The following is a 136,457-nucleotide window of genomic DNA, read 5'->3' as shown; positions in this document are numbered from 1 at the left end:
GTTGGTGGCGGTAGGGGTGGAGGTGGACTGCGGGCGTACTGTTTTTTATTAATCAAAATTAGGACTAAGGATAAGATGTTTACGAGTCTTGTTTGACAATTCAAGAAGAAGAAGATGATGATGATGATGATTACTACATGCGTCCATACTTATCATATTTGTAATCCTTGCATAAAATATAAGGATTACCAGCTTCTTTTTACTATTAAGAACCAAAAAGAAGAAAGTAAAAGATCCTAACACAGGTTGGGTTGTCTCGGAAAAAAAAAAAAAAGGCAGAGTCGTCATCTTGTGTGTGTGTGTGTTTTAATTTGATCATATTTTTCAATATCAACTTTCACCTTCCTACTGTCATATTGAGCTCAATGTAGATGTAGTAGTTCAATTATTAATGAGTTTTAGAAAGCAACTCCAATTAAAATCTCGAGTTTTGAACGCAAATAATTTTTAAAATTAAAATTCTATTTGTCTTGATTATAATTGGTCGAAATTGCTGAGGAAAGAAATATAATAAGTTTGCCCATAATAATACTGTTTTAAGTATCAATAAGTTTTTATTTTTTATTTCACGAGTGTCTTCCCAAAGATTAGTTATTAAAAAAAAAAAAAAAAAGTTAAAAGAATCACACTTGTGTAAAATACATTTTATTAAAATAATTATCTAGATATAATAACTGACATGTCAACTTAAGTCTCTTCACCATACCATCATCAAAACTATAGAAGTAAAATTCTAAATTTTATGAGAAGATTAACTTCTCATCGGATGCTACACTACACGGGAGGTGGCTGCCCACTAAATGACGGGGCAAGAGATCCTCCACACCTTAACGTCAGAGTCCAAGCTTCCAGTGTATAGAACACAGGACGACGTCGCATCACCGGGCTCGCTCTGATTATACCCCACCGCCAAGCACTTCACCGCCGCGGCGTGCCCCTCCACCACCGCTAAGCAACAGTAGCTTACGCCGCCGCCGCCGCCAATCCGTCTCCAAACCCTCACACTCCTATCCGCCGACCCACTGAAAACCAGCTCTGCCTTCACCGCCAAGCACAGAACAGCCCCGCTGTGGCCCCTCAGCGCGCCGGCCACCGCCATCTCTCCGCCCTCCTCCCGCTTCTCCCACACGACTATCGACCGATCGCAAGCCCCCGAATACAGCACCGCCCCGTCGCCGCTCACCGCCAGCGCATTGATCCCGGAGTTGTGCTTCTCCAGCACCGCCACCAGTGTGTGCTTCTTCTCTTCCGGGTTTCTTTCCCACACCTTCAGATTGTTTTATTCAACAGTTAATATTTAAGAATGTGTGAAAGTCCTTACATAAAAATAATAATAATAATAATAATAATAATAATAATAATAAAAAGAAAGATGTGCTGAAAGTCGTGATATAGTAAAAATTGCGGGAAGTGGCAAATGGTAGTTCCTTTAGAAGAAGTGGTACGGGTTCTACAACCTAAACCTATCCACGTGAAACGTGCTTCGTTACAAAATTGTAATTTAAAATTTACACACCTTGATTTTCTTGTCCGCGGAGCCGGTGTAAATCCGGCCGTCGGGCGACGCCGTCACGGCGTTGATCGCATCGTCGTGGGCGTTCCTCACTGATTCCAGGCACCTGAAGTCGCCCGTCCGCCAGATTTTCAGCGTCCGGTCCCACGAAACCGAATAGAGCAGAGTTTCGTCGCTCGACAAAGCCAGCCCCGAGACGGCGTCCACGTGGTGGACCCACGTCGACTTCTTGTGCCGCCGGATCTCCACGTGGTTCTTAGGAACCAGAATTTTGGCGGCGCGGTCGCCCAGCGTGGGGAGGGTGGCCAAACGAGTGAGCTTATGCCGGTCGGCTTCGCGGCCGTCGATTCGCCACACCCGGATCTTGTGGTCTTGGTGGGCGCTGAAGAGTTTGTCGGCGAGAACCACCAGGGACTTGATGGCACCGTTTCCGGCCTCCACGGTGTGGGGGACGGGGTCGTCGTGGTGATCGGAGGTGGAGGTGAGGGTGGCGCATTTCCAGAGGCAGATTTGTTTGTCGGAGGAGCCGGTGTGGAGGAATTTGCCGGCGAGGGCGAGGGAGGAGGTGTAAGAGTGGTGGGGTTTGAAAGTGGCGATGCAGTGGTAGTGGGCGGCGGGGCGGAGGCCGGTGGTGAGAGAAGGAAGCGATGGGAGGCTGAGCTGGGAATTCAGGGAGGATGAGTGATGGTGCAGAAGGTTGCAGCGACATTGATGTTCATCCTCTGAACAGCGATCTAGATGGGCCGCCATTATAATTGAGAGAGAGAGAAGTGGTCTGCTTATAAGAAGGAAGCGCAGGGGACGATGAAGGCGTCACTCCATCTTCTAGGCCTGCCCAGGGGGAACTCGTCGAGGCACACCTATTGTCTTTTAATTTGGTTCATCATAGCTAAAAATGGTCGTCACTAATAGAATCATTAAATACAGTGACATTAACTCTCACTTTATCTGGTCTTATCCTTTTTTATTAGAACTTATAAGGGATATTTAAACAATTAGAGATAATGTTTTATCATCTAATTGAACAAATTAAAGGTGGGCAATGGGCATGCCGACCTTTTTTCTTTTTTTGAATAATCTAAATTAAAGTAATTCTAATATATAAATCAAATTATGAGAAGAAGAACAAAAATTATCATTGAGTCATTAAAATTAGAGTTAAAATAATAGAACATAAAAAAATATAAACAATAATAAACAAAGGAAAAAATTAAACTATCTTTATTATAAAAAAAAAAAAAACTAAACTATTCTTATTATAAAATACTATTTACGATAACACTTTTTAATATGACATCTTTTGAGTAAGTTCCCATAAAAAAAAAAAAAAAAAGTATTGTCAATGGAGCTGCAATCTTTTCATAGTTATTAGTTTTGAAAATATAAAATGCTGTCTCTTTATTTCTTAATTTTCTTTCAAATAGTATTTTTATGACAAGTAGTTACCATACTGCATCTTTCCGCAAAGAGAACAGAAGCCTCAGTGTACTCTTTTAATCTGGAAGGGCCTTGTCGTTTGGGCAGAGAATGAAAAAGGCAGTACTCATGCGTGGAGTCCATTGATTTGTGCAGCGGAGAGCTGGGGCCCAGCTTTCTTCATGTAAATTGGCGTCGGCCTTGTTAAAGAGAAGTTAAAGGTTGGTTTCTTTTTGAAAAAAAATATTAAAATTAAACTCAACACAAGACTAGTTTACAGTGTCATTTGGGAAGTGGGGAAGTGGTGGAGGGGACAAAAAGTTTAGCGTGTGTTTTTTTTTTTTTTTCCAGTTTGTTCTAGTTTTTTTTTTTTTAAATATTTAAAATATATTTATTTTATTATTTTTTAAAAAAATATTATAAAAAAATCTAAAACAACAAATATTATTTTGAGTGTTTTCAGTCAAAACATACTGAAAATACCCAAAACACGAAAAACACACACTTTTCTCTCTCCCTCGAGATCCCTCTCTCTCAAACCTCAACTGTTGATGGCATTTACCATCTCTGTCATCGCCACGAGCCCCTATCAACCGACCCCCGCTATTTGATCTTGTTAGTTGTCTCCTCTCTTGCCATTCAATCTTACTGGTTGCGATTAGATTTAAGAAAATTTGGTCATTGCATCTCGTTGATTTTTAGGTATGTTGGTCGATGGGTCCTTGGGTGTTAGGTGGTTGCCTCTGATTGTTGGAAACCACTAGCCACAGTGATCAGTAATGACTAACAATGCATATATAGGTGTAGGTCTAAAATTAAAAATTAGATTTACGAAAATTCAATTGTTAAACCTGACTTATTTTTGTGTATGTTAACCCCCTTGGGTTGGAGTTTATAATGGTAGGCTCTGATTGTGTAAATCTTCGGTCGACGGTGGTTGCCGGCACTGAAAAATAGAAGAAGAAAAGAAAAAAAAACACACAAAATAGTTTTAAAAATTTCAAAGTCAACGCGTTTTCTAATTTTTATTTTAAAAAAGAATGCGTTTTCAAAAATTTCAAAACATACACTCAAAACACAAAACTAAAAATGAATTCAAAACTCAAAACTGAAACACGAAAATGACACTACCTTAGAATTTGTTAAAATAATTAAGATAAAATTATATTAATATAAGGTTGAAATACTTTTAAATTAAAATATGGAATAATCAAGATAAGGTTGATAAGTATTTTAAGATTTTTATCAAATTATTTATTAATTTTTTTGAAATATATCAAAAAATATATGCATTATTTTTTTTATTTGTCAGATCCAATATATGCTTATCTGAAAGGAAAATAGATAATCATGTATTTGAAAAAATGCCAAACAAGAAATGACGTAATTTATTTTTCAAGAATTGTCATATAAATTTAATAAATAAATTAGAAATGATAAAAATTTAAAATATTTGTTATATTTTATCTTTTTCAATTTATATATTGATTAACAAACACTATCTTAAAAGGAGATATCAATAACATAATAGACTAATAATAATGGAAAATGTCTTTTTATTTATATTTTCTCAAAGACTTAGCATTTTGTCTCCTTGTAATTATTTTTTGTATTTTCTCTTTATTCATTTCATTATTAAATCACTCTCAAACAAAGTCCTCTTTTTAGATAAGCATATCTTGGTCTTTATAGATAAGAAAAAAATGACATTTGTATCATCTAGTGCATTTTAAGAAATTTAACAAACATCTTGATAAAAATCTTGGAATACTTCCCAACTTTATCTTGACTATTTCATATTTTAGTCCGAAAATCATTTCAGACTTATCTTGATACTCATTTATCTTGCTCATTTTAACAAACGCTACCTAAGAGTACATAGGCAGTCTTTTTTAGGTTGGATGCTAGTGGGTTGAATAAATTTGAGTTTTTTTATAAATCATAATTAATTTTAAAATTTTATACCTATAATTAAACCAACCCAACCTAATAAAATTAAATATAAGTGTCAAAATATTAAGATCTAAAAAAGATTTTTAACATAATTTGTGAACAAAATAACAAGTACAACAAAAGCAAAGAAGAACAAACGTACATTAATAATAGATGGGTCTTGATACTCTTTATGAGTTATCAATTATTATGCGATATACTTGTTAAAGAAAGTTAATTTAAGGTTGCCACATGCTTTCATTTGGGCGAGCCATATGTTTTCTACTTTCTAGTTCTTCAAAATTCGTGTCTACCTTTGGATTTGATCTAGTTAGGAGACGAAGGGCCAAGCGAATCAGAGACAAAGACAAAGAGCCAACTTTTTGGTTTTGGCCATTCGCTCGGCCAATTGACCCTTCATCTCTAACTCTTCAGCCTCTCCGAGTCTCCGTCTCTGACCCTTTGTCTTCATTTATGAGGAATGGTGGTGGTGATAGGTGGCGAAAATGGTGGCGAGGGTGGTTGAGTTGGACGATAGAAAAGAATAAGATAGAAGTAAAGGTGAGTAGCGATTCGGTTAGTTCGATTAATAGACAAATAAAAATCAAATTAATAAAAATTAATTAAAATTTTTGTCAAAAATAAGCGAATTGTTAACCGAGACCCAAATACCTAAACTGAACTAAACCAAGACCTAAATAACTGAACTGAACTAAACTATCACTTCTACTATAAAAGTACTTAGTTCAAGGCTAAACCTTAGTGATTGGTGTAACACTATCAGTTATAAAATTTATTAAATATAAAAAATAAGATAAAAGTCAAATTAAATTGAACAAAAGTCCTAACCAAATCACCCAATCATTTTATTCAAAAACTATTTAAATTTGGAAAATATATAACTAAGAGTTAAGTTGCACGAAAATAAAAATAAAAAATTATATAAAATGAAAATGAGAAAATAATATTTTTTAAAAAATTAAAAATAGATATATAAAAAAATGTATAAATAAAAAATATAATAATTTTTATAAATATAATTTTTAATGTAAAAATATAAAAAATTATTTAATCAAATATAAACATAAATTTTATCATCCAATAAATATAAATATAAATTTTATTATTCATGACTCATAAGCTAAAATTAAAAAAAAAGTAATCAAACATGATATAAATCATATAATAAAGAAGGAAGAACAAGATTTGGACTAGAGATGGAATTTTTTATATTTTTAATGGGATTGCTAAATACAGAAAATATGTAAAAAAAAGGTGTTTTCAATTTGTTCAAAAATTGCAAAAAGACCCCAAAATAACTTTTAAAATTATAGGGCTTGAAGTTGTTTTTAATATTTGTTGAGATTTCAAATTACAAAAACGTTTTAAAAAATATGAAAACAATATTATTTATTTTTTGAGATTTTAAATTACAAAAAGTTTCAAAAAAAAATACAAAACAATATTATTTCAATTTTTTTGTATGTCAAAAATCAAGAGACTAGACTCGAGAGTGGACTGTAACCATAAATATCTCAACTTTTTTATTTAATAATATATTGATAATTTTAAGAGAAAAATTCATAATTAACTCAAAAACAAAAGACTAGACTGGAGAGTGGACTGCAACCATAAATATCCCAGTTTTTTCTATTTAATAATATATTAATTCCACTAATCTTAAATTAAAAATCCTAAACTCTAAATATTAAATAATCTAACCTTTAACTCGTAGGACGATGATGTGCTTACGTTATATACGTTACATAGACCGTCCACCTGTCTCTTTCTCATTGGGCTTTCTCAGATCACTGTCATGGAAAGGTGGTTTGGAAAAAATGATCTCTGTTTTGTCTTTGCATGCATGCCTGATGCCCCTATAGGCTACAGCTTTGTTACTTTTTTGATTCTTAGGTGTGTGTGTGTGTGTGTCTATATATATATATATATATATTATATATATATAATGGCCCTTTCTTTGCTGAGAGGTCAACCTTTGCAATTTAAAATTATATCTTTTGTTTATAAATATAATTAAAAGGAAAAATTATAGAATGATATAGGTTTTTTATTTTATGATTAATATATTGTCTTAATTATAGTTTTTATTGTTATATTTTTATTAATTTTTAAAATTAATTAAAAAATTATTATTTTTAAGATTAACAAATTTTAGACTAATAATTAAGAGATAATTTTCTAACCAATTCTCTAAACCAGTTATTCAAATTAGTCAAATTTAAAAAATGTTGGATTGAAAATAAATTACGAACAAATTATTAATCACATCCACAAACATATAGTTTTATGTGAAAATTTTAAATTGAGAAAAATTATGGATAAAAAAATAAAATATTACTAATTAAATAGTGTTACAACAAAAGTGATATTGGCACACAAATTTTATGATATTAGATACCTATTTATAGATTTAAAATTATTTATAAATATACATAAAAAATATATCTAAATTAAAAAGTGAGTCGTGAATATATTCTTATAGATGAGATGAGCTAAGAGGATATTTCTGCACACGAGATAAATTTTACTCAAAATTAAATTCGACAACATACTAATTATAGTCAAATTCAAAATTCTAATCACAATAAAATTAGTATCCCAATCACAATCAAATTTGGATTCCTAGTCACAATTATAACAAGCTCCACTTAATATAAAATTCAAATATGAAATTATTCATAATTATTTATTCTAACAAAATTACATAAATTTAATCTTCTGTTAAATAGCAACAAAATCCACACAACGGGAAATACCAACAAAATCCACCTAATAGTTACTATAGTAGATATCTTAAGCCAAACTCAAAGCATAGGCAACAAGATTAGTCTCAACATATATTTATTAGGATTAATGACTCCAAATTTATCAATATAAATTTATCTTGATAACTCTACATTTATCTAAATATATCTATTCAACACTGTACGAATAATCTACCATAATGAAAATCTAATATTTCGATCCAACAAGGGAATATTGTACTTCAAAGTAGTCGTTATGAAATATCAAATAACCCTAAATAATGTCAAACGGTCAATAAATAAACTTTGATAGAAAACATACTAGGATAGCATATATGGGGAGCAAATTTGGGCGAATTTGAATTGGACGGGTTGAATATGGTTTGATACGTTAGATATGGGTTAAATAAATCTGAGCTGGATCTTGGTGGATCGATCGAATTTGGTTGACCGGATCTAAAAGGGGTCTAGAGTGGGCCGATGGGTCGGATCGAAATATGGATTAGATATGGGCAAGGATTTGGGTGTCCTTAGAAGTTTGAAGCTTCGTTAACGGATGGCAGAGGTAGGATCGATTGGAGGTCGTAAATATAAGAGATAACATTCGGTGATGGCGAGGCTTTCGATGGCGAGTATGGTGGCCGGAAGCAACGACGACGACAATGGCTAAAGGGTTGATGGTGTCAACGACAAGGCTGCGATTGACAGTCGAACAGGCTTGCAAGAGAAAGGTGAATGTGGTCGACAAAGCATTCGCGACCACTTAATGTGATGATTAGAGGTGAACGGCGATGAGCAAGATGCACGTGAGAAGGTCGATGGTTGGGTGAGCAAGAATAATGATAGAGATGGCAATGATTGACAATGATGACAGCTTGCTAGTGACAATAGGAAAAAATGGCAAGAAGCAAAAAAGTCACAATAACGAGGCAATGGTAGAGGGTTGGAGTTGATGGTGAACAATGATGAAGGGTGAATAGCCAGAAAAGAACAAAGGTGAACGAAGTCGACGGCGACAATTAGCTAAAAGAGCATAGGCAGTTGATGGAGATGTGGTGATGGTCAAACAATGGTAGCGATGATCGAACGACGGTGATGGCTAGCCACGATGACAACTGCAATAGGTAGGAACCCCAGCTAAAAAATATGATGCAAAACTTTCAAATTCAACTGTTAAAATCTATCAAATGTTGATTGTTTGGTTCAATAGTTTCGATATTAGTTTGTTATGATTTTAGATCGAAAACAAATCACGAACTAATAATCAATCACGCACACGAACACCACAATTTTATGTGAAAAATTCAAATTAAGAAAAATTTCGGGGCAGAACTAATAAAATTTCACTAATTGGATATTGCTACAATAAAAATGATATTGCCATGTAAATTTTATTGTATTAGATATCTATTTATAAATTTAAAATTATATTATGTTTCAAAGATTGGTTCGTGAGGGTACTCTTCCAATAAAACAAGACAAGAGGATATTTTTTTTAAATAAGATAAATTTAACTCAAAATTAAATTTGAGAAGTTCAAATCTAATTAAGAATTATAATGATACTCAAATTTAAATTCTGAGTGATAATTATAATACTATAAAATAAGCTAAGAGGTTTGCCCTGATGAATCCAAGATTTTTTATTCCATAACAATGAAAGGAGAGTAGTTTTAATATGTAATTTTATTATTATTTTATAATTTAAATTTATAACTTTTTAATTACTTAAAAAGTAATATTACTTGTCACTGCCATTTCATTATTATACTGAAGAAATAAAAATTAAGGATAATAGAAGTAGGGAAAAAGAAATATAGTGCTTGAGTGGGTATAATCCTTGATGGGATGTATTTGTGATGATGAGCATTAGGCCTAGGTCTAGTAGGTCGGGTACCAGACAGATTGCTTGATGGGGAAATAATTGTTCCCTTACGTGTGATCTGATGATATCATACTATGTATAAGATTGACAGCCATAGAGGCTACCGCCAGCCCCGCTACAAAGCCTCTCTCTCCATTCCTGTCCTGCCAGTGGAAGCCAGCCCAAGGCATCTCCAATTCCTACTCTATTTCAATTTTTATTATATTATTATAAATAATTTATCTTTTATTTTAAAATTATACGTATGTCAATCACATTTCATATTTTATTCTCTATTTTACTTTTTATTTTATTTTATTTATTTATTAATAAATTTTAATTATATTTATTTTATCTTATAATTTTTATTACTATAAAAATTAATAATTTTCACTACACATAATCAATCTTTAAATACATAAAATAATTAAATACACATATATACAAAATTAATAATCAAATACATAAAATAATTATATGCAAGTATATATAAAATAATCAATACTTAAATATATAAAATAATTAAATACAAGTATATATAAATTAATAATTAAATATAAAAATAATCAAATAACTAAAACATTCTAGATGCAAACCTTTTTTGCTAGAGGACTAGGGGTGGCAATTCGTGTTGGCGGGTCGTAATCGTGTCGTGTCGAGACACACGTATAACACGTGTCAGGTTAACCCGAACACGACCCGTTTAATAATCGTGTCAAATTCCTTAAACCCGAACACGACACGTTTATTAAACGTGTAACACGACACGACCCGTTTAACCCGTTTAACTAAACGTGTCGTATCGTGTCGTGTCACCTGTTAACCTGTTTAACCCGTTTAATTTAAACGGGTCATGTTGTGTCACCTGTTAAACGTGTTATTTAGTTTTAAACGTGTTATTTCGTGTATAATCGTGTTAACGTGTTCAGATCAACCCACTAACCCTTTTAATTAAACGTGTCATTTCGTATATAATCGTGTTAACGTGTTCGGGTCAACCCGTTAACACGTTTAATTAAACGTGTCATTTCGTGTCTAAACGGGTTAGACGGGTTGACCCGCCTAAGACACGAAAATAATCGTGTCATAAACGGGTTGACCCGTTTATGACCCGAACCCGATTAAGCCCAACCCTAACCCGCTTAACTCCGTGTCGTGTCGTGTCGTGTAATCGGGTCGTGTCCAAAATTGCCAGCTCTATAGAGGACAATGAACATCAAGCCGATTTATTTGTCAGTAGTCAAGCGACAAGCACCCGTTGCCGATTGTACACCACGTTGTTAGGTTTCTACCAATTGTTCTTTTGTTGGTGGTCGCCACTGCTTCTGCCAATTGTTTAGAATGTATTTTTTAGATCTGTTCTCGTCGTATTTGCAATTTTTCTTGACGGTTGATTTTGTCTTTGCAAAGTTAAATTGACCATTTTTTAGAGTTGATGGTCGTTGTGGTGGGGGAGAAATGACGAACGTGACTGGGCAGATTTGAATTGTCACTTGATGCGATAGTTTTGAACTTCGCCAATTTTTTGGTGAATCATTTTGGTGATAACGGGTAGCATTGGAGGCAAGGATTTGGGTTTGGACCGCTACATTTGACTTGGCGATAAAAAATTGCAATTCCATTGGAGATGGCCTAATCCCGATGGATTTTATGTTGGTATTTTGGTTTTTCTTTTTTATTGGAATGCACTGATATATATTATTTTATTTTACTTTATGACTTGAATTATTTTTATTTTAATATAATTTTACTCTTATTTTGTAACTTAAATTTGTGATGTTTTAGTCACAAAAGAGACAACAGATACATCTTAACAAATTTGTTAAGAATAATAAATAATTAAAATAATAATTTTTTTTAAGATTTTAACTCTAAATTATATAATTTATAGGTATAATGAAATAATAAAAAGTTTAACTATTTAAATAAAAAACGTACAATTATGTGGAAAAAAATATGTATTTTACCAATAAATTTTGTATCATATCATATACTAATGGGTTTTGAATTTATATGGGCTCATGGGCGGGAACCACGCTTTTAATGGATGATGATGCATCAAGGCATGCTTCTGCAATTCTTTGCGGTGACAACCAAAGCAAAATGTTTAATTATAATTAATAAGGATTTGATTATGGTATGCATGTGATTTATGTCTCACAAGTCTATTTATTGTGGGCTTTCTTTATTTATTGTTGGATGATATGTTTGAAATATAGAAACAACTTAAATAATGATTATATACATAAAAAGTAGACTATACTATTAAACACTACTCAATTAATATTTATTTATTTTTTATTTACACATTTATCTTATATGTCACCCTTCTAATGTATAAAAAAGATTCTCATTCAATCTTATAAAATGGGAACCTAGTAAATTATTTTAAAGATGAATAAAAAGATAAATTTTATTCAATAATCAAAGTTGAGAGTTATTTTTACAGAGATTTTATTTAATTTAAATTTAATATTGAGATCCATTAAGAATTTTGTAAAACAAAACCTAAATTTTGGGAAGTGTATGTGTTGGGTTTACACTATAATAATGACCCTAAATGTAAATTAAGAATCTTCATAAAAATAACTTAAAGGGAGGGACAAATTTACCCTTATTTTACAAAGGGAGGTCAACGATCGAAATCGTTCCACGCTGCTGTTTTTATGATTTGGTGGATTCATCTAATTGGATCTATAGAACAAATATAAGTTTTACAAAGGTAGCGTATCATGCCACTTAAATCTGGAGCCAAAAAGTGATTTCCACTAATGTTTAGTTTATCATTTTTAAATCATAATTTATCGAGCCTTACAAAAATATGACACTTATTTTTTTTTTTTAACTTGGGATGTCCGAGTTTCGTCTAACTAATTCTTAGGGGTGGGTGACATTTTCTCTTCATGCATCTTCTGAGTAAATTCGGATGCGAACATAGTCTGTACATACTTAGAATTGGACATTCGGTATAGTTCATGCAAGACTTGCCTTTTAATATTATTGCTGCCTTTCAACTAAATACTGTCTTTCAACAATAAATATATTTTTTAAGTTGTCGTACTAATTCAAATCCCGACACTTCATATAAAACTTCAAATGGTTTACTACTGTACCATGCCTGTAACTTGTTGTATGATGGTAAAAGGTGATGAGATGATTAGTTTATTTTGTATTTCTATGTAACTATTTATTATTATTCTTTTTATACTAAATAAAATGAGTTTTAGTTGAATGACAATGTTGTTTATGTAAAATTAGAGGTGTAATTCGTGTTATATATATAAATTAAAAAATAAAATATTTTAAATTAAGATTTATTAGATGATATTTTAAATATTTTTTTAAGTCTAGAAGATTAGCCCGAGGAGATACAAGAAAATATTTTTATTTCAGAAAATAAATTTTTGATATCTATTATTTCATATAATTTTTGTAAAAGTAATTTTTAATGAATTTTCAATAAATGGGAGGTGCTTATTTTGAAGTTGAAAAATTGCTATATCCTGAATTTTTATAAAATTGTATTAAGAACCAAATTCTAATTTTTTATTCTTAAATGATTTTCATTTTTATATATTTTATTAAATTCAAATGAGATACTTTCTTATTTATATTTATATCTTAAAGTAATAAGTAATAAAATATAAATTAAAGAAAAAAATAGATATTTACTTAAATGCAAAATAGAGGGTTGGCATGTGTTATGCATGTGTAAGTTAAAATTATTCATTTAATTTTTTTTAGAATAGTGAAGGTCATAAAATTAAATTGTGTTTAAAAAGGTAATTTTGGTTTGTTTAAAAAAGATACACGAGAGATACTTTTAATTTTTTTTATCACCACAACTTTAAATATCAAAATGAAATATTTGTTTATATAATAAAATAAATATATTGAGAATTCTAGACTAACTGAAACTCTAAGGATTATAGTAATTGGCCTTCCATCTATCAATTTTCTATTCCAATAGTTAACTCGTTGTTTTAATAGTTACCATTTCAATTTCAAACAAATTAACAGCTATGTTTTGAAAAATTTGGCTATGAATAATATCAATTAGAGATAAGATTAAGATATATTAACAAATACGTCAATCTCTCTAGTTTTCTCTTTTCATTCAAGTTAGAGACATTCTTTATACTCAGTTGTTCAAATACACCTAACAAGAAGTCTTTGCAAGCTCATAAGACCAAGCGTAAAGCTTCCTAAAATTATTGTTGGGATGGGGATTGTTGGTAAGCATCGTGTAAAACTAAGTGTAGGGTTTGATGGAGTGATCTGGAAGAAAAATCCATTGCTGCAATGATGTCATGATTCGTAACCAAAAGATGGAGCATTTGAGCCTAGGAGATCCAAATGAATTAATTGGTGGATAGGCATAAAACCCTTCCAAACATGTTGTGAAAAGAGGAAGAGGTGCTTAGACTTGTGTTTTACAAGAAAGCAACCAAGATGGACATAAAGATGTTTGCTAAAATTTGGGAAATGGAGTTCAAAAACCAAAAGAGTATAGAATAAAACCCAATGGGTTGGCTACGGAAAATGGAAGGGCTTTGATCTGGAGAGCCTAAAGTTGAGATGTCACTCAACCAAAGGCCATTTCATCTTATGTACTCAATTATGTGAGTTCTCCTATGTTCTCTTCTAGTCTCGGACTCTTACCTCCCAAATATTAGCAGGCAGCTTTGTGGCCTTCTTAGTATATAGATAATTAAATATTTTTGTAAAACATATATCAATAATTTGTATCAATTTAATAAATCTAAATAAAAAATATATATATAAAATCTAAGACTTCCCATGTCTCACATCGGGCATATCGCTAATCTATTACATAAACAAATATCTTATTAAAATTATGTAAATAAACTGATATATCAAAAATTAAAAAATCACATTAACAAAAAAAAAAAAAAAGTTGTATCTCAACTTCAACTCAAGACCCAAAGTGATAATAATAAATTTTACTATTATTCTGAAACTCATTTTATTTAAAATTTAACTAATGAAAAACTAAACGGTCTAACCCTCTAATTAATAGAATATATATACATATACAAACATAAATAAAAAATGTTTAGAAAAATAAATAAAAAGTAATTTAAAAAAAACATTTACAAACATAAATAAAAAGTATATATATATACACATACACATATAACTAATTTTTACATTCTTATGAAAAAAAATGGATAATATTACTTTGAAAAATATTTTCCCATGCAGATCATAATTAGAAAATAAAAAAATATATTTACCTTAATTTTTTCGTTTGGGCTAGATATTGCCCTTGTTCCGACCGTTGTCCTCAAATCAAAATATCTGGCCCCGTTAATACATTTGGAAACCGCCATCGGCTGGAACTCGAAACGGTCAAGAGTCCTTCCAAACGGTCAGGAAATCTTCACCGACTTCACCTCTCCCTCTCTCTCTCGCGGCCGGCCTTCAATTTGTCTCCTACTTCCGAGTTATGATTCTTATCAGAATCTCTGCATCTCAAACTCTACAATGTTTGTTTATTTCCACTTCCAACCGCTCTCGTTATTTAGGGTTTTCCCCGGACCCAAACCATCGCTTATTTTCTCCTTCGTCTTCTTGACCGTTACCGATGGCGTCTTCGTCGCCGGCCAGTTCTTCGTACGGCTTCTTCTTCTTCATCGTCCTTAGCCTCTGTTCGCTCTCGTTGACTCGTTCATCGACAATCGGAGTCGAGTACATCTCGCGCCTCCTCGAAATTCAGGACCAAGAGAGAGCTCCTCCGTCCGTCCAAGTTGCCGCCGCTCGCGGCGTCCTTCGGCGGCTTATTCCGTCTCATTCGTCCAGTTTCGACTTCCGAATCGTTTCTAAGGTGCGCGATGAGTTCTGCTTTCTTTGACCGGTTTTGGATCGACTACAAAGAAGAGGACACTCCTCTGTTTACTGCACTTTGATTTCTTTTGAGCGCTTTAAGGTCGAGATTTCTGTATTCTCATAATCATTAGTTATTTCTGTTATTACCGTTTAGAAGCGAAAATCATCTGGAAATCTATCTGTCAGTTGAAAGTGTTTTTGGCCGTACTGCTTTCAAAGCCTTATGAGTTCTGCCTAAATTGTTACCAGAGCCATGTTAGCGTAATTAGTATTTTGTAATTATTATTGTATTTTTGATAATTTAATGATAGTTTAGTCTTTTGCTTATTGTAGTATATATTCTTTTTGTGTTCTATTATTTTGCCCTAGCTTTTGTGGCTCAATGTTAATCTTGTTCTTCTTCTTCTCTCTTTGTTCTTCTCTTAGTTTGATTTATACATTGGAATTACTTTGATTTAGATTATTCACATGGCATCAAAGCCCAATCCGGGCGTTGAAGCTAGTTCTTCGTTTCCATTCCTTCTCAAACTGTTTACACATTGAAAACCCTCTTTACTTGGAGCTACAATTGAAAATCATCAATTCCCATTCCACGCGACCTCAGATTGGAGAGTGGTGACCATATTTGGATTTGCGATGATGAGGCGACCAGACTCGGCTGGTGCATGCAACGCGTGAACCACCACGCGTAAGGACATAGGCGCGGCGCATGAGAGTACGTGGAGGCTTCGTTTGGATTGCTTCAAAGACACAATGTATTCTATGGTAAGTTTCTAATCGTTTGGTGGTGTTATTTTCGTTGTATGTGCATTGTGTAGATTATTCTGGTTGTGGTTCGAGGTAGAGTGTTAGTTGTTTGTGTGATTTTTGATTCATAGTTGTTTCTTGTTGACTCCATAATGACAACTAAAAGGGATGATTCACTTCAATCCATTAGTGTACGATTAAATGAGAAGAATTATTCATATTGGAGTACTATCATGAAGAATTTTCGTAAGGGTAAAAAAATTGTGGGGCTATGTTAGTGGAACGATTGTGCAACCTAAAAGTACTGTTGATAATTATGTGACAGAATTAGATGATTGGGAATCAAACAATGCCAAACTTCTTACTTGGATTCATAACTCTGTTGAGCATTCCATTGGTACACAGTTGGCGAAGCATGAAACAACAAATGAGGTTTGGGATCATTTACAGAACTTATACACTAAGTCTAACTTTGCAAAACGGTATATTTGGAGAATGATTGAGTATTTTGGAGTTTTATACTGTTATGATTTCGATTTGGAATGAATTGGCGCTTACAGAATCGGTAGGATTGAAATCATGTAAGGACTAGGGGTGTGCAATTAGTTATAACTGAACCGAACCGCACCGCCCAAAAATTATGAACCGAACCGACCAACTAACCCCAATAAACTGAACTAACCGAACTGAATTGGAAGACAGAATAACCAAGAGACCGGCTTTGCTATTGTTGCCGGCCACCTAGTTGGCCGACGATTCCGATGATCGGAACTGATCATTGGAATTCCCCCAACCACAGTGACCCATATACCCAAAAATTAAAAGCATCTAATGGTTGGATTTTAGTAGATCTAGGTTTCAAACTTTCAATGTGAAAGAGAAACAGCCGGCAAACTTACCGAAAAGCCATCGGTGTCGTCTTCGTCTTCGGCCAATGCTTGATCCGAGCATCGAAGAGCCTTCGTCTTCGCCATCGCCAAATTTGTGAAGACTCGAACTCGAAGAGAAGAGAAGATGAAATGGCAAGACGCGAGAGAGAGATAGAGAGTGAGAAGAACGAAGAACAGAGACATGCCCATGGGGTGTTGCGCCAGCGGGAGGGGGGGTGGCCAGTTCGGTTCGCGCAGGGGGGTGTGGCCGGTTCGGTTCACTAGGGGCTATTTGCTACAAGTTCGGTTCGGTTTGGTTTTTTGAGTATTTTTATCAAAATAATCGAACCGAACTGAATAACGGATTTTTAAAGAAAAATATAATCAAACCGAACTGAATAACGGATTTTTAAAGAAAAATATAATCGAACCGCTCTTTTTGAAAAATCGAACCAAACCGATTCAACTTTTTGGTTCGGTTTAACCAAACTTTTGCTCACCCCTAGTAAGGACTATATTACTTATAAAAGAAGAGTAGCGATTGGTTCAGTTTTTGATTGCACTTCATAGTGATTTTGTGGGACATAGAGGCTCCATCTTGCATCGCACTCCACTTCCCTCAGTTGATTCAATAGTTAGTGAATTTCTAGCTGAGGAAACACGTTTGAAATCTCTAGCATGAGAGGTATCTCTTCCTCCATCTAGCACCTCAATATTGGCTGTACTTTCTTAATCATCTAGCCCCTCAGTATTTGCACAACCAAATCGTTCTATGGCATCCACTACCACTGTTTGTGTGATTTTTGAAAGGTGGTGCTATATAGAAGAGTCACAAGGTGGCATGGTGGCTACTGTGTTAGCATTGGGACAATAAGATCGTTGTTGTGACTGCTACTGGCTCTGTGAAGATTGATGTTTCTTCAATAACTTAGGACATTGAGACTTCCAATGTCCCTTTTGTTTGCAAAAGCTACACTCATCGCTAGCAACCCGCACATAACCTACCTTTATTCTAATTCTGCATAGATGATCGAGAAGGTACAACCAACTGAGGTGCTAGATGGAGGAAGAGATACCTCTCCAGCTAGAGATTTCAAACGTGTTTCCTCAGTCAAAAGTTTACTAATCACTGAATCAATTGAGGGAAGTGGAGTGCGATGCAAGATGGAGCCTCTAAGTCCCTCAAAATCACTGTAAAGTGCTATCAAAAACTAAACCAACCGCTGCTCTTCTCTATAAGTAGTCCTCACATGCTTTTAGTCCTGCCGATTCTGTAAGCGCCAATTCATCCCAAATTGAAGTCATAGCAGTATAAAACTCCAAAATACTTATATTCTTTTGCTGTAAAGCCCGTATATCATTCTCCAATTGATACCGCTTTGCGAAGTTAGTTTTGGTGTATAACTTCTGCAAGTGATCCCAAACCTTCTTTGTTGTTTCATACTTCGCTAACTGTGTACCAATGGAATGCTCAACAGAGTTGTGAATTCAAGTAAGAATTTTTGCATTGTTTGATTGCCAAGCATCTAACTCTATCAGTAGTGCTCTTAGGTTGCACAATTGTTCCACTAACATAGCCCCACAATTTTTTACCCTTAAGAAAATTTTTCATCACGGTACTCCAATATGAATAATTCTCTTTCCATTTAATCGTTTATGCTAATGGATCGAAGTGAATCATTCATTTCAGTTGCCATTATGGAGTCAACAAGAAACAACTGTGAATCAAAAATCACATAAACAAACAACGTTTCGCCTCGAACCACAACCAGAATAATCCACACAGTACGCTTACAATGAAAATAACATCACCAAACGATCAAAAACTTACAACAGAACACATTGTCCCTTTGAAGTAGTCCAAATGGAGTCTCCACGTGCTCTCATGCGCCGCCTATGTCCTTGCGCGTTGCACGTGCCTGTCAGGTCTGATCGCCTCGTTATCGTGAATCCAAATATACCACTCTCCAATTTGAGGTAGCAAGAAACATGATTTGATGATTTTCAATTGTGGCTCCAAGTAAAGACTAGGGTTTTCAATGTGTAAAAAGTTTGAGAAGGAATGGAAATGAAGAACCAACATATACGGATTGGGCTCTGAAATCATGTGAATAATCTAAATCAAAGTAATTCCAATAAATCAAACTAAGAGAAGAAGAACAAAGAGAGGAAGAAGAACAAGATTATTATTGAGCCACAAAAGCTTGGGCATAATAATAGAACACAAAGAGAATATATAGCAAAAGACTAAACTACCCTTAAATTATCGAGAAAACACAATAATAATTACAAAATACTAATTACGCTGCTTCTTGTTGAAGCATTATGAGTTTGTCAAGCAAAGAACGAAAACGATAAATCGGATGTGACTTCGTAAAGGAGTCAGCAAGCTGTAATGATAAAGAAATAAAGGATAAGGAAATAGTGCCATGTTAGATGGTGGCGAGTCAATCTCAATATGCTTCATGGGCTCAGGCTCATGGAACACAAAGTTGTAAGGAAGTAGTGCCATGTTGTAGATGGTGGCGAGTCAATCTCAATATGCTTTGTGGGCTCATGAAACAGAGAGTTGTGAGAGATTTGAATAGCACTTTTATTGTCACAATACATAGAGATTGGAGTGGAAAGAGGAACACCCATATCTGCAAGTAATCAACGCAACCACACAATTTCAGTGGTAGTGGATGCTATAACATGATACTCTGCCTCAGTAGAAGAACGAGAAACAACAATTTGTTTCTTACTTTTTCAAGAGATAAGAGAATCACCAAAAAATATACAAAAGCTAGTAGTGGACTTACGATTAATGGGGTTACTGGCCTAATCAGCATTAAAGTATGCACAGAGCTCTAAAGGGGAGGTCGATGGGAACAAAAGACTTTGAAAGCAAGTACCATGAAGATAGCGTAAAATACGAATAACAACTGTCCAGTGAATTGTAGTATGAGCTGAAACAAACTGACCAACAATGTGGTCAACATAAACAATATTGGGACGTGTAATGATGAGATAAACCAAACATCTAACAATAGTGCGATACAAAGTTGGATCAGTCGAGAGTACACCGTCAGAAGGTGAATATCAAGGAGGGGGTAGAGGCGGAGGAGTAGAATGAGCAGTAGCAGGATCAACGGGTACTTAGGTGCGGTGCTTGAGAGGCCATAGAAGGAGTGGGGACATCCTGAGTCGGCGCATGTGTACCCGTAGTGCATGAAGGACTAACAGTACATGGGGTATGGGAAAGTGATCTATCAATATCAAATAATGGGTCAATACAAATGAGGTCAGACTTTGTCACGTCACGAGTATTATCAGAAATAGAGAAGAATGAGATATGCTCAAGAAACATAACATTACGAGAAACATATAATTTTTGATTGCTGGGATCAAAATAGCAATAACCTTTTCGGCTCTCCCCATAAGCTAAAAATACACATATAGCAGAGCGTTAAGTCAACTTACTACGTTCTACTTTAGGATTGTTAGAAATCACATTGTTCTTTCCTATGGTGGATTCTTCCCTAGTGTATTGTGTCTTGCTGGTTATGTGCTGCTTATTAGTTTAATTTGTTTCCTTGTATTATTGTATCTTATCTTTGTAAGATTTTTTCTTATTGTACATATTTCCTAAGTTAGTTTAGGAAATTTTCTCTCCTTAGGAAGCTGCCTATTCAGGTTGATAGGTATGTATATATGTTGAACTCTACGATCGAAGAAAATAACATTGGAATTTTGTTTGCTCTTCCTTTCAACATGGTATCAGAGCCTTAACTCGATCCAATCGTTTTTCTCGATTGCTTGAAATCAAAATTTTCTTTGATTGAGTTCATCCTTTCTCAGTTATTTGAAACCGAAACCTCTTTTACCCTTTATTCCGATCTTTTCTCATAACCTAGAGCCATGATTGAAACCATTTAATCTGGGAGTGCCAATGAGGTTCCTTTCTCAGGTAGTTCCAGTAGTGGTGGAGTCATCGGTGGGGAGTTATAGAATGTACAAGCTGCATACAGATTGAATGGTAAAAATTATCTCAAGTTGTCCCAAGGGGAAGTTAAGCCACTTGCTCGGAACTGGACCAAAGAAGGGTGATTTGGCATATGCCTTGTGGGGATGAGGAGGACTCACTGGTTATGTCCTAGCTCTGGAACTCGATGATTCTAGAAATTAGCGACACAATGATGTTTTTTCCACTATTAAGGAGATCTGGGAAGCTGTGAAGATCACCTATTCTAAGGTAAATGATGCTGCCCAAATTTATGAAATTAGGACTAAACAAGGGACTAAAGTGGCAGCCACTAAACAAGGGACTCGATTTATAACCGAGTATACAAATTTGTTGCAAACCTTGTGCCAAGAGTTGGATGTTGCAATTCAAAAGAAGTGTAGTGAGGATGCTGTAATTCAGAAGAAGTTTGTAGAAAAGGAGAGAACTTATGACTTCCTTGCAGGCCTTAATGTAGAGTTCGATGCAGGGTCCAAATCCTTGGTAAGTCTGAGTTGCCTTCGTTAAATGAGGCAATTTCTATAGTCAGGGCTGAGAAAGGCAGAAGAGGAGTAATGCTAGAGGTGCATCCTATGGAAAACTCCGCCTTGTTGACTTTAAAGGGCCTTGGTCAGGAGAGATTGACAAGGGTGGAAAGAAAGACTTCAGATCTAGCTAAAACCACAAACAAGGACAACCTATGGTGTATCTATTGCAAGAAGCCCAAACATATGATTGATAAGTGTTAGAAACTTCATGGTAAACCAGCTAAAGGAGGGCGATCAAAGGGCAGGCTTATGCAGCAAGCAACCAACAAAGTAACTATGGTGAGGCTGCAGAACAGGTTGATCCAATGGAATAAGGAGGAAATAGAGAAGCTAAGGAGCTTGTTGGGATCTCTTGAAAAAAGATCGAGTACAAGCACAAGTTCATTTAACTTAGCCTTCACAGGTATAACTTCTACCTCATTTAATTTACATGCTTCAAACATAGTCCTTGAACATTCTTGGATTCTTAACTCCAGGGCAACCAACCATATATCTTCTACCAAATTTTTATCCTATATAAACCATGTCTTAGTACTAAGAAAATTGTGTTAGTTGATGGATCCTTAACAACCGTGGAAGGCCAAGGGGATATTCTCATTGACAAAAACAAATGTCTTACATGTCCCTAAACTTTGCACAAATTTGGTTTCTATTCAAAAGTTAACCCATGATGCTCGTTGTCGTGCCATCTTCTATCCTTCCTTTTGTGAATTTCAGGAAGAGGAATCGAGGAAGATGATTGGGCGTGTTAGGGTAAAGGATGGTCTCTATCATCTTGAGGATCTTAATGGTCAAAGTAAGAGGGGACATTGTTTTCCTGTATCACTTTTAGCTAAACCCAATAAGGATGTAATTTGGCTTCACCATTTTCGTTTAGGACATCCATCCTTTAAAGTTCTCCAAGTTATGCATTCCTCTTTGTTCAAGGGATTAGATGCTAAGAATTTTCAGTGTGATATATGTGAGTTTGCTAAACACAAAAGGATTTCATTTCCTCTCAATAATAATAAAAGTTCTCATCCCTTTGACTTGATCCATAGTGACATATGAGGTCCTTCCTCGGTCCAAAACCTATCTGGAGTTAAATGGTTTGTGGTGTTTGTTGATGAGGGTGACTTGGATCTTTTAAAGTTCAAATCAGAAGTGTGCACCGTGTTTCCCAATTTTTGTAATATGATTAAGACTCAATTTGGGGCTGAAATCAAGAGGAGGGTAATGACAGATAATGTTAAGGATTTCTTCAATCAAACTTTGTCTGGTTTCTTTCAACAAAAGGATATAATTCATGAGTCCTCATGTGTGTATACCCCTCAGCAAAATAGGGTAGTTGAGTAAAAATGGACATTTACTAGCTATTACCAGGGCCTTGCTATTCCACGATAATGTTCCTAAACATTATTGGAGAGAAGCAATCTTGACAGCAACTTATTAATAGACTTCTCTCTAGGAATCTCAATTCCAGGAGTCTAATTCAGCTTCATTCTAAAACTTTTCCAGAATTCAAGTCCTCTAATGGAATCAATCCTAAAGTGTTTGGTTGTGTGGTTTTTGTTTATAACCACTCATCTCATAGAAATAAGTTAGATCCTAGAGCCCTTAAGTGTATCTTTTTTGGGTATTCTTCCACCCAAAAAGGATATAAATGTTTTCATTCTTCATCTAAATGTTTCTTTGTCTCAACTGATGTAAGTTTTGTGGAGGAAAATCCATACTTTAGTAATTTTTCCCCTAAGGGGGAGACTTGGAACCTTCCTCAAAGGATTCCCCATCTCAGCCAAATGATATCTTAAGGGATTATCTAAATGTGATACACAGGGAAACACCCCAACCTTATACCAGTCCACTAAAGGTGTATACAAGAAGAAAGGCTATACCCTATGTAGGCTGAGTCATCTGAACCAAATCCAGACTCCTATAACCTTAATTCTGAACCAGATTCATCCCTTATTCAGCTATTTTGCCCCCTAACCTAGCTGCATCTAAACCTAACTCAATTCCTGATCCTCAAGCTGAACCCGAGCCTAATGACTTGGACATTCATATTGCTCTCAAGGGAGGACCCGAACTTGCATAAAACACCTTAGTTGTTCATGGCCTACTCTCACTTATCTCTTGCCCATAAAACTTTCTTGACCAACCTTAATTCCATCCCTATACCAAAGACCTTGTCTGAAATATTAGATAATGAGAGTTGGAAGGGTGCCATGATGGTTGAGATGGTAGCCCTTGAGAAAAACCAAACGTGGGAGTTGGTTAAACTACAGAAGGGGAAGCAACCTGTAAGATGTAAGTGGGTGTTTATGGTGAAGTACAAATTTGATGGGACTCTAGAAAGTACAAGACCAGGCTGGTGGCTAAGGGGTATACCCAAACATATGGGGTAGACTACCTGGATACTTTTGCTCTAATAGCTAAAATGAATACTGTTCAATTGTTGCTGTCATTAGCATTTATGTATGACTGGCAATTGCATCAAATTGATGTAAAAAATGCTTTTTTACATGGGGAGGTTGGAAGAAGAGGTTTACATGGAAATTCCACTTGGATTTGGATTGCAAACAATGGAGGAAAATGTTATATGTAGGCTAAAAAAGGGCTTTCTGTGGGCTGAAACAGTCCCCTAGGGCTTGGTTTAGGGTTTGCCAAAGTTATTATTGGATTAGGCTACAAGCAAAGTCAATGTGACCATACCTTGTTTGTTCATCATTCAGTTTCAAGGAAGATAACAACACTTTTGGTGTATGTTGATGATATTATAGTTGCCGGGGATAACAAAGAAGGAATGGAGCATTTGAGAGGATGTTTGGCAAGAGTTTGAGATCAAGGAGTTAGGGAAGTTGAAATACTTTTTGGGTATTGAGGTAGCTCGGTCTAAGGATGAAATATTTATTTCTTAGCATAAATGTGTGCTGAACTTTTTGACTGAAACATGCATGCTTCAACAAGGTAGTTGAGACACCCATTGAACCAAATCACATAATTGGAGCTGATTCTGAAGCAAGGGCAATGGATAAGGGATCCTATCAACGGCTGGTAGAGAGACTTATTTATTTGTCTCACACTAGGCCAGACATAGCCTATGCTATGAGTGTGGCTAGCCAATTTCTGCATGATCCTAAAGAAAACTATCTTAAGGCTGTGCATAGAATTCTCCACTACCTTAAGGGGTCTCCAAGTAAGGGTGTTCTATTTAAAAGGGCTAGCAACTTGTTTTTAGAGGCATTCACAGATGTTGATTATGCCGTGTCACTTATAGATAGGAGATCCACCTTAGGCTATTATATATTCCTGGGTGGAAATCTTATTACTTGGAGGAGCAAAAAACAGAGTGTGATGGCAATGTCGAGAGCTGAAGCTAAATTCATATCTATGGCCTTAGGTATTTGTGAACTTTTGTGGCTAAAAATCATCCTAACAGATTTGAAAATTCAGTGGGCAGCTCCTATGAGACTGTATTGTGATTATTTCTTATTGAGAGTTTTTGGTTGTACTTGTTTTCCTTCGTCCTAAAATAAAACATTGTAAGTTGACTTCACGCTCTATTATGTGTATTTTTAGGTTATCGGGAGGGCCAAAAAGGTTATTGTTGTTTTGATCCCATTAATAAAAAATTATATGTTTCTCGTCATGTTGTGTTTCTTGAGCATATCCCATTCTTCTCTATTTCTAATAATACTCGTGACGTGACAAAGTTTGACTTCATTCATATTGACCCATTCTTTGATATTGATAGATCACTTTCCCATACTCCATTTATTGTTGGTCCTTCATACATTACATGTACATATGCATTGGTTTAGGATGTCCCCACCCCTTTTATGGCCTCTCAAGCACGACCTGAGATTGTTGATCTTGCTCTTGCTCCTCCTCTTCCTCCTCGATATCCTCAACATATTCGTAAGTCCACTCAGTTACTCGATTTTGCTTATTCTTGTTTTTCGGATTCCTTTCGTTGTTTCTTAACTTCTATTTGCAAACTTTCTGAGCCCTCTTCCTATAAAGAAGCTATTCTAGATCCTACATAAGACAAACACTTAGGACTTGGTTTTGCTACCTTCAGGTAAACATGCTGTTGGTTCTCGTTGGGTTTATAAGATCAAAACCAAATCTGATGGTTCGATTGAACATTATAAGGATAGATTGGTTGCTAAGGGGTTTAATCAGCAGTATGGTCTGGATTATGAGGAGACCTTTTGCTCTTGTTGCCAAGATGACCACTGTTCGTACACTTATTACAGTTACATCTGTTCGTTAGTGGAGTCTCTCTCAGTTGATTGTTAAAAATGCCTTCTTAAATGGGAATTTTCAAGAAAATGTTTATGTGGTTCCTCCTCCTGGTGTTTCTCATCATCCTAGATATGTTTGCAAACTCAAGAAGGCACTTTATGTTCTCAAATGGGCACCTCGTGCTTGTTTTGAGAGGTTTTCCACTATTGTTGCCTCTCTTGGGTTTACACCTAGTCATCATGACTCTGCACTATTCTTTCGATGCACTTTGACCAATCGCATTTTGCTTTTATTATATGTTGATGACATGATTATTATTGCCGATAATGGTGATGGGATTGTTGATTTGAAGTCTGAATTGGCTTGTCATTTTGAAATGAAGGACTTAGGTTCTTTTATCTTATTTTTTGGAGATTTAAGTTGCTTCTTCTCCTAGAGGTTATCTTCTCTCTCAATCTAAGTATGCTACTGATGTTATTGAGTGTGCTCGTCTTATTGATACAAAAATTGCTAACACTCTTCTTGAGGTGAATGCTCAATATTCACCTTCTGATGGTGTACTCTCTGGACTGATTTCGGTTTGTATTGCACCATTGTTGGATGTCTAGTTTATCTCACCATTACACGTCTTGATATTGCTTATGCTGTCCACATTGTTAGTTAGTTTGTTTCAACTCCTATTACAGTTCACTAGGAAGTTGTTCGTATTTTGTGCTATCTTCGCGATACTTGCTTTCAATGTCTTTTGTTCCCATCGACCTCCCCTTTAGAGCTTCGTGCATACTTTGATACTGATTGGGCCTGTAACCCCACTGATCGTAAGTCCACTATTGGCTTTTGTATATTTTTTGGTGATTCTCTTATCTCTTGGAAAAGTAAGAAATAGATTGTTATTTCTCATTTTTCTACTGAGGCAGAGTATTGTGTTATGGCATCTACTACCATTGAGATTGTGTGGTTGTGTTGGTTACTTGCAGGCATAGGTGTTCATCTTTTCTCTCCAATTTCTATGTATTGTGACAATAAAAGTGCTATTCAGATCTTTCACAACTCTATGTTTCATGAGCGCACGAAGCATATTGAGATTGACTGTCATCTTATTCGCCGCCATATACAACATGACACTATTTCCTTACCCTTTGTTTCTTTGTCATTGCAACTTGCTGACTTCTTTATGAAGTCACATCCAGTTCATCGTTTTCGTTTCTTGATTGACAAACTCTTACTGCTTCTTGCTGCAGCATCTTGAGTTTGAGGGGGGATGTTAGCGTAATTAGTATTTTGTAATTATTGTTGTATCTTGCTGTAGCATCGTGAGTTTGAGGGGGGATGTTAGCATAATTAGTATTTTGTAATTATTGTTGTATTTTCAATAGTTTAAGGGTAGTTTAGTCCTTTGCTTATTATAGTATATATATTTTTTTGTGTTCTATTATTTTGCCTTAGCTTTTGTGGCTCAATGATAATCTTGTTCTTCTTCCTCTCTTTGTTCTTTTCTTCTCTTAGTTTGATTTATACATTGGAATTATTTTGATTTAGTTTATTCACACTATGGATCTAGGTGACAGAATTCTAGCGTGGCATTGTTGAAATGACTCGTTTGTTTTTTAATGTTCTCTGGCTTTTGGTTTTCGGACTTTTGAAGAGAAAGGTGATGGAAGGTAGAGAAAAGGAAATAGAAAATAAAAAATTAAAAGTGAATGTTATTACTTAAAACTTTGACTGCTTAGCTAGGAAAATGAGAAGCAAATGAGCATGCATCTTAGCATATGAACTACAAAGAATAGTATTATTTTCTGCTTTTTTGTGTTTTTTCCCTTTCCCTATTTAAATCCGATATTGAACATGCAAAACTTCCAAATGAAATATTTCTTTCAAAAATTCAGGAAGATTGGAGTGGAACTCATAATTTGGAATTTTACAAGCCATGTCATTTTGTGCTCAAATTTTACGAGTTTAGAAAATTCTTCGGCTCTTAAACTTACATTTTCTTTTTATATATGTATATATATTTCCCAGGATGCATGCGGTGGAGAATCTTGCTTTATTATTAGCAACCATCTCTCTCCCAGCATACATGGCACTCCGGAGATTTTGTATGTTGAAATTTTTCATTCATTATCTTTTGTTACCTGCAGAATCCGTCCGCAAACAACACAAATTATATCTACATGCCAATATGTTTAATTGTAATGAATGTTTTATGAATAATGATTCTCTCTCCCCTTCCCCTCTGTTGAATATGATGAATCTATTGTGTATAATGCATGGAAATTTCTTGCTATTATGATTCTCTTATATTGCTGTTGCTGTTTATTGACAAATCATGTCATACATTTCAATATCTTGACTACTCAAATTTTTTACTCATCATATTCTTAGAGTTGCATGAAGTTGGCAATGCCTTTACATGATTTTGACAATTGATAATTGGCAATTACAGTCTGTAAAAAATGTGTATATACGTTGAGGATTATAATACAATTAAAATAACCTTCCATGATGTTCCACAAAAGAATTGTGAATCCATGATAATGCTGGTTGAGGATGTTTTTGTTTATTAGTTGAACTTATTTCTTAAAATAAATGTATTATTTATTGTAGTGTATAATGATATATGTTGTTATGACATGAAATTTGTTGATTGCAGAGATAGGGAGAGACCAATTTGTAAGCAGCTTTCAGCATTTGCAACTGTTTTGTGTTGCTTGCTGAGGCATTTTGATAAACTCTCACTTTTTATTTTTCCGGGACTCTAGTAATTGTGTGTATTCACATAAATTTTCTACACCTAGTATCTATAACGGAAATAGTTTGTGTTAGTTCCCTTCTTTAACAAGCAGTACAATTAAGGAGATTCTGAGTCCATTTGTATCATTTCTTCATCAATGGTTGAATATAGTTATGAAACTGTCCAAATGCTTGACATTTTTTTCATTTGTTTTGATATATGCATGTGGACTTGACGAAATATGAGATAGCAATTATATTATCACTGAACTGTTATCTATGGATAATGATTGTTAATTTAACAAACTCGTATGCCTTTTTGTAAATTTTTGTATCAGAATTAGTGGTCTCACTGGTGTAGAGCTTTCAGCTGGTCTACACTGGTACATAAAGCACTGGTGTGGAGCTCATATATCATGGGATAAAACTGGTGGGGTACAACTATCTTCAGTACCTAAACCAGGCTCTTTTCCTCGTGTACAAGATGCTGGAATCTTAGTTCAAAGGCCAATTCCTTGGCATTACTACCAGAATGCTGTTACATCTAGCTGTATGTTTCAATTTTCAATTTTGTTTTTCTGCTGAAGTCCTTAGAAACTTGCAGCGGTTAATACCATTCTGCACTCTTCAGTTTATTGCACTTGAATTAAAATTTAAGGTCATATTCTGTCATTCTTCTTTGTTTATATGCTTCTGAAGATACATTTGCCTGGTGGGACTGGGAAAGATGGGAAAAGGAGATTGACTGGATGGCTCTCCAAGGTATCAATTTGCCTCTAGCATTCACTGGGCAAGAGGCTATTTGGCAAAAGGTCTTTCAGGTATCTTTTCTACTGCTGGTGTTCAATGTTTTCCTTGTACCTTGCTTGATTGCTGCAGATATCATGTCATATCATAATTCCATCAAATTTATGTTGATTATTTTCAGTCTATTTTCAAGGGCATACTGTTGCTGGTACCATTTGATCTTGGTCCCATAAAAGTAGATTGTGCAAGACTGATAGATGTTCTATATGATATTCTTGTTAAACATTCCTAGTTTGTATATAATTTGTTTACTTTTAAGTGGTTCCCAAGTTTTCCATTTTGTGCAATTAGGAATGCCTTTAACTGTTTTCGCTTCTACTTATATTGGCTGCTATTGACACACAAAATCTATATTGTGAAAAGAAAAAAACAGTTTTTTTTTTTTTTTCTGAAAATGAAGAATTCTGGTAATCTATGCTTTTAGTGTGATTATTTTCCTCAACTAAATGTTGACTGGCAAGGAAAATAAGCTATGGTTTTTTTTTTTTGTCCATCAATTAGACACTCCAAAACAAAATTTTCTAACAATTGAAACCTGGTGCAATGATTGTCCCTTCAGGGCACCTATAATCAATCCCCATAGCACTAATATGTAACATTTCCTGCTAAATGACTGTACCATTTTAAATGAAATAAGAAAATTGTATAAAATAATGGGGTCACTTCAAATCAAGTTTAAGAGTAGTCTAGGTGGAAACGTCAACAAGTACAAAAGTTGCCTAATAGAATTCTAACCCTACTGTCCACATGTTGAAAAATTAAGTGTGCCAAGCAAACTACCTTTCTTTGATATTGTGGATGTTACATATGCATGAGCAATTAGTCAGTCATCGTATTATGTTAACATTGTTTCACTGTGTTGGTCTCTTAGGGAATGACCACTCAAAAGGGGGGGTGAATTGAGTGTTTAAAGTTTTTAACGATTTTAAATAAGATTCTTGATTAATGATTTTATTAAAGAATATGTTTAATAAATATGTATAGATAGTGTTTGAGATTGAAAATAAAATGCAAGTCACAAGATATAATAAGAATAAAATGAGACACAAGACAATTTATAATGGTTCAGTGTTGCCACACACACCTAGTCCACTCTCCCAAGGTCTAACCACCCTTGGGATTCTACTAAATCTCACCAAGGTTTTCTCCGTACCTTACATTGAAAACTAGATATACCCCTAGATTTTAATGGCTCCAGGCAACCACCAAGCTTTCCACATTAGCTCACATTGGAAACTAAATACACTTAGATTTTTTTGTAATGTTTTTAGAAAACCAATTCAACACCAAGGTTTTCTCTCTACCTCACATTGAAAACTAGATACATTCCTAGATTTTAACGGTTCTAGGCAACTAATACGATCCACAACAAATGTTTAAATAGATATAAATATTTGTCCACACTTGAACACAAATGAATAAATAATTAAGAATAAAATATACAAGGCAGTGAAATATAAATAAATAAATCAGTTGCCTTAGATGGAGAAATTCAGAGTTGTCATAGTAGACTTGAAAAACTTTTCTCCTCTTGCCTTGTGGCTCTTCGGTGGATGTGCAATGACACTTTGAGAGTCTTGGATTGCTTGATTTTTTGCTTGAAAGTGTTAGAGAGCTTGTGGGTGCTTTGGATATGCAAAATGTACAATTCTAGATCTTCAAAACAAGTTTGGGGTATTTATGGGCATTTAAAAGTTTACTGTAGCAAACGGTCGAATTCACTATAGCAAACGATCAAATTTACTATAGCAAATGGTAAAATCACTATAGCAATGGTCAAAATACTTTTAAATGAATTTTACTTTACTTGAAAAATAAGTTTAATGAAAAAAAACCACTTTTGATAATACATATATTATGTCAAAATATTTTATAAATTAATTGAAAATAATTAGGTACTACAATTTGTATATTTATAAAATACCCTTTTTGTTAATTATCAAAATACTATAATTTATATATGAAAATATCCTTTTTGTTAATCATCAAAACTTAATTAAAATGAACAAGTTAGCTCAACACACTATGATTATCCTTGAGCCTATATAGGATTTTTATTCATCTCTTAAAAGATGTACTATTATTCAAATTGTCTTCTATTCAGATGTGAATCTTGCAACGTATACGAGGAACATATGGATGCCATTTATTAGGATTGTATTGTGCAGTCTAAGAACACAAACAAAAATCAAATGATAAAAATAACGACATGGCACAGAAAATTAATGTGATTTGGCTTAACAACTTATGTTCACGATCCCCTTGTAATCTACTAACCAAACCAAACATATATATCTCACGACTTTATATAACTGGTCACTCCACATATCGAGACTCTAATTATCAAGTTGTAGAACCTGTTACTCAAAACCATAAGAGTATCTCTCCACAAATTATTGGGGGTAGTCTATTTGTCACATAACCAGAATTGTCTATTTATAGGTTCCAAATCACAATCATGGTAGGATTAGGTCTTCCAAATTTATATCAATCCCCTAATCAAAATCACCTTCTGATAAAGATTATCTGAGAGACCTTTCCTCCATCAAATTTATCTTTTATCAAATGAGGTAAAAGAATTCCAATCAGAGTTACCTCAACTATTCCTTTCTTGACTCAAATTCCCAAACATACCCCCAAACTCATCTCGAAACACAAATCATGGGTAAAACATTACACAAGTCCAAACAGGTTGGGTTGCTCATACCCAAACACACTAACAATCAACCTCCCGCAGATGCATCCTCGTTGAGCTCTTTGGTGATTATCTTCAATGGTGACTCGCATCCTCTCTGTAATTGTGACCTTCTCTAATATGACAATCACTATGACATAATCCTAGCTGGGAAAACAGTAGAATTGTGTTCTGCTTCAAGATGAAAGTGACAAAAGCACACAGCATCATCCTCCCTTTCACCTGTGAACTCCTTGACAATAGGGGTGACAAGTTCATGCTAAACTATGATAACATGGTTATTTCAATCAAAGGAGTCTACTCTCTCATCAATGGTGGCAGTATGCTACAACAATAACTGAAATGACGATGTTTTCCTCTTTCAGTCAATTAGTGGCTGGAGCAGGGGACTTTTTAAAAAATGCATCACTTATCTATATCGACAAGTTTTTCAGCATCATTCTTCCAACAACAGTTCTAGCAGTGACATCCTCCTTGTGGCCGCAACTTCAAACCCTTGACAACGAATATCTCACGACATCTCATGTTCACTTCAATGTTGGCATCTTGTTGGACTCAATCTCCCCATTGCAACAAATTAGACTCAAAATTTCAAATCAAATCTCACACATCAATCACAAACCAAAATCATACAAAATTGTCCAAGTCAAAACTCATCCAACTCAAACACAAACCATCGCAAATACAGAATAACCCCAAACAAATTTGCCCAACTGAGGCTATGATACACCACTTGTTAGGATCAAATTACACAAACCAAGAACATAAACATAAATCGAACATTAAAAATAATGATACAAAAAATTGATATGATTTGACTCAACAACCTAAGTCAACAGTCCCACCACAAGGGGATAATCCACTAATCAAACCAAACAAACATACCTCACAACTTCATATAATTGGTCACTCCACACATCAGGACTAGTTATTATTAAACTATGGAACACGTGACTCAAAATTGCAAAAATCTGGATATATCTCTTCACAAATTCTTGAGAGTGTTACATTAATCACTCAAGTAGGACTGCTTATTTATAGCCTCCAAATCACAATCATAGTAGAATTAGGTCTCCCAAATCTATCCCAATCCCCTTATTAAAATTATCATCTGATAAAGATTATCTGGGAGACCTTCCTCCATCAGATTATTCTCATCAAATGAGATATAGCAATCTTGATCAAATTAGAATTTGAGGAGTTATCTCAATAATTCCTCCCTCAACTCAAATTCCTGAACATACCAACAACTCATCCCAAAATACAAATCATGGCTAAAAATTATGCAAGTCTAAACAAATCAGGTGACACATACCCAAACTCTTTGACAATCGACCTCCAGCCTGTGCATCCACATCAAGCTCTTTGACAAGCATCTTTAATGGTGACTTGCATCCTCCCTTCATTTGTGGCATTCTGTCAACAATGGCAATCGCGATGACATCATTCTAGTCACAAGCGCAGCATAATTGTCTTTTGCTTCAAGGCAATAGGTGACAAAGGCACACAACAACAGTCTCCCTTCACTCACAAACTACTTCACTGTCATGACCCTAGGAGCAATAGAGGGGTAATATGATAATAGGCTTATAATAGTTGTTAGGAGATATTTTAGCAATTGGTTAGAAGCACATGGGTGTTGTTATGCATTTTGTTAGGAGCCAGATATGCCTATAAAAGGCTACTGTAAACAGATGGGATGTTATGTTGAATGATATTGAATTTCTCTCAAATTCCCTCTCACGAATTCCCTCTAATTCCTCCCTCCCTTTTTGCTAATCTTCCCCTTTCTCTGTTCCGTCTATTATCTCCCTCCAATTCTGTCCAGTTTCCCCTTCCAATCTCTTCTGTTCTTGGTCCCCAATTCATTCGGATTGTTCCGATTTCCAATCCAACTCTAGGCTAAACCTTAGGTACACGACATTCACATAGGGGTGGCAAATCCATGCCAAATTGTGACAAAATGTTGACTTTGAATCAAGAAATCTTCTCTCACCAACGACGGCCGGTGTGCTCACAACGACAATTGGAATGGCAAAACTCCTCTTCTTCACTCAATCAATGGTTAGAGTAGGGGACTTATTTAAAAAACGCATTGCTTCTCTATACCAACTAGTTTTATGGCGTCATCCTTTCAACATTAGCAGTTGTGGTGATGACATTCTCCTCACAATGACAACTTCAAACAAACAGTGACAAACATCTTGCGACATCTCATCTTCACATCAATCTTGGCAAAAAACTCTTGTTAAACTCATCTCCCATTGCTACAAATTAGACTCAAAATCCCATATCCAATCTCTCACAAATCAATCACAAACCGAATAATTCAAAATTGCCCAACATAGAAACTCGCCCAGCTCAAACTCAAACCCATCACAACCAACCCAATCCCTAAGCCAAAAACCACACTAACCTCACAACAAAAGTCAAACCCCTTTGACTAAGAAACCCAAGGCTTCTCTCCTTCAGCCTGTAAATGATGGCAATAAGTGGTGGCGCAAGATGGCTATTCCAGCAAAGGTTACTTGTGGTAATCACTAGCTTTCTTCAATCTCATAGTGATAGTGGGTCTTTTTTCTCTGACAGTCATCCCTCAAGTGCCAACCGGCAGTTGGTGGCTTCCAGATATAGGTTTGTCCAAAAAACAGCAGTGCTAACTCCTCCAATCAACTCTCCAAACAACAGTGAACAACTTCCTCGGTGGTTGGGCTCTCTCTTTAGATTGCAGCAGTGATCTTTCTGGTGTTTGTGTCTCTGCAACTCCAGCGACAGTGAAACTCCGATCAGCAGCAACTGTTCAGCTCCCCAATCTCCTCATCTCTCATATCATGGCGTTAAGTTGTTGGTTCTTCACAATGGTGGTTGACCCTCCAAGCAGTGCCTCCTTCTCAACCAACAACAACCCAATCTTCTTCTACTCAAGCGAAGTCCTCCTTCCAACCTCTCTTCCGTGATTGATGATTTACGAGCCTTCTCAATTCTTTGATACACTACTTTCGAATCAAGTTGTGGAACAATGAACACACAGCCACAATAATTTAGGAGTGGTCCATTAATTACTGAACTAGGACTGCCTACTTATAGGCTCCAAATCATAATCATAGCAGGATTAAGTCTCCCAAATCTATCCTAATCCCCTAATCAAAATCACCATCTGATAAAGATTATCCGAGAGAGACTTTTCCTCTATCAAATTAATCTTTTCAGATGAAATAAAATGTCTCAATCAAATTAGAATTTTGGGATTTATCTCAACAGTATTTTATATTTTATATTTTGTAAAGGTTATTGTTTAATTTGGTTCAAGATTTCATCTCTTTATCCTGACTTGTCCATTATTCATCATATGACTATGAATCTAATGGAAAGGTTAACCCATATGTTCCAAAAGTTTGCCATTCTTATTTAACTTGGTGCCTATAGGTTTCTAGTATATTAATGAAATGCTTTCAATCTTTAGCAGAATTTCAATATTAGCAATTCAGATTTGAATGATTTCTTTGGAGGACCAGCTTTTCTTGCATGGTCAAGGATGGGGAATCTTCATGGGTAAGCTTTTAGTCTTTGGTTTAATGCTTGCTAATATTGCAAGAATTCTGACTTATGATAGTTTCTTTTACTCCATTTGTAGACCTCTGTAGCTTTTCTTTCTTTCTTTTCTTCCCCTGCTTTTCCTTTTTTTACAAGAAAAGTTTGTATATTATTTGGAATAACTTTTTGTGTAATTTTCTTAAAATCAATTCCAATTCTAAAAATTTGTTGGCACAACTTGGAAGTTTTTTCCTTTTTTCATTTTGACTGGGGTGGGAAGTAAAGGAAAGTATCCTGCAATGTTGCAGCTTTCAGGATGGGTCTAAGCAATTTGAGGAAGGATAATTCTGTGATAAGTGCGCATATTTTCTAAATATTTGTGCCTGAATCATGTCTCACTTTAATAAATTTGAGTCCCATGTAAGAAAGAATGTTCCTTTTGTATCTTGAAAAAATCTATTTCTACCTTGGTAGATGAGAAGTGGTGATACTTTGTTTAAAGCTGGACCTTAGAGGTTGCTGTCCCAAAAATTACTTCTAGTACTCCGTCAAACAAAGTTGACCTGATTACTGGATTGACTCTGATGACTTACTGTGTTGCTGATTTACTCTGTTTTTTCACGTTTAATGTTTTATATTTAATCACAATATTTCAATTGTAGATGGGGTGGACCTCTACCTCAAAGTTGGTTAGATCACCAACTAACTCTGCAGAAGAAAATTCTTGCCAGAATGTATGAATTTGGGATGACTCCAGGTATCATTTATTGTTTGAATCGTATATGTTCTGTTTCAGTTACTCTCTCCAGACTGTATCAGGAGCTTATATTTGTTGTTTGGCCAAATCCTGGTTGACTTACGTTGCTCCATTTCAGAGAATTGAGTTTGAGTATTGTCAAGTTGCATTCCTGAAAACAAAAAAGAAAGGAAAAACCAACGACTTTAGATTTTAGGGGAAATAGCTGTTTCCATAACAGCATAGCTTGGTTTTGGGAATTACGGGTTGAAATATCATCAATCATCATTAACATTTGACTCTCCAATCTGTTTGTCCATGTTAAAGTATCACACATCAGGGGCAGGGCAGAAATTTGACATAATTTCTAAGTTGATAATACCTAATAATCTGAGCAACTCAGAAGTTCTTATCTATTAGTTTTGTGCTCTTGCTGCAGTGTAGAGTGAATAAATTCTCTAGCTTTTCATGTTGGAGCATGGATTATAACTATGGCATTGTGTTCTGTCTTCCAGTTCTTCCGGCTTTCTCTGGTAATGTTCCTGCAGCATTGAAAAATATTTTTCCATCTGCAAGAATAACACGTCTAGGAAATTGGTAAGTTCTCTCATTGGGTTGTTTTCATGTGAAGTTGCACCAAATGTTCTAATTGGAGTTTTAAATGAGGCTACGCTAATCACAAAAGTAAGAGCAATGGTTTACTTTCTAATACATTTTCTGAAAGCTGTTTAAATTTTCACCTGCTGATACCATTCAGGTATTCCTGTTTCCTGACCTGCTGACATGATCTTCAATTGCATGATCAGCAACCAGGTTCCAACATGCTATGTTGCATTATGCCGAAAAAAAGAGTGGTTTTTTCCTACCACAAGTTTTAGCATCTTCTAACATTTGACAGAAACTGGTTTTTGGTCCCTGGTTGCAACTAAAATCAGCAGATAAAAACTGAAGAATTCTTTGTCATGTTGCTGGGATTTTTCAAAAGTTGAAAGAGAAATTTGTCATGTTTTAAGCTTCTTTATGATTTTGAACTAAATATTTACCTCTTCCTGTTCAAATCTATCAAGTTACCTATCATTTGAGGAAATAGGTGGTTGGTGATTCTAATCTAGATTTTTTTCTTTATTTACATGTCTGTTTATTATATTATGCTTCTTTTTGATGTTTGAAAACAAGTGAATGTTTGCAGATAGATTATCTTATGACATGCTTTATTAAAAAGAGGCCAAGGGGGTGCCATCCAATATAAACCGTGTAAAATGATGAGGCAGAAAACTTTTGGATCGTTTACTAAAGTTTCATACTTCTTGATGCTTTTTCTATGGCCATCTCATCAAAACCAATGAGACATTTTTCCTAACCGCAGACTTGCATGTCAAAATTGGCATATTTGTACATGGAGTTTGTATAATCCTTTGTACTCTCAAGAAATTATAAACACTTCACAAAATCTATCAACCAACTTTCGAAAATTATACACTTTTACACTTTTTCTATGTTAAGTGTATAATTTTGAAAATTAATCAATTTTGTGAAGCAATGTCATTAATTCCTTATAAATGTACCACTAATTTCTTGGGCGTATAAACTCCGTGTGCAAATAACATTACTAATAAATAAATAAACAAACAAACTGGTGAATCGCTGTTCATCACAACCTCTTACTGTTAATAAAATACTTGTAACACTTTAGGTTCACTGTTGAGAGTGATCCTAGATGGTGCTGCACTTACCTTCTTGAAGCAACTGATCCTTTATTCATTGAAATTGGGAAAGCATTTGTTCAACAACAATTGAAAGGTGTGCTCAGCTAACTTTATCTTTGTCTTTTTGCTCAATGTGTTCTTTTACTCCTACTCTTTAATGCTCTAAACATATGCAATGCAAGTATTGAGTTGTCATATTTGGAATTATCTCTTGCCAGAGTACGGGAGGACTAGTCACATATACAACTGGTATGATCTTCTTCACTTTAGACCTGTTAATTATTTTTTTCAACCATTAAGTTTCATATGGTTCTTTGTCAAAAGAGGTAATATTGACCAAATAAGTTAGTTGTCAAGTAAAAACCAAATAGCCTCTAAATGTGAGCAGAAACGTTGGTGTCTTAAAGCATAACTATAATTAAGATATGGTTGCAACTGAAAGAAAGTAAACATTAACATGCTATGAGGGGATAAGCACATATATTGTGGCTGATGATTTACCATTGACTTTGCCTTTGACAATAGTGGATTTGCAATAGTAAACTTACTTTTTAGTCTTTCAGAAATGAAGCATTTTGTGTTACTTACTATCCATAATTTCCTTTAGAGTTGTGCTACTTGTACAGGGGGAGCTTGACAGGTGGGTTTACAGGTGAGTTTCCTTGCTATAAATTGGTGATATTTTGGATCTAAATTGGCAATATTCTCTCTCCTCTCCTCTCCTCTCTTCTCTCCCCTTCCCCTCCAGCAATTTCCTCCCCGCATCCTCCCTCTCCGTGCCGGTTGGCGAGGTGGCGGCGGCAAGACGAAGGCGGTTGCTGGAGGGGAAGGGGAGAGAGAGGAGAGGAAGGGGCAAAATGGTCATTCAACTCATCTGTAAAATTACCTGTAAAACCCCCCTGTACAAATAACACTACTCTTTCCTTTAATATTCTTGGTCAGCATGGACTTTTTTTTTCTTTTTTCTTTTTTAGCTGATAACTGAATTCTTCAAGGATAAACGAGACTTTCCTTACGATAGATATAATCTGTAGTTTTTTTCCTGGTTATACATAACACGTAGTTATGTTATTCAATGGTGTCTTGCACATGAGCTTTGATGTTAGTGCCAAAAAAAATATGGGCAAAACTTAGCTAGAAGAATAAGCAAAAGATCAGATTAAGTGGTTCATTCTATGTTTAGAAATTAAAATATACTCATTAGTTGACATCTAGTTGTGGGTTTGTGTGCGACATATGCTTAGGTGGCACACCTGGTGATGCATGCAGCCCACTAATCTTTGACAGTATTAACTCTTTTGAGGTTGAATAACTCACGCATCTGCAACTCTTGGTCTTTGAGCCATCTCTTGCAAACTGTCAGTGGAATCTTTCCACAATGTAGTTGTTAAAGCACCCATATTGAATATTGTTACTTCTTGTTTAGAAAATCATTTCATGCTAAATATTGCTGAATCCTTTTCAGTGATACTTTTGACGAGAACACTCCACCTGTTGATGAGCCGGAGTACATTTCTTCTTTAGGTGCTGCAATTTTTAGGGGAATGCAAAGTGGTGATACCAATGCAGTTTGGCTAATGCAGGTAAATGGATAAATGCGAACAATTATGTTAAACAATTTATTTTCTTTTGTATATAGTCCAATTACTTTGTGCGCTATACAACATACAATTAGTAGTGTAATGCTGGAATATATCAATAGCTTCAATAAGTTGCGACTTAAAATACATGTTCAGAGAAAGGAACGTATACTTTTGTTCTTTCAGGGCTCCTGTCTCTCTCTCTCTCTCTCTCTCTCCTCTGATTCACTTAGTAATATACAAGCATTGGTTTTCAATTGCTACATTTCCTAATATGATATTCTAATTGGTCTTGGTTTATTTCTGTAGGGATGGCTTTTCTCCTATGATCCATTCTGGCGGCCTCCTCAAATGAAGGTCATTTCCTGTTTTGATTTGTTTATTTTTGTTCCATAAGCTATTAATGTGCATTGAGCTAGCATTTAGTTCCATTCTGACTCATTCATTTGCTTGACTATTACAGCTTTAAAATTTCACCATCTGAAACAGAAATTGAAGTCAACGACAATGAGTGCAATTTATTTGAGATTCAAGCCATGAAACTTTTCCATCTGTATAATTAAACTTGAGAGGAAAGAAAAATAAAAAGATTGAAAGCTAAACGGCCACAAAATTAGGGAAATGATCAAAGATTGTTATGATGCCATTTGTGTGGATGCTTGGCAGGGCATGGTGCATCTTTTTGTGATGCATAGTCAAAAATTGAGGAAACAAACTAAATAAAAAAAAGTCATCCTCTAATTTGGAACCTAAAGAATCCCCTTGTAATAGTCTTTGGCATTTTTAAGTAACCATCGCAATTGACTTTTGGATTCTTGAATGACTCCTGCACGTTGGGAATTTTCCATATATATGTTGATGGGATATTAGTGATTTTGATTTCTTAGTTCTTGCTCAAGGGAGGAAATTCCCTAAGAACATACGGAGCATTAATTTACATTTTCTAGTATTATATGTTTAGAAACTTTTTGTGTGTCAAGTCTGAATGATATCATTGCTTGTATTCACTTACTGAAGTAAAAGGATGTTTCTGGTTTATACCAATGCACATTCTGGACAATACTTTGCAGTAAATTATGTAATTTCAATCAATCATAAGCTTCTCATACACCTGCACTCCACTTTCATTTGTTATTGAGCATTATATGTTGTTCTTGTGGTCACAATGACATTCTGGATTTCAGGCACTTTTACATTCTGTTCCTGTCGGAAGAATGGTTGTACTGGATCTCTTTGCCGAAGTGAAACCTATGTGGTCTACTTCAGAGCAGTTTTATGGCGTCCCTTACATCTGGAAAGTAATCGTTTCATTCCTTTCTACGGTTATGTGTTAAAGACCTAGTCAGCCAAGTAGTTTTAAGTTTGTTTTAGCCAGACTTTTGGTGGGACATCTAAAGTTAGTTCTAATGCTGGCTAACAGATCTACTGAAACATAACTCTTTACTTTTTTCCTAGAAAATCAATATTAACTCACAGAGTCTTTTTGTGTCTTTATGTATAGGTTGTCTTTGCTGTTAGAGCTGACAATTCTTTTTGGGATTTGTTGGCAGTATGACTATCGAATTGCCCAGAATTTCATGTCAAAATCCAGCCTTGATGTTGCCAAAACTTTTGTTTTAGAAATAACTGCAGAAATAGTAATAATACAAAATGTCAAGATTTAAAGAAAAAGAAAATTAACGTGGCTAGCTAATGAGAATCAAGTCAATCAGTAGTGCAGCAAAAATTACTTGCCACTTAATCTGGTAGCTCTGCAGCTGGACGTACTATGCAGATTACTCTCTATGCCCACAAATGACTACACCCATATAGATTTGTTCTTTGGTTGTAATGCCTGAAAATTTGTTTCAATGCCAATGAACAAAATTTTCTAGCTTCACAGATCTAGTTAGTTAACAGGTTCTGCCTGTTTCCTCACTGATTCTTTGAGAATTTGACAATATAATACTAACAGGTGTATGCTACACAACTTTGCTGGGAATATCGAGATGTATGGGATTTTGGATGCTGTAGGATCTGGACCTGTTGAAGCACGCATGAGCAGAAACTCAACAATGGCAAGTATATCATTGATGCTTCTAACTCTGTGTTATATGTTTGCAAATATTGTGTGGCAGAGCAAAGTTTAAATGTATAATTTTTGTCCAACAATGTTCATTTGCTGCTTGTTATAATCACTTGTTAGAGTTACTATTTACTTTTTATTTTTTTTGTAATTTTCTACTGATATTTTTTTTAATTTTTCTCTTGATTCGTGTATCTCACCCTACCTTTTCATGTATCTAAGGTTGGTGTTGGAATGTCAATGGAGGGTATTGAACAAAATCCTGTAGTTTATGATCTTATGGCTGAAATGGCATTTCAACATAGTAAAATCAATGTGAAGGTAATGTTATGCATCTTTATGCCCATATTGTTGCATATTATGTTTTACATATTTTTGAGATTTAAAAAAAAAAAAAAGTACTAGATAGTTGTAACATTTTTAACCAAAAGTCTTTTTGTATGCCTATCAGAATTCCTTTAACCCCATCCCAACATTTTCTAGTGTTCTCAATAATCTGCTTCGCTTCACTGCACATTATTTTTCTTTCAGATGTGGATTGATGAATATTCTGTAAGACGATATGGGAGATATGTTGCAAGAATGCAAGAAGCCTGGAGTATACTATATCACACTGTTTACAATTGCACAGATGGTGCCTATGTAAGTAGCCCAAGTAGATAATTCTTTATTTCCAGAAAGTAATCGTGGGCTCCCTTTGGCACATTTCTTGGGACCAATTTCTTGCAAGCAACCTTAGTAAGTAATCATCTTTTCCAAATCAGCTAATGCAACAGTGTTGTGAACACCCGATCAAGTATAATTTTTCTAAGATTTTCAGGTTGGGTGTCTCTAGTATCAGAAATATTTTTAATTTGCATGATATATAATTCATTACTAATCAATGGATTAATGGCCTAGAATTGTTCTTTATGAACAATATCTTGTGGTGAAGTGGAAAAAATAGTAACTGGTCTAGAATTTCACATAGAGCTCTTAGGTTTTTTACATAATCATCATGAAGACTAACTGGGACTTTTTTTTATTCTTTAAGATGTTGCATGCTGCTTGATAGGTTTAACAGAATTTTAATGTTTTAGCAACTTGAGGCATTTTAATTTGTGAATTACTGGGCCAGGACTACGAGGATAGATTGTATTTTATCTTGCAGGTCAAATTCTGTTATTTGTGTTTTTTTGTAGTTCACAATAGGTTTTGAATACTGAGATGTTTCTTTCCTGTCGACAGTTGTAATATGAAAATGAGATTTTTTTCTTTTTTGTTTTAATTTCCCTATCCCTTTTGAGGGTGAAATTTCTCATTTTCTTTTAACAAGACATTTCTCAGTTCATTATTCTCAGCCCTCAAAGTCTCCAAGTATTCCTTAAACATTCCTTCAAAAGGTGGTGAAAGAAAAATAAAGAAAACATGAAAGGCAAGCTTAAATTAACCCTAACCCCCTCCCCACAAATATGGACCTTCATTGAAACCTTTAATTAATCAGGGCTAGCTGGTTAGGCACTCAAATGGCGACAATTTTGAGAATGTAGACCTACTACTTTCGAATGGAAACCAACTTCATCTACTTCCTAGAACACCTATTCTACAAAACTTATGCCCAAGTTTCCTATTGTTGCCCTACGTCCTAGCAACACTAATTTAAAAAAGAAGAAAAAATAGACATGAAATAATAGGGGAAGAAAAGACAAACTTAATCTTGAAGCAATAGACTAAATATCTTTTCCTAGTAACTCTCTCCTATCCTTGGAATTCATCCAGGCAATTGAACAAATATCTAACAGTGGTCTCTTCTAAACATTCAGAGGATGTGGAAACTATTGCTTGGATACTTCTTGATGATTGCTCATGATGTCCAGACCTTCCAAAAGGAGTTTGTTAGAGCAACAAAATAAATGCAAGCAGACAAGCCCCCATCTCACCCTTTCTCTCTGCTGTCTTTTATCTTTCTAGATCATGTGAATTATCTGATGATAGGAAGATGTGTTGTCAGTATGAAGTTGAGTAAGTTTACCAATATCTTGATGAGAATTAATGCCATGAATCATATATTATTGTCTTTCATTTTTGTTGTGCACCATTATTCTCATTCAGGATACAAATAGATGAAATTAGGTATAGAATCAAAATGGAGTTACATCACCGATACTTTACGGAGCAAAGAACACCCATTTTATTTAAGTAGACATCTTTTGTGATATTCAAGAAAAGTGCCAAGGGGAAGTGTACACTGGGGATCTCCCAATCCTGCAAAACTGGGAGTCTCATGTACTAGGGATGCCCTTACATATCTTTTGTGATATTGAAACAGGATAAAAACAGGGATGTAATTGTGGCATTCCCTGATGTTGATCCCTACATCATTTCTCTATCACAAGCTTCTATAAGACACATATATTACCAGAGTAACAGACAAATATCCAGGAGGGCTTTCCTAGAAGAAACAACAGCTGATTCTTATGATCAACCTCATCTCTGGTACTCAACATCTGAAGTTCTACGCGCATTGGAACTTTTTCTTGAAAGTGGTGATGAACTATCAGGAAGTAACACTTACAGGTTAGTTTACTTGTCCGTTTGAAATCACTTAAGGTTGTGTTTGGATGGCGTCATTTGACCCCATCATTTGGAATTTTGGATTTCAAATCCCAAATCCAATGTTTGGCTATCATTTTATGGGAAGGATTTGAATCTGGTCTAAATCCATCATGGACATGGGACTTAAAAAATGGGAGAATTTGAACTGACTTCACAAGGTGTGCCATTTGGACTAATATATTTCATTACACATTAATTATGAAATTGTTTATTCTCATTCATTAATAATAAATACTTACATATGTATTTTTATTAAAATATTTGCTTATACATACATGTATATTTATGTGTTTGTACATATGTATAAATATATGTATGCATTTATACATATATATTTATGTGTACGCATATAAGTATATATAGATGTATATATATTTACATATGTATGTATTTATAAACTTACGTATGTATATATATGTATGCATATTATTATATACATGTTCTATTTATATATATATATTTACATTTGTATGTATCTATATAAACGTATTATATATATGTACTTACGTATATGTTTTATATTTTATCTGTATACATATGTATAATGCAAATATATTTAAATATTAGAATGATTGAATTTGAAATTCTCCTATATAATAGTTATGTGAACAAAATTCCAAATAATATCATTTTAAATGACATCATTTGAAATACCATCCATCCAAATGCAACCTAATAGATTTTGAGCTCCCTTGTCTTGGTGTTTTTAACCTTAGTACCTTTTCTCATTCTATATTATTAGGTACGACCTTGTTGACCTGACAAGACAAGCTTTGGCAAAATATGCCAATCAATTATTCATAAAGGTTATAGAGGATTACAAATTAGATAATGTACTTGGAGTTGCTCGCCACAGCCAAAAATTTCTAGAGCTTGTAAAAGACATGGACACACTTCTAGCTTGCCATGATGGATTTCTTCTAGGACCTTGGTTAGAGAGCGCAAAGAAACTTGCCCGAAACGAAGAGCAGAGAGAGCAGGCGAGTAGCTTTTTCACTTGTTAACTTGAAATTAATTTACATGCTTCACAGTTTGAACTGATGGTGGGTGAAATTTGCAGTTTGAATGGAACGCTAGAACTCAATTAACTATGTGGTTTGACAACTCGGAGGAGAAAGCGAGTCTGCTTCGTGACTATGGTAAAAGATTTTCGTAAGCCTTAATCCTTCAATTATTCCCCATCTGGGCTTACCCTGCAGTGTTGACTCTTTAACACTTTTGTCATCAAAGTTGTCTCATTATCTGGTAGATGAGTAATTATGGATAATATCTCGTTTTTATAGCAAACAAGTATTGGAGTGGGCTTCTGCGAGATTATTATGGGCCCCGGGCAGCCATATATTTCAAATTTCTGATCCAGAGTTTGGAGAAAGGAGATGGTTTTGGACTAAAAGCTTGGAGGAGGGAATGGATTAAGCTTACAAATGAATGGCAAAGCAGTCAGAATGAATATCCAGTGGAAAGCACCGGAGATGCTCTTGCCACATCCAAGTGGCTGTACGACAAATACTTGCGTGATCCCGACACATACGATCACTAAACGGGGCAGACTTTGTGCAACCAAATGAATCTTTACTGAAGGAACAAGCTCCGAGAACGGGTTTACCACTCTAAAATGTCCATCTGGTAAATTCTGTTCTATCCTTGCTTGCTAACCTCTCTTTGTTTTTTGAGTTGCACGGCTTGTAATAGAAGTCAGCGTTGGGGGCTTGTTTGGCTCAATAATGTGTATGAAGACATCTTTAACCTGCTGAAGTTTATAGCATGACTATTGCAAGTGAATCAGATTTGCAAGACCGATGGCCAAGTTTCATGGTTCAGTTGTTCAGACTGCGGTTTAATCAATTCAGCAGTGGTATAAAAATAAGGTATATTATCCAAAAAAAAAAAAAAAACAAATGTTTAAGTTGTGTTTGGATTGAGATATTTTAAATGATTGTCATTTGTAATTTGAAAATTTTTATTTTAGTTTTGTTAATTTTTGGTCTAAATTCAGGATAAATTTAAACTCGTACGGCAATGATTTTAACAAAAAGTATATTCAGAAGTGTAAATTTTATTAATTTACCTCAACTTCGGAATATATTATGTTGGTATGCTAAAGCCAAAAATTTATTAAGATTATGTTTCAACTGTTAATTATATTGAGATTAGTGCAAATTTCAAAATTTTAAAGAGGTGAAATGACAAATGGAAAATTTTGAAATAATTTGAAAAACAATAAAAAAAAAATTTGGTTTTTTGGGTTTAACCACGGTAAAGTTAAATATATTTACAGTTTCCCCCTGTTGTAACTACTCCAAGATGGTTTACTTCGTGAAAATTACTAAAACATCCTCTATGGTTGGACTAATATCATTTGGTATAAACTGTAATTCCCGACAAAACGGTTAACCCCGAAATATAAAGCATGAGATAAAGCAATATTATAAAGTATAGAGGTATTTCTAAATTTCCTAGGATCCAAATCAGTCTCCGTCTCTGAACGGTTTTACAAATTTTCTTTCCTCTCTTGGTTCCACGGCAATTAAATATTGCTTCAAGAGTAATCATGTTTAGAATTCGTCACGGATTCTTTATTTTATTTAATTATTTAATAGATGCTTTCTTATTTTATTTTATTGTTTAATAAATGAAGACTGTCATAGTCACAGCAGCCTGGTCATATCAAATCATCTTTATAAATTATCATATTTTTTTTTTATAAATTCACTGTATTTCGTATGTCTTTAGTCTCCTCTACTTTCTCCAAATTTTTTCTATCCTATTGTTTATTTTTCTACACGTTTGTTGATTTCATCAAATTCCAATAATGGATTAGTATCTTCATAATACAATTAATCAGAATAAGTTTCACAAAAATAGTTTTGAGTAGATAAATATATTTTTTATTTAAATTATTAGCAATAATTGATAGTTATTTAAAAAAAATTATTAAATTGATCTCACTGTAAGATAACACACAGAAAATTTCAAACTAATCCCTAAACATAAAAGGAAAATAAGATATCACTACAAGGTATTAAAATTAGGTTAATGCCGTCATTCTTATAATCATCAACTAGTCTTCCAATCGTATTAAGTATAATGCGTTTTCAAAACAATTTATCTTTATTTATATATTTTTTATTTTTAAAATAAAAAAATCATGTTATTTATACATCTTTTATATACATATTGAACTACATAAGATACATAAATGACATAAATAACTCTCATTTTATTGTATCTCACCGCCTTAAATAAGAACATTTTAAATATTGATATATTATTATGTAATCTAAAATATACACAATAATACATTAATAATATTTCCCTTTTCACTATCACCGTACAAATTAAACAAGACACTGAAATTTCCATTATTAATAATTAAAGTTGGGTCAGCAAGCTACTAATTATGTTGGCGTGAACTCACAGCTATTCTTACAATAATAATTAGCCAAAATTGCTAAATCTCTATTTCTATTTAAAAGTAAATTCAAAAAAAAAAAAAAAAAAAAAAGAAATCCTTCAATGGCTGAATGGATGAATCTTTCTTATCCCCTCCAAGTACTTATTTTATTATTATTCTTTTTAAAAGAATAATAATAATCACGCGCGTCGAATCTGACCATATCCTAGAAATTATGAATTTTCTAAATAAGCGGAAAGTGGGGGAAGCAAGCATGTGGCATGTGTGAAGACGCAGGAAAGTCAATGGAAGGTTCGAGAAGCTACCGAACCGTCGGACAGTTAGGGCCTAGGGGTCCAAAATTGCATGCGCTCGTGCTGACCTTTTACACGCTTTTGTAAATTACTCTTGTGCCCTTCTCGTCCCGTACGGATTCCTCCGCCTAATCTGCAACTTTAATTAGCCAGCTTAAATTAAGCCAAACCAGATATTTGAGGGACATAAATTGTATTTATTAAGGCATAAAACTAAAATTTGTTAAAATAAATCTTAAAATGAGTTGTATTATTTATTAACTACAATTTCAAGAAAAAAAAAAACAAAATCACAATTGGAACCTTTATTCAAATTAGGCAAAAATCTTTTTTGATTGGAATAATATATTTATATAAAATAAGATCTTGAATACCAAGAAATTCTTTAAAGGATAATTAAGCACATGGCTGATTGGGGCCGGAACTCAAATCTTTGACATAATATATATATATATATATTATTTAATTATTAGATTTGTGGAATGGCATTTTAGTCATTCGACCCATTATGTTGAAATTTGACTACACGGATCCTTCATCTCTTCTTTCAAGTTTCCTTCCACACACAGCTTAGGTTTCTAGATTTTTGTAATTGCTAATTAGGCATTGACCAAATTAACACCCACACCCATTCATATATACATGTATATATATACTCCCCCATCCATACATCTCTCCTTCAATACAAACCCATCTCTTACAAATCTCTCTCTCTCTCTCTCTCTCTCTCTCTGTGTGCAAGTTCTTGCCCCTTACATATATATATATATATAGTGAAAAGAAGTTAAGAGTTTCAGAAATGCAAAGAAACGGATCTTATGGAGCATCCTGGGCTGACCAGTGGGACTACAACCAAGACCCAGCCCCGGTGGCGACCAAGAAAAGAGCCGGCAGCGGCGCAGGCTCCAGCTCCGGCGCTGAGAAGGCCAAACAGTATGGGAAGAAGGTCGGTGAAGTGGCTTCCACCGGGATGAAGAAGGTGAAGGCTGGCACCTCAATGGGCTTCCACTGGGTCAAAGACAAGTATCACAAAACAACCAACAAACACTGATCATATATATATCTTTATCGATCATGTGTTTGTTTGTTCATATACATATTCAAGATCTCGATCAGAATTAGAAGTCTCTCTCTCTCTAGATCTCTAGCCTCTCTCTTTGTTTGAATTTGATCATGGTGTCAGTACTGTTTTTCTGTTGATTTGGTCTCTTGTATTAATTCGTTCATTGGTTGATGGAGAGAGATTCATTACACATGTAGTTTGGCTTAATCTTTCTTCAATATTCATCTTAATTAGATATTTCATTTGATGTTCTTAATTTGTGTTCAGTAGTTGGGGGGGTTTGGCTGTTATTAACGTTTGATCTTGTCAACGCATCGATCCACTCAATTTGATCAGTTATTTACAGTTTGTTGGTCAAGATTAATTAAATAGTCATGCAATGGCACAGATCAGTACTTTTGACGATACAGATGCAAGAACTGGAAATTTTCAAATATTATTTTCAAGGTTTGGTCTAATCTAATGGTTGAAAGTATCTATCGCTCTTCAGAGATTGGAAACACGTACAGATTATTCCCAATTTTCAGAACTTGGTCAGTTATTAACAAATTTTTGCTCATGTTATATATATATATATATGATTGATAATAGAAAATTAAATAATAAATGAAAATTAAATGATTGATACCTTTTAGGGTAATTAATGTTAAAATGAGTAAAATAAAATTATGTCAAGATAAAGTTAGAATGTTTTCTTAAAGTTCAGAATATGTTTGTCTAGAGGGGAGAGAAATAAATATATTTAAAAAATATCAAATAAAAAATTATATGACTTTTTTTTAATAGTCATCAGATAAATTTAATAAATACTTTAGAAATGATAAAAATCTAAAATGTTTTTCATATTTTATTTATTTTTGTCTATATCTTAGTTAACAAACATTACTTTAATAGAAAATTAGAATTTTGTGAATTTAAGGGTAAATTTAAGATTAACGTTGTTAATATTCTAATATATCTTTTGCTAAAATAAGTAAGATAGGGTTGTATCAAAATAAGATTGAAATATTTTTTGAACTAAAATTGAAATAGTCAAAGATAAAATTTAGAAACATTCTATTATTTTTATTAAACTGTTTGTTAAATTTTTTAAAATACACTGAAAAACATATGTATCATTTTTTTTATTTGTAAGATTTAAAATATGTTTATCTAGAGGAGAAGAGATAAACATATATAAAAAATGTCAAATAAGAAGTCACATGAATTATTTTTCAATAATTTTCAGATAAATTTAACAAACACATTGAAAATGACAAAATTTGAAATGTTTTTTATATTTTAACTTTTCTAATATATATCTTAGTTAACCAAAACTACCAAAAATTAAAAAAGAAAGAACTCTACTTAAGGAAAACAAAAAATAAAACTTTAAATAAATATTTTTATCTTTAATGGACGGTAATTCTATAATTGACCAAACACACTTTAAGAATGTTATGCGATTCATTTTTAATTCTATTTAGAATGCTACTCTCCTTTTAAGATTTGAATTTTAATAAAGGCTTTAATTATCAAATAAATATTTATTTTTTATCAATTTTTTAATTCTAAAACAATCTTTTATTTCTATCAAAACCCATCATCATTTTTGTAAATTAATTCAAATTTTATAACACCATTATTATCCATTACTTTAGGGTATTAAGTGCCAATCTATATAATCTTATAGCATAGATAGAAATTATAGTTGTCTGATTGATCTTAATTAGTTGATTGAAGTTCGTTAAGCGTTGAGGTTCACTATTAAATATAAACTTAGTTTTTTATTGACTTTAATTGACTTAGTTCAGATTAATTTGTCGAATACTACCATTAGTTATATACGTAATGTATAGAGTAAATGTGATACTTATTAACCTAAAGTAACAAATATTATAGTGTTATAGATTTGAAACAACTTACAAAAGTGGTGATACATTTTGATAAAAATAAATGGTTACTCTAAAATTAAAAAAAAAATAAATGTGTATGTTTATTTGGTATTTAGCTCATGAGTTATTGACCATATCGAGTAAAATATTATTAAAATTTAATATTTTTTATCAAATTCAAATTTAATGAAGATTGAGTTTATCACAAATTTAATAAGATCGTAAAAATGAGATAAAAATAGGTTTAACGTACATAATCTAATTAGAGTCGTTATATATAAATAAGCATAATTTTATTATTGTCCATGTTGAGTAACATAACATTTGTTTGAAACGGACAAATTGAGAGAAAAAAAGAGGTGGGCCCATGCATACCTTTAATTGTTGATTGATTACTTTAATAATTTGTGAGATGATATAATTAAACGATTATAATTTTGTATTTCGAGTTAAAATTTTTAGCAAGATAAATAAAGTTCATAAAAAGTGTAAAATTAACTATATGAAATAATGATAATGATAATTTTCAGTTTTATCCATGTAAATTTTATATTGGCGACTAGGGCGGGTGTAGGGGGGTTGGCATGAGCTTCAGCCCGTACAATCCCAAATAAACAGTAATATATTATATATATATATATATGTAAAAACTCAAACAGAGCCCTAACTAAATATTTATATAACCCAACATCCATTCTTGATTGGCGGGTTTATAATTTTTTCATGTAAAATTATTATATATTAATGGATATCTCTGTGCCATAAAATCGTAGATGTAGGCATTAAAATTGAATCATATTAAACTTTTAATCAACCTAATAATGCATAACCAATCTTTTATAGGTGATGTTTTAATCAGCCTCCTAAAGTTATAAAAACAAAGTATTGTATATCATCACCTGAGATATGGGTTTTGCGTGTTGAAACATAAGTGGTTAATTCTTTGTTATAGAAAAAACATAAAATCTGGGGGTTAAAATGTCATTTGGACTTCTAAAATATGGGCCTAATTGTAGATACTAGTGGGCTAAGTTGCGGATTAAATGGGATTTAATTGGGATTGGCATAAAATTGGGCTGATAAACGAACCTAGCCCAAGTGAATCATCCTATAATTGTGGGCCAATAATTATTTGACCGGCCCTTGGGTTTAAGGGTTGAACCCGAGTGTTACTTCAACCTGAAATTGGTTAATTTATTATAGTTGGATTAATTAACATTTTTTTTATTCTGTGAGTCAATCCTAAGATAAACAATAATAGTAATAAAACCACCTATGAAGAAATAAAAATGACCCTAATTTTAAATAATAATATCACACGAAAAGATCTTAAAATTCAAAAACTACAATTGTAATTACCTTATATCACAATAATTTTATATCACGATAATAAATATTTAAAATATAGTTTTTAAATTAAAATTTAATTGAGAATTAGAGGTATAATTAAGATCATTAAGAAAAAAAATAAAATAGCGTCTAACGATATAAAAAGTATATCTACCGTATGTCACGTAATTCCGAAAGAACATTAAACTAAATAACTAATTTAGTTTTTGTGTGAAAATTCAATAACTAATTTAATGTTACGCCCAATAATATTAAAATAATATTTATAATAATTGAAGGGTTTAATTATTTATTTGATAAAAATAACTCATTTGTCAGAAATAACCATGCCTGTTGACAATATTGGGATCTGAGATTGCGATTTGATGGTTGGCACGTGGTGGGTGTGAGATTTCAGTAATAATTGATTGAAAATGCAGCCGAGAGCAATTGACAAAGCCCCGAAGTGGAGTAAAGAGTAAGCCAAGAACAGTATAAGGGCAAACCGACGTTCACAGATAGAGAGGGGATATGGCGATTCCGCATCGTCAGCTGTTCATTGACGGCAAGTGGAGAGAACCTGTCAAGAAGAAACGCATTCCCGTCGTCAATCCTGCTACCGAAGAAAGCATAGGTTCCGTTTTATGTATACCACTTGTGTGTGTTTGATTAATGTTTTGTTCTGGAATCGTTCGCTGATCGATTCTACGTTTCGTTTAGTACTCTTTACTTCAGCTTGATCTGCTTCTTTTAGTTTATTTTTGTGATAATTATGATTCAAAATCGTAATTGATTTCTGATTGAATTTTCTAATTTGATCTTATTAAAATTTTAAATTTGAAGGTGATTAGGACATTGTCAAATTTGATTTTGAGTGACATTTATGTCATCTAGATAATATTCTCATGAATTATTTTTTGATCAGAATATAATTTTTTTATGTACATTTATACATAATTTTAGCTCTATAAATAGGTTCCAATGTACTAAAATTAGTAATAGTAATATCATCTAAGTGATATTTTAGTAATGACAATATCACTTTTGTTGTAGCAATATTTGCTTAGTGATATTTTGTTATTTCTGGCGTGATTTTTTCCGATTTGGGTTTTCAGCGTAAAATAATGTGTTCGTGTGTGTGATTGATGATTTGATTGTGATTTGTATTCAATTCAATTTCGTAACACTTTTTGATTGCATAGCACTAAAGTTTGCTGAGAAAATGATCAGCAGTCCGTGTAGTAGCTTCACAGTTTATTGGTGAGGAGATCGAGGAAGGGAGGAGGAGGTATGAGATATTTTCCGAGTCGTTTGTAACAAGCTGAATGGAAAACCAACTGTTAATCTCGGGTTAGGACGAATGAAATCCCTAACAATGTTAGTGGTAGCGTCCTGTTGCATCTTACATTGGACAATTGAAAGAACTCATTTATTAACTGATGATTGATTGATTCCTCAATTTATGAAATTGATTATCAATCTCAACAATCCCACAATCTATAGGATTGATTATAATCAATCTTAATTGTTAGAATTGATTGATTGATGTAAATTAATAATTGATGTAATTAAGGTTTTTTCTTTTTTCTTTAGTTATAGGGATTTGATTGGTTTCTTTCTCTTATATATATTGTAACCATTCATTGTGAAGAGTAAGAGAAATATATACCAAGTTTTCAGCTTTCTTCTACATAGTATCAAAGCCGATTGTTGCCTAAAGAAGACTCAATTCTCTTCTGGCCTTCATTGCCACTATAATCCGATTGCTTCTCACTTCATCTTTTCTTTTCATCATTCCATACAATTTCTGAGATCTCATAAATTGCTTCTCCCATGTCAACAAGGGAAGCAATACCAATAGAGCCATCAACCGGAAGTTCTTCTTCCGGTGAGCTGCTTGGTATGCATCATTCATACTGATTGGATGGAGGTAACTACCTTCAATGGTCTCAACTATTGAGAACCTTTTTGAAGGGTAGAGGGGATTTCTCACCTCACTGGACCAGACCCTAAAGCTACAGATCCTACGTTTGCTGCCTGGGATATAGAAGACTCAATGTTGATGTCATGGCTATGGAGTTCGATGTAACCCGAGGTGAGCAAAAACTACATGTTCCTATCTACAACTAAGGACATTTGGGAGATTGTCAAGATGACTTACTTAAAGGTACAAGATGCCTCGGTTATTTATGAAATTAAGATTAAAATCAATAGCACAAAACAAGGATCCTTGTATGTGGCTGATTACTATAATAGGATGAATGGTTTTTGGCTTGAGTTAAACCATTATCAAGATATCAAGATGGTATGTAGTGAAGATGTTATTATTCTAACCTCTATGCTAGAAAGAGATAGAATAGTAGAATTTTTGGCTGGTCTCAATCCTGAATTTGATCAGGTTAGGACACAAGTCCTTAGTTGTAAAAAAAATGCTATCTTTGAATGAAATCTATTTTATAGTTTTCGAAATGAGGAACATAGGAGGACAACCATGTTTAATGACCATCATCAGGAAGGCTCTGCTATGATTTCTAATAAGATGCAGAGTGCATGGTCAAAAACGTTTCAAGGAAAGGATCAAGTTGTTCCTAAACAAAACAAAGAGGGAGTATGGTGTTCCTATTGCAAGAAGCCAAGACACACGAGAGAGACATGCTTCAAACTGCATGGTAAGGAGATCGTATTGAGCAAAATGGGGGGATTCAAGAACCTGTCATCTAAGAACTCCACAAGAGTTTACCTGTTAACTGAAGAAGCAAAAGAATCTGCTAAAACGAGTGAGCCTACTATCATCCCAGACCTAGTGGAGTTAAATGCAAAGGAGATGAGTAAGTTGAAAACCTTCCTTAAAACTTTCCATGGGGAATCATGTTCTCTACCTCAAGCAGGTATGTGCTTTAATTCTAAAATCTCAATTGCTTTAAAACAACTAGGAATGAACTATGGATATTGGATTTTGGGGCTACTGACCATATGACACCTAACCTAAAAACTTTTGAGACCCATGAACCCATAAATAACTACAAAAAAATTACAGTTGCTAATGGCCAATTTGTTCCTATAATTGGGCAAGGAAAAGTGTGTTTAAATCCTGATTTTTAAATACAACATGTTCTCTATGTGCCTAACCTATCTACCAATTTTCTTTCAGTGCACAAACTTACCCAAGATCTTAATTGTTGTGTAACTTTTTCTCCTCATGACTGTATGTTTTAGGATCTGGTCACGAGAAGGAAGATTGGTGTTGCTAAAGCACATAAAGGGTTGTACTACTTCCAAGAGGCCTTTGAATTACCTACAGGAGATCAACCCACTCTAGCCTGCTCTTCCTAATCAACCTCTACCTGAAATAATGTATGGCTTCAACGTCTTAGACTAGGACATCCTCCTTTCCTTTTATTAAAAGCAATGTTTCCAAGTCTGTTTTGTGGTTTGAATATTAATGAATTACATTGTGAGGTGTGTGAATTGTCTAAACATTATAGAGTTCCCTATGCTATCAGTAATAAACTATCCTTGTTTCCCTTCTCTTTGGTGCATTTTGATGTGTGGGGGCCTTCTAAAATTCCTAACTGTTCTGGGGCTAAGTGGTTTGTCTCTTTTGTTGATGATTGTACTAGGATGGCATGGGTTTATTTATTGAAAGATAAATCAGCCCTTTGTAACATCCTCCCATCATTTCACAACATGATTTTCACCCAATTTGGAGTGCCAATTAAAAGGTACATAACTGATAATCTAAGGGACTACTTTAACTATCATTTAAATTTTTTTTTTTCCAGCAAAAGGGGATTATTCATGGATCCTTTTGTGTTGGCACCCCTCAACAAAATGGAGTTGTTAAAAGAAAGATGGGGCATCTCCTAAATGTCACTAGGGCTCTCTTACACTAGCATTTTGTGCCTAAATCCTTTTTGGGATGAGGCAGTGTTAATTGCCACATATCTTATCAATAGGGTTCCTTCTAGGGTGCTAGGTCATCTCAGACATTTTCAGTGTCTCACATCCCACTTCCCAGAACTTGGTCTTCATACTCCTCTTCCCCTTAAAGTGTTTGGGCGTGTGGCTTTTGTTCATGTGTCTAAACAACAAAGGGACAAATTTGATGCTAGGGCCCTTTGATGTGTCTTTCTAGGCTATTCTCCTACTAAAAAGGGATATAAATATTACCATCATTCCACACGAAAGTTTTGTCTCTAAGGATGTCACTTTTGTGGAGAACCAATTATTTTTCTGCTCTTTTCCTTCTGGTCACTAGGGGGAGAGTATGAGTGACCAGATTTTGCTGCCAAGTTTGGATGACTCAATGCGGCTGCTACCTTCTCCTGCACCTCAGTCACAACCTGTTCCTGACACTATAGCTTCTTCTTCCCCTCAAGTTAGCTCTCCCATACTAGATTCTCCAACATGTCGTGATTCTCTTGACCCTATACCAAATCTAGTGATATCTCCTGCAAGGTGTCACGAACCTAGGGTTCGTGATGGGTTAGAAGAGGAATTGGGGAAGAACAAAGAAGAAATGAAGGGGGGGATTGAAGAGAATTAGGGAGAAAGTTAAGAGAAATGAGGGAGAGCAGATTGGAGAGAAACGAGAGGGAGAATTGGTGAGAGAGAGAATCAGATTTTCTATTATTAATTTCAGCATACCCAACAAACCAATAGCAGTAGGCTTATATAGGCATTACAAGCTCACTAACGGCCTAGCACATGCACCTCATGTGCTTCTAAAATATCTTCTAACTATTATTATAATACTATTACTATATTGCCCTTTACTTACTACTTGGGTCATGACAATTCCCCCCTCCTTGAGAGAGTTCTTGTCCCCAAGAACTTACAACAATTTAACCATTACTCCTCAACCAATACCAACTCTCTCTAGCTTGGTTGTTCCTTCCTTTATCATTCCCTTTCTAGGCCGCTTCTTCTTTGTTCTTGGATACTCCTCGGGTAAAACCGAAATGATAATCAGTGCAATCAAAGCTGCATCTTCTTCCAAGGAGCGGCATACCATTTCCCGTGGGTTGGTGATAGCTACCAGATTAAGATAGCTTGTACCCATAGATTGAGGATCCAATATGATGCCAAATCCAGTCAATATATCATCATCTAGTGCCTTCATTGCATTTAGCTGCTTCTGGTCACAAGCAACAACTGAAACTTGCAGTCCTTCAACCTTCAATTGATGTTGCTCCTCAACCTCAAAATTTACAGCAACATTGTGGCATATTTTAGGATCAGATCTACACACCTTCACAACATCGGAAGATATTTCAGCTACAAGTAAGCCATCTTCATAGCAGTTCTCATCATCAATCTGATTTGTAGACTGATTCTCAACACAATTTTTAGCTTCTTTCTCTTGCAACATTTAGCCTAAACTGATGTCTTTGTAACCTCTCTTTACTTCTTCAAAATCATTGGTTACCCTTGACAAGTTTTCTTCAGTTCCAGCCAATGGTTCTTTAGTCCCAACATGATTTATCGCTTGTTTAATAACTGAATTTTCATCCACCTGAGGAGACATATTCCCAACCTTAAGCTTGGTAGCTTGCAGCTCATTATCAACTGATCCAGGCTTCCCATCTGGTTTAAAATCATCTGGCAGCTCATCATTTCGGTTGGATGGGGCAGAATTTTCACTGCAATGTTCACCACGCTCTTGGTTCCGCCTTTCCTTCATTTCTGATTCATGCTCCAACTCTTCCATAAAATGATCAATGCTCCTTGCTTCCTTGTTTGCTCTTTCTTTCAGCTTCTCCTCTTGCTTCTCCATTCCAAGGAATTCCTCCTTGTTAAAGCTTCCGTGATAATCATCAAAATATTCCACCAGAAAGTTGTAATGATATTTCTTAATCAGTATCATTGCAAACTCTTGTAGCTTCTCGCGGAACATTCGACCGAATTCCTTGCACTCTTCATCAAACCCACTGCTGGTTCCTTTGTCCTTGTTGCTGCCAACAGAAAATGCAGCCTCCTTTGGCTGCCATTGAGGTTCCATTCCAGCTGAAAGTGAAGCTTTCTTCTGCTGCAATTGAAGGCTCATCTGCTCCCTGTATGCGCTGCCTCCCCTAGCTTCACGAGTAGGACAACTCGAAGGCCAATAAACAGGAGCTTTGTACATCCTAAACCCCTCACTTCTCTTCAGCGTGTACCTCTCAACAGTCATCCTAAAGCTGATCCAAGAAGTGGCAAATTGCAGCCACTGTTCTGCTTCAAGGTCAAGTTTATTGTAGCAGCAGAAGAAGTTGCACAGTTCTAGCAACTTGATTAGCCTCCTAGAATCCCTAGATCTCCATCAAAAGTGTGAATCAAGCGCTACAGTGGTCACCTTCACAACCGAAATCGCCGAAGTCACGGAACTAATTTAGATCGCCCGCTGATCCAGGTTTCTGCAATCGCCTTCAAATTTTGAGAGTCAAGCTCCTTGTGTCGGAATCAATTGGCCAAGTCGTCTTCCAATTCCAAACCTCAAATATCAGTCGACCTCACCTCCTTGTGTGCTGAACTCAATTTCTGAGATTCAACCAGAAATTAATCAACTAATCAATAGAAAAAAGAGTAGAGAACTGACACAGGTAGGGGTTCGCCCAGCTGTAGGAAATCATGTTGGTAAGGAGTTTGTCAGTTCTCCTGAAGATCGAACAGCCAGCGCCGGTTTACCACTTCAACTCCAGCTCACTGAAATTGCAGCCGCGGATGGACCTCCTGCTCGCCTCCAAGAAAATCGATCCACTCTTCTGCTTCTGTGGCTTACGGTTAATGAACGCCACCTCACCCACTGCTTCAAGAAGTCGCCCAGACTTAATTCGCCTCAAACGGAATCCGCAGAGATATGGGTTGGCTTCGCCTTCAAGTCTGGAGCGTCACAACAACACTCCTTGCTGAAGTAGCTCTAGTACATGGTCAGATGAATAAATCGTCGAGAGCTCGTTTGAGAGTTGGTTTGACTGCTTTGCTCTCGTTTCGGTAATGGAGGAAGAAGGGTGAAGCAACTGAAGAAGAAGGGTGAAGCAACCGAAGAAGGCCACTCGATTAACTCAAGCAGAAGGAGTCGACGGCCAAGGAACTGCTCTCACCTGGTATTTCTGAAGTTCTGGTAGCAACTACAATGGGTTCAAGAAGTCGCTCAGATCCGCTTCTTACCGTCTGGGTCGAAATCACTGACCAATCAAAGCAGCAGTACCCCACAAAACTCCGGTTGGAATTCTCGATCAAAATCGCAACACCCAGCCGCGCCTACAGGAATTAATCGTTGGAAGTAATTTTACCGATCTTCAACTCGAATCACAACCACAGCTAAGGATAGACTGCTCTGATACCATTTGTCACGAACCTAGGGTTCGTGATGGGTTAGAAGAGGAATTGGGGAAGAACAAAGAAGAAATGAAGGGGGGGATTGAAGAGAATTAGGGAGAAAGTTAAGAGAAATGAGGGAGAGCAGATTGGAGAGAAACGAGAGGGAGAATTGGTGAGAGAGAGAATCAGATTTTCTATTATCAATTTCAGCATACCTAACAAACCAATAGCAGTAGGCTTATATAGGCATTACAAGCTCAGTAACGGCCTAGCACATGCACCCCATGTGCTTCTAAAATATCTTCTAACTATTATTATAATACTATTACTATATTGCCCTTTACTTACTACTTGGGTCATGACACAAGGTTCAAAGGATCACCTTATGTGTACAATAGGAAGGGTCAGCCTGATCCATGTGCTATGTAAGGACCAACTTTGCCCCAAATGTCAGGTATGGAATCAACTTAGTCTCTTATTTATTCTGACCCTATATGCATTGATTTGGACTTGCTCATTGCTGTTAGGAAAGGAATTAGGAGTTGTACACAACATCCTATAGCCAATTTTATTTCTTACCATCGTTTGTCACCCAAACACAAGAGCTTTCTATCTTCCCTTGATTCTATAGTCGTTCCTAAGCCTGTAGAAGAGGCATTGCAGAATCAGAATTGGGTACATGCTATGTAAGAGGAAATGAGGGCCTTAGAGAAAAATCAGACCTAAGAAATGGTGCCTAGACCAAAAGGAGTGCAGCCTGTGGGATGTAGATGGGTATTCAATGTAAAGTACAATGCAAATGGTACTTTGGAAAGATAATGCCGAGTTGGTAGCAAAGGGGTATACTCAAACCTACAGCATTGACTACTTGGAAATGTTTGCACCCGTGGCAAAGATGACCACTATAAGGATTATTTATCCTTAGCTAGCTATTTTGGTTGGCAATTGATGCAATTAGATATAAAAAAAAAAATTTTACATGGTGATCTAGAGGAGGAAATTTTTATGGAACCTCCTCCTGGTTTCAATAATGGAGTTACAGGACAGGTTTGCAAGTTGAAGAAAGCTCTTTACGGGTTAAAACAGTCCCTAAGGGTTTGGTTTAATAGATTTTCTAAAGCAATGAAGAGCATGAGATATAGGCAGAGTAGGAGAGATCACACCCTATTTATTAAACATTCGAAGCATGCCGCCTAACAACATTGCTTGTATATGTTGATGACATTATTGTCACTGGAGATGACTTTGATGAGCAACAACAGCTAATGAAAGATTTGGCTCGAGAATTTGATATCAAAGATCTTGGTAAGCTTAGGTACTTCTTGGGAATAGAAGTAGACTACTCTAGTGTTTGTATTTTTTCTCAAAGAAAGTATACCATGGAATTGTTGGAGGAAACAGGGATGCTAGGTGGCAGGTCAGCAGGTACTCCCTTAGAGCCTAATCTGAAGCTAGGAAATGCTGATGGTCCAGCAGTAGAAAGAGGAAGGTATCAAAGGTTGGTAGGTCGTTTGATTCACCTATCTCACACTAGACCTGACATTGCATTTGCTGTCAACTTGGTGAGTCAGTTTATGCATAATCCAATCGATAAACATATGCAAACAGTGAGGAGAATATTGTGCTATCTAAAGGCAACTCCAAGGAAAGGTTTATTGTTCAGATCGAGAAAGGAATTAAAAGTTGCAGGGTATACAAATTCTGACTATGGGGGCTCACTGGTGGATAAGAGGTCAACTACAGAGTATTGTGTCTTTCTTGGAGGCAACTTGTTATCCTGGAGGAGTAAAAAATAGGGTGTAGTGGCTTGGTCTAGTGCAGAAGCTGAATTTAGGGCAATGACACTTGGCTTGTGTGAATTATTGTGGCTAAAAATAGTGCTAGAAGACCTAAAAATCTCTAGCTATGGACCAATGAAGTTGTTCTGTGATAATCAATTAGCAATTAGTATTGCACATAACCCTGTGCAACATGACCGGACCAACCATGTTGAGATTGATAAACGTTTCATTAAAGAAAAGCTGGAAGCTGGGGAAGTTTGTATACCCTTTGTTACCTCAAAAAATCATATTGCTGATGTGTTAATAAAAGGACTACCTATCAAGAGATTTGAGGACCTTATAGGCAAGTTGGGAATTATTGATATTTATTCATCAGGTTGAGAGGGAGTGTTGACTGATTGATTCTTGTTGATTGATTCCTCAATTTATGGGATTGATTATCAATCTCAATTATCCCACAATCTATGGGATTGATTATAATCGATCTTAATTGTTGGGATTGATTGATTGATGTAAATTAGTAATTGATGTAATTAGGATTCCTTCTTTTTTCCTTAGTTATAGGGATTTGATTAGTTTCTTTCTCCTATATATATTGTAACCATTCCTTGTGAAGAGTACAAGAAATATATACCAATTTTTCAGCTTTCTTCTACATTAACCAATATTTTTTTGTCTTCGTCGTGTTCTTAACTCAAAACCCTATCCAACAGGCTTGGAGTGGTTAAGTCTGAATTGGAAATGATAAAATTGAGCTTTATAATCAAAGATAAAGTGAAATGCTACATTTCTTATTTTCATGATTTTTTGAGTGGTTTAAAAATATGCATAAGATATTGTGTATACACTAAATGATATATCAGAATTCGTGAAATTCATTTAAAATAAAAAAAGATCTAAAATTATAGTAAACATGATTTGGTACGAATAATGTATAGCAATTAATTTCAAACAAATTTACTGGAAAACAGAAATCATTGGCTGGGTGACCACATCCCCTTAGGCAACATCCACACCCACATTTAGATTACTACTAATCTGCAGACTGCTATTTAGTGCTATTTTTCTCTGAGGATGATTAGTAAAAAAATCATGGCAAAACATTCAAACATTCTTGTGTTTGATGTGATCAGGTGGACCTCGATTTATGTTATTAATGTTTTGTCCAATTCAAATTGTATGAACCATTTTCTGAATTCTTGGATATTGATGTCTTGAACCATGTCATTACCAGGGGATATTCCTGCTGCTACAGAAGAAGATGTGGACATTGCCGTAGATTCTGCTCGCAGAGCCCTTGCCCGAAATAAAGGGAAAGATTGGGCATCAGCCTCTGGGGCACATAGGGCTAAGTATTTGCGTGCTATAGCTGCCAAGGTACATATAGTGAGATGTTGATTGTTTTCTATCTGCATTACAAGTCAACATTTCTTTCTGGAAAATTTTAGAATCTTCTGCAAGCATAAACACTTTATATTTGGGGTATTCTAGCACTCTCATTCAATATAGAAGTGGGGGAATATATGATGTTCCTGAGCCCTCTCTTTCTTTTCTTCTTTTCTTATTTGTCCTCTTATCTGTTTGTGAGACAGAAAAATTGGGAAACAAAAAACTGAAGCAGTTCATGTATAATGCACACAATAGATATTAATTTTCATATTTTCCAAAAAATGGATTCAAATTATGAGTGTCCAGCGAGTATATAAATAAATTGTTTAAGGTTAAAATTGTCACGAAAAGTGATAGAGGCTTCACAAGTCGTGAATCCCATATTAGAATTATTGCTTTATATGATGGTATAATTGTATTAAATCTACATCGTATGGATGCATGCTAAAATGTATAGGCATTGGATGCATTCCCAGGACAACAGTGGGAATAAGGTCAGTAATACAATTAATAGTTTAATGCTCATCAGCATTTAATAATTCAAGTTGGAGACTAAAAATAGAAAACAAGGAGTAAATAAAATGATAATGGACCTTTACATGCTTATCGTACAATATAAACCAGGAGCAAAAAAAGGGATGATGGTTTCTTAAATGTTTAGTTTGTAAGCTTCTGAGTAGCACAAATGGATATTCTGGTTGAGCACTGCAATTCACTCTTAAAGGTACAAGCATTTGGGAAGGCATACCCCCTTCTGTCTTTGTACTCAACCGTTGTCCTTGATGAGATTTGTGATTGTTAGTTGTGAACTCTCCAACTTAATGACATTGTAATTAGATTCTAGAATATCTAACTTTTATGGGGTGTGTTGATAATGAAGTGGTATTGTTGATGTTACATGCTTATGTTGATTCTAGCATATCTAACCTTAATAGCTTAGATTCAGAGTAATGGGTGCTGGTTTCTTGGATATGCGAGCCCATTAATTTTCATTTATGCCAAAATGTTCTGTAGGTTAATTAAATTAATGTGGCTTTCCTTGATTACTTGCTTCATTAATTGTATGCAGATAACAGAACTGAAGTCTGAACTAGCTAAACTGGAAGCTATTGATTGCGGAAAACCCCTGGAGGAAGCTGCATGGGATATGGTGTGTCCATTACAGTTCAGCAGTTGTTTTTATCATGATGATTGTTATTATTTATAATTTGCTATTATGTGTAAGGGGCTTATGTGCCTGTCCTCAACATGCAGGATGACGTGGCTGGATGTTTTGAGTACTATGCAGACATTGCTGAAGGCTTGGATGCAAAGCAAAAGGCTCCTGTGTCTCTTCCAATGGAGACATTCAAGTCTCATGTTTTAAAGGAACCAATTGGTGTTGTTGGACTTATCACTCCATGGTATCTGATGCTTCCTTTTGTTCAGTAATGAGGTTCTGTTCTCCATTGGGTTTGCTCCTTGGTGATTACATAAATTTATCTGAAAGGTGCAAAATGCCTGTAAATATTGTTCTTTGTTAATTGATTTGCTGTAATAATGAAGAGATAACACTGTTCATTTACTTTATAGGCACTGGTCCTTGCCCTTTATATGCATGGTTTCCAAAGTCATCTATGCAGGTGCTTAAGACTGCACATACTAGTGGCTGGCTTTGTGCAGCTTGTATGGGAATTTATCCTGTCATTTCTAATTAATTCATATTGACCTGAGGTCAATTGACATGTTTTTTTAAGAAAATATACTGTTTTATCTTGAATAATACAATTCTAACCGTGCTGAAGCTGTTTTAAACATGTCCAAAAACGCTTTTGTGGCTAAGTGAGAGGATTGGTATCTTACTGGATCAAGTATGTGATTGTCGTAATAGAACTAATATATGTCAGTTGCATGTATACTGAGCTTCATCCTTAAAGCTACGAGGTTTCATATAGGGGTAACTTAATTCAGGCTAGACTCTTTCCATTGGAGGAAATTGACCAGAGCTGTTGATGTGTCCATAAGGGACCTATGCTTCTTAGTGCTATTGAGAATGTAGACAAACAAATGGAATGGTAACTAAGAAAATGTAGACAATAATGTACTTCAGGATTTGACAGTCTGGTACGTGTGTGCTTGTCCTGTTTCATAGTGAAATGGACCTTATAGTGTCAACCTACTAAGTTAGACGTCAATATTGTATGTCTACATTCCATGGTGCACAAGAAAATGGATTTTGCACATTCCTGGTGCTTTTATTTAGCATGTAAATAATTGCTTAGGGGCTCACTAAGTGTTACTAAAAGCATTAATTTGATTTCCCCCTATTTTGGCTCTTGAGTATATGTTTGCAAGCATCAAGGTTATGTATTTCAAATCTAGCTAGCTATTCCTGGGATGATGGGCTATACCTGTTATTGTGGTTACTCTGGCTTTTTATGTCAATTGACAAAATGATGGTTTTTGTACCAATGTATTCCGTTAATACTGTGAACAATGTTTCAGTGCTTAATTAGCTAATTGTTTTCTTGTCTTGACTATGGAAGGAATTACCCTCTATTGATGGCTACATGGAAAGTTGCCCCTGCCCTGGCTGCTGGTTGTGCTGCAATTCTCAAGCCGTCTGAGTTGGCATCAGTGTGTGTTCTGCGTGCCCAACTTTTATTTCGTTTATTGTTTATCCTTGCCAAATGCTTATGCGTACATTCAATTCAGTACTTGCTTGGAGTTGGCTGAAGTTTGTAGAGAGGTGGGTCTTCCTCCAGGTGTCCTTAATATTCTGACTGGATTAGGCCCAGAAGCTGGTGCACCCCTGGCATCTCATCCGCACGTTGACAAGGTTCAGTTCTCTGTCCACAAAGTGTGTTTTTCTTAAATAGACAATCTTGAAGGGTTTGATAGTTGTCACTGTGTTTCATGGAATTTGCAAGTACACGTCCACAATTGGTTAAAGGGTATGGGATGGGTCTTTGACATATCTAGTTCAAACTGCAACCAACAAATATATATATATATATATATATGTATATTGCGTTGTGACAACTCAACCTAATATAGAATACATTATGCATGAGACCACAACGCAAAATAGTTGTCTCATGCATAATGTATTCTATATTAGGTTGTCCCAAAAATAGAATTATTTTATCAAAAATTAAACTAGCTGTGCCCCAATTTCTTTTCACAAGAGATTATAAGAATTAAAGAACCCATCACTGAGATGTATAGTTGTACCTCACATATTATGTTGATGACTAATACTTCCAATCTGTTATTCCAAGATGACCACCCTCCCACCTGATGCTTGGACTCAACCATCTATATATTTGGTTCAACTTTTAGGAGTGTAAAGGTGGGAAATTGAAGGTATCCAAGGCTTTTTCTTTCAAGCACATGACCTATAAGAAGAAGTTAGAAAGAAAATGAAACACTCATTGTGCGACAGAGGGATTATAATACAAATTTTAGCACATATTCTGGTGTCTGCATTCTGTTACGAATTTCCATAATATTTTAAGAGCTAGATTATTGTTTACCAATAGATTGCATTTACTGGAAGTACAACCACTGGCAGCAAGATCATGATGGCTGCAGCACAAATTGTCAAGGTAACATACAATAGTATTATCCAGTTGTCATGTTGATTAATGCTTAATTTAATGCTTCTCATGCTGTTCCTATGCCTTTTTTTGCAGCCAGTCACACTTGAACTTGGTGGGAAAAGCCCCATTCTCGTCTTTGAGGATGTGGACCTTGATAAAGGTTAGTGCCTGCCAAACTTTGACCATTCATTCAAATCTACATTGTTGCCGTTCAAATGATGACTGCATTTTTGTATTAAGGGAATATTACATTTGTTTGTTAAATACAAATGAAATTAAAAGGTCACATTCTTTTGGGTAACCTTGCAGCATAGAAAACAAGTGGATGTCATTCTGGTTTTAGATTTTAGCATTTAACTGCTCATGTCTGTCACTCAAAACAGCTGCTGAATGGATAATGTTTGGTTGCTTTTGGACAAATGGTCAGATTTGTAGTGCAACCTCTCGCCTGGTAGTGCAAGTAAGTACATGATATAGTTACGTCATATGCCTTGGATTTATTTTCATTACAAACATTGCTGCCATACTTTCTAGGAAGTGCCCTAGGGCATAGATCCTAGCTTCTATCTGCTTTTGTTTGACTTGTCTATTGTCTTTTTGTGGATGAAGGGAAATATTCTGTCATGACCCTAAGGGAAATAGAGGGACAATATTGTAATAGGGTTATCATAGTTTGTCAGGGGATGTTTTGCAATCTGTTAGGGGCATGCAGTTAGGAATACTGTTATCATAGTTTGTTGGGAGATGTTTTGCAATCTGTTAGGAGCACATGGATGCTGTTAGGAATACAGTTAGCAGGAGCTTCTTGTAAGAGGATGGGTTATTATGTGAAATGAAATTGAATTCCCCTTCTTCCTAATTCTCTCTATTCCTCTGTCGATTCTCTCTAATTTCTCCCTCTCTTTCTGTTGATTTCTCTCCCTCCAATCCTTTCATTCTAATTTCTCTCCCTAATTCCAATCACAACCCTAGGAATGTGACAAATGGTATCAGAGCCAATCGTTCCTCGACTGTGATTCCAGCGAACTCGTAGCAATTGATTTGAATGACTGAATTCCGGCGGTGGTTTAAACCGGTTGTTCTCGGCTCTTGATAGGTGAGTGCAAGTCCGATCAGATTCTGAGGAATCAAAGGATGGGTCATAATCGAGAGAGCAAAAACAACTCTCGGTTCGAAATTGGCGAAACACAAGTTGGTTTTAGAAGTTGTGCATCGTTCTGGCGAATTCAAGTAGCAGGTTGGAGGCGACGCGAACAGAGGAGCGTTCGCGATTGGTGACCAGAGGTGAGTCGATCGTTTTTCGGTTGGAACTCAGGCAACCTGCGACGATTGGCACAAATTAGGAAGTCAATGACGGGAAGAAATTTCTTGTGTGATTGTGGAACATCAGCGAGTTGCTGGTCATAGGTGGTTCTAGCAAATCAAAGCGGAAGGCGATTCCGACCCAGACAGTGAAGCTTCCAACCTGTGCGTTACTGGTGTTACTGCTTTGATCGGTCGGCGAGTCCGACACAGACGGTGAAGCTTCCGACCGGTGCGTTGTTGGTGCTGCCGCTTTGATGGTCGATGATTTCGACCCAGACGGTGAGAAGCAGATCTGGGCGACTTCTTGAACCCATCCCAGTTGCTATGAGATTTTGGAAATACCAGGCGAAAGCAATTCCTTGGCCGTCGACTCCTGTTGCTTGAGTTAATTGAGTGGCCCTTCTTCGGTTGCTTCACCCTTCTTCCTCCATTACCGAAACGAGAGCAAAGCAGTCAAACCAACTCTCAAACGAGCTCCTGGCGGTTCATTCATCTGACCATGTACTAGAGCTACTTCAGCAAGGAGTGATGTTGTGACGCTCCAGAATTGAAGCTGAAGCAAACCCAGATCTCAACGGATTCTGTTTGAGGCGGATTAAGTATGGGCTACTTCTTAAAGCAGTGGTTGAGGTGGATCCGAGTGCGCTTGCTGAACCAAATTCCAGCAACTGTCACGGCAATTGCTGAAGCAGAATTGGTGCTGAATTTTAGTACTGGAATAAATTTCCAAAGAAATTCTTAGAAGCTGATGAAGAGACTGTTACAAAGGAAGATTTTCAAAGAAAAAATTAAACAATGGAGACGGCCGCTGGACTTAGTGGAAGTGCACAGTCAAGTCAAGGGAGAAAACACTCAAGGAGGAATGGGTCTCAACGAGAAATGAATTCAATAACCTCAAACAAAAGGTGGACGACTTGATGATTCTTCTCACAGAAATTTCAGGTTAGTGTTCCTATTGAATGCTTCTCTAAGAAGTACTTAGAGATGAATTCAATAGCCTAACACAAGAAAGGTCGGTCACGGATTATAAGGTCAAATTTGAGGAATTAAAGGCAGTGACGCTTAATTTTCAACCGACCTTAAAGGAATTTTACTTTGTGTTGAAATTCATTGATGGTCTTAACGATGTGTTGAGACCTATTGTGAGAATGATGTGTCCCACCGCAGTAGAACAAGCAGCAGAGAGGGTGAGGCTTCATGAAAGAAGTGACGAGCCAGGCAGCAGCCTAATGATTATACTAAGAGTAGCCAGCAGATTGGAGGTATTCCCAAGACTGCTAAGGCCCTAAGATTCGGACTGGTTGTTGCAAGAAGTGAGGAAAGACCTAAAATGGAGCAGGTTATTCAAGACAAAAAGGGAGAAAGGGCAGCAACTGGAGGAATTATTGAGACTCCAACGGAGGAGAAAGACGTTGAAATGAATCCTAATACAATGGCCAAGGAATTTAAAGGACAACCAATAAATCATGATGAAGTAGCATGGGAATCAAACATTGATTCATTGGTGATGTCGGCTAATAGTTAGACCGAAGATGAGGTGAACCAGAATCCAGATCCAGCAGAAAGGGGGCTGGAGTTTCCTTAGATCATACTAGCCAGGTTGGTACCTATTTTTTCTCTGCACCGAAAATTGATGATGAGTGGCCAAAGATTGATGAAAAGGCTGACAGGTACAGCATAAGGGTTGTCTTCTTTCCACAGTTAAAAAGGGGTACTGTCAAATTTTTTATTCATGGGGGAGACAAGATTGAGTTTGGCCACGAGCTGCAATTATCCTTTGTGAATTGGTTTGTTGCAAACAAAAAATCTTCTTCTGAACGTTATGAAATATCACATGTTTATTAGAGAGCAATTTGATATGGGGCAGGAATAAAGGTAAAGCATAAGCAGAAGGTGGCAGAGCTTTTGTCTTGGTTGGGTGCTTGGCATCCTCTGTCATCCAAAAGAAAGTCAAAAAGGGTGGTGGCAAGACAACTTCGGCAGGAACTCGATCTTACAGAAGTGATTGTAAATAGGTTGCAGGCAGAAGGACTAAGGTACTGTGCAGTTGCAAACAAGGACCTTCCTAGGCTGCTAAGTGCCCTTCTTACTGACAGGCTTACACGCAAGGCACTTGATGAATGTCAGAGTTTAGCTATTTAAGAGTGTGGAAAGGTACTGTTGGGGTTAGCCTTACCCTGGAGATAATAATTTAGCATTCTCCTGTGGATATCGAACCATTTATTTATGATGGAAGTACTAGTGTTCCAGTTTGTTCTAGAGGAGTTGGCTTACTGGAAGAATGCATGGAACTAGTCGTTGAGCTATGGGAGTAGAACATTAGGGCTGAATAGAGAAACTGTCATGCAGTTGGGAAGATGTTGACAGAAAAGGTCGATGTCGGACTACTAATTGCTACCGTGTACTAGCATAGTTCATGTATGAAGACCCACGACATTGCTGGAACTTACAAATTGGTGGGTAAAGAGAGCCTTTGCATGGAGATCTACTAAGACAACATTTTACAAGCACAGGAAAAGCAAAAGAGAATGAACATAAAGGCAAAGAGGAATGAGCCTAGAAGGAGAAAGAGAGATTAAACGAACAGTGAGAATGGGAATTGGATGAAGAAATAACGGCTCAACGATAATAAGTTTTTTGGGGACAAGAAACCTCTCAAGAATGGGGGAATTGTCATGACTCTAGGAGCAATAGAGGGGGCAATATTGTAATAGGGTTATCAGTAATAGAGGGGCAATATTGTAATAGGATTATCATAGTTTGTTAGAAGATATTTTGCAATCTGTTAGGAGCACATGGGTGCTGTTAGGAATACAGTTAGCAGCTAGCTATGCCTATAAAAGGGATGCTCGTAAGAGGATGGGTTATCATGTGAAATGAAATTGAATTCCCCTTCTTCCTAATTCTCTCTATTCCTCTCTTGGTTCTCTCTAATTTCTTCCTCTCTTTCTGCTGATTTCTCTCCCTCTTTCAATTCTTTAATTTTGATTTTTCCCCCTAATTCCAATCACAACCCTAGGTAACCCTAGGAATGTGACATATTGTTATTTTAGTGCTATTTGGTATCAGTATGGTGTATATTAGCAGATGCTAAAACTTTTAATAGTTTACCTGCAGAAGAAAAGCCTTTGCAGCAATATCAAATGGATTAATTTTTCTTGAACATGGAAAGCATGTTGGAGATCCCTTTTCTCAGTCAGATGCAACTCCTCCTCTCACTGACTTTAAAAACCAACATTCTTAGAGTCGGCATTTACCATTATCGTGATTGTATTTAGTGTTTTTTGTTTCAACGTGGTTAATAATTTGATTGAGTATGGACTTGTTTACATCATTTAAACTATTTCAGGAAAGCATAGCTACAGAACTTTTGGACAGACTTGCGAAGTGGTGCAAAAGCATTAAAATATCAGACCCTTTGGAAGAAGGCTGCCGGCTTGGCCCTGTTGTTAGTGCAGGTCAGGTAAGAAGACTGAAGATCCTACTCTCTTCTTCTTCAGGAAGTTAGAAAGCAAAGGAAGGTTTATCTCACAATGGAGGCGTTTTTGTCCTTCGCTTCTCTAGCTGAAAGCTAGGTTAACTGCTCCTTATAGAAAATGTTATATTTACTTAAACAAGTTAAGAGCCATTATCATTTAGTCCTGTCAGTTGAAGGTAGATCCATCCATAACTGCCTATGAAGTTTGATTCTCTAATGCACATAAATTTTACTGATTTTGAGAAATTCGTATATGTATCTCTTTAATCTAGGATGGATATATTGCAATTCATAAATATTTGATACAAGACAATCATAAGCACATTTTTGTGCTTCTTTCTCCACCTTTTAATATTTCTTTGTAGATAATCTAACTCATGTTTATATATTTAAGTTCATTCATATTTGTCATGATAAATTTATTTCCATTCTTTCTGATTCTATTTGTGGACAAAAAAGGGGCATCAGGCATGTCTTGTAAGGACCATACTTTCTGGCAATAGAGTATCCCACCCCAAAAAGCAAAGAGTGAAAGAAAGATGAAGTTACCCACTCTAAATATGCTTTATTCCTCCTTAATGTAACTTTGTAGACTGTAGTTTACCAAATACTTATACAGGAACAATATTATCAGTGTTCCATAGTGAACTAATGCCTAAGAAAACTTTATTAGAAGCATAAATTCCACTGCTTAGCCAAAATCAACATGGCAAAGAATGGTTAACTTAGTGCTTCTATCAAATCAAGCCCAAAGTTTTTACTATTTCCTTAAAAGGATATATATTTGACATATACCTAGGTATATGGAGTTTTATCAGGATAACTTCTGAAAATGGTCCATAATGCTCATATAAATGCGTTTTATGTTATTAAAAGAAACTCATTTGTAGTGGCTTGATTCTACTAATTTAATCTATATAAATTCACTGCTTGTTATAACACATTTTAGTGCTTGTGGCACCTGAAGCTTTTATTTCTTGACTTATGTGATGTGAAGAAAACTATTTTCAAATGTGATAGAAGACTTTAGAGAAAAGATGGTGAAATCTTTTATCCTAAGCTTATGAAGAGAGGAGAAAGGAAGAAGTTACTTCTTGTACTAATTGACCTGGGGACCAAGGGCCTGTTCAGTTGTAGAAAACATTTTTTAATTTTTTATTCCCATTTTACAACTAAACATGCTTTAACATTTTGTGTTTCAAAAAGCAATAGCCTTCATTTCTAGAAAATTTAGAGAAGCTCTTTTTGATGTTTCCAAATTTATAGTATAAAGTTGAAAAATTAGAAAATTGAGTTTTCTATTTCTTAATTGGAGATTAACCATTCAATTAGAAAATTGAGTTGAAAAATTAGAAAATGTGCTCTATAACTGAACATGCCTCAAGTATTTCTACATGTCAGTAGTGGAATTTGGCTTGGATTGTCTGTTGTAGATCAAACAATTTTATTTGTTATAAAATTGTTAATTATTTTGAGCATTTTATGTGTGTACTGTAGTATGAGAAGATAATGGAGCTCATCTCGACAGCTAGGAATGAAGGTGCAACTATCTTGTGTGGCGGGGTTCGTCCTCAGGTGTGAATTTTTCTATCAAGGTCTATGCTGCTCTGTTTTTGTATTTGATAGGATAATTGACTTGCCTCTAATTAATCACAGCACTTGAAGAAAGGTTACTTTGTTGAGCCAACCATCATAAGCGACGTAACCACCTCTATGCAAATTTGGAGAGAGGAAGTCTTTGGACCTGTTCTGTGTGTTAAAACATTTAGCACTGAAGATGAAGCCATTGCACTGGCAAATGACACCCAGTGAGTTGACTCTATTTTGATGTTTCCTTGTCTGGTATGGTTTCTGTTTATTTTGGTCCAACTCTAGTTGGTATTGTTTCCCAGTTATGGCCTAGCTGCTGCTGTGATATCCAAAGATCTGGAAAGGTGTGAGCGGATGACAAAGGTGAGACCTATTTGGTATAATGTTTAAAGACTGGAAGTAGGGTTGCGTCTATTTTTTCTTGTTTAATTATGATTTATGTTACTTCCTTAGGCTCTCGAAGCAGGCATTGTCTGGGTAAACTGTTCACAGCCTTGCTTTTGTCAAGCTCCATGGGGAGGCAAGAAGCGCAGTGGTTTTGGGCGTGAATTAGGAGAATGGTAATTTTCAAACATCCTCTTTTTATACTTATCTTCAAATAATCAGAGCAGATAGATCTGTTGAAAAATACTAAATGTCTAATTCGGTGTAGAAATTGGGGTAGATAAAGTTTCAGATTTTAGATACTGATTCAGGTGTGAAATTGGGCCCCACGGTAAGAGATCCAAATTCCTTGAAGAAGATGCATCCATCCTCTAGGGGATGACGTATACTTTCATCTGTAAATTACAATAAAACTTGGACTATATACGTCGGACCCAACATTGACTATGCTTTGAAAAAAAATTAGGACTGTGTTAATCTCTCCTGCTGTTTGTGCACAGGGGGCTTGATAACTACTTGAGCGTGAAGCAGGTAACCCAGTACGTATCTGATGAGCCATGGGGTTGGTATCCAAGGCCAAAGCTTTGAAGATTTCTCTAGGACAGGAGAATTGCGATTGTACACACTACCAATCCAAACAAGGTTTTAAGATTTTCATAAGCAGGCTATGATGCTTTATTTCCTCACAGTTTATTAATCTAAGCATTAGATCTACTTAATTAGGTGGACTATATAAAGTTGCTCCTTCCATCTTTGAATATTGTGCAGCTTCTAAACAGATTGTTCCTCTTGAATTTAATAAGAGCGGAAAAAGATTGCCCGAACTGTTTACTGCCAACTTTCCTGTACTACTTTTTTGGATTTAGGCTCATCTTACTGTTGCATGAGTCATCATTTTCCAGGATTACATTGTCACTTGTTATAAACATTGTATTCTTCATTAAAGACAAAATATAGGTTGGGATTACTCGGGCATTTTGGATAACCACTTGACTAATTCTCACCGAGTTGAATAGAATAAACGTAGTGTTCCTAATCACAAATTTCCCCTTGTACTGAAAAAAAAAGAAGGGGGGGGGGTGTTAAACCTGTCACCCTCGAAGCCAGATTTGCAGAAAAAATGTCATCCTCACTCAAGTTATCTATTGCGAATAACATAGCACTTTGGAACTACTGAACTAGTGGGAGGGGACAAAATTCTACAAATCTCAAATAGAACCTGGCATTAGGCTCATCAGATGGTAATCCTTGATGATGTTGGCCGTGATAGTAGCTAACCGAATCTGTGCTCAACACCATTTCAACTTCAAGATCAGTCAACTTTGTACCTTTGCATATCTTGGAAGGTACTTACATTTTAGTGCAAATAGAATAGCATTGGCATCTGAGAAAAGGACTTGAAGTTTCTATAAAAAAAAATCACCGTAAATAATAGCTAATGGGATCAGTGACAACCCTGGGATACCCACAAGAGATCACCTTGAAATTTGGCAGAAGATTATTTGCACAAAATCTGAGAACCTATACTTAATTTACTGAACCCAAAATAAAAATAAAAATAAAAATAAAAAGTTTGAGAACCAAATATTGAAATTCCTACAACTTTCAGAGAATAGCCGTTCCAAATTGATGCATTGAGAATATGCAGTCAACTAGGCCATGTCTTCGGTGTCAATTAAAAGCAAGAAAGAATGGAATCAATCATCTGGTTGAGGACTTGGTGAGGATGAACTAAAAGGAGGTAAGCTGTATTGGATTCTGCCCTGCAACTTCCGAGTACCATGATTTCCATGCTTCCACATAATGAGTGAAGAGATCCATCAACGCTGAAACATTTTCCGTTGGAGAGAAAAAAAAAAACAAATAAACATCAATATGTTTTAATGTCAAGAAATATATATATATGTAGCTCATACAGAAAGTGAATCAATTAAACGGAATGCCTGCCTTAATTTGATATCCGAGCAATATTACCAACTCAATCAACTAATAGCGCCGATAACATGCCACTAAATTGATAAACTAAATATTAATGTTAATAATCGAATGACAAACCAATAGTAATGGTAATAGGGCTATTAACAGTGTTTAGCATGCCACTAAATTGATAAATAACAGTGCGGCTGGAGGAATTCAACAGAAATGCATATTGAATCACAAATGGTACCTTGATTTTGATAATTAGGGCGATAATTAGACGCAAGGCTTTCCAAATCATGACCCCTTTTCGCTTTGTTCTCAGCAGCACCAAATTTGGGTACACTGACTGGAGCAAATGGACCAAACTGGTGAGCCTTTAAACCCTGCCATGTATCCTCCGCCAAATTACCTTTGTTGGCCTCATTCTCACATTTCACAGGCATTTGCAACTGCACCTTTGTAATTTGGTTTGGATTGCCTTCAATTGGTGGAACCATCTTGCTCCTCTTAGAATTGGTGTTTGTAATCTCAACCCCAAATATCCTTTTCTTGGACTCACCAAGAACAGAAGCATTTGCAGACCCATTATCAACCTTTTCTCTCATTCCCACCCATCTGAAGGCAGGCTTCCTTGTATATGGATGATTGGTCTGAATATCATTCAAGACGAATTTCTAATTAGACCTCTAGAACATAATTTCAATGAATTGGGAGAAATTAAGAATTGAATTTCATATGTAAAGGGTTCATAGGTTCTCCTAGTAAAATATTAACGCAATGATGGCTTACCTTCTCAATGAAATTCATGGAAGACAACACATTTGTAATGTCATACAACCGTCGCACTTTAGCTGCAGAATTATCTAATAATAAGAATGTTAATAAAAAGTTTTTCAATCATCTTTTACTCAATCAAGTACTTAGACAGGGAAATAAAGGGTAATTTACTTTTCATCGTTGCTGGATCATGGGCATCTCCGACTCCAAGCAATATTTTGGCAGCTTCCTCAAGGGAGATTGTATCCACCTAAAAAAAGGACGTGGTTGAAACAATTTAACTTAAACATCCTTCTACAGCAAATCCCTTAAACACAAGATATTCTGATATTTCCCCATACATTTGAGCAAAGGAAAAGCTTCACAAAGTTCTGTGCAAGAAGTCCCAAAGATTTTTCCCTCCGATTCTCTGTCAAAAATGAGTACATGAGTTAAAAAATAATGAAATATGAAAAATTACAAATAGACCCAATTGATTAAATTATGTATAGCGTGTAGTCTACAATCAACAAAACAAAAAGGTAAGGTCAATTTGCAATTATTGTATTCAGTCTAAACACCTTACCAGTTTTGGACGTTGTGGAAGATCCACTAGTGGAAGAAGGGTTTAACTTGTCATTCTGGCTTGAATTAACTGGATCAGAGTTTCCACTAGTGGAAGAAGGGTTTAACTTGTCATTCTGACTTGAATTAACTGGATCAGAGTTTCCACTAGTGGAAGAATGGTTTAACTTGTCATTCTGGCTTGAATTAACTGGATCAGAGTTTTTCTCATCTTCTTCGTCGTCTGAAACCTAATGAGAAAAGGATAGAAAGTATAGATGAGCACCTCACTATAACTATAGCTGAAAAAAGTAGCAAGTCTATGCCAACACTAAGAAAACTTTGCTAAGTGTCAAGACCAGCAATGAAAGAGAGATCCATTGTTATTTATCAATTTTTTGCTACATGTTAGCATAAACTTGCTAGTTCAACCAAAGAGATCTAGACTAAAGAAAATCCCTCCCACCCAGTTCAACCACTGAGTCTCTCTATAGACTAAACTTGTTTGGTTGAACCAATAACTCTTCTTCGGCCTAAGCTTAGCAAATCTCATATGCTAAATTAATAAATAACCTTATTCCAATGCTAAAATAATAATAATAATAATAATTAAAGAAATATAAAACCCGAGGACTTGTCCTCCTGAAAACCCTAGTTTAAGCACCTTTGCATAATTACACCCATCCACTGCGTTGAAGTTCTCCTTCAAACCTTCTTCCTGTGGTATCGTAAAAAAAATAAAATCAGATCTGCGATGCTAAGTTAAATATGCAAAGGCGCTTAAATATAGAGCCAAGTTAAATATCTGGAACGCAAATCAAACGAAGTACAACAAAAATTTACCTTAAGTTTTTGCAAGGCCTTGGGAATTCCATCAAACCCCTTCCAAGAATATCGATTCTTAGCCTTCCTTGCAATAACCTGAACACGAATCAAAACCGAAATTGAATCAGTGAAATCAGATCTGCGATGCTAAACATGCTGAATTTCAAAAAGGATGAGAAAAATTGGAGATCTTACACCAACACTTTCGAGTACATTGACGATGTCGTAGATCCGCCGCCTTTCAACTCCTGCCAAACCACTCCAGTTAGATGATAAATCAAAGACGTTCGTTATTCTCAGAATAAATTAGGAAGACGAACGCGATGGGATCAGATCAAGACCTAATTGAGCTGCAGCGTTATCCAGACCGATTGTTTCTACGCCATCTCGATTGTACAGGCCCAAAAAACTGCACAATTTTATCAAATTACCCGAAAAGAAGAGAAGTCAACAATCAAAAGTAAAAAAAAATTCCCCATTCACGTAGCATATAATAATATACATCTAAACAAATATTCAAAAACCCGAGATATTATCCAAGACGATGCCGGCATATTTATGTAAATAGAGCAAAACTTAGAGAGAGTACTTGGTGCACAATAGGCCCAGAGATTTCTGCTTCCTGCAATATCTATAATGGCGAGATATAGACGATTCTTTACGCTGCGACGGTGAAGGCAAACCCATTTTCCGAACTGGATCTGAGAGAGAGAGAGAGAGAGGAAGAAATGGGTATGTGCAGATAGATAGATATATATATATATATAGAGAGAGAGAGAGAGAGAGAGAAGAGACCGTTACTAAAGATTGTTGAGAATGGCGGGGTGGGATTGGAAGCCATTGGAGGGATCTTTTTGAAATTTTAAAACGCTTAGAGCGAGCCTTCGCCCCCCACCCCACCTCTTAGCGGGAATTCGAATTAATTTCCTTTCCTTTTTTTCTTTTTCTTTTTTCTGTTTCATCTGGAGAGACGCGCCTTTGAGCCGTTATTATTTTAAGCCGAATTTCCGATTTTGGCCCTATGGTGCCGGCGAGTTCAAGACCACGTGCGGGGGCATCTCCGTCCAACATGGAATCACGTGCAAACCCAACCGCGACTCTGTACAACCCAATCTTCATAAATTAGAGTCGGTGGATTTCAAATTACCAATTAAATGCATTTAAGATTATTAATTTGATTATATCTAAATTTACCAATAAAAGAATATAATCTTGAAAGTGATCATTTTTCTTTCCCTTGACTCCAACAGGGAAGTCAAGTCGCTTGCCAACGTAAAATTTAGTGAGTTAATGGAAAATTCTAATCACGTTCTCTTTGTTATTTTTAAGTTTTTTTTAATTTTTAATTTTTTAAAATAATAAAAATATGTTCTTTTTATTATTAAAAATAAAAAAAAATAAAAAATAAACTCAAAACAACAAAAAATTATTTTGAGTGTTTTCATTCAAAACAAACTCAAAATATATTTATTTATTTATATTTTATTATTGTAATGAAAAAAAATATTACAAAATTCATTAAATTTAAAATGTATATATTTTTTAATAATATATTGACATTAATATTTCTAATTTACTAAATAATCAAATTTATTAAATAAAATATTATTAAAAAATAATTTTCAAAATTTTAAAGAGAACGCGTTTTCTAATTTTCTGTTTTGAGAAATAGTTTTTCAAAATAATAAAAAGAACGTATTTTTAATTTTCTAAAAATAGACTATCAAAACATAAAATTAAAAATAAATTCAAAACTCAAAATTAAAAATAAAAAAGTAAAGAGAATGCAACCTAAAATTTTGATAAAGCCTAAAACCCTTATCTCTAGCGAGTGAAATCAATCAATCCATCGTGCCATCTCTCTCCCCACAACAACCGTCAATGTTATAAGAGATCCGATCAACAAATCTAGATAAAAAAAAATTGTAAACAATGCGGAAGAGGAAATCGAGGATATAGGGACAATTACGAATAACTGAAACGAAGGTAATGACCAATGAAAGCACCGTCAACAGCAAGGAGCAAGATGAGGGGCAGCAGGATGAGCGGTAGTGTGCTATTCATCATCTTGCACAGATTTGAATTTATGCTCTTTGATTTTTTATTTATTTGTGTATTGAATGAATGATATTATATATTTGTAAAAAATATAAATAAAATAAAATAAATTTTATTATTAAATAAATAAAATATGTAGTCAAATAGAGAGAAAAATATAAGTGCAACTGGAGCAATAACAAATTTTTAAATAAAATAAAAATAGATAATGAATTATTTATAATATAATAAAAAATATAATAGTAAACTGTTTGAGTCAGTCTTAAACAATAAGATAAGATCTCAAGTTGTGCTTTATTTTCTAATACATTCAATCAATTCTATATTTTTCTAAGATTTTATGCCAATGATCATTGATTTCCCAATTTAAATCCAAGACATTAACTAAATTAACCACCCAAATGTTAACCAGCTACAAAACATTAGAATATTTAATTCACAACCTTTTTTTTCTGATAATAATATTAAAGATGAACATTTGATTGGTTCAACATTATTATTAAATATTTGATTGGTTCAATTTTATTTTTTAAATCGACCAATATTCAAAAACTAAACAGAGCTAAACTAACTTTATTAATTAAATCAAATAATTCATAGTTTTTTATCAACCCAAACGACCGAAGAAAAATTTGATTTGTTTGGTTAATCGATCAAATCGAAATTTAAAGAAGATGCATGTTTTTTGTTTTTTAACTTGGTCAAATTAAATGAAAAACTATAATGGTTAGTCAATAACAATTCAAAATATCAATATATAATTCTAAGCAAAAAAAAAAAATCAAACCAAATTATATTACAACATTCAACACAAAACTAAGTTTTAAGAAAAATAAATAACTTTTGAATTCCAACATTCAACAAACAAACAACAATATTAACTCCCTTTTTTTAACGTAAATTTTAACCTCTTATTCTTAGAGTGCATAAACTTAGATCATTGCAAAGTAATTAAGTTGTTATTTATAATGAGATAGATCGATTCAATTATTTTATCATAATTAATTAAATCGAATCGAACTAACCTAAAATAAAAAAAAAATCAAATCAAACTGAATTAAAAAACTAGCTGAACCAAACCAACAATATCCATTCAAACAATGCAGTTCTGTTGAGTTTATTTAATTCGGTAATTAACTCAATACTGCACACTCCTCCTAGTTGTTCTTATCAACAAAAACATGTTATTTACATCAAGCAACAAATTGCACAGAGAACCATTCTATATATAGAACTTGTGAAACATGCTTGTCAAAACATCAGAAGGAAGCCTCGCCACAACATATCTACAGCAGTATGATTTCCAAGTTTTCCCAAAAAATTCAAACAATTTTCTACACATTCAGATAACAATTTCTTCCAATGGAAAGAACAAAAAGATACGGCCGAGCAAGCAGAAAGTGGCCGATGATCTGCCTATATGTCATGTGAATTTCCCCTTAGCTTAATTTACTTGGCAAAAACAAGAGGCAGCATATAGTTTAGGATGCGTTCCAAATGCCTAGCGTTAGTAGCAACAAGTCGGGTCAGGCAGTTTTTCCGTACCAATCAGCTAGTGAGTGCAGATGGCCCCGCCGTCTGTGGCTTGCTCCTGCACAGCACTAGCACAGATCTAGGGTTTAAGCTCGACATGTAATCAGAGATCAGCATGTCACCTGAGGGTTTCAGCCCAGTGAATGAGGCCAAGGGAGTAGAGGACTCTTATTACGTTGCACACCCTGCAATCATTCAACAAAAAACACCGTAACAACTAACAACCATCAGTCAGCCATAAAAAGGTAAAGCTGCGGTGAAGAAACAACTCTATAGAATAAGGGAACCAAGGTGATGGGTTAGGCTGTGAGAATTAGTTGTTAATTCTTTTTCTTAACATTTAACGTTCCCTTAGGTATACTTAAAAACAAATCCCGGTTGGAACATGAGCCCAAGCATCCATTCCATCATTGCCTTTCAACATATGGCTCGAAGTCATTTACTGATATAAGAAGTTGACTGCAGATTGTTGTTGTTTTTCAAATCCAGACCCTGGGTTCAGAATGTTGAATATAAATACTTTCACCGTATATATTAAATACTAATCATATAAAAAACTAACATCAATAAAGAAGAATAATACCTCTCTAACTTCATAACAACGATAAAAATCTTGATTGCAATGGTAAGCACAAATGCACTGCATCAGACCAAATATTCCTCTTCTTCTCTACAATGCCTTAAACCTTTTCTTAATGGTGTAATAGATTGATCAGAGAGAAAAAAAGAGATCTAGCCATAGATATATATATATATATATATAAAGCCAATAGGATTTTACCCATCACAAAACCCTATTGGGCTTACACTTATTCCACAAATCATATATATATATACAAATGGGCTTAAGTCCATTAAGGTACACCAAGCCCAATGTCCAATTATGATCATATATAATTCATTTGAGCCTCCAAGTATTATTAAGCTATAGTCTAACTGATTTTTTCTTAAAACAAGATCTAATTAATATTGTGCACATAATGAAAAAATTATAACATAGAATACTTCAGAAATGCATAATCTACCGTTCTTTTAGTACCAGACTAAGTTTCCCAACCCATTACAAGTTTGTTCACAACATTGATAACAAAACTAACTGTACTGGTCGAGCCTCAATGCATTGTCAAATAACTATGCTTTCTTAGCAGATTCAGAAAATGGTATTGAAATAAGTTTGAATAAAATAATAATCCATGGACCATTAATAATGAGATAATGAGATGAAACCAGTAAGCGAGACAAGAGAAATACCGGATCAAATGATTGTTGTTTTATATTTGTAGCCTTTGCTCCAATCTGCTAAGGTACTTCCACCTGCCCTGGCAAAGCCAAATAAGCTTTCAACCATCTCAAAACATTTCCTAATTTGAGGCTCCAATTTTGTACCTTCCTTCTTATAGCTGAACAATAATAATTATTTTCTATGAAACCCTTCAAAACAATGGGCTCCAAAGTCATAAGTAGGTTGATTGTTCAAATCTCTCAACCATGGCAAAAATAGGCAATTCATACCTGAAACTGCATTCAGAAGATCCAACACAAGAATTGCATTATCATACCATCAACTGAAAATAGTTTGTGCAACAATCCAAATCTGGCAACTCTAACAAGCGTATGGACACTTTTGAACGCTGACTAATTTTATGATTACACAGGATGTAGGTCATATTTAATTTAACAATAGTCAAGCCGAAAATGGGTTTACAATCTGAATTGGCAAGGAAGATGACCAGATTTGCTTTGTGATTTGAAAATTTCTTCGGCAAAACCTTGATTACCAGTGTGCAAAAGTCCATTCAAGACTCGATTAAAGGTAAACTTACAAGGCAAATGCATACCCCTATCAATCATCTCTACCAACAGCTTCCTAGCCACCAATAAATCATCTGATTTCTTCCTGACAAACATTGCACTTATAAGCCCTTATCAATATGAATTTCTCCAGCATCACAATAGTAGCGGATCAAAAGATCATATGTCTGAACATTTGGCTCACACTCATCGTCCTTCATTCTCTGCATGAATTACATGGCTCTTTCCATTTTCCCCACATGGCACAATCCTCTTATAACCACATTGTAAGTTGTGGAGTTTGGCACATAGCCTTTCTTTAACATATCCTCAAATACCACTATAGCATTCTCAACATCATCTTTCTTACACAACCTGAATTACGGAATTATTATATGTAGCAACTGAAGGAATGACCCCTTCCTCTATACCATTTCATCAAACATCTTTGGGCCTTCTTTACCTCACCAACACCACCAAATCCATGCATCACTGTAGTATAGGTAACAACATCAATCTCACGCTTTCTCTTCTTCATCTTCAAGAAAAACGCCCAAGCTTCCTTACTTTAAACTGTCTTGAAAAACCCTTTTAAGTAGTATATTATAAGTAATCCTCTCTCCACCAAACTCTTTCAAAACATCCAGAGCCTTCGGCATCCACTTAACTAAACAAAATCCATTCACAGTTATGTTGTAACTAGTAGTACCAACTCTAAACCCAGCCCTGAAAACATTTAACACGAATAAGCCTTTTCAAACCACTTAGACTTGCAAATCAAGCACGTCGAGAATTGTATTAAAATAATTCAAATCCCGGCGACAGCCGTGATGATGCATCGACGAGAAAATTTGTACATTGAGAGAGAAAGAAATGCGTACTATTTCTTGTGCATTCGGATACACACAAAAAGGCACTTATATATACAATTGTTGTGTCTAAAGCTAAATAACAAAATATTCCAAAAAATATACAACTAAAAAAAGGAAAAATGACATAATGTTGTTTAATGTATAGTAGATATTGTGGATATGCTAACAATACCTTTTAATGATGATTGTGAAGGTGGCGAGCATGGATCCGAGTGATGAGGGTCCAGACAACCTTGTAGTGGCGCATTCCGACGATGATGTCGAAGTCGTGATCGAAGATTAGGTGCACTAGCAGTGGTGGTCAACAACAGGTTCTTTAATACTACTTATGCATTTAAGTTGATATCTACGTTGATATTTTATTAATTAATTATTAATATATTATTTATTTAAATAATATATTGATAATTAATTAATGAATTGTCACTATTTTTAAAATTTTAATTCATACTTTTCATACATACCAAACACATCCATATTAAATTAACATTCTCAAGAATCATATTTAGAGGAATTAAATTAATGAAAAGGCGTTTTAGTAAAGCTTCTAAGTTATAATATTTTTAAGATGATAAAATATTTGAATAAATTATGTTTATAAATTATTAGTTACATAGTATGTATTTGGTAAAAAAAAATAGTTATAAGGTATAAGTTGTAAAATGAAGTATAACTTATACCTTATAATTTAGGGAAATTCTATTGGCAGCTCGACAAATTATTCTTCACAGCCCACTCCATGCAAAATTATGCATTAATTTTCAAATTCTCATTTTAACCCCAACCCATTACCTCTTCCAACCACAGCCTCAACTCTCTTTATTTCTCCTGCACAATATACACACACAAACACATACACCATATATATATATATATATACACACTCACACACATATATTTATATACACACACGATTTCATGGGCCGTAGCCATAGAAGCCCACCCACCTCGTGGAGAGAAAGAGAGAGTAGGTCGGCGAAATCGTGTGTGTACATAAATATATGTGTGTGAGTGTGTATATATATATATGATATATGTTTTTGTGCATGTATATTGTGCGGGAGAAACAAAGAGAGATGAGGTTGTGGTCGGAGGAGGTAATGGGTTGGGGTTAAAATGGAAATTTAAAAATTAATGCATAATTTTGCATGGAGTGGACTGTGAAAAGTAATTTGTCAGGTTGCTAATAGAATTTTTTAAAAAAAAAATCACACAATCAAAATGAATGATAAAAGGAAAAAAAAGTGCCGTAAAATGAATGATTAAAAAAAAAAAAAAAGTGTAAGGGTGATTAAAAGAGGCCTTCAATTTGAATGAAAGGATCGGGCGCGGACTGGGACTGCCGAGAGGGACGCTCTCAGTGTCTGCTTGGAGTTGCATTGCATCCAACCCGCCGCCATCTCCGCCAAACCACATCTAAAATAGGGAGGCAAAGATTAGGGCTCCGATGACCACGAAGGACAACTGCAGGAACGAGCTTCGAACCGCAATCCGTCAGCTCAGCGATCGCTGCCTCTACTCTGCCTCCAAATGGTAATTAAAACCCTAACTCCGTTCCCCCTTCCACTTGCCTCTCCTTCATCTCGCTTTCTCTTCTTTGCATCGCTTATTGATGATTTCCGCCTGCTATTTTTTGGATTTGATTTTGAAGGGCGGCGGAGCAGTTAGTGGGGATCGAGCAGGATCCCGCCAAGTTCACGCCCTCGCACACCCGTTTCCAGCGGGGGAGCTCCAGCATTCGCCGCCGGTTCCGCACCGCCGACGTCACGTCTACGCCCGTTGCTGGAGTGTCCTACGTTTCCACTCCGGTGCCGGAGGAGGATGTGGATGGGGTAGACACCGATTTTTACCTTCTCGCCAAGTCTTACTTCGACTGCGGTGAGCATCGAAGGGCTGCTCACGTGCTTCGCGACCAGACTGGCAAGAAAGCCGTGTTCTTGCGCTGCTATGCTCTCTACTTGGTATGGTCCAACTCTCAATTTCGTTGCTAAATAATTAGCTCGTGGTTTGCAAGTGAGAATCAGTTTTCTCCATTAATTAATCAGGGATGCAGGAATTGGTGGTTTCTTGCTGACATTTTGGTAGCTAGAGTACTTTGAACTTTGATTTTTGAGTAGCTAGGACAATTCTACTTGTTTCGATTTGTGAATTTTTGGGCTTAAGTTGAATTGCATGAAATTGTTGACCCTCTTGGTTGTTAAGGACTTACTGGAGGAAGTGACGTACCACATGGTGGTGAGCATGCCTACTACTTAATAAATTAACATACAAATGATTTTGGGCCCAGGTAGGAAGCAGAAAGTGATAGCACGCTTGTTCCTAGCAACTGTTGATAGAATGCAAACTTTTAATTATTAATCTACAAGACACTGCCTTCCGTTTTCTATTGCCAATTGAGACACAATATGAAACCATAAGCCAAAATGTATGAACAACAAATTCCAGTTCATGGGGTTGCTTGCCAGAATAAAATATTAGAGATATCATCCTTAAGATAATTGTCCCATCTTGATCTTTATCACCCTCAGATTTGTTATTGTTGTCTGGATAATACTCTTATCATTTTCATGATTATTCATCATAGAACTGTCATAGAGGTAGCATATTCATATCACCAACTTTCACCTTATGCTCTCATGTCAAGTTTCATTCTATTGCATCGCTTTTGGATTTCCTGGAAAACATTGAAACCTTATGTCATGACCCTAGGAGCAATAGAGGGGCAAAATTGTAATGGGGATATATAAATAGTTGTTAGAGGGTATTTTGCAATTTGTTAGAATTTCAGTTGTTCTGCACATGGGTGCAGGAGTAGTGAGGCTATAAATAAGCCACTGTTGTAGGAAGAAAGCATGCTTGAATTGATATTGAATCTCTCTTTTTTTTCTCTCTAGAATTCTCTCCCATTCTCCTTCTCATTCCTTTCTGCAATTCTCCCCCATTTCCCTCTAATTTCTTCCCCTATTTCTGTTCCATTTCCCTCTCCAATCATTCTGTTCTCAATTCTATTCAATCGGATCCTTCCGATTGCCAATCCAACCCTAGGCTAAACCCTAGATACATAACACCTTAAAAGCAGAATTTGGTTGCACTTGTGTCTCAGTTGAAGGAATGGAGAAAATATGATGACTAGAAGCTGTGTATTGTTCTGCACCTGGCTAATCCATGCTATTGCAAATTTAATGTTATAACAACTAGTTCTGTCATCAAATTCAGAACAATTGCTGAATATGAAGTAGGAAATATTATATGAATCTATGCTTTAAAAGGATTTTTTTGGTTTTCTTTTTGGGTTGTAAACTACGAAAAAGATTATCCTGCAGTCAAAGTGATGGGCATGGACTACAGTATACTGCAGATGTCGAGATTGAGCCCTACTATGTCTAGTTAAGCATCCAAAATTTTGCCAACTTAATTCACGAAGAAAAATGTTTTAGAGAACTCAAAGAATGCTGTTTAGATATCTAATCATGAATCAGTATCTCTCGATAAAGTAGTTCTGTGAGTCCAATGGATCATGACTAACATGTTTCTTTTCGCCCAAAGGTAACTTCTTCCCTTGGATATTGACTCGGAGTAGTTTTCTTCATTTATTTCAACCTGTTCTTATATATGTATATATATATTTATTTGAAGTAATTAAGAACTTTCTAGAGGTGGTTGTGTTTGTATTGCACCATGTCATGTTTTAAATCCCATTTCTATAAGACATTACCTTGAGTATTTGGAATTTCTTCACAATATCTACTCCTTTAGTCTGATTCTATCCTTGGCATGCTTTTGGTCATCAGCTTCTCCTTGTTCCATCTTCGTCTTGAGTTGCCTTCTCCTTTTTCACACTATATTATCTTCATTGCAAAACTTGAATGTATCATCTTTTTGTTTCTCTTTTCTTTAGAATGTTTTTATAACATGTCTGCCCCTGGGTTGGTTATAGTTCCTATAGTTTTCATGTCCATTCCCACTGGTGTGCAATCTCCTCATTTTGTATCTTCTGGAATTATGCTATTCTATCGCACTTTAGGGGGGCTCAAGCTTCCGGCTGATCATAAAGATGCATGTATTTTTGCAACTCCTGATGGCTGTGCAAAGTGTTGCAAAAGGAATTGAACTTCCATTCCCTTGTCTAGCAGCTGGAGCTGCTATAGAAAATTAAAGTTTGATGAAGACAACTTGAAGCTTACTGCTCAATATATATAAATAACTATAATGATCTTCTTGAATTTATTTTCCTTGAGCTCATTGAGGCTACATATGGAGATTAACAGTTCTGAAAATTTTAGAGGAAACAGAGCAGCATATTGAGAGAAAAGATTTTCTGTATTTTTTCTATGTATAATAGTTACTGCTTTCCAGTGATATTTATATACAAACTGGTATAAGGATAAGCCTGATCTGTGTAAGTTCAAACTCAAAAACAAAATAGTCACATTCCTCTAAAATCTAGTATGCAGGATGTAATTTCAATCTCAAATTTAAATTAATTCTAATCTCAAATTAGATCACAAATTATGTCAAAATGATAATGTCAATCTTCTCAGTCAACAAGTTCCACTACACGGTAGGCTTGGTTATAGAAAATCAAATTATTTCTCTGAGGCAAACCAAATTTTATTTTAGTGTATGAGAGACAAAGGTAATTTTGAGCAGTAGGTTGTTCTTTTCTTATCCCCCTCTACTTCAGAAAGGATGAATAGAAATAAGGGGAGAGGTGGTAATAAATGCAAACTGAAAACAAGGAAATAAGTAAAAGAAATTGAACAATAAATGAAATAAGAATGAATACTGGGTGGTTGAGATCTTATTGAGTATGGTGAATTCCCTAAGAATGAGTTCTTGCTGTTATGTTTTTCATTTGAATGATCAGAAACTGAGAGTTAACAGACAACTACAAATAACTCAAAACGGGCAGACCACTAATCTAGTCATGTATAATAATTCTGTTGAAATTCCTGCTGCTATCACTTAGGACTCAATATATTAGGTGTTCCATTTCTTTTTTGTCTTTTAAGACTGTTTTCTTCAGGAAGGGTGCTGAAGAACTTTTTTCAGCTGAAGAAAACTATGAAGGCACCATAAAAGGGAAGGGAATTATGTCTTTAATTCCCTCCCTTTCCCTTTCCTAGTTTTTAATAAAGTCTTCTTCTTGTCCATCACCTTACCCATTAGATTGGTTGCAAAATGTTCTAGGATAGTCAGAGAATTATGTTCATGGAATTTGTCCATGACAGCATCCTTAGACTTGAATATCTGCTGATAAAAGAAATGTATATTTGTTCAGATTCCTTAACTATGAAGGATAATTTTGTGGAAAAACTGATATTATAAAAATGAACATAATAATTGAATTACATTATAGGAGAAAAAGTTGGTCACATAGACACTTTTATCCATTTTGCTTAATGAAGGCTGGAGAAAAGCGAAAAGAAGAAGAGATGATAGAACTTGAAGGACCCTTAGGCAAGAGTGATGCTGTGAATCCTGAATTGGTATCCCTTGAGAGGGAGTTATCAGCTCTCCGCAAAAGTGACTCCATTGATCCTTTTGGCTTGTACTTATATGGTCTGGTTCTTAAAAACAAAGGCAGTGAAAGTCTTGCTCGAACTGTGCTTGTGGAGTCTGTGAATAGCTATCCCTGGAACTGGAATGCTTGGTCAGAGCTGCAGTCTTTGTGCACTAAGGTTGAGACGTTGAACAGTCTTAATCTGAATAACCATTGGATGAAAGATTTCTTTCTTGCTAGTGCTTACCAGGAGCTCAGGATGCACCATGAATCCTTAGCCAAATACGAGTTTCTACAGGGAACTTTCAGTTTCAGCAACTACATACAGGCTCAAATTGCAAAAGCTCAGTACAGCCTGAGAGAATTTGAGCAAGTTGAAGTTATATTTGAAGAACTTCTGAGGAATGATCCTTATCGAGTTGAAGATATGGACATGTATTCTAATGTACTATATGCAAAGGAATGTTTTTCTGCTCTCAGCTACCTTGCCCACAGGGTATTCTTGACCGATAAATACAGACCAGAATCTTGTTGCATTATTGGTAACTATTACAGTTTGAAGGGGCAACATGAGAAGTCAGTTATGTATTTCAGAAGGGCACTCAAATTGAACAAAAACTATTTGTCTGCTTGGACGCTTATGGGTCATGAGTTTGTTGAGATGAAGAATACCCCAGCTGCTATTGATGCTTATCGACGGGCCGTAGATATAAACCCTTGTGATTATCGAGCCTGGTATGGATTAGGCCAGACATATGAAATGATGGGTATGCCCTTCTATGCACTTCATTATTTCAAAAAATCAGTGTTCTTGCACCCAAATGATTCTCGGTTGTGGATCGCTATGGCTCAGTGCTACGAAACTGAACAGCTACACATGGTTGAGGAGGCAATCAAATGTTATAGAAGGGCAGCAAATTGTAACGACAGCGAAGCAATTGCCCTCCACCAGCTAGCAAAGCTGCACAAAGAGATAGGGCGATACGAAGAAGCAGCATTTTATTACAGAAAGGATTTGGAGAGGATGGAAACTGAAGAAAGGGAGGGACAAAATACGGTTGAAGCTCTGCTTTTCCTTGCCAGATATTGCCGATCCCAGAAAAGATTTGAAGAAGCAGAGGTGTACTGTACCCGTCTTCTGGATTATACTGGTCCAGTAAGTCCAAGTTCCATTTTTTAATATAATAATTGTCTGTTCCACAGTTTTTGAAACCAAAATGCGTGTACATATAAGTATATTTCTGACGAATTTCCACTTACTAATTTGTCTCTTTCATACAGGAAAAAGAAACAGCAAAAAGTATACTTCGTGGAATGAAAGGAGCACAATCAGGTTTCCCTTCAATGGATGTTGAGCACTTTCCTCCGTAAATTATATATCCCCTCCCTCATGACTTATGAAAGAAGAAAAATTATCAGGTGCAAAATCTGGCTTTTACAACGCAGGACTACTGAGATAAGATAGAAGCTTTGGGGCAAAAGATTGAAAGCCAATCCTGGATTCTTAGTTGTGCTTGTGATTGCACAGTTCTAGGTACAATCCTTGTAAAATAGAGTATGTCACGTTCCCTTTTATCAAGGCCTATCTATCTGTGGCTGCACTGTACTACTAGCAACTTGAAAGCCTTGTCTGGAACTGGACTGGAATGTCTACTTCCTGAAATTGGAAAAAGATTTTATGGCTTGTATTTTGTCACATTTCTTGGCGGGAGTCCTGTTGGCACCACGATTTCTGCATTACATTTAACTCTTACAGTCAATCATGCAATGGAGGCATGATTATTATGATGGCCACTAAACCAAAACCTGTGAAACTGAGTATGGGTAGAATACATTAGTTAGCCAAAAAAAAGAACGAATACATTAGTAATCATTAAACACAAGCCAAACAATTAAAGTGGTTTACACAGAACAGGACAAGCTTTACAAAAATATCAGCAACGGGCGCTTCATGATTTGGCAGAATTATCACCATCAATAAAGCCTCTTTCGACCATCTTCCTCCTTGAGCTTGATGATGGCGGCAACAATGCCCGCGGGCAATGAGCTCATATTGTAAACTGGGTATATAGCTCTCACAACCTCCCAAAATGCATCCAACATGAGAAACACCAGCAATTAACAAAATTATACATTGATGAGATAGAAAAACCCATCTCATAGCCGCTATCCATGTTGGCTTCATTCGCAACAAACTCTGCCGGTCTGCCCTCAGCCAATGACTGCTTATCCTTTCCGAGCTCGATTCCGCCAAGAACCTCCTTGCAATGTAAGTAACTATAACCATGATAATAACTCGGTTAAAAGCATGCACACCATGTACCTATAAGCACAGGCTTGTAAATGTCTCACCTCGTCACTTATGAGATTTGTAGAAGGGGCACTTTCAGTGTTTTGTATATTGCTCTTCTCCTCTGCTATTTCATCGTCAGTATTAGCAACTGCCGGGAGAGATGAGGCCCCAAACATGGCCTCGTCATGAGCTGCCTTGATCTCATCCTCCTTTCTTGCCTTGCGAAGGACACATTATATTAGGAACTACAACCTTTTCTTTTCCAGAAAGTTCCCTGCTTTCTGAAAAGATGCATAATCATATTATACAAGGGTAAGGGAGATTCCACATACCTCTACAGCCGAAAACCTAAAGCTTTGACCTATGTGCTTGACTAACACTGCATCATCTTCTGCAGCTGTAGAGGGATAACAAATAACGTCAGTGCTAACTTGCTCTAAAAAAATTGGAGTACTTCTCTGAGGCCAAATCCAATTGAGCAAAGACAATATCACATCTGATATTAGACCAAGAAAATATAATCATGTGATGGAATTCAACAGATTCACAATCAAAAGCAACTGGCTTCTACATGAGCAACAAGCCTGCACCCAGTATCATGCTACTTTTCTCAATGTGGTACTGATAATTAATCCACTTCAGATTCTTCATTTTCTTTTTCAAAGTTGTTATCATTATTATTTTTTGATAACTAATCCCCACATCATTTAACATATCATAGCACATAAGCATTTTACTTTATACCATTGCTCAATTTAATAGCAGTCCATAGACAGCATATAGCATCCTCGTTGTCACCAATTTTACATTTCCCAGTACTATTTGACATAGATCGAGGTAGGTTTCACTGAACTTCCCCTCTCATCACTTCATATGAGCAGAAAGTAAAACTTGATTATGGCCCTTTTCTTCTTCCCCTTTCTTTTTCAGTTAATGTAGGCTGAAGATTAGGGGGATAAGGGAGAATTTTCCAATTGAGAGGATTAACTCATCCAAGGAAAAACAGGACAAAAAGGGTGGTGAGAGGGGTTGAATTGTCCACAATCATCTCATTTCACTGAACTTCCCCTCGTGTGGTCAGACTTCATTGAATAACTATTTAAATATTAGGCTAGCAATGAGGTTTGAAATTAGGACCATTGTTTGCTTCGTGTGTCGTCAGACTTCATTGAATAACTATTTAAATATTAGACTAGCAATGAGGTTTAACTATTAGACTGCCAGTTTTAAGACTGTTGAATTGTTGACTATCATCTCATCCAAAAGCTTAAGATGGTAGATAGAGGGTAAACAAGAGGAATGCAAACCAACAGTGTTAAAACTTGACTTAAAAATATAACACGTCAATATTTTCTTTTTCTTTTTTTGGCTGTAATTCAATCTGGCAGCACTACCTAGTTTAAGTTCTGAGTGCCCTCACAAGTTTTATTACCCAACATTTATCACTCCAAAGATCTTGGGAAATTGAGTAACCTCCTAAACCATTATTCTAAGACAAATATAACTAAGATTTTAGTTACACCAATTACAAAAAGATCTAAAAAAGAAAGAGTGCATCATACTTAATCAATCTCTGCATGGTAGTTATGAATTTATTTTACAAGCAAAACAGCACCAGAGGGAAAAATGTGAAACAAACATTAGGCTGAGTCTATTGCAAGATCGATTTTTGCCTTTTAAATCAATATGTGATCACACAATTCTTCAAAGAGATAAGACATTGCTGCAAACTGCTGTGGCAATTTGGACTGCAGAACATACACAGCTTCCTTAGATTTGATATTTCAAAAAACACGGAGAGAATTCCATGAATGAAATATCAAATATCCATTCATTCATACAATTTACTTAAAAGAAAATGCAGAAAAGAGGTCTAACCTTCAATATCCTCATCATCAAGCGGGGCATCCTTATTGAATTCAAACCGTTCCCATCCTGCACCCATGCCTGTTGCTGCATCCTTTTCAGCTGCCAATACATTTAATTTTCAGCATGTCATACTTATAAAACCAAACAAATCTTGCTTCAAACACATAATGAAGGGTAATAAAAAGAATAGCATTCTGCAAATTAAGTTTGTGATTCCCATTACATACATAAAAAAGTACACTGATAAGTCTCGGATCTGAAACTCATGCAGTTTGGGAAATTAAGGTGGTGTTCTCCTTGTGTTTTACTTTTGAGTTTTGAATTCATTTTGAATTTTATGTTTTGGGTGTCTGTTTTGAAATTTTTGAAAACACGTTCTTTTTGTCATTTTGAAAAACTATTTCCTAAAACAGAAAACTAGAAAATGCGTTTGTTTTGAAATTTTAAGAATGATTTTTTTTGTTATTATGATATTTTATTTAATGAATTTGATTCAAAATAAATTGTAAACATTTATTAGTAAATTGCAAATTTGATTCAAATACTTTAAACAATAAAATAAAATTCAAATAAAATAAAACAAAAAATCATATCATATATTCAGTGTTAATATTTAAATAAAATAAAATAAAACAATCAAATAACACAAAAAAAAAATCACAAACAGGAGAGATGAGAAAGGAAAGGAGGGAGGACCAATGCCATGGCTGATCGCCCCATCTCCTTCACCCATCATCGCAGCGGCTCTAGCCACCGACTTTCTTACTAAACAGTGGCCACAGAGGTTGTTGTTCGAAAGGAAAAGGGGGAGGAGACCAACGCCATGGCCGAGAAGGAGCAACTCAACCAGTTGGCCATGACAGTGGCTTTAAACCATCGATTGGCGAACGACAACGAAGAACAATGATGACGACCAAGACAATGACCCACGATAGAGAAGGAAGCAAGGCCCATGTTCGCCGATGACACCGATCGGATCTAGTTTTTGCCATGGCATGAACAAAGGAGATGAGAAAGGAGAGAAGAGAGAAGAGATGTGGGTCTGCGGGGGGGCGGTCGATGAAGGCTTTCGGTGGTGGCGACGAGGTCGACAGTGGCGGAGATGGCGGGGCGGTCGACGACCGATGCTTGAGAGAGCAGAGAGGAAAGAGAGAGAACAAAGAGATATGTTCGAGATTTTTTATTTTTTTTTTGGGGGGGGGGGGAGGGGGGGGGGCGAGGCTGTTTTCCGTGTTTTCCACTTTTTAGTATATTTTCACTGAAAACACCCAAAACAACAAATATTGTTTTGGGTTTTCCTTTACAAAATTTTTAGTTGTTTTCGAAAATGTGTTTTTGAAAATAGCAAAGGAAACGCGTTTTCAGTGTTTTGAAAAACTCAAAACTGGCTGGAAATGACAAAGAGAACAGGCCCTTATGTTCTATTCAATTGCATAAATCCCATCCTGGGCGCTTGTTAACCCTTTTATAGGCAGCCTTACAGTTGTAACCGCAAGAGTACAAGTTGTTAAAGCTACAACAATTAATACAACTAGGCTTATTACAATACCAGACTAATTAAAGTCTTGCCCCCCTAACTACCAATTACATCCGTGCCCCTACCTGCCTTTGGGGTCGTGACATTTCCCGTCCCCTTGAGATCATTCTTGTCTCCAAGAAAGAACAACAGTTGTGCTACTCAGGGGTATTGCTTCAGTAGGTCCGGTAGGTACTCCCAAATTACATTATCTGGGTGCAGGTGGCTCTATTGGACTAGCACTTCGGTTAGGGGCACAATATCCTCATAGATGATCCTCTAGTCCACAATGGCTTGGGGCTTCACGATCACCTCTCTGTCTTCATCCACTAGTGGAAGATGGGGGCTGATTGAGGTTGTAGGCTCCACTGCCTTCTTCAGCAATGACACGTGGAACACTGGATGAGTAGGTGTTCCTTCAGGCAATTGCAGCCTGTAGGCTACCTTGCCTACTTTAGCAAGCATCGTGTATGGCCCAAAGTACTTCGGGCTCCACTTAGAGGTAGGGGTCGATGAGAAAGAGTGCTGGAGGAACCTTTTGACCTTCAGATATACTCGATCACCCACATTAAATTCCCTATCACTCCTTCTATCAGCCACTTGCTTCATCCAGTTCTGGGCTGTAGTTAGTTCCTTCCTCAATAGTTGTGCCATCCTTTGTCTCTGTTCTAAATACTCTTCCACGGCAGGCACTGTTGTGGGGGTAGTCATTAGGGCAGGTAAGAGAGAGGTTGGATACCCAAATAATGCCTCGAATGGGACTTCTTGATGGCATTGTGGTAGCTTGAATTGTACCACCATTATGCCATAGATAACCATCTGCTCCAACTCTTGGGCTTGGCAAAACACATACATCGTAGGTAGGATTCTAAACATTTATTCACTCTATCTATTTGCCCATCCATTTCCGAATGGTAAGCCGTGGACATGTGTAGCCCAACCCCCAAGCCTTTAAATAGCTCCTGCCAAAAATGGCTTCTAAAAATCTTATCCCTATCGGACACTATTGATCTTGGGACCCCATGAATCTTAACCACCAAGTCAAGGAATTGTCGAGCCACTTCCTGGGCTTTGAATGGGTGGGTGAGGCTTACAAAGTATGCAAACTTAGTTAATCCATCCACAATTACCAGTATAGCATCCTTGCCTTATGATTTGGGTAGGCCCTCAATGAAGTCTATGGACACCCTTCCCAAGCTTGTTTTGGAATGGCCAATGGCTAGAGGAGTCATGGTAAGGCAACATGCTCGTGCTTGCACCTCTAACAAGTAGGGCCTTCTTGAGCCCTGGCCAAAAGAATATTTGTTTTACCTAGTGGTAGGTAGCCTAGATTCCTAAATGGCCCCCTAAAGGAGAGTCATGCAGGGATTGTAGAATCCTTCTTTTGAGCCCCCGATCATTTCTCGCCACTATCCGTTGCTCACTGCCCTTTGTCCCCTTGCCACCTTCTTACTCCATTTCCATACCTTGAATGGAGAATATCTGAGAAATGTGGAACTTTCTCTTTTTAAGCAACTTCTATAATTTCTTCCCTGTGATTACTTTGCATTCCCCAGTCTCCAAACTTCCCACCAATGTTAACTTCTTGCCATTCACCTCAACTATCACCTCTAGCTTATTGAAGTCAAACGTCAGAGGACTAACGATCCTCATTTAGTCCACCCCCAACACTATATCACAACCCCCTAATTCCAGCACCCTTAGGTCCATCAAGAACTCCTGCCCTTACATGAGCCACTTGAAATCCATGCATTTGCAGTCGCTAAACATGCGGTTACCATTGGTCACTGTGACAGGCAACAGGGTGGTGGCCACCAACTCACAGTGTAGATCAGTGGCAGTAGATTCACTGAGGAAGCTATGTGTACTCCCACTATCTATGAAGATCATCAACTTCCTCCTTCTAGCTTGCCCCTTAACTTTTATTATCTTCCCCATAAGCTCTCTTTTCAATGCATGGAAGGATATCTCCCCTCCTTCATCTTTTACCTCTACCTCCCTTGCCAACTCTAGATCTTTCTCATTGACCTCTCTTTCTTCCTCATCATCCTTCTCTTCCTTGCCTTCCATCTTCAAGAGTTGTAGTTTGCATTGGTGGCATACTTATCACCACATTTGTAACAGAGCCCGAGCTGCCTTCTTTGCTCAATTGTAGTACCCTTCATGCAATTGAAATTTGTCTTAGGGGGTCCCAATGCTAATTCAGCACTCATCCCCTTCGTGTTCACCCCCATAGGTTGTGGAGGGTTCACATTGCTCCTAAACCACAGCTTACCTTCCCAAAGATGGCCTCTAGTGTCAATTCTTGAAGCATGGCCTTCTTTGCAACCTGCCTCACGATGATAGGCAACATCATTTTGACCATAGACCGCAATTCTCCTCTAAGGCCACTCACAAATTTTGATACAAAATACTGCTTGGTCAGGTATGGTTGTGGATTCCACATAAGAGCCCTCAATTCTTCAAACTTATCCAGGTAGTCAATCACCGTTCCTGTTTGCTTCAACATCTTGAACTCCTCAATCACATCTGACTAAGGCTGAGCATAAAATCGGTTTAACAGTTCGGTTAGCCAATGTGAGCGGTTTGGGTTCGATCAGCATTTTATAAATATTTCGGTTAATTGGTTCGGTTCGGGTATTTGGGCAAACATGCCCACAAAACCGAACCGACCGACTCGAGTAGCGGCACTACCTCACTCCAACCAAGTCCATGTTCAGTGACTTATGTCCATTGCCTTTCTTCTTCGTTCTTGCGCAGGCGCAGCACACCCGAGAGACCGCCTCACTCGGGTCACCCCCCCACCTGTCGTCAACCTTCATCTCTTCGTCGACTCGTCGGCTTCTCCCTCACCCAACACCCAGCCCTCCTGCACCCGATAACCCAAGACCGAGCCCCCCTCCACTCGTGGTCGAAGCATCGACCCTAGCCCCAGGTCATCGGTGGCTAACCCTCACCTCGCCGTCAAACCCAAACGGCTTCACCGTCGACGGCGACTTCTCCCCCACCCAACACCTAGCCCCCTTGCACCTAATAGTTCGAGACCTAGCCCACCCCCACCTTGTCGAACGTGATAGCAAAACCTAAGCCATTTCACCCTCACCTCACTGTTAACGATCTTGAGAGTATCACCATCATTGATTTGAGAAGGTAATACAATTTTGGCAACTTAAACGTCGTGTGGTTTTGATTGTCGTGTCCGATCTGGTTGGTTTCCCTTGCTGTTTGTTTAATCTTTCGATGCTTTGGCTTGGCTTTGCGAATTCATTGTTTAACTTGTTTATGTTTTGTGATTTGGTTCGTTGTTTACTTCTTGTTGTTTTGTGTTTTGTGATTTGGTTCTGTTTCAATGTTTTGTGATTTGTTGTTTGTTTAATCTATAGATACCTTCCATGTTTCTATTGGCTTTCTTCCATGTATCCAATGTTGGGATATTCGTGTACTGAATGTTGAATTGATCACAAAATTAAAAAACGCGAAGAGATTTCAATCTCGGGGGCTGTGATGGGTGAATATGGCAATCAATTTTGGAACAGAAAGCTTTTTATTGGATGATGATGATGATGAGGCTGAGGATGATGATGCCCCCACATTTTAATCTAACTTTGAGCAATTAAATTTTCCTTAGCGTATGCTCTATGGAAAAGGAATTTGAATTTGGTTTCTTAGTGTAGTAGGAACTCAGTAATCCATTGTAATTGTCCTAAGTCAAAATAAAAAATCATCCCATGTTTTCTGTTTTGTTAGTTTTCAGTGTTTGCTATTGCTGATGATAAGGGGTTAGGAACTTAGAAATCAAGATGTATTTGGAATTGACTTGAAGGTAAATTAAATTAATATATCAGGATGTCAAGGAATTGAATCAAGATGTATTCGGTTAAATTTTTGGGCTGTTTTTCGGTTTAGTTTTTGGTTCGGTTAGTTTAAAGGTCAAATCGGTTCGATTTTTGGGCTATTTTCCTGGTTCGATTTTCGGTTCGGTTAGTTCAAAATTCAAATCGGTTAATTCGATTTCGGTTATTTTGGTTAGTGTATCAAGTCAGTTTGGTTCGATTCGGTTCAATTATTTTCAATGGGGCGGTTCGGTTCAATTAGGTAAAATGGGGCGGTTCAATTTGGTTAGATAAAATGGGGTGGTTCGGTTTGATTATAACTGAATGCATACCCCTACATCTGACATGTTCTTCTCCTCGAACCTTAAACTTAGCTCTTTCGCGAACTCATTCCATCCAGCCTCCACCTCCCTCACCTTGATCCACCCTTGATACCAGGAGTCGGCAGTATCATTGAGATACGCCGCTGTCATAGTGACCCTCTGCACCTTGGGCACATTATACAACAGAAAGAACCTCTCACACCGATGAATCCACCACCTTAGTTTGGATTTGTTAAATAAGGTAATCTCCAAACGAGGCTTAGCAGTTGAAGTATCTTGTGGCTCATTTTGATCTAACAGCTCACTTGGCTCACCCAATCTGTCAAGTTGTGGGAGTATCCCGTGGTCGGAATGGCTTGGATCTGTGGTCGATCGGGGTGGGAATTCAGGCGCTAGCCTGAATTGTGGAAAGGCAGAGAGCATATTGAATATGATGTGAATTCTCTGTCCGTACTGATCAATGGTCTCCCGATGCTTCTCTAGCTCCCGCTGCATCGCCTTTCTGGCAGCGACTTGATCTTCCTTACCCTGCGCAATTGCTTCGAGAGTTTGGTTCATTCCAAACTCCAGCGCCTCCATGTCCGTCTCCAATTGCTTCATATGAGTGCCTTCCGCCATCGATCTTGCTCAAACAGGGTTCTCCTTCAATCTTTGAGGACGTCCAGCTCTGATACCAAACAATAAGTCTCGGATTTGAGACTTATGTTGTTTGGGAAATTAAGTAGCCATAGAATTCAAATTGGAGGGAGAGAGAATTTGAAAGGAGGGAGAATTGAGAGGAAAAGAGAGGGAGAGAATTTTGGAGGGAAAGATTCATGTTCTATTCAATTGCATAAATCCCATCCTCGACGCATTTTAACCCTTTTATAGGCAGCCTTACAGTTGTAACCGCAAGAGTACAAGTTGTTAAAGCTACAACCGTTGAGCACAACTAGGGTAATTACGATACCAGGCTAATTACAACCTTGCCCCCCTAACTACCAATTACATCCATGCCCTTACCCGCCTTTGGGGTCATGACACACACTTATTTTTGGTTTTTATCTCTTGTAACATACAATTTTATTTTTTTAAAAAGGGCATACTATATTTACATATTTCATTAGGAAAATAATTCTAAAAACTTCATAAAACCCCTCATTGTATCTTTGGGCATGCCCAACTTATGGACAGGCATGTCCTTGTCACGTGCTCATAATATACCAAAAATATATATCAATATAATAATTGGCACATGTTGTTTGCTGCATTTGGCACATATACATGCATGTTTAATGTTAAAACACATCATTCCAACTAGAAGGGACATGGGAGATGGCAAGGCACAAATGTTGAAAGTAGAGAGAAGTAAGGAAAAAGAAGAAAAATCTCAGTGAGATTGTAGAAAGTTGAGAAGAAACATAAGAGATTAGGAAGAAAAAGAAAAAGCTTGAGAAGAGAAGAGACAAGAGAGGAGGAACTAAGAGAGGGGGAATCATATTATTCATTCATCAAAAACTTAATAAGAGAATACATTATTTGCCTTATATAGGCAATGAAAAGATAGCCTATCCGAAAGATAAGAATCTAATCAAAATGTGATTCTAATCTCTAAATCAAATACAATTCAATCTAATCCCTATATCAAATATAATTCTATCATCTTGACAACTATTATTAAAAAAAAAAAAAAGATAAGTCCCTATCAAACCACCATATAACTATAATAAAATGAAAAAAATTACCTATTTCAGAAAGCTGAAGCTTCATCATGGCTTTAACTCTTTCTGCTGGAGTCTGTTCAACAAAGAAACACACCTTACTCACACACAATAAATAGCAATGAAAAGCAATATATGTATGTGTGTGTGTGTGTGTGTGTGCCAGAAATAAAGAAGATGCAGCTAAGACTGTAATAGATGACAGCCTGTTATTACTGTAGTCTCATACTCCACACAAATATTTCTCCAATTCTCTATTTCAGAAGGGATCATCTGGATGGTAAATCTTTCCAGCAACCGGGTGGTCGGTGGATGTACCTTTCATATGTCATAAATCCCCCAAATTAATGTTTACCTAGGACAACATGTAAGAGAAGATATATGGACCTAGGGACTTAAATTTAACCTCACCGGTCATCATTGGAGCTTGTACTCCATACATTACAACACATCAAGCCTTTATCTCACTATGTGCGGTCAGATACATGAAATCTAGATTTCCATTCATTTCTATCCATTGCCTTATCTTTTGTAAGGCCCATATATTAATATCAAACCCAAGTGTCGCCCACCAAGTCTTTTTAGGTCTTCCTCTATCTTTTTTACTAACTACTTATTTCATTCCACGAACTCTCTTCACAGGGGCCTCTATTGGTCTTCTTCTTATGTGACCAAACCATCATCTTACAATGAAGACAAAAAATAAAAAGTGAAGAAATTACCAACATGACACCGGAGGGGTGGAACACAGTGGGTGGAACACAGATTCTTGCCACAGATATTCAGGTAGAAACTCTTTTTATGTACTTAAATTTGAGAGGGAAAAACAAAAGGAAAAAACTAGTATTGGGTTCTTGTTAAATACTCTTGGGGGAGGCAAAAGTAAAATATGTCTCCTTGCTGGCATGCACAGATCGATTCTCACTTCTAAAAATGTACACGACCCGACCCTAGGGTTTGAATAGGAATTTGGAAGAAATTGAGGGAGAATTACAGAAAGAATTGAGAGAGAATTTCAGACAGAACAAACAAAGAGAGAGATCAAAGAAGCTGAGGGAGGAAGAACAGTAAGATCCGAGAGAGAGAGAGCGTAGAGAGAGAATCAGAAGCGTCAATTTGATATATTTCACAATAATCCCTTCTTTACAGCCATGGTTGTTAAACTTCCGATTTTATGAGTACGATTTTACGATTTTTTGCACCGAAAACCCTTACGATTTTACGGTTTTGAAGTTAAATCGCACTCGATTTTACGATTTTACATGTCGAATACCCTCTTACGATTTTAACAACCTTGTTCACAACTCTAGTAGCTTTATATAGCTACTTCTCCTAGTTAAGTATTTTTGTTACAAAATAAAGAGAAAATATAACAAATAAAATAACAAATTAACTACTGTTAAAGTACTATTATATCATTGGGGTCATAACAATTCCCCCCTCCTAGAGAGAGTTCTTGTCCCCAAAAACTTACAATGACTAGCCACTATTCTTCATCCAATCCCTGCCTTCTGTATCGGATTTCCTCTTCTTCTCTTCTTCCTTCTAAGCCTTCTCCTTCTAAGCCTTTTCCTCTCTTCTCTTAAGTTCCATTGCTGTTGCTTTTCCTGCAAAAATAAAATGTAGACTTCATGGATCACCATGTTGAGGCTCTCTTCCACAATGTCAAAACTCCCAAACCAGATGTCATCAACCTTCTCTTCCTTCATCTTCCGAATCTGGTCTACACCAGGTGATATGATAGCAATATTGTCATATTGCCCATGACAAAAAATGCTCAAAACCGCAATGAGATTTTCTTCAGCTGAAATTATCTTAATCTGTGACTCTTCAGCTTTTTCCAAAATCAAAGGCAAAGAAGCAGTACTCTTAGAATCTTCTTTCTCAGAATCATTCCTGCCCTCAGCCTCCAACTTTTTCCTTTGGTCCAAGTCTTCGTCAGCTACCTGTCCACGCTCATCAGCTTCAGTATCAACTTCCTTAGAGCCACTATAAGATTGTTCTGGTCCGGATTGTTCCATCAAAACTCCTTTAGCTACATGTGGATAGTCACAAACTTGCGGGCTGCTCTTAAGATAGCTTTTAGGTGGCAGCTCATACTTTCTGTAAATGGCTTCCGGAGCCAACTCTTGCAGCCTTACCTTCTCGGCTACTTGTTGTATCATGGCAGGACACATCATTTTCACCATAGGCCTTAGTGTATCATTAAGACCATTAATAAATCTTGATACAAAATAAGACTCAATAAAAGTAGGATGGAAATTGAGCACAAGTGCTTTCAATTTCTTAAACCTGACCAGGTACTCCATAACCGAGCCCTCTTGTTTCACCTTGTTGAGCTCCTCTTTGTAACTCTCATCTTCGATCTGATTTAAGGAAGCAGAATATTCTTTAGAAAAACATTCAGCTGGAATACTAACTTGAAATTTATGTGAAAATAGAATCAAAAAGTCGTCCAACTTTCTACTGACGTCCTTGATTACTTTCCTCGTTTCATCACATTCTTCCTTGAATGTTTTCCCAAATGGCTGTGCACTTTCAAGAAGTCCTTCAGCCGACAAGTTAAATCCTTGAAAATTCACCACTATAACAGCCTTTTGATCAGCTTCTAAGGACCTCTTTGGAAACTTATTCATGTACTAGAATTCAGCAAACCTAAATTCACTAAAACCTAATTTAGCAGACCCAAGCTATGACCAATTGAAATCATCGAAACTCTTGAATTCACCAGAATCACCAAAAATCACTGCTTGACCGATTCCAAATTGATGGCCTGTTAAATGTCCGAAAATCGCTGATTTGTAACAGCTTCGATTAGCTTCCAAGAAACAAGAGGCTTCCGATTCACAACTGATTATCGTCTGATCACTTCGCCTTTCAATTTCGAACAAGAATGACCAACTACTCTACTCGAACTCGCGCCAATAATCGTTGGCCTGTTCTGCCTTCGTGAGTCAAACTTGCCTCATTTGCAATTCAATGGTCGAGGATCACCGACTCTTCTCCCCTTCCAATTTCGGACAAATGAAGTCAAATCGATCGTTAAGACCCCTGCAACTGATTGTTTCTACTCGTGATCACTACGAATTCAAGGTCGCCTAGACTCTATTTGCAATTGTTCCAATTCAACAACCGCCCCAAACCTACTTCCACTTTGTGATAGACCACCGATTCACTGGACATACCAAAGGCGTCCAAGAAATCAGGGATAATTTTGGAATTAGGAAGATGAGCTGTTAGATGAGGGGTAGAGTAGGAATTGCAAGGTTGTGTAACAATCTGCATGTGCGGATTCCAATTCCGTTAGAGAAGAAGGAATAAAAGAGAGGTGCTGGTGGTGAGCATGGGGGGTGAAGAATTTTCCAGAAGTAGGAGAGATCAAGGGCCTCTCGAATTGCTCTGTTTTCTTTTCTTCTTGGGTTGTAATCGGTTGGGACTTTTGCTTATTGAATCAAGTATTCTTACAATTCTTAGAATTCTATCATTTTGGTATCAGAGCATTGCGATCCCAATGGTGAACTTAACGGATCGAGTGGGAGATTTAGAGAAGGGGTTGGATAGCGTACAACTAGGCGTGGACGCTATGAAGAGTGAATTGAATGCCATGAGAAGTGAGATTCGATCGATGGAGAAGAACGTTGCTTCCTTGTTGGAACAATTCGAATGGATGAGAGCGAGATGGGAGGAGCAACAACAAGAAAGGAAGAACAAGGAGAAGTGGGGAGAACAATCACCGGGGGTAGGTGACTCGGAGGCGACGCCCGAGGCGGGTGGGAGGCGAGCTGAAACAGAGGGGGTTGAGGGTGGCTGGCGATCAGAATCTCGCGGACGCCGGCTGGAAATGCCGCTCTTCGATGGAGGTGACCTAGATGGCTGGATTTTCAAAGCCGAGCGGTACTTCACGGTGAATGGGCTGACTGATATAGAGAAGGTGGATACAGCAGCTGTATGTTTGGAAGGACCTGCCCTCTCGTGGTTTCAGTGGGAAGAAAAAAGGCAGAGAATGAGGACTTGAGAGGATTTCAAGCTGTTGTTGCGAAACCGATTTCGACCCACTCAAGAAGGGTCGGTAGAAGAGCGATTTTTAGCTCTTCGGCAGAGGGGGTTTGTCTCGGACTACCGTCAAAGCTTTGAGGCACTGGCATCGCCTTTGGAGAATCTGCCAAAAGCGGTGCTAGAAGGGCACTTCATCAACGGTCTCAATCCGAAGATCAAGGCTGAGTTGAGGGTGTTGAGGCCAAGGTGTTTGGAGCAAATGATGGACCTGGCGCAACGAATAGAGGAGAGGAACCTGGTGCTCCGGGGAAATGTAGCTGGACCGGTTTCGAATAGAGGTCAATCCGCTTCACTTGCTATTCCAAATTACTAGCGTGGGGGACCTTAGCTCCAAGCGCAACCTGCTCCTAAATCTGTGGCAGCAAATTCTCCCTATCCATTTCGACCCCAAAACAGTGGGAGGGTGAGTAACCAGCCTTGGAAACGACTTAGTGAGGCCGAATGGAAGTCCAAGCGAGATAAGGGTTTGTGTTTTAGGTGTGACGAGAAGTATACGATCGGCCACAAGTGTAAGAACAAAGAGTTGCAAGTGATGATGATTTATGATGAAGAAGTAGGGGAGGAGGAGCAGTGGGTAGAGGATGGAGATGCCAACCATTGCCTCAGCCAGAAGAGGGAGGAAGTAGGGGAACCAGTCCAAGGGAGTGAGGTTATTGAGCTGTCTATGAATTCTGTGGTAGGATTGACAGCACCTCAAACGATGAAGTTAAAAGGGGAGATAGAGCAACAGCCAGTTGTGGTCCTGATTGATGGAGGACCAACCCATAACTTTATTTCTGTGGAGCTGGTGCAGCTGTTGGACCTAAGTAGGGAGGAAACAGCCAGCTATGGTGTGATTATGGGGACGGGAATGGCAGTTCAAGAGGCTAGAATTTGCAAGCGGGTGAAGCTTCAGCTCCAAAACTTGCAGATTGTGGAAGATTTCTTACCTTTAGAGCTGGGAAGCTCGGATGTGATTATGGGAATGAAATGGCTAGCAGCGGTAGGTAAGATGAATGTGGATTGGAAGACTCTCACAATGAAGTTTCAGGTAGGAGACATGGCTATAACGTTGCAGGGAGATCCTAGCCTGAGCAAGACCTTGGTATCCTTAAAGGCTATTGTGAAAGCATTTAAGGAGGAGGGGGAAGGAATGCTGCTGGAATTGGGTACATTGGCAGCTGAAATTAAGGAAGATCCGAGGGCAGTTCCAGAACTCTTAAGGGGCGCATTGGCTGAATTTAGAGGGGTGTTTATTGCTGAGGAAGGGCTGTCACCAAGCAGGGATAGAGACCATGCCATAAACCTCATTTCGGGATCATCTCCGGTGAGTGTAAGACCCTATCGTTATCCTTATTTACAAAAGAATGAGATTGAGAAGTTGGTGGGAGAGATGTTGGCCGCGGGGATCATTCAACCCAGCTCCAGCCCATTTTCTAGCCCAATATTATTGGTCAAGAAGAAGGATGGGGGGTGGCGCTTTTGTGTCGATTATAGGGCCTTGAACAAGGTAACGGTTCCAAACAAATTTCTCATTCCGGTAATAGATGAGTTACTTGATGAATTACATGGTGCTAGGGTTTTTTCCAAACTTGACTTAAAATCTGGTTACCACCAGATTCGAGTTAGGCCCGAAGATGTCCCAAAGACAGCATTCAGGACTCATGAAGGACATTATGAGTTCCTAGTGATGCCTTTTGGATTGATGAACGCTCCAACTACTTTCCAAGCGTTGATGGATGAAATTTTCAGAGATTATTTGAGGCGTTTTGTGTTGGTGTTTTTCGATGATATCTTGATGTACAGCAGCAGCTTGGAGCAGCATGAACAGCACCTAAGATGTGTGTTAAGGGTGTTAGCGGACAACCAACTGGTGGCCAACAGCAAAAAGTGTGTGTTTGGGCAGCTGAAAATTGAGTATTTGGGCCATGTTATTTCTTATTTGGGAGTTTCAGCTGATAGCAACAAGGTGCAAGCGATGATAGATTGGCCTACTCCAACAACGGTCAAGGAATTGAGGGGGTTTCTTGGGCTTACAAGGTACTACAGACGCTTTGTGAGAGACTATGGTAAGCTTGCTCGGCCTCTAACTGATAAATTAAAAAAAAACAACTTCTTGTGGGATGCGGTTGCTGAAGAGGCCTTCTAACAACTCAAGGCTAAAATGGTATCCTTACCCGTTTTAGCCTTACTCGACTTTGAGAAGCCTTTCACCATTGAAGCTGATGCCTCGGGGCATGGAATAGGGGCGGTTTTGATGCAAGAGCAGAGGCCAATCGCTTATTTCAGCCAAGCGTTCAGTCAGTTGGGGAGTAAGAAATCCTTTTATGAACGAGAACTCATGGCCATAGTGTTTGCGGTAAAAAAATGGAGGCACTACTTATTAGGCAGAAAATTTTTAATTAAAACGGATCAAAAGAGCCTCAAGTTCTTGATGGAGCAACGAGAGGTAAGTCCGGAATATTTGAAATGGATGGTGAAGTTGATGGGTTACCAATTTGAGATACATTACCGGGCTGGAATGGAGAATAAAGCGGCTGATGGGCTATCCAGAATCTGCCACACAGCAACTTTGATGGCTTTGACAGTGCCTAGAGTGGTCCATTTGGAGCAGGTGGCAAGTGAGGTAAACAATGATGCAGGGCTGCAAAAGATTATCCAAGAATTACAAGTTGACCCCTCCTCCCATCCTAATTTTCAGCTGGTGGACAAGCACCTCGTCTACAAGGGACGACTTTACTTACCCAAGGGATCCGCACTAATTCCGTTGATACTCCAAGAAGGGCATGATGGGAGCATGGGAGGTCATTCGGGGTTTTTAAAAACTTACAAAAGGGTGGCGGCGAATGCCTATTGGCCAGGTATGAAGAAGGATGTGCATCGATATGTAAGTGAATGTTCAACTTGTCAACAAAACAAGTATATAACCTTGTCACTAGGGGGACTGTTACAGCCACTACCAATTCCTAACCAGATTTGGGACGACATCGCCATGGACTTTATTGAAAGACTTCCAAAATCTAACAAGGTAGACTCAATCTTGGTTGTGGTGGATCGACTTAGCAAATATGGGCATTTTATTGGACTTAAACATCCATTTACAGCTGGGGAGGTGGCTGGAACTTTTATCAAGGAGGTGGTAAGGCTCCATGGGGTTCCTAGGTCCATTGTGTCGGACAGAGACAAAATTTTTATGAGCAGATTTTGGGAGGAGATCTTTAGGCTGCAGAGCACCAAACTCAAAAGAAGTACAGCTTATCATCCACAAACGGATGGGCAAACCGAGGTACTCAACCGGACTTTGGAAACCTACTTGAGATGTTTTGCTTCTTCCAAACCAAAGGCCTGGTTCACTTGGTTACCATGGGCTGAATTATGGTACAATACTTCCTATCACACAGCTGCTAAATTAACTCCCTTCCAAGTGGTGTATGGGAGGGAACCGCCTCCCTTAGTGAGGTTTGAGAAGGGAACTACCCCCGTCTCGATGGTGGAGTAGCAGATGATTGAAAGGGATGAGGTCCTAGATGAATTGAAGGTGCAACTTTCGAGAGCACAAGCCATAATGAAGAAAAGAGCAGATGGGGGAAGAAGGGATGTGAAGTTCCAGGTAGGCGACTTAGTGTATCTGAAATTAAGGCCGTATCGGCAAAGATCTTTGGCTGCCCATGCAAATGAGAAGCTAGCGGCCCGCTATTATGGCCCGTTTGAGATTGAGAAGGAGGTAAGCCCTGTGGCTTACCAACTGAAACTGCCACCGCATTGTCAAATCCACCCAACATTTCACGTGTCCCAACTACGGGAGGCTAAGGGGGCAATGAAGGCCACGAGGGAGCTGCCTGCATAGCTTACTGAAGATCTGGAAATGGTGGTGGAACCCTCAGCGGTGCTAGGAGTGCGTTCGGGGAATGGTAGGGGCCTGCAAGGAGCAGAAGTGCTGATTCAGTGGAAGGGCCTACCACCATTGGAAGCTACTTGGGAGCCCTACTCAATGATCCAGCAGCAGTTTCCATTCTTCCACCTTGAGGACAAGGTGAAAGTTGGGGGAGGGAGTATTGATAGACCACCGATTCACTGGACATACCAAAGGCGTCCAAGAAATCAAGGATAATTTTGGAATTAGGAAGATGAGCTGTTAGATGAGGGGTAGAATAGGAATTGCAAGGTTGTGTAACAACCTGCATGTGCGGATTCCAATTCCGTTAGAGAAGAAGGAATAAAAGAGAGGTGTTGGTGGTGAGCATGGGGGGTGAAGAATTTTCCAGAAGTAGGAGAGATCAAGGGCCTCTCGAATTGCTCTGTTTTCTTTTCTTCTTGGGCTGTAATCGGTTGGGACTTTTGCTTATTGAAACAAGTATTCTTACAATTCTTAGAATTCTATCACTTTGCGCCTTCTTTTTTCATCGTAATCGACGCCTTCATCTCTCCCAATCACCGTCCAATGGCCAGAGAACCATTGACTTTGCTACAATCTTCTCGAAATCATTGGCGAAACTCACCTAGCTTGCTTCGTCTTCAAAAGTCAAATAAGAATTGCTAAAGTTCCAGCCGAAAGCCGCCTGACGATGTTTCATCTTTCAATTCCAACTCTGGATCGCTTGACTCCACCACATTTTGTACTTAATCGGCTCTGTACAGCCTCTTGATAATTGCCTGAATTACAATACCTATGAAATTGTTTCTAGAATTCTCCTTCTTCTCGAATCGCAACAACTAAGACACGCCAGTCTGATTCAACAGCCAGAATTTGCCCTAAAAAAAAATTCCGAACCAATTGCTACAAGTTTGCCATAATCAACTATTGAAATTTCCAACTCACAACTGAGAATCGTCGGCTCTTATACCATTTGTCACGACCCTAAGGTTTAAATAGGAATTTGGAAGAAATTGAGGGGGAATTACAAAAAGAATTGGGGGAGAATTTCAGACAAAACAGAGAAAGAGAGAGAGATCAAAGAAGTTGAGAAAGGAAGAGCAGTGAGATCCGAGAGAGAGAGAATCAGAAGTGTCAATTTGATATATTTCATAATGATCCCTTCTTTATAGCTCCAATAACTTTATGTAGCTACTTCTCCTAGGTAATTATTTCTGTTACAAAGTAAAGAGAAAATATGACAACTAAAATAACAAAATAATTACTGCTAAAGTACTATTTTATCCTTGGGGTCATGACAGCAAGTTTAGGGGCTGGTTGGAAAACAATAAAACAGCTTCCCAACATATCCAATTTAATCCAGTGTAAATAGCTCCCTGCTTCAAGGGGGAAAAAAAGAGAACATTATGTCTTATTACCACCAACTCTTTTCTTCAAAAACATTTACATTTTACGAGCTGGTTTTGATTTTGTTTGGGGCATCAGATATTGAGGTTGTTTTCAAGAAAAGGCATGTTTCCAACTTCTGTTAACTTATGATAAAGGAAGGTTTGTCTTGGATTTTAATGTGTAATCTTGACTGAAAGTCTGAGTAAAATGGCCAATTCTTTTTATAAATAAAATACTAATCAAGATAAAGGCTTGATTTGTTGTGCATATGTTGTTGTAAAATAATAGTCAGTATGGTTTCATAAAAATTGCATCTGTGTGTATAAATTGCACAATCTTTTCTTCCCTCTTATTATATTTCAACAATAATTCTCAACCTCTTACAAACAAGTTGTATGGAAAATTCAGAACATAGTAGCTCACTGACTGATTAGTAATTGTTGGACCTCCAATGGATTACATTAACTACAAGTAAGCAAGGTCAAATTCTAACTGAAATCCATGTAGCAATCTCTGAGAAACAAATGTACCAGCACAAGTATATCATCAGCAAATCCTTCCTTTATGGGATGTCTCTCTGACTTTTTACTTGTTATTAGTCTTTTATGATTCATTCTTTCTAAGATCAAATTATCATAAACATACACAAATAATCTCTTAGCTTACTTAATATTTCTAGTAAGGCAATATTAGGCAAAAAAATAGCATATTATTAGCACACCGAGCTCCGGAGAGAGGGTTTTCCTTTCAGGAGGGTACATAACATAAATCCACTACTTTAACAACCATGGTTGATATAGGATTACGTAGTTCCCAACAAACGCATCAACTTTCAAGAGTATAAACACAAATTCTAAACCATGTTTCGTGCAACATCAATTGTACGCATAGAGGCATTACAAAATTAAAAACTGAAAAACCAACTGAATCCAAATTTATACGCACCATATCGTCGTAACCTCCGATCAGTTTTGCGTAGTCAATCCCTCCATTTCGGTCCTTTGCCGGTTTATTTACGCCCTGATCTTTACTCCCGTCGTCTCCACTCTTCTCCCTTCTCCGGCGGCCTCTTTCTTCATCCGAAGCACTCGGCGACCGACTCTGCCTTCTCCTCCTCCTATCTCTGTCCTTATCTTTATCTCTTTCTCTATATCTGTCCCTATCCTTATCCCTATCCCTATCTCTGCTTAATGATCGATGCCGATGCCGGTGCCGTGAACCACGACAATCCCGGCTCCGACTACGACTTCGGCGCCTAGAATGGCGATCGCTGCCCCTATCCACCGAGTCTCGGTGCCGCCAGTCACTCGAAACCCTAGAAGATTGCTTGTCACCGGAGGAGGTAGAAGGAGGTTTCTTATTGAGCTTGTTTTGGATGGTTTGGAGCTGAGCTTGCTTCTGGTATTCGGCGGCCTTGGAGGGGCTCGAAGCCCTAACGAAGTTGTTGAGGAAGGAAGATGAGGACGAAGGAAGAGAGGATCCCCTGGCCGGGACGGCGTGGTCTCTGGCGGAGGCAGAAGAAGAGAAACCGAGGCCTTGCTTGAACCTGGCGGCGCCTTCGCCCTTGCGAGAGAGCTCGTCATAATAGGCCGCCGCCTTTTCTTCCTCCATTGCCTGACTTCAGAATTCTCCTTCGCATCGCAGGTCTACCCACCCACCCTCGTGTTTTGAGGCGAGGGCCGGCCACTACCACCTGTGACTCTAGACGATGTCGTATTAGTGACTTAATCGTTGTCGATCTAAACGGTGTTACCCTTTTTTAGGATGTCTTTTAAACCTTTTAAAAAGTAAAGATTTAAATCTGACTAATATTTAAATTAATTAGATAAATATAATTTAAATTATTATTTATGATAATTATGTGTTTAATTTAAAAAAATTAATAAATTATCAGAATTTAATAAAAATATTAAAATGAATATGTTATTAAATAATATAATAAAATTTATTGAAATATTAATTTTTAATAAAAATAAATTATAAATTAATATAAAAAATTTATTATTAGATATTAATAAATTATATATAATTATTAAAAAATATATTAAAATAATATTTTATGTTTAATTTTAAAAAAATATTAAATATGTATGTTAAGGCATTCAAATATATATATAAAAATAGAGAAAATGATAAAGGATAAAAGAGGCAATGATTGCGATGGAGAAGGCGGTGATAGGGGCAACGAAGATGAGGATGGGACTAGTGGTTAGTGGTTGTGGCCGCCGTGGAAGAGATGGAGATGACGATAAGAAAGAGATAGAGAGAAGATATAAAGAGTTTTGAGAAGTGTAGAAGAATAAAGAGATAGATGGTGTTGGAAATATGATCATAAGACAATATTGTAAAATATGTGGTCAACTAAATAAGTTATAAATAGTATTTTGAGAAAAATTAGGACGAGTTTTTCTAAAAGGTTATCAAATATCAATTAAGATTAGCAGAGTTTAAATTATTTAATTTTTAACAAATGTATAACTAAATAAATTATATATTATTTAAATTTTAGTAATAATTTATAATCAATCAAACCGCTAAACCAAACACCGCCCTAATAAATTTTATCATTTTCCTTCTAGCTGCAGAACATCCTTCATCTCGTTATTTTAGATAATATTGATCATTAACTTGAAAGTAATAGTTAATATTATGTTATTATTTTTATTATAAAATATTAAAAATTATATAAATATATTTATCTTTTATATTTATTATCACATAATAAGTATTTATTAGATATCCATGTCAGATGCATTTGTATTACAAAGTTATTCAAAATATTTTTTATAATTCTATCAATTGGATGGAAATTCTAAAATTGTCAAAAACGTAATTGAACAATGCAGACACAAAAATATATTTGATATTCATCTTAATGCAAGTTCGATGAATGTATATGTATTAAACGAGTTGAGTTGTTTAGGGATTAATATGTCTTACTTGTCTTATAATTTAATATGATATGCTTTTATAATAAATAAATTATGTTAATTAGATCTAAAAATTTAGCATTTTGAGTTAAGAGTATACGAACGATGGCCTTGCACGACCTTTAGTCCAACACGACATGCTCGTGGCACAATCCATTCATCACGTTTGATGCAAAAGGTTTTAAAATTACAAAACTTTAAATGATGCTAATAAATTAAGTATTCTTAAAATTAATTTCAGTTTTCAAGATAATATTATATTCAATATTTACTGATTCACTCATTATTTATTAGAGCATTACTTACTAATCTTATTAATGGTATTACAATTAATTACAATAAATTTAGATTATTCTCTTAAAATGAGTTCAATTTAAAAGTTTGATTCAGACTTTTAAATTTCTAAACTAAAAAAATATGAGTTTTCAAAATGATTTGAAGTTTATTTAAATTTTTATAAACAAACAAAAATATGTTTGAAATATTTTTATAACAAAATTTTTATTTTAAAATAATTACAAAATACTATCTAGAAATATATATTTTTTAAATTTACATAAATCCCATTTACCTTACTAATTTGGTCTACTAAAACTAAGACCAGCTCAACAGATAACACACAATCATCTCAACCTATGGCGTAATTTGAACATTTTATTAAAGAGTCAGAAACTATGTGACTCCCTTATCTTAGTATGAGTCAAATCGACACAATTTATTTTAAAAAGATCAAACTTAATTAACTTGATTCGACTAAGTCATCATAAGCCAAATTATGTTGGGACTTTTTCTATGCTTTACTTCAAGATCATTTTTAATATAAAAATAAAAAAATATATATTAAACATATGATTTGAGGTGTATTTATTTTTTAAATATGTCATTTACGAGCTAAACAACAAAGTCATTGAAAAGTAAAAATATTCCATGCACACAAAGCCTTATAAATCTCTATTAAACTTTGATGGGATAATCATTGATACATAACAAAATAAGATAAATTCGTTTCATTTCAAAATTTTAATATTTTTAAAAATTTTGAAAGTTTTCTTTTCATAAATTTATTTTGTTTTTAAGTGTTTAAACACCTTCATGGAGTTTGGTCAACCAAAGTAATAGTTTAGTCCATCAAGAGTCTATATTTGAGTGAAATAAATGAGTTTGATAAACTATATTTATAAATTGTTAAAAATATAATAATTAAATTTTGTGATATAAGCTTTACTCGAGCTCGGTGTTTGGTGAACTTAGATTGCTTTGAGAGAAGTTGCAATAAGGGAGTTTGCCACAAGAATACTCGTTGTAAGAAGGTTTGTTACAAAGATTTGCCTTGCTGTAAGGATTTTGTCACAAGGATCTGTCTTGCCGCATGGATTTTGCCACAAGGATATGTCTCGTCGCAAAGATGTTGCCATGAGCATCTGTCTCTCCGCCACAAAGATTTGTCTTGCCACAAAGATTTGTCTCGTCATAAGGATTTTGCCACAACGATCTGTCTCGCCGCAAGGATGTATATTTGTCACAAGGATCTCGTCGCAATGATGTATCTTCGCCACAATGATCTACCTAGCCACAAGGATCTTGTAGCAAGAATGTATCTTTGTCACGAGGTAAGGATGTGTCTTCGCCGCAAGGATCTACCTCTCCACAAGGTAAGGATGTGTCTTCCCCGCACAGATTTACTTAGCCACAAGGATCTCACCGCAATGATGTATTTTAGCCACAAACATCTACCTCGCCACAAGGATCTTGCAGTAAGAATGTATCTTCGCCACAAGGTAAGGATGTGTCTTCGCCGCAAGGATCTACCTCGCCACAAGGACTTGTCGCAAGAATGTATCTTTGCCATAAGGATCTGATCCTTCACCATAAGGATCTTGTTGTAAGGATCTAAGTTTGTTGATACTCAAAAATGAGTTAGAAGGTTGGCGGAAATCCTAGTCTGTGACGACCCTCCGATGCCTAAGTCAATGCCAGATCAAGATAACTATTCACGAAAACAGTAGAATGTAATTAACATGTCAATTTTTTTTATTGAAATTAAGAGTCCACTTCATTATTCTGTAACTGAATATTTATAGGGTGCGATTCCCAATGATGTTTTGGTGCTGGCATGTAATGCTTGCTAAATGGGGCTCTTGGGCTTGCCCAGAAAATGTTCATTACCGCAAGGCCCATGGCACCGCAAGGCCATTTGGGGCTTGTCGCAAGCCTTATTAGGAGGGTATTTGCTGCGATACTTGCAGCAAAGGGCAAGGCCAAGGCTTGTGGCACACTGTCACAAGTTTTGTCGCTCGCTGTCACGAGGGGGTATGTTGCCGTGATTCTAATTTTTATCTTTTTTTAAAAAATTCTCATTTTCTTGCTCTCGATTCCCCCGACACAACAACATTAAAAAGATCAATTGACTAAAAAAATTTACAAACTATAAGAGTAGTCTCCCAACGCTACTGGACCAAAGATGCAACAATGGCCTACCAATTGTAAGTAGTGTGTCTTGTATCTTCTGTCTCATTAGTATAAACTGACCAAAATGCAATATGATAATTGACTAAAATTTAGTAGTACATCTTCTCGGTTTCTCGATATTGAAGTATAATCAACCAATAAAGTGTGATTAGTCAATTAAAGTCACTCAAAGTTGTTTAAAAGGTTAGATTGGTAGACCAGAATCGAAATTTTATAAAAAATATATATTTTATTTTTAAGATATACATTAATTACACTCTCAAATACTCATGTCTCGTACCTTATCCTAAACTTTTTAAAACTATTTTTATATTATATATTTTCTCTCTAATTTCCTCTTTTAGACTAATAGAGAAACTTGTGAGATCTTAGTAAGTTATTAATGTATATCTTAACTTGTGAGATCTTAGTAACTTGTGAGATCTTAGTAAGTTACTAAAGTGCCCACAAATAATCTAAAGCACATTTTGTATCTTCTCATTTTTTCAAATCACAATTTGCTCTAGAACTGTTCTATTTCCATACTTATCAAAGTAATTAACGACTTCAATTTTGTTCATATTTTTGCACATAAAATATTTAATTTCATCTTTGTTTTTCTCATGAGGTCTTGTCGAAGCTATTTTTTATCTTTTATATGTAGGTCATTAAGGGCAGGAATGGATCAATAAATGGGTCATATTTACCTATTTAAAGGTAAAATGATTATTAAAAATTCATATTATTTCTAATAGAGGTAAAATTTATTAAAAAAAAGTCTTAATTACTCATTTAAAATTAAATTTATTTTGAAAATTTCAAAATTTGAAGAATATAAACATAAGATATATTTTCAACATTTACTAAATGAGTATATAAATAAATAAATAAATAAATAAGCGACCCATTGCCATTCACGCATACCATTAATTAGGGATAGTATGATGTTATTTAACCCACTTTTTATCAAGCTAAAATGCTCTTGCATGATTTATTTATTTATTTTTTTTCTGCAAAGCTGTTCTTTTGTACAAGGAATTTGAATGTTTAATTTTGTTCAAAGATGACCATTGGGTTTTCTCCAACGACTAGATTTAAGTACTTAAAGCAAATCATCTTTATTTAACTCACTAAGCATTCAAACACATAAAGGTGTTCAAGTCTTCTTAATACATTCATGTGTGTGAAAGCACTGCCGCTGCGCATCCTTTTTCTTCGTTCTAATTTAAAAAAAATGTAAGTTTATTTCCTTTTTAACTCACTTTATAAGGGTTCTTTTTTTTTTTTTTTATAAGTGAAATCTTATTAGCAAAGTTATTAGCGATGAAGTTATAATTTTTATACAAAAAGTTGGGGTTTATCTCATTTATTATAGTGAAAATTTCAAGTTTTTTAATTTAAAAATAAAAGACGAAGACTTTTAAACTTAAATTTTCACAAAATCTTACGTATTTGTATTTAATTATTTATGTTACTTGCTATTATTATCTATTCATTAATAAATCACACATTAAACTCATCTCAAAATATCATAAAAATTGTCTTTTATTTCAATCTTTTTCCTTTCTTTCTTTCTCCCTCTTTTTTGTTTTGAATTGAAACAAGACATACATATTAGAATTATTTTCGTTCTTCTTTTATCTCTCTTTATAAAAATAAATTAGATTTAAACTGATGGTAGTTGGCACCATCCCACGACGATCGATGTTTATCTTTGTCACTTAAATTTTTATTTTTTATAATTAAAAATAAAAGATTAAAAGATAAGAAAGATATAAAATATAATTATTTTATCTTTTGGAATAACGGTATTAGAATCTAGTTATAGTTATATTCAGGTGAGTAGGTATTATCTTAAAATATATTATCATAAAAAGAAGCAAAAGTTAAAAAGTAAAATTATCTTTATATTTAATATAGTAATTAAACTCTGAAAGTACACCTTATATTATTTCAAGTTTTCAAATAATATGGTCGGTATTATCTTAATTAAAATTATTTTTTATAAATCAAGAAAGTGGGGTGAAGTGGGCCCACAAATCTTAGGAGAGTGAGAGAGAGAGAGAAAAGGTGTTGGTTCCTAGCGGAGAGGAGGAGATCCAAGCGGATTTGATCGGATCCGTTTGATCTGACGGTGCAATTGCAGTTTGCAGATCTGGGGAAAGACAGAGACAACCAATTATGCGCCTTCTAAACAAAGAAAGAAATCAATTCTGCGCATCCAAACGCTGCCTCTGCCTCTCCAATCCAACTTGTCGCTCCCACCCACTTTATTATTATTATTATTATTATTACTATTATAACTTATATTATAATAATAATAATCAACTGACCGTTCACGCAAATGGAGGCTGATCATTCATACGTAGCATCATATCACATCATATCCTATACTTCTCCCACGTGGGCCCCACTCTCACCTTATATATACATACGTATATATATATATACAGAGCCACGCGGCGGACAATGTGGTGGCTTTCTTCTTTTTGACGCCGCCGGTCAGGGAGGAAACTCCATCAGCTGACCCCGGTCAAATTCATTTATGCTGTTTGACTGCGCCCTTTGCTCATCCCCATGATGCTTCTTTTATTCTATTCCTTAATTTATTGGAATAACATGAGATTGATTTATTTATTGTTTCAGAAATTGATTTTTTTTATTTTGTGTAGAATTAATTGTAAATAAGATATGAAAGATTCGATTAGACTAGACGTCTACTTAACATTGTTAAAAAAATTATTTAAATTAGTTATGACCATAATATTGTGATTAATTTTAAAAATTTAAAATTTAATTGAGTAAATTTTCTTAAAATTTTACAAACTCAATTAGATTTTGGTAAACATGTTAATAAAATTTAACTATTAATTTTTAATATTATGCAACCAATTATAAAATACCACGTCACCAAATTTTTAAATTCATTGAGTTAATATATCGACATCATGCTTGTAAAATAAAAATATATATTATATATGTAGATTAACTGACTCGTTACGTAATTAGATAAGTTTAATTTTAAGGTATAATTATAAATAAAATGCCCGACATCACAATTACTGCAAATCAGAAGACTCTTTTGTCAAGGAGGATCACGAGTGAATGTTTGTATGGCTATTTGAAATATTTCATTACTATCTAAAAGTCCAATTTACCCCTTTTCCACCTACCCATTTATTTATTAGTCATCACCCATAAATGAAATTATGCCCTGAATATTTTTAGTCACCAAAGATCAGATAAAGTAATAATAAATAATTTTAATCATCACTATAATCACTAATATACTTTATTTTAATAATTTATATTTATTACATCTTAAGATTATTTTATTAATTAATTAGATAGTTGAAACTGTGATAAATATACTTTATTCTTACACAATAGATATTATTTTTAAATTTATTAAAGTTTAACTATCATTATTTAAAGGTAGTGGTTAAAAATATATTTATTATTATTTAACTAATACATCTAAGACATAATTAATCTGGAAAATTTATTGTTATTTAACATAATTAAATACAAGTGTAATGATTTTATTATTATTATTATAATATCAGTAAAAGGGAAACATGTATGGTACTTAAGAATTTTGGTATTTTAAAAATTAACAGAGAAGACGAAAAGTGGACAAAAACAGGCCGTAGCGGAATAAACCAACAGCCTCGACCATGGAATCAGAGCTGGGAAGGCTCTGAGATCTTTCTCTCTCTGAGTGAGAGAGAGAGAGAGAGAGAGAATTGTCAGGAAAAGGAGACAAGAGATAATGGGTGGGGATAGATTTTCAAAGATCTCAGAATCCCAGCTTTTTCAATTCTTTTCGCTTACTACAAATATTAAAAGTAGATTTCCCCCAGATTGAAAGAGATTTCCTCTCTCTCTCTCTCTCTCCTCTCCGTGTCTTTGTATGTGAACGAACTACAAGTGGATTTCCTAGACATTTCTCTTTTCTCTACATATAGAGGCACAATCAGGCACAGAGAGAGAGAGAGAGAGAGAGAGAGAGAGGGGACGACGTTGTGAACTATTTGTTGGTGATGGCGAGAACGGCCGGCGAGTGTGGGCGGCGGAAGTCGCTGCAGAAGGCAGAGAATTGCGATCATCCGCCGGAGCTCCATGTTCTTGCCGTCGACGACAGTCACGTCGACCGTAAGGTCATCGAGCACTTGCTCAAGATCTCTTCCTGCAGAGGTAGGTTAACCCCCTCCCCCCCTTCTCCCTCCTCTCTCTCTCTCTCTCTCTCTGATTTTTTGCTGAAACCGGCGATTGGATTGGGGATGTTTCAGTGACGGCCGTGGAGAGTGGGACGAGGGCTCTGCAGTATCTCGGTTTGGACGGGGAGAGGAGCTCCGATGGATTCGAGGTAAGAAGTTTTGGATCCAAAATTTTAGAATTGATGCGTCATTTATATGTTTGCTTGCTGAGAAAGTGAAGTTTCTGGCTAGCTTATCTGGGGACATTTCTGATATTTGGTGTGTTTTCCAGGCTTTGAAGGTGAATTTGATAATGACGGATTATTCAATGCCGGGGATGACTGGATACGAATTGCTCAAGAAGATCAAGGTTAGTTGCCAATCACCAAGGACTTGTTTGGTGTCGGAGAAAACCATGGAAGAAACAAAGAAAGAAAGGAATATTTTCTCAATGTATTGAACTAAATGATACTGATTTGAGTGTCTGGATTTGTTTATTTTCTTGTATGATTTAAGCAAGCAAATGATGCACAACGTAGTGATAGATATGAAACTTTTGCGTAATTAACTTGTAGTAAAATGCTAAAATTGTGATTGCTTCTTGCAATTTTGAACAGGAGTCATCGGCTCTGAGAGAAATACCAGTGGTGATCATGTCATCCGAGAATATCATGGCTCGTATTGATAGGTATATTCGCTGTTGATTTGCACCAATTTTTTGATTCAAATTACTAACTTATTTATGTTGAGTGATAGGGGAATAGGGTCCAAATCTATCAATTTGTAGCAAAAATCATCATTTGCTTTAGTTATAGTAAATATTATGAAATTGCATATGCTAAGTGTTTTGCGCGACTCCGCAATTTCAGACTGATCTGTCTATCCCCAATGTCATCTTGAAAATACTTCTATGCATTTGAACAATAAATATTGGATTTTGTTGCTTGTATGCCCTTTGATGACAAGACTCCCAATTTCCTTCCAGCACCATATGCTTATGATGAATTTACAGTGTAAACCTTTAATTCTCTGTTAATCTATTATAAGCTGAAATCTAGTATAGATGGTAAAACTTGTCTGGTTTAGCACAATTTTGCTAAGTTCATTCCCTATCATGTTGAGTGCTCGCGAACACCTTTATTCCAAGATAATTTTTGTTGCATTTCAAGGGCTAACTAAATTCTGGCATTAATTCTTAGTTTATGTTTTGGTTTCTTTTGAAAATCTTGTTGCTCTTTCTTTTCGATTTTCTTGAATAATGGCTATGCTTCCCAATGGAAACTCACTAACAACAAACTTATGATTGATAATAGATGTTTGGAGGAAGGGGCAGAGGATTTTCTCTTGAAGCCAGTAAAACTGGCGGATGTTAAACGCTTAAAAGATTTTGTATTAGGAGGGCAAGAAGAGGAAAATGGAGAGAGAGCAAGCTGCAAAAGAAAGCAACAAGATGATCACAAGATGCCACCGCCATCTCCCTTGATATCGTTGTTGCAAACATCGCATGCCTGCGATCGAACATCGACCCCCATACCATCTTCATCGCCAACGTTGCTACAATCTCCTTCAAAGCGGCCTAGATTATGAAATGTTATATACTCTTCATTTCCAGTTGACCTGGCATGTTCTTGACTTGTTCATGCCCAAAGGATTCCCATAAACATTCCATGGATTAGATGGAGATTTTTTTTTTCTTCTCTTTTTGGTGTTCTTTTGCATTAGTATAGCTACGAAACTGTATATGCTAACTGGAAGTTGCTACTGTGAGTATGAAACTCATGGCAGATAAATAGTGTTGGGAGAAAACCTTGTGTTTCTGTTTGTGTAGGAGATGAAATTTTGCAATATACAAAGTTGCCCTAATTTTTATGGGGTGTTCATAATCGTGTGCTCTTCATCCGTATTCATTTTGGTAGCTCGATGGCACAAGCAGTTCAAGGGTGAAATTTTGTGGATTCTACAGGTTTAGAACCCTCTTTGGTTCAAAGTTAGATATTAGATATTAGATATTGCCTCTCTTTGCAATTCCAACCCCCAATATGGGTGCGAACAATTTGCACTATGTTTATTCCTTAAATCTCAATTTGTAATCTTGCCCGGCCTTAACACGTTCGTAAGTAGTGTTATATTTCTTCTTTTTGCAGTTGGCTTCAAGCTCGGATAACCAGTCCGTCCTCAAAAAGGCATATCCAGCTGCTTCCAGAGCAATTTTCTGCTTCAACAAATGGACCAAATTTCCTTGGCTTTTTGACATAAAGAATAAGATTGTTGTGGTAGGCAAAGATATGACATCTACATTCATAATCCTACTCAAATCTCATGGGGATTTGGGAGGATTCTGTTGTAAAGAACAAGCCAACAAGAGAATATATAAATTGTTTTATGGCAACATTTTTTTGCTCAAAACGTCACTAAAATAACATGGTAATGGTATTTTCGAAATTATAATTTACTTTTGAGATTCATCTGGAAATTAAGAAAAATAATATATTCATTACAACACAGAAATTATATTATTTTTCAATTAAAGTTATTATACAACAGAGAGTCTAACAATGTCACATCTAATATAATTAATTGATAATACTTCGCTATAAAAATATGTACTATTATCGTTATAATGAAAATATTTCTCATATGTAATTAAACATATAATTATCTAAATTGCCTAATGTTTTTAGAGATGTTAAATAAATCGGGTTGAATTAAAAAATTTTCACATTGCAATTAAAAATGTTAAACAAATTAGGTTGGATTAATTTTTTTTACATTGTAATTAAAGAATGATGTTAAATAAATTGTGTCAACTCAACTTTGGCTCGGCAGTTCATAAGCCAAGTCCTATTTTTGGACGGGACGAAACATGATTTAAGGGTGAATTTGGGTGGTTTTGTATAGAAGAAATTTTAAGTTTCTTAAAAATGTTACGCTGGAAATCTATATTCTCATGTTTGAAATAATTTTTTCATAAAAAAAATTCTGAAAAATAAGATTCTCAAAAATAATTTTTAAATAACTTTCCCACAAAAAATTTACATGAAAAGGATTGGAAATCAAAATTTCTCATGAACTTGAAAATACTTTTAACAAATAAAAAGACTAAAACGCCCCTTACCTTTTTATAATCCCATACAAACATATTTTATATACACACACGAATATATATATATATATATATAATGTACAAAAGAATGATATTTTTTGACTTCTTAAAAATGTTGTAGGTCTTAATATTTTATATAGTAGAAGGAATTTATCATTTTTAAACAAAAAAACAAATAAGGGTAGTTTTGAAAAAAGAATACGAATTCCCAAGAATGTTGCATTTAAACCAAACATAGGAATGTAAGATTTTTTTTAAAAAAATACTCAATATTCCTAAAAATATTTAAATTTAACCAAATATAGAATTACATAAATAATGAGAATTAAAAAATTTCAAGAACAATCCCAGAAATTATGAAGCTCGGTAGTTTAAAAACTTCTCTTATACCAAATGTCCGCTAAGGTTATTTTATTTGTTTGTGGGTAAGAATGCAAATGGATTCTAATTAATCTTATTTAAAATAAAAATAAATATAATTTTATAAATTTATCAAAACAAGTATTAAAATTTATCCCTCCCTACCCGTGGACTATATTTTTTTTTCTTCTACATGCATTTTAAACTAACAACTAGATAAGAAACATGTTTGCATAATATTTAAATTTTGATTATATAAATTTTAAAAATTTAAAATTAGTTAAGCTGGCTCGTGGGCCCATAACCCCTGGGCCTGGAATGGCCCGCGTGCCCTCGCGACTGAGAGCATAATTAATTATATTGTCATGCTCAGATTTCAATACGTGGACAAAACAATAATTTTGCCTATTTCAATACGTGGCCATGCTTGCTTGGTCCTATTGTCCATTCTTTTATTTCAAATTTCCTAAATCAGATTTATACGTGTCATTATTAGACAAAATTGAATTTTACCATTATAAAAAACTCTCTCTTTATTTAAATAAAATAATAATTTTTTTACTTCAACATTCCAATTTAAATTACAATAAGTTCTTAATAAAAATGAGGTTTTACTTAGTATAATAAATAAATAAAATGAATTTTCAAAGAAGTAATATAATATTTTAATTCAAATTTGTAAGATAATTTTGTATAATAATTATATTAATCATTAATCATTTTCTTGAAAGGACTTGACATGATTAGACATTTTTCTTTCTAAGCAAATATGAATGATAAAAATTTAACACAAGGAAGAATATTATTACTGTTTCAAGTTAAAGGAGAAATATTAATGAAAATTAAGGAGAAAAAAATTGAAAAAAAAATTAATTTGGATTAATATATAAGGAGATCGTTAGACTATTGGGAAATATAGCTTTTATTTTATTTGCTTTAATATAACATACTTTGAATTGAGGAAAAAAAAGTATTTTTTTTTAATTTTCAGACAAAAAACTAAAAAATTACATTTATACACGCACAACGAATTTTCAGATTTTCTAGTCTTTTTTTTTTTTTTTTCTCTTTTACAATCTAAAATATTTTCTGAAAATATAAAAATAAAATATATACTTTTTCTGTAACACAGTTTCTCAATAAATATATAAAACAAATTATTAATTATTTTACACAAAATATGTCACATACAAACGCAAAACACACACTTGTATGAATATAAGAGCATATACCATTTTCTTAAAATATATCAAAATATAAATAAAAATAATTCTATATAAAACACATTCTCTCGGGTAAAAAATGCTACTGTGGCTGATGTATAAAATAAGCGAAATGAAGCATAAAGCACAGAAGTAGTTGGAAATATGAATGGATTGGGGTGGAGGATGAAGGAAAGGATGAGATGGTGGGTGCCAGAAATTACTACAACACCTTCCAAAGGCACCATTATTCCATTCAATTCCATTCCATCTAGCCATCACTTGGGCCCTGCTTGGTTGGTTTCTTGGTTTCTCAATTCACTCCATACTAACTACCTCACCGTTCACTCATTCTCACTTCCCACCCAATAAATAGGTTAATCATAATGGAGGTTAGCTCGGCATTTACGCACCCAATCTCCAGGAGAATTCATTATTACCTTTTCGCAAGATTTGTTCATGCATGACAAAACACAAAAAAAAACATTTTTAGTCTGTTTGTTTATGTCAAAATTAACACAAATCTATTCATGAGGGTCACTATTAAGTAGTATAATATGACATACGATATGATACCACAAAGGATATGGCTATTGAATAAATGACAAAAGTAGAAATTTAGAATGGACCCGATGCCAAACAGTGAGATTAAAGCTCGTAATTGTCGTGGCGTTGTAAATCCTTCCTTGTTACTATTAATTAGCAGCTAAAAAACAGAGGGTGACAGCCACCCACAGCTCAGCTCAGTGCAGACTGCAGGCCAATGCAATTGAAAAGTAAAACAGGAATACGTTAAACAAACAAGTAGATGCCAGCGACAATTCATACTCTCAGGGGCCATTTAACAATAACACATTTGTCAATGACAATGGAACTCGAGCAGGGCAAAACAAAATGCTTGACTCTTCACACATTATTTAAGTTTTATGGAAGATCTCCTCTGCTATTTTAATTCTAACCTTCTGGCTACTGCTTCGACGCCATTGTTAAGCGTTCTTTGGAACTATCGGCAATCAAGAGCCAAATAAACAACCAGTATTTAACTAGCATTTGCTCAAAAAGAACATAACGAAACTACATTATTTTCTTTCCAGGAATCAAAAGGAAACTTCACTTTCTTTCCAGGGATCCTGTGTCCGAATGGGTCAGCCAGCATCCATTCCTTAATTTATGTTCTTGCCAACTCTCTTCCTCGTCAAGTGCTCAACAAGACATTGACTCTTCCACTACATCCAATTATTCTGTACGGGCAAAACTGGGACCTCTGGAGCAATATTCGAATGGCTCCGGCAGGAATTCCGGCTGCACAGGCGTCTCCACCACCCTCATCGAAGGATCAAACTGTTGTTAAAGCTGTCGTTGCCACAGCCGTAAGTACTCTAGTTATTGCTGGGCTCTTGTTCTTCTTGTTCTACAAATTGGCAATGGCTCGAAAGCGCCGGTGGGGAGATAAGTTTGAGTCAAGTTTTCGTTTAGATCAAACGGTGTCGACTCATCAAGAGTTCCGGCAACAAGGTGGAACTCTGAAAGGAATCATTGTTGACGAGGATGGGTTGGATGTTCTTTATGTGAGGAAACTTGAAGCAGGACAACTGATGAACTGTTTCTCTAAAGTTTGGATCAATCCTATGGAGGAAGAAGAAAAGAGGATGGATGCTAGAGGAGATAAACCCGAGAACTCGGAAACAATTCCGGAAATTCCTTTGGTTCAAGAGCGATGCTATACAGCTGATCTTGCAGAGGTCACAAAACCAGCTACACTTACTCCCTCAGCCATGATTTCTCAAACTGAGACACGGTGGCCACCTCCACCACAGCCACCCCATCCTCCCCCTTCCCCTCCTCCACTGGGGCCAAATAAGCAAACTCCACCGCCGCTGCCGCCGCCGCCACCACCACCTCTTCCTATAAAGAAAATTCCTCCACCACCTCCTCCACCACCAATTTCAGCAAAGAGAAACCCTGGCCCACCGCCTCCACCACCTGGGAGAGGTAGTTTGACTTCATCACTGAGGCCCCCTCCAGCGCCGAGGGTGAAGACAAGAAGCAATAGTAGGGAAGAGGCTCCAAGCGGGGCAAACGCAAAAAGGACTGAAGATGTGAGGATAAAGCTGAAGCCGCTCCACTGGGATAAGGTTATAGCCAATGCTGATCATTCAATGGTCTGGAATGAGATCAATGATGGATCTTTCAGGTAAATAGCCTTGAAATCTAATGCACATTCACATTCTTTTTTGTGTGTGTTTGTGTTTTTTTTTAATTGACATTTCGTACTTTTTGTCACTGAAATTGTGTGAATCAGATTTGATGATGATCTAATGGAAGCTCTATTTGGATACACTGCCACCAACAATAAATCCACTGATAGACATAAAATATCAAGTTCAACTAGTTCCAACTCTGGTCCTCCTGCTCAAATCTTCATCCTTGATCCTCGGAAATCCCAGAATACAGCTATAGTACTTAGATCTCTTTCAGTATCTCGCAAAGAAGTTGTTGATGCACTCCTTGAGGGGCGAGGCCTTAGTGCTGAGACCCTCGAAAGACTGACAAAAATTTCCCCAACTCAAGAAGAAGCATCCAAAATCCTTCAATTCAACGGCAACCCAACAAAACTTGCTGATGCTGAATCATTCCTCTACTACGTCCTGAAAGCTGTTCCCTCAGCATTTATCCGTTTCAATGCAATGCTTTTTCGTTCAAATTATGACTCTGAAATTCTGCATCTAAAGGAATCTCTGGAAACACTTGAATTGGGTTGCAAGGAATTACGAACTCGTGGCATCTTCTTTAGACTTCTTGAAGCCATTCTCAAGGCTGGGAACCGTATGAATGCTGGAACAGCCAGAGGGAATGCACAAGGCTTTAATCTCAGCTCTCTTCGAAAACTTTCCTTTGTGAAAAGCACTGATGGTAAGACTACTTTACTTCACTTTGTCGTGGAACAAGTAGTTCGATCTGAGGGTCAGCGTCGTGTAATCAATCAAGTCCGAGACCTTGACGAAAGGTATAACCAGAGTACCAATGATCGTTACCCAGATTCTGATAGCTTGAGAACCAAGGAAGAAGAGAGAGATAAAGAGTACTTCATGTCAGGGCTACCAGTACTAGGACGCTTAAATGTGGAATTCTCTAACTTAAAGAAAGCAGCCGCCATAGACTACGATAGTTTCATGAATATGTACTCCAATCTCACAGCCCGGGTTGCTGAGATTCGACAGCTTGTGATGAACTGCGGCAATGGTGAGAGAGGTGACTTTGTGAGGGAAATGAAGGGATTTTTAGAGGAATGCGAAGAGGAGCTTAAGGTGGTGAGGGAGGAACAAATAAGGGTATTGGAGCTTGTGAAGAGAACAACAGCATATTACCAAGCAGGAGCAGCAAAAGACATAGGTGCACACCCACTTCAATTGTTTGCTATTGTGAAAGATTTTCTTGAGATGGTTGATCAAGTTTGCATTGACATCACAAGGAAGCTACAAAAGAAGAACTTTACAAGTGCAGGATCACCACCAACATCACCAGCAACAACTACTCCAGCAAGATTCCAAAACTTCCAGTCATATTTTATGTCAGATAAGCACGGGACAGCATCTTCTAGTGAATCAGACGATGATTTTTAAGATACCTGGTGAGAACTTGCTTAAAAGTCTATTGACAAAGAAAGAACACTGACAAAGGAACTCTGCTTTCGTGAAGGAAACCATCTATCGATCCTGGGCCTAATTTCTTGGTTTCTTTTATCTGGCTGTGAGTGTAGTTAATGGAGCCTGAATATGTTGAACTTTTTTACTAAATAATGAAAAAATGCGCACTAGATAGATAAACGAAACCATCAAGAAACCTCTTTTGAGTATCCTTTTTTAATTATATAACTTGCAGTTCAAAGATTGGGTGCATGAAAAAGGCAAGGAATCCTTACAAGGAAATAATGCTGCATTCTCAATTAACATTTTGCCGCCACTTCAGCAAGGCTGTCATAACTGGTCTGTTACATCTATTAAATAGATGAAGGTGGAGTAAGCGGGCAATTTATAAGGGGATGAGAAAGGGCTTTGAACAATCCTAGTGGGAATCAATAATGTGTGAAATTCGAATAACAGAGGTAAGGCGGCCCTTTTTGCTGCTTGTCTAGAGCAATTGTGTAAAGAACCTAAACACCACTTTCGATCCCAGTGAAGTCAAAATTATGGTGCAAATTGTGCTGGTATCATCTTCCCTCTCTGTTACTGTTGGAAACTGATCTTCACCAAAGAAGAAGGAAGAAAAGGTAGGAGCATACACCAAAAGTTTTATTTTCATCCAATTCTTACTTCAGTGATGGAGTGCTCTGCTCACAACGAGATGGATGTGCAAGCCCATGGCTCCTGCACAAATGTGACCACTCAAACTTCGCGAATCAATCAGATCATCTACATTTTTGAGCAGTGTTATAAAAATCTCCTTCAGAAATTGGTCCACAATAAGGACTATAAAGATCCACAATAAGGACTTAAGAGTGGCGTAGAACGTTTTTTCTGTTGGTGATTAATTGTTTCCAAGGCATTGCCATAGCGCCAAAATGAAGTGCACATCAAAGACTCAATTCAGCCAAAGGATCGAAAATAAGATCCAGTAAGCATGCAAAAATTTCAGTCCTGTCTAGTTATATTCTCGATTTTTAGTTTTCAATTCCGACAAAAGCTGACCCCACCGAGAATTAAGTTTTGATACGTTGTTTTATAGTTCCAAAGAATATGAAAACTTCAGAACAATTTTTTTTTCATTTTCGTACGTACTAGAATAATTTGTGAAATCAATAGAAATATATATTCTTGTTGTTCTGTACGCTGTCGATGTTGACTATATATATAAAGTTTCTACATCTAAAAACTTCAAGATTTTCATTTGAACATCTTTTAACCTAATTAAAATAAACAAACATGCTCCAAACCAGACTATGATCGACGGACTCATGCAAAGGTGAATCAACCACGGAGATAAGAGAATTTGAAGCATAACTCCATCTCTGAAAATTTACCCAATGACGTGTACCTTAATCACAACAAAATGAGTTACGATTGGTGATGTCCGGCCAAACACTAAAGTCATATATGTGGTCACATAAGGTTTCCAAAATTAGAAAATTCCTAATTTTAAAAATTTATAATATATATTTTTTATTTTTTAATAATAAATATTTTATTAAAAAAATTAAATACAAAATATTATAAATCTTTTAAACTTCCCTTCTTCATTTTTTTTTTTACCTTTATTGGCTGTTATTCTCAAATCCCATAATTCCAATATCTCACAAAATCCACTTTCCTTTCTCAATTTTTTCCTATTCCCCATTCTCTCTCTCTTGCGCGGAGTGCAGTCGCACAACACAATTTCGTCAACAGCTTTGACGCCGTCATCCACCTAAAAAGTTGCTACGAGAAGATTAAATGGATTAGGTATATTATCTATTAAACATGATTTATTAGATAAACTTGATTATGAAAATTTAATCAACAATTTCACATCTCAAAATGCAAGAAAAATTAATTTTACATAACAATGAACATAATTTAACACTTATTTGTAGAATAAAAAGTTACTCATTATTGATGAAGTTTGTCTTTTTAATGTTATCAATTTAATATTTTATTTTATTTTTTTCTATAGAAGAATTAGAAATATATAATTTTTTACTCATACTAACCTTTTGAGAGTTTAAGAAAAAATAATTTTATTTTTTTATTTATTGTAGGAAATTATTTTGACTTTTTTTTGTATCTCTAAGATATTATATTTTAGTTAAAAATTAAGATTATTATATTTTATAGTTAATTGAATTTTATTTTTTATTTAATAAAATAATAAAATAAAAAATATATTATTAATAATAAAAAAATCTCAACAAATCTTTTCACCTAATGTCCCAATTTCGTTGGGTAAATTGATTCCTGCAAAATTAAAAACCTGAAAATGCCCAAAACCATAATCAACGCATGGAGAGAGAAGATTACGCGGAGACCCATAATCTGAGGGCCGGTGATCTTACGGAAGTTTGCGAAAGAAAACTGTGTGGGAAAGAGAGAGAGAGAGAGAGAACAGTTTCGCCTGGTTTGAATCTGATTCAAGATGGAAGAACGAAGAAGGAAAGCATATAGAAGAGACTCTGTTATTAGAAATCAATAATTATACATTCAAAAATATCTATTAAACTAATTCGTACTCACCGTGCGAGTTGGGCTCCAATCGCTTTCCCACAAGAGTCAAGCAGACTCCCAGTCAACGGCTGCGTAATGACGAAGAAACCCCCCGATGGATCCCACCGCACAGCGCCAAGACCAGCTCTACAAGAAGAAGACGAGCGAGCGAGAGAGAGAGAGACAGAGAGAGAGACTTTGGAGATCGCTTGTTGCCCCAGAAAACCAGAGGAAAGCGAGGATGGTGGGAGGGAGGCTCGGAGAGACAATAGGGGTGAGAGAAGAGCTTATCAAGAAAGCCTGCTCTCTTGATCTAAAAGCTCACAAAACCGCTTCCGGAAAGCCATATCTCTGCGAGAAAAGCCGCGGGTCATCGGAAGCGATTTTCAGCTTTTCAGGTTCGTGGACTGCGGAAGATTGGTTCAGCGGCAAGTCTTTCGGGGGAACGGGTCCGGAGGACGATCTCGGGCTGTTTCCTTCTCTCCGGAGCATTGGCACCGGGGAAGTGGCTGTGGTGAACCGAGCGTTTCTGGCTAGATTCCAAGCCATTCTCAGAACTTCGTCGTTGGAAAAAAAGGTGAGGAATTCTATCTCTAGCTGTTTTGCATGGTTTCTGCTCATCAATCAGATTCTGTCAATACAAAATTGAATTGAAACCATGAAACATGGAAATGAAAAAATAGGAGATAGAAGTTTGTTTGGTTTTAAATCACGAGAAAACTCGGAACAATTCTGACCAAGGATCGTTATGGAAACTTTTTTTCTTTTCTCCTTCATTGCATCTTTCATGTCCATATGTTTGTCAGCTGAGATCAAACACAGACATTAATCAAGCAGGGGTTGGAGGTAGGTAGTTGTTCTTACGTGCAATTTTTTTAATTTTTTTAATTTTTTTTGGAGTAGGGTGGGGAGAAGAAGTCGATTTCCAACGTACAACTTAAACCTGTGACAATCTAATTTAACAAATTTTCCTTTACCATCTACTACAAGGCTTGCCTGCCCTGTCTTAAAAATCAATAATCATAAGAAAGAAAAATAAGCATCTTGTACATAAAAATAAAGGATTAAGGATTGTAAGATACCAAGTTTCATTTGCTTGGAATGCGTTTTTAAGTAACCCAGAAATAGTGATAAATGAACATATAGAAGAGAAAGCAACATGTCAAGCACAGCATTATAAATTTTAGTTTTGACACTCATTCTCTCTTCCGTGATTTCCTTATAACTCAATACCAAATATGAGAAGAAAGGGGGAAAAATAAAAGAAGGCATCTTTGTAGTAATCCTTTTATCTGTCAAATCTAAAAGATGCAGTCATTCTTCTTGAATCCATTTTCAATTATTTCCAGGTCAACAAAGCAGCACGAGAGGGGAAGCATATAGTATTCACAGGGCATTCGTCCGGTGGTCCAGTGGCTATTCTTGCAACCCTTTGGTTCTTAGAGCAGTACCCGAGGCCAAACAGCAGCAGCCAAAATCGACCTGTGTGTGTAACTTTCGGGTCTCCACTAGTTGGTAATTGGATTTTTCCACACGCACTCAGAAGGGAGAACTGGGATGATTTCTTCATACATTTCATCATGAGGTATGACATTGTTCCTCGGTTGATGCTGGCCCCTCTTTCATCTTTGGGACAACAATTGCAGCCGATGCTCCAGTCTTTCAATCCAAAACCGCCATTGTTTGGGCATGATTCCGCTGCAATGTCGACGGAATTCTTCATGATGGTGATGAGGAGTGCATCGTCTGTTGCAAGCCACGCTGCTTGCAAAACAATGGGCTGCACAAATTCATTGCTTGAAACCGTAACGGGTTTCGTTGAACTTAGCCCTTACAGGCCATTTGGTACCTGTATCTTTTGCACCGGCGACGGAAAACTGGTGGTCGTGAAGAACCCGGATGCAGTGCTGCAACTATTGTTCTATAGTTCTCAGTTGACCTGCATGGAAGAAGGTGGGCAGGTTGCTTATGACACTTTAAAGGAGCATCTGGATAAAAGTTTAAATGAGCATCTGGGCTATGCAGCTGAGTTGCAAGAAAGCTTAGAAATGCAAAATGTGGTTTACCTGGATAACAATCATCTCAGAGAGCTTCCTCTGTCTTCCAATGGCAGCCCTCAGGGTGAGACAGCAACAATTGGCACAGCCTTGAACGATCTTGGTCTAGTGAGTTTCAATCCAATCACCCTCAATTTCATTTTCCATATTGCCATTGAAAAATATAATGCTTTCTTACTGTTACAGAACACGTCTATTTGATGGGAAATCCTTCCTAATTCAAGTGTCTTGAATTTCAGAGCACAAGAGCCAGGTTGTGTCTTCGTGCTGCTGGAGAATTACAGGCACAAAAGCAGAAGAACCAAGAGAAGAAAAATCCTAACAAAGACGACATTAAAAGAAAACTGAAAGACATCCGAGATTACCAATCAAGATGTTGTGAAGTTCGTGGAGTTGGTTATTATGATGCCTTCAAACTTCAGGACGACACCCAGGACTTCTCTGCCAATGTGACGAGGTTGGAGCTGGCAGGCATGTGGGATGAGATAATTGAAATGCTGAAAAGGCGTGAACTTCCAGATGGATTCGAGTGCCAGAAAGTGTGGATAGAGTTGGGAACTGAGTACAGGCGGTTGGTAGAGCCGCTAGACATTGCCAACTACTATCGACACTTGAAAAATGAAGACACTGGACCATACTTGATCAATGCTAGGCCAAAGCGTTATAGATACACCCAAAGGTGGCTTGAACACGCTGAAAGAATGCCACAAGGATCTAGCTCAGAATCCTGCTTTTGGGCTACGGTGGAGGATTTGAAGAGCGGCAATAGGCCATTTGCAGACGTGAAAGGGGAGATTCTGCATTTAGAGAACAATATGTCTGAATGGGTCAAAGGTGAGAAGATTGGCAGTGATGTCTTTTTGGCCAACTCAACATTTTCCATGTGGTGGAAAACGCTCCCAGACCAACATAGGGGGCAATCTTGGCTTAAAGATTTTGTGAAAATATGAAAGAACCTTAATCCAGGATAGAGGCATTTTGTTTAAAAATGATCTGGATTATCAGAGAGAGCTAAAATCCAGATTTTACTCTCCCTTTTAACTTAAAAAATTCATATGAAAATAATAAGATGCTCTGAGCCATTATGTATGCAAACCTTTGTCTTTCTCACAGAATATATTACCACTTCAGCAAATGACAGGGAAACAGCTTTTTGTCATTTTTCTGACTGCTCATCCTGAAAGAAATAATAGATTGGGTCATATTTGTTTTCAATTAAAGTTATGAATAATGTTATTGGTATAACTTTGTGTATATCTTAAACTACACAAAAGTGTACCAATGACAAAAATATTCCTTATGAGACGCATAGAGGCGCGTGAGGTGCATGGAGAGACGCATGATATTTTGGTCATAATACCCCTTGTGTAGCCCAAGATGTACAAAAATGATGTACATATAGTATGATTCGTAAGTTATTATACAACAGATACTCTAAGAATATCACATCTAATATATTTAATTGATAATACTTCGTTATAAAATATGTACTATTTCCGTTATAATGAAAATCTTTCTCATTTGTAATTGAACATATAATTATCTAACTTGCCTAATATTTTTAGAGATGTTAAATAGATTGGGTGGAATTAGAAATTTTTCACATTGCAATTAAAAATGTTAAACAAATTGGGTTGGATTAAATTTTTTTATGTTAAATAAATTGGGTCAACTCAACTTTGGCTTGGCAGTTTATAAGTCAAGTCCTATTTTTGGATGGGGACGAAACATCATATAGGGCGAGCTTAAGGAGTTTAAGGTTATTTTATTTGTCTGTAAATAAGAATGTAAATAGATTCTAATTAATTTTATTTAAAATAAAAATAAATATAATAAACTTTGAATTAAGGAGAAATAAATTAGGAAAAAAGAATTAATTTGGGTTAATATATAAGGAGATCGTTAGACTATTAAGAAATATAGTCTTTATTTCGTTTGCTTTAATATAACAAACTTTGAATTAAGGAAAAAAAAAAGGGTAAATTATGTAAAAATTTGTAGTATTTTTAATTTTCAGACCAAAAACTTAAAAATCAAGTTTATACACACACAAGGCATTTTCAGATTTTCTAGATTTTTGCTCTTTTTACAATCTGGAATATTTTATGTAAATATAAAAATACAATATATTTGGCATAAAATACTTTTTATGTAAAACAGTTTCTCAATAAATATATAAAACACACACACTTGTAGTCTTGTATGAATATAAGAGCATATACCATTTTCTTAAAATGCAAGCTAAATATCAAAATATAAATATAAAAATAATTCTATATAAAACACATTCTCTCGTGTAAAAAATGCTACTGTGGCTGATATATAAAATAAGCGAAATGAAGCATAAAGCACAGAAGAAGTAGGAAATATGAATGGATGAGATGGTGGGTGCCAGAAATTAGTACAACAGCTTCCAAAGGCAGGCACCATTATTCTATTCTATTCAATTCCATTCCATCTAGCCATCACTTGGGCCCTGCTTGGTTGGTTTCTCAATTCACTCCTCCATACTAACTACCTCACTGTTCACTCATTCCCACTTCCCACCCAATAAATAAATAGGTTAATCATAATGGAGGTTAGCTCGCCATTTACGCACCCAATTTCCAGATGAATTATTCATTATTACCTTTTCTCAAGATTTGTTCATGCATGACAAAACACACAAAAAAAAAAAAACATTTTTAGTCTCTTTGTTTATGTCAGAATTAACACAAATCTATTTATGCGGGCCACTATTAAGTAGTATAATACATAACATATGATATGATACCACAAAAGATACGATATGATACCACAAAGGTGAATCAACCACTGAGATAAGAGAATTTGAAGCATAACACCATCTCTGAAAATTTACCCAATAACGTATACCTTAACCACAGACAAAATAAGGTACGATTGGTGATTTCCAACTCGTTTTAGTTTAGTGACAGTACCCGAGCTATTCATAGAACTCAATGGGCACAAGTACGTACTCTTAAATGGATAGTATATGATAGAAAGAATGGTTGACAAAAGATCAAACATGTAATTTAAGCAATTAAGTGAACGCAATTGCTGTGTCCGTGTATTACTTCTGTTGTTACACGGTTACAATAATAAATTTGTAAAAGAAAAAATTATTGATAGATGACTCACGTGTGGCTAATTCGAGCAATGGATGATTCTCGTGTGGTGTATCTGATCGATGGATGACTCACTCGGGAGATGGATGACTCCTTCAGACCATGAGTGACGTGTGGATTGTCTAAATGATGAGTAATTATTGGGAGATATGGGTAAGTCTCCTGGGATGGAGTGACAGCGATAGATGAGTCTCCCAGAGGGTCACGACAGCGATGGATGAGTCTCTCGGGGGTCACAGTAGCGATGGGTGAGTCCCTTGGCTAGTTTGAGAGCGATGGATGAGTCTCTCGGGGGTCACGGCAGCGATGAGTGACCTGCTGGAAAGAAAATCGATTAAGGGCGCGGGTGAGAATTCCCGCATGGACCCTTTGATGCTTAAGTTAGTCCCTCGTAGAAGTGAAATGGTTGAAGACAAAAAGTAAGTACGAGAGTGAGAGGTTGCATCCCGAATGGGGGAAAATACCTCTTATTTATAGCTATGAAAGGGGCATCCATGTGTCGTGTGACCCATTTTTCTCGGCGAGTATATCGAAGGTGATTTTGACCAAGTCTTGCGAAGTTATTGGCGCGAGGGTGCAGGCACATAAGCGCGTGCACAGGGCGCGCATTAGGCACCCCAGAGTGACCTCCCTCGGGGGTGTGAGGTACCCCCGAGAGAGGTCTCTCGGGGGTGGGAGGAGCCCCCCTCTTAATTTCTTTAGCCACGCTGCCGCGTGGTAAAGGGGGAAGAGTCCTCATTCCCTGGCCACGATGCCGCGTGGCAGCATGGAGGAGGGGGAAGTGGCCTTAGGCCGCTTCCATGCCGCCATTGTGGCCGCTTCCAGGCATAACAATTGTTCCCTGCTCTTTCTGTCGGGTCTTCCAGAAGGAAGAGCATTTTGCCTGCAACACTGCCCTATTTTTAAGAGGTCATTTTTCCTTCTTTATTTTGTAGCAATCTTCTCCTTCACGTCTTTCATAGCTGTCTTTGGCATTCTGCTCCCTATGTGCCCTTAAAAAAGAAGGCTTGAGGTTCTCATTTAGCCATTATTTCAACAATTCTTCTGTGTTATTTGTGGCTTTGGTATTTTCATATTTCAACTCCTCATAAGCGCGATGGCTTCAAGTAGATGTGGCAGAGTCTTCAAATGATGTGCTGAAGCTCCTGCCCTTGCAACTGTGGTCTATGCATTCAGTTCTTCATCTTCTAGGAGTATAAACACAATTTCTTCATACGCTCCCAGCTCTCGAGGTGATGGGGGCTCGGAAAGATCTTCAA

General features: G+C 36.2%; 9 protein-coding genes and 1 pseudogene across 14 annotated transcripts in view; 6 read left to right on the top strand and 4 right to left on the bottom strand.

Annotated features, from left to right (window-relative positions):
• Positions 1–581: 581 nt before the first annotated feature.
• Positions 582–2,403, bottom strand: LOC127796064 (protein JINGUBANG-like). The gene is made up of 2 exons (XM_052328119.1): positions 1,517–2,403; positions 582–1,267 (listed from the first exon to the last, which is right to left on the bottom strand). Exons 1-2 carry the CDS (start codon positions 2,261–2,263, stop codon positions 797–799), a joined length of 1,218 nt encoding a protein of 405 aa, XP_052184079.1. The 5' UTR covers positions 2,264–2,403; the 3' UTR covers positions 582–796.
• A 12,421-nt stretch (positions 2,404–14,824) lies between these two features.
• LOC127795164 (alpha-N-acetylglucosaminidase-like) lies at positions 14,825–45,976 on the top strand. Of its 3 annotated transcripts, none has more exons than XM_052326661.1 (19): positions 14,825–15,337; positions 27,732–27,808; positions 28,781–28,992; positions 29,142–29,263; positions 35,411–35,496; positions 36,141–36,235; positions 36,730–36,811; positions 37,908–38,014; positions 38,139–38,169; positions 39,386–39,503; positions 39,810–39,857; positions 40,685–40,795; positions 41,456–41,557; positions 41,788–41,886; positions 42,097–42,207; positions 43,874–44,121; positions 44,903–45,140; positions 45,221–45,299; positions 45,444–45,976. In XM_052326661.1, exons 1-19 carry the CDS (start codon positions 15,098–15,100, stop codon positions 45,698–45,700), a joined length of 2,463 nt encoding a protein of 820 aa, XP_052182621.1. In that variant the 5' UTR covers positions 14,825–15,097; the 3' UTR covers positions 45,701–45,976. The 3 variants fall into 3 exon arrangements, with proteins under 3 accessions (XP_052182621.1, XP_052182620.1, XP_052182622.1); XM_052326660.1 differs by having other exon boundaries at positions 35,408–35,496; XM_052326662.1 differs by lacking the exon at positions 14,825–15,337 and adding an exon at positions 15,966–16,104 and having other exon boundaries at positions 35,408–35,496.
• Positions 45,977–52,541: 6,565 nt separating this feature from the next.
• Positions 52,542–73,765, top strand: LOC127794389 (aminoaldehyde dehydrogenase 2, peroxisomal). The gene is made up of 15 exons (XM_052325425.1): positions 52,542–52,768; positions 62,449–62,591; positions 63,673–63,753; positions 63,858–64,006; positions 65,129–65,221; positions 65,298–65,421; positions 66,125–66,190; positions 66,278–66,344; positions 66,568–66,644; positions 70,839–70,952; positions 72,465–72,542; positions 72,624–72,775; positions 72,860–72,920; positions 73,011–73,117; positions 73,442–73,765. The coding sequence occupies exons 1-15, from the start codon at positions 52,666–52,668 to the stop codon at positions 73,527–73,529; spliced, it is 1,503 nt and encodes a 500-aa protein (XP_052181385.1). The 5' UTR covers positions 52,542–52,665; the 3' UTR covers positions 73,530–73,765.
• Positions 73,766–74,033: 268 nt separating this feature from the next.
• LOC127794390 (E2F transcription factor-like E2FE) lies at positions 74,034–77,805 on the bottom strand. 2 transcript variants are annotated; one of them, XM_052325426.1, is made up of 11 exons: positions 77,596–77,805; positions 77,348–77,415; positions 77,202–77,254; positions 77,025–77,102; positions 76,846–76,899; positions 76,204–76,432; positions 75,980–76,047; positions 75,810–75,888; positions 75,651–75,724; positions 75,109–75,511; positions 74,034–74,767 (listed from the first exon to the last, which is right to left on the bottom strand). In XM_052325426.1, the coding sequence occupies exons 1-11, from the start codon at positions 77,691–77,693 to the stop codon at positions 74,673–74,675; spliced, it is 1,299 nt and encodes a 432-aa protein (XP_052181386.1). In that variant the 5' UTR covers positions 77,694–77,805; the 3' UTR covers positions 74,034–74,672. The 2 variants fall into 2 exon arrangements, with proteins under 2 accessions (XP_052181386.1, XP_052181387.1); XM_052325427.1 differs by having other exon boundaries at positions 75,651–75,712.
• Positions 77,806–82,298: 4,493 nt separating this feature from the next.
• LOC127794251 (pentatricopeptide repeat-containing protein At1g74900, mitochondrial-like) lies at positions 82,299–84,676 on the bottom strand (annotated as a pseudogene).
• LOC127794365 (anaphase-promoting complex subunit 8) lies at positions 84,569–90,618 on the top strand. The gene is made up of 4 exons (XM_052325393.1): positions 84,569–84,793; positions 84,912–85,221; positions 88,669–89,919; positions 90,045–90,618. The coding sequence occupies exons 1-4, from the start codon at positions 84,708–84,710 to the stop codon at positions 90,132–90,134; spliced, it is 1,737 nt and encodes a 578-aa protein (XP_052181353.1). The 5' UTR covers positions 84,569–84,707; the 3' UTR covers positions 90,135–90,618.
• On the bottom strand, positions 90,602–111,278 carry LOC127794366 (DEAD-box ATP-dependent RNA helicase 21). The gene is made up of 6 exons (XM_052325394.1): positions 110,541–111,278; positions 100,322–100,373; positions 92,935–93,024; positions 91,389–91,453; positions 91,116–91,274; positions 90,602–91,040 (listed from the first exon to the last, which is right to left on the bottom strand). The coding sequence occupies exons 1-6, from the start codon at positions 111,204–111,206 to the stop codon at positions 90,990–90,992; spliced, it is 1,083 nt and encodes a 360-aa protein (XP_052181354.1). The 5' UTR covers positions 111,207–111,278; the 3' UTR covers positions 90,602–90,989.
• A 7,456-nt stretch (positions 111,279–118,734) lies between these two features.
• On the top strand, positions 118,735–121,055 carry LOC127794364 (two-component response regulator ARR5-like). Its single transcript, XM_052325392.1, has 5 exons — positions 118,735–119,170; positions 119,266–119,342; positions 119,465–119,542; positions 119,790–119,860; positions 120,486–121,055. Exons 1-5 carry the CDS (start codon positions 119,017–119,019, stop codon positions 120,757–120,759), a joined length of 654 nt encoding a protein of 217 aa, XP_052181352.1. The 5' UTR covers positions 118,735–119,016; the 3' UTR covers positions 120,760–121,055.
• Positions 121,056–124,645: 3,590 nt separating this feature from the next.
• Positions 124,646–127,664, top strand: LOC127794163 (formin-like protein 4). The gene is made up of 2 exons (XM_052325093.1): positions 124,646–126,031; positions 126,140–127,664. The coding sequence occupies exons 1-2, from the start codon at positions 125,118–125,120 to the stop codon at positions 127,458–127,460; spliced, it is 2,235 nt and encodes a 744-aa protein (XP_052181053.1). The 5' UTR covers positions 124,646–125,117; the 3' UTR covers positions 127,461–127,664.
• Positions 127,665–130,113: 2,449 nt separating this feature from the next.
• Positions 130,114–136,457, top strand: part of LOC127794957 (protein EDS1L-like) — a 16,329-nt gene continuing 9,985 nt past the window's right edge. The window contains exons 1-3 of one of the 3 annotated variants that reach the window (XM_052326296.1): positions 130,114–130,590; positions 131,363–132,178; positions 132,310–132,749. In XM_052326296.1, the coding sequence (XP_052182256.1) occupies positions 130,129–130,590; positions 131,363–132,178; positions 132,310–132,749 (1,718 nt within the window). In that variant the 5' untranslated portion in view covers positions 130,114–130,128. Of the gene's footprint in view, positions 130,591–131,362; positions 132,179–132,309; positions 133,166–136,457 lie in introns of those variants that run through there. The other 2 variants (XM_052326297.1, XM_052326298.1) reach the window with 2 other exon arrangements.

The sequence above is a fragment of the Diospyros lotus genome, chromosome 2 (genome assembly GCF_014633365.1).
Source record: "Diospyros lotus cultivar Yz01 chromosome 2, ASM1463336v1, whole genome shotgun sequence".
NCBI classification, from domain to species: domain Eukaryota; kingdom Viridiplantae; phylum Streptophyta; class Magnoliopsida; order Ericales; family Ebenaceae; genus Diospyros; species Diospyros lotus.
The sequence above is the reverse complement of the archived record's forward strand: the minus strand, read 5'-3'. Positions and strand labels throughout refer to the sequence as shown.

Bases quoted from the DNA above. Each gene is read 5' to 3' on its own strand.
- LOC127794366 (XM_052325394.1), bottom strand. From the start codon at position 111,206: ATGGAGGAAGAAAAGGCGGCGGCCTATTATGACGAGCTCTCTCGCAAG. The intron at 93,025-100,321 runs GTAATTTTTTTC...ATGTATTGGCAG, and splicing joins GCTTCAGCTTTCTGAAATAG to CTGAAAAGGATGCAGCAACA. The intron at 91,275-91,388 runs GTATGTGGAATC...GTCCTTCGCAAG, and splicing joins TTAGGTTTTCGGCTGTAGAG to GCAAGAAAGGAGGATGAGAT.
- LOC127794364 (XM_052325392.1), top strand. From the start codon at position 119,017: ATGGCGAGAACGGCCGGCGAGTGTGGGCGGCGGAAGTCGCTGCAGAAG. The intron at 119,343-119,464 runs GTAAGAAGTTTT...TGTGTTTTCCAG, and splicing joins GGAGCTCCGATGGATTCGAG to GCTTTGAAGGTGAATTTGAT. The intron at 119,543-119,789 runs GTTAGTTGCCAA...AATTTTGAACAG, and splicing joins AATTGCTCAAGAAGATCAAG to GAGTCATCGGCTCTGAGAGA.
- LOC127794389 (XM_052325425.1), top strand. From the start codon at position 52,666: ATGGCGATTCCGCATCGTCAGCTGTTCATTGACGGCAAGTGGAGAGAA. The intron at 65,222-65,297 runs GTGTGTTCTGCG...CATTCAATTCAG, and splicing joins CCGTCTGAGTTGGCATCAGT to TACTTGCTTGGAGTTGGCTG. The intron at 72,921-73,010 runs GTGAGACCTATT...TTACTTCCTTAG, and splicing joins GGTGTGAGCGGATGACAAAG to GCTCTCGAAGCAGGCATTGT.
- LOC127796064 (XM_052328119.1), bottom strand. From the start codon at position 2,263: ATGGCGGCCCATCTAGATCGCTGTTCAGAGGATGAACATCAATGTCGC. The intron at 1,268-1,516 runs GTGTGTAAATTT...AACAATCTGAAG, and splicing joins CCGCGGACAAGAAAATCAAG to GTGTGGGAAAGAAACCCGGA.
- LOC127794163 (XM_052325093.1), top strand. From the start codon at position 125,118: ATGGCTCCGGCAGGAATTCCGGCTGCACAGGCGTCTCCACCACCCTCA. The intron at 126,032-126,139 runs GTAAATAGCCTT...TGTGTGAATCAG, and splicing joins ATCAATGATGGATCTTTCAG to ATTTGATGATGATCTAATGG.
- LOC127794365 (XM_052325393.1), top strand. From the start codon at position 84,708: ATGACCACGAAGGACAACTGCAGGAACGAGCTTCGAACCGCAATCCGT. The intron at 84,794-84,911 runs GTAATTAAAACC...TTGATTTTGAAG, and splicing joins CTCTACTCTGCCTCCAAATG to GGCGGCGGAGCAGTTAGTGG. The intron at 85,222-88,668 runs GTATGGTCCAAC...TGCTTAATGAAG, and splicing joins GCTGCTATGCTCTCTACTTG to GCTGGAGAAAAGCGAAAAGA.
- LOC127794390 (XM_052325426.1), bottom strand. From the start codon at position 77,693: ATGGGTTTGCCTTCACCGTCGCAGCGTAAAGAATCGTCTATATCTCGC. The intron at 77,103-77,201 runs GTAAGATCTCCA...ATTCGTGTTCAG, and splicing joins ATGTACTCGAAAGTGTTGGT to GTTATTGCAAGGAAGGCTAA. The intron at 74,768-75,108 runs GTACCATTTGTG...AAAATGTTTCAG, and splicing joins CCCTAATTATCAAAATCAAG to CGTTGATGGATCTCTTCACT.
- LOC127795164 (XM_052326660.1), top strand. From the start codon at position 15,098: ATGGCGTCTTCGTCGCCGGCCAGTTCTTCGTACGGCTTCTTCTTCTTC. The intron at 42,208-43,873 runs GTAAGTAGCCCA...ATATTGAAACAG, and splicing joins ATTGCACAGATGGTGCCTAT to GATAAAAACAGGGATGTAAT. The intron at 45,300-45,443 runs GTAAAAGATTTT...TCGTTTTTATAG, and splicing joins GAGTCTGCTTCGTGACTATG to CAAACAAGTATTGGAGTGGG.